Raw genomic sequence first — 144179 nt, 5'->3', positions numbered from 1 at the left:
TGCTTATTGAAATTGTTGGACTGACAGCCTAGTAGGATTACGGCCTCTGTTCATCCACAAAATTAGTACAGCACTACCAGTGAAGGTATATGAAACCAGTATATATCAGCTCTGAATTAGAGGAACCACCAGTAGGGATAATGACATTTCCACTCTTATTCAAGACCTGCTCTAAATCCTTGTGAAGTCAGTGGGAGTCTTGCTATTGACTTAAGAAGGCTTTAGATCAGGTCTTCAATCCTTGACCTCCCCATTAAGGCCTGGTCTAAACCTAAGTTTTATTGGTATGACTGTTTTGGTTAGGAGTATGATTTTTACTGACACAGTTATGCCATTAAAATCTGTGTCTACATTATGGACATAGCTAGTTAAGTGACAAAACTTTAAACTGTAGAGAAGGCCGAAGATTGCCAAAGGTCCTGATTAATACCAACTTTGGTGGAAAGTTAGATGGTACAGATAGCTGCTCACTAAAAATGGGGAGTGGGGAAACATTTTCAAAAGTACATAATTGACTTAGGATCTGAAGTCCCATTTTCAAAAGTAACTTTAGTGCTTAAGAGTTTAAGTCCAGTAGACATTCAATGAGATATAGGCTCTTAGGTGCATAAGTCACTTTAGAAAATGGGACTTAGGCACTTTTGAAACTTTTCTCCTAGGCTTATTATTTATTAATTATTAATTATTATTGTTGTTGTTATTAATTTGTATTGTGGTGACACCTAGGAGTCTCAGTCATGGACCAGGATCCCATTGTACTTGGCCCTGTTCAAACATGGAACAAAAGGGCAACCCTGACCAATAATTCATTTTCCAAATGCTCTCAACAGCTACAAAATGGAAGAGCATGCACTATTACCTCTAGTAATTAATCCCTCAATCAATCAAAACAATTCTTCTCTTTCTTTTAATTTTTAATGCCAATTTCATTTAAGTTCATTCTGTTTTTTCTCTACTCTTAAGCAAAATAGCCACACAGACCAATTCAGGAGACGTATTAGTACATATCTTTTATCCATCATTGAGATTAATAAAATTTTTAAGGAACAAACTTCTTTCTAGTAAAAATGCTACTAAAATAAAAATATAAACAATTATTGGAAATATATGGTCATAGGAAACATTAAATTTGTTCCTTAAACAGGTTTATTGCTTTAAGGTACACTTGGATGAAGATTTGTCTTCTATAGCTTTGACATAAGATCAGATTTATTTAGTTTATAAAAACAATTATTTTTCACTGTCAGCTATGCAGAATTGTATTTGTTTAGCAGGTGTACTTTATCAAACATTATTCTGACAAAAATAATTTGTTTAAGTTTAGATCTCCTACTAAATATATACACTTCACTATTAATTATGATTTAATTCTTAAAGGCTTCTAATTTATCAAGCTACTGTATTGTACATAAGTGGACCCGTGTGCAAAAGAGAAACCGCACATGCCGAATGCTGCTGCTACTTGTGTGTTATTTACAGAAAATTGGTATTCTTCAACATTTTGGCATGATTGCTATCTTCAGTGCAGTGAAATACATAAGTAACATCAGGCATGTAAGGGTGTGGCAGTGACTGCATATGCTAGAATCTTTCAGAATGAAAGAAACTTTTCAAGTGTGGCCAATATAAATAGGAGGAAGGATAGTTCCATACAGGGCCGGATCCGGGCACCAGCTTTCCAAGCAGGTGCTTGGGGCGGCATTTAGAATGGGGTGGCAGTCCGTGTCCTGTGGTGGCAATTCGGCAGCAGCTCCGCTGCTCTTCCCACCACGGGGGCTTTTGGGTGGCAGCTCTGCCACTCTTCCGGGCACGGCGGCAATTCGGCGGCGACTGCTTGGGGCGGCAAAACTGGTAGAGCCGCCTCTGGTTCCATATCCTGAGATCTGCCCTAATGTCTCTGATACACCCCTGCATCTTAATTTCTGCAACCAAAACTTTGCCATTTTGTTTATAAGGTTTCTGTGTGGCAGGTAATGCCCATTAAGTTCCAGCACCCTTGAAACATGCACAGTTCACAAATGTGTGGTCATCATCATGTCTACTACAGTCATAACCATTCAAAATCATATAGCCCAGGGGCTACAACTGTTTGTGAGTGAATCACATGAATGCCAAAACCCGTACATTTCTAATACCTAGCATGCGCAACATAAGGTACTCTTAATGGTGCCCTATTCCACCACCACTGTAGCTGTCCCTGGAAAGAAGGCTTGCACAGTTGTTGCATTAGTGTATCTAAGGCTATGTCTACGCTGGCAACTGAACAACAAAACTTTTGTCTTTCAGAGGTGTTAAAAAAACACACACACACACACACACACACCCCGAAAGACAAAAGTTTTGCCAACGACAAGCGCTGGTGTGAACAACTCTTTGTCGGCACGAGCGCTCTCCTGCCGACAGCACGAATGCCGCTTGTTGGGGATGGAAGTTTTTTGTTGGCAGGAGAGCCGACAAACAGTGGCTACACTGCGTGCCTTTTAGTGACACGGCTTTAGCGATACAGCCCTGTCTCTAAAAACTGCATAGTGTAGACATAGCCTAAGAGAGTTAAGTAGTCGTCAAAGGGCCTTTAAAAATCAATGGGAAACTTTCCATTGACTTCAGTAGGCTTTGGATCAGTGTCTCTCTGAAAACTCTTTTCACTTGCATGTGTGGTGGCAGAGACAGCAATGTGACTTTTTAATCTCTCTTAGTAGCTAAGTCATTTTCAAAATTCCAATGCTGAAATGGCAGAATGAAGCCAAAGAGTTACCACAGTCACCAGCAAATCCAGCAGTGTCAGCCTTAGCTTCACATTTTTCAGTCTCAGTTATCCAGAGTTCAACTGATGTCAGAGTTCTTGGGTTAAGTAGCTGCTACACATGAGTAGGTCCCTTATCTACCATTGCTGGGATAGCTCGAGGGAGGGAAAGATGCCTCTTTGGCAGCTGCTTCATTTTCTCTGCCAACATAAGTACCAAATGTTTAGCAGCATACCACAGAATAGAAAGTGGGGCCACATCAATGATGCAATAGCTACATAATCCAAAATTAGTGGGAAATGTTACTTGTTTTATGTTCTTCTTTTATCAATCTTTATACCCCATACATTTATTCAACTTCTAAGTTATAGGGAATCCCATTCCCTGTGGTAGCAGCTGACTTTTGGCCTCTTCTCTCTCCTCCTTCCCACACCCAGTTTGTCTCTCAATAAATCCAGTCACTTCCTCGTCCTTAATATCACCAAATTCACCCTTTCATAACTGTCCCGGGTCCTAAAACCCTTGTTTGTGTATTGGTCATCTCTCATATTGATTACTGTAAACATCTCCTTCTGCTTCTCTCTTTTTCTCTCTACTGTGCTGCTAAAGTCATTTATCTCTCCTGTTGTTAACCCCATATCATTCAAAATCCTGTTCCTGAAGTAATCTTGCCCTCTTCTCCATTTCTGCTAATGTTTCCTCCTCTCATAATCTATACTCTTTCCAGGCTTTCTGCCATATTCTAACTTGTTTCTTCCCAATTTCAGGTTCATACTTTCTAGCATGCTGCCTCTCTACCTGTTCTGTCTAATTATTTAGACTAGTATCTGGTCAGATATGGTCACCTGGCAACCAAAATTCTAAATCCCTCTTTGAAATCCCCTTCTTTCAGAAATCCTTTATATGGGGCAATTGCAATTGATATCAAATGTCATTTTCTGTGGATTCTTGGCCTACACACATATCTTGGACTATATCATGAGCTAGTACCAGTGCTGCAGTTTTATGGTAATAGCAGGTCCACAAATACTATGAATTGGGTACAACAGTGTTCCCCTTTCATATATTTTTATGAAGAACAGGAACAAAAGAGCCTAAGTATTATAGAAGCCTTCTTGGGAAGAAAATCAATTTTGTAGTGGAAAGCTTGTAAAGCGCACAAATAGCTATAAATAATATTCTCTACACAGCAAACTAAAAAAATTGTGCCAGATATTTTAAGACATCTAGGTCCTGATCCTGCATCTTTAAAATCAATGAGAGCTTTGCCACAGACTTCAGTGAGCATTGGACAAAGCCCCAGAAGTTAATTCTGAGTGTTTTAAATTAGTGTTACAAAGTCCCCAGTTTAGGAAACAATCTTTATTCAGGACAGCACTTGAGCACATGAAAGATGCTTAAGCATAGGCCTATGAGTAGTCCTGAATCAGGCCCTAGTGCTCACAATATATACTAAAAGTATGTTTAGTCACTAATCTGGTGTCACATTATATAGTGTAGACCTCCTGACATTCAACGAAGGTATCTTCTTTTTGTATTCTCTTCTAAGTAATTGGTAAAATGTCGGTATATATGTCTCTACACATCCGTTTCCTAGTTTCTTACTAAATCTCTTATAATGAGAGTGGATTAGTACAGTAAACAATATTTAAACCTTTTCTCAGTGTGCTGTCTTATGTTTCCCCCCTTCTGCTCTTCTATTTAACATAAGCCATACTAGCACACTGGTATGACTAAGACTAATCAGCTTTTAATTCTCATTCACAAAATGAGGCAAATATGTTATCATTTCTTACAATGCTGACAAAATAAAAAAAGAAATTATTACTTTGCGTTTTGGAAGGTGGCTTATGTTATACATGAACAATTTAAAAATGTTCTCTACTTAAACATGTGTACTGCTGTGCATAAATAATAAATCCAGTAAAAAAAAAAGACATGTATCATGTTCATTTGGGCTCTGTTTTACCATACGGCTTTCCTTTGAAACTTGATGCCCATGCAGCAATACAGTTATTACTGCACGATACACTGTGGCATAGTAAGAGCTAATTTTTATTAAATGGAATTCCAAGCAAGTGGTCAGAAGGCAATTTTGACTTATGTCTGAATAGGTAATGTGTGGATTGCTTAAGGTTGTCATTATTTTAATTAGCATAAATATATATAACTCCACCTGGTTTTAGCTTGTGTGTGCACTAAAGACACACACACAGAGAAATACAAATACAAAAGAAGAGAGTTTTCATGAAAATCTTAAGGGAAAAAATGTGGAATTTATTTATACTGGATTTCACAGTTTGTCTAAATTCATCTGAAAGTTATCATATATCACTGATTTTATAAAATTGGGACAAATGTATCTTGCTGGAGAATAATAGGGTAACTGTTTCATATGCCAATTGCACTTCTAAATATGCATTTGGTTTCAATGTCCCTGCACTGAAACTGCATCCTGTACCAGAGATGTGATAAATCCCTGATTCTTAACTGATTTGTGTTACACAAATCTGGCAATTTTGCCCAATCCATTTTAGTACAAATCTGCTTATGAAATGTAAACCTAATCTGGAAACTTAAAATGGCTGCCACCCTATGACACATCATGTAACCATCTACAGTATGCCTGAAGGTTCCCTCTTGAAGCCTCTGGGTACTGTCACATCCTTTCCAACATATTGCAGCTCCTATCCCCACTACAATCCCTGAACCCTGAGAGCACTTCCTTCCCAAGGTCACTGATGGGAAGCCCCAAGGAGTTGTAGGAGGCAAAGGAAGATAATGAGGAGAAAAGCTGCGGTAAATGAGAAAGTGAGAAGGGTTTTGGATGGCAGCAGGATGCTGCATTCTATAGAAGGTTGTTGTCATATGGTAGCAACCATTTTAAGTATCCAGATCAGGTTGTTTCTTAAAACTCTCCTCGTCTGTGAGTCCTACAAAAAATTGGCAATGTTTAAGCCATTGCCTATCCTAGTGACTGAGATGGAGTGGACTAGGTCTGGAGGCCCCCTGCCGGAGGCCTCATGGCCCTGCTTAACCCCGCCCCAGAAAAGAGCAGGGGAGAAGCCCACCAGGTTCTCTAGAGTGGCTGCAGAGGAACTGGAATGACCAATCAGGGATCAGAAGGCTTTATAAAAGGAAGCAGCAGAGGCAGAGTATTTAGTTGCTTCCTGGAGCTTAAAGAGGGAGGACCAGCTGCCTGGAAGAGCAGCAGGACTGAGCCCAGGGAAGGCTGCTGAAGACCTGGTGCCTGGCTGGCTGGAAGAGCAGCAGGACCATAGACAGGTCAGTGCAGGCAGGCTAAACCCAGTGGACTGAGCCCAGAGCCTACCCAGACCAGGAGAGGGTACCGTGGTGGGCCCTGCTGATCTGGTTGAAGACTAAGCCCAGGGAGGGCTGCCTAAAGAACACCAACTTAGGGTACCAAGATGGGCCCCTGTTGGGCTGTTAAAGAAGGCAGTGTCTCCAGGAAGGAACCATTGGTGCTATGGCCCCATAGCAGGGCCGGGAGAAAGAACTAGAGACTGTATACTCCAGAAAGTGGGACCGTGTGTGTAACTCGGCTGGAGGACTGATTTCAGAATAACAGCCGTGTTAGTCTGTATTCGCAAAAAGAAAAGGAGTACTTGTGGCACCTTAGAGACTAACCAATTTATTTGAGCATAAGCTTTCGTGAGCTACAGCTCACTTCATCGGATGCATACTGTGGAAAGTGTAGAAGATCTTTTTATATACACACAAAGTATGAAAAAATACCTCCTCCCACCCCACTTTCCTGCTGGTAATAGCTTATCTAAAATGATCACTCTCCTTACAATGTGTATGATAATCAAGTTGGGCCATTTCCAGCACAAATCCAGGTTTTCTCAACCCCCCCCCCCCCCAAACCCACTCTCCTGCTGGTAATAGCTTATCTAAAGTGACCACTCTCCTTACAATGTGTATGATAATCAAGGTGGGCCATTTCCAGCACAAATCCAGGGTTTAACAAGAACGTCTGGGGGGGGGGGGGGGGGCGGTAGGAAAAAACAAGGGGAAATAGGTTACCTTGCATAATGACTTAGCCACTCCCAGTCTCTATTCAAGCCTAAGTTAATTGTATCCAATTTGCAAATGAATTCCAATTCAACAGTTTCTCACTGGAGTCTGGATTTGAAGTTTTTTTGTTGTAATATAGCAACTTCCATGTCTGTAATCGCGTGACCAGAGAGATTGAAGTGTTCTCCGACTGGTTTATGAATGTTATAATTCTTGACATCTGATTTGTGTCCATTTATTCTTTTACGTAGAGACTGTCCAGTTTGCCCAATGTACATGGCAGAGGGGCATTGCTGGCACATGATTGCATATATCACATTGGTGGATGTGCAGGTGAACGAGCCTCTGATAGTGTGGCTGATGTTATTAGGCCCTGTGATGGTGTCCCCTGAATAGATATGTGGGCACAGTTGGCAACGGGCTTTGTTGCAAGGATAGGTTCCTGGGTTAGTGGTTCTGTTGTGTGGTATCACAACTCCCTTTCCCATTGTAAGAACTGAAAGAAAAGCAGGCTCACACTCAACCAGAAAGGGGATGCGCACAGAAGATGTGCGATGCCCTGTTCAAAGCTGAAGGATTGCAGGCACATATTGGCCAGAGAAGGGGCGCTCATGAGAGACAGATGGCAACCCCATTAAACTGACCAATATTGTGTTATTATTTCCATGCCCTCCCCTGACTGTCTTTATCCATCTGTTGTCTCTTGTCTCATACATAGATTGTCTCTTGGGACAGGGATCATCTTTTTGTTCAGTGCCTAGCACAATGGGACCACAATCCATGACTAGAGCTCCTAGGTGCAACAATTATACAAATAATAAAAATAATCAGATTTAATGTGGTAAAAGTGCTGTGAAAAAGTTGGGGTCAGCGAAAAGAGAGAAGATGCCTGTACATAAAGATGACAGTCTCATTTACTACATAAGGACTACTGATATTAATCAGTCACACAGAAGTTTTGTCTCTTCCCTAACCTCATCCGATACCATGGTGGTGGGCACAATATAAGAACCTGAATAAACTAGAATCACTGCCACCCATTGTGGTGCCCTTTCTAACCTGCTTTCCCTCCCTAGGCAAATAGCACCAAGGTAGCACTTGTTACACTCAGTTTGTGGGTAAGAATAGCTGGGAGGGAGGAAGTTGATTCTGGGTCTGTATTTGGTATGCAGTGTATATACACAAAGGATGTCCAGGAACCAACCAAGCCCTCAAAAGTGAATTCATTACATCCCTGTTCTTGACCCCAAAATCAACATTTTTATGATTCTGGATCTGTCAATTTTCTTTCATTTTCATTCCTTTCTCAGTCATAAGATACATAGAAAGATTCTAAGAAATAATTATGCAGGTAGTTTGGTAATCAGGAATTACTCCTAGCAAAAGTTAGTATGTATGTAGTTAATACGTAACATTCTAGTTTTGTGAGAAGGTAAAATTCCTGCCTACATTTAAAAAAAGAGAAACTTTAAAAAAAAATCTAGCTTGAAAGGATTGCCAGTCAGCTGTCATATTCAGATATTTGAAGATTCTAGATAAATAAAACCCCTGTTAATAACTGAGTAAACCAGCAGAAGCTATCACTGAATTCTTCTAGGTGGTTATTTCTAGGAGAGTATTACTGAAAGGATAAACAAGGGCCAAATCTTGCTCTCTATATTTTCCCAAATGAGAATACAAACTCTCAAAACAATGCATGGAAAATAACTGTAGTGGGGACATATGAAAAAATGGCTTTGGCAAAACAAAACAACCCGTCCCCCTTCCTCCACCATAACACACACAAACCACTGAACTGTGAAATACCATAAAATGTCACTGTACAAATATCTTGTCAAAAATCAACAGCTTGACCCAACTATGTCACAGAATTTTTAAAGTTCAAGATGGACAGGGGGAGACCTAGTAGATCATCCAAATCTTATCTCTCATTTCACTTAGAAAATTTATAATTCCTTTTTGCTACAATAATTTGTTCGATTCTTTGCAGACCAGTGTACCCCAAACTGACTCTCTCAAATATCTAAATTTTGGAGGCAACATGATCTAGTGGCTAGGCGACCAGACCACAACTTAAGAGACCTGGATTGTGGTTCTGCTACTGATGTGCTGTGTGACCTGGGACAAGTTGTTTCCCCTTGTACTCTTTCTCTTTCTTGTCTATTTAGACTGTAAACTCTTCAGAATAGAGAGTATCTTTTACTGTGTCTTTGGATGGTGCTCGGCACAATGGGGCCCAGACTTGATTAGGGCCTCTAGATACTACTGCAATGGTGTTGCTGTTGGTCCTGCTTTGAGCAAGGGATTTGACTAGATGACCTCCTGAGGTCTCTTCCAACCCTAAATATTCTATGATTCTATGAATACAAACATTAATATTTCAAACAAATTTATTCTATTGGATTAGCACTTAGATAACACTTGAAGTGAAAATTCTGTTTCAAAGCATTTTATAATATTATCACTTCTGTCCTAGAGAACAATGTTTCTGTTAGCAATTACAACATACTATTTTTATTGCTAATAGTATCTGATACTGTAGCACTCTTACTATTAATATTTTTTCACTCTTTTCTTTACACCCATATCCACAATTCTGTTCTACCACACTTTTGTTTCAAAAAAGAGACACCCTTCCAAACAAAGGAAGAGAAATTACATTACCTTAAGCACTGAATTATCTGTTATTTATATGTTTTCACTATTACTTCAGATGGTATTTTGAATCATTAATCATCATGGCATTATTCTATCTCATTTGAAGGTATTATGGTGGTCTGTGTTCAAAGGACTAAACTGATGTCAGGATTATCTGTGGAACTCCAGCCTTCTCCTGTGATGTCCGGCCCATCTTTCCATTACATTCTGAAATGTTCCCTAGAGATGTGTGTTAGGTTTTCTTTTGTTTTTAGTTTCCTTGTACATGTTGTCCTCAGCCACGTTAATACTAGTTTTAAGATTTCCATACTATCCCTCTGCACAGAACATGCATACTATGTTAGTAATTGACTTTCTATTTCTAATCCCTGCTTCCTAGGATATTTCATGTATAACTATTGGATATTTCATGCATAAGTATTGGATGGTTGATCATTCCTTCTGTCTTTGCACTGTGAAAATATACCGATTAATGTCTTTGACTCCCCCTCATCCCACGGAACCACCTGCCAATGAAGACATTCTACTGCTTGAATAATTAATGCCATGATCTTAATTCCTAGTCTGCTACCAAGAAGCACAGCCTTTTCACAGATTCCATTCTGTTTGTCAGTGGGAACATCCATCATGAAATGCTATATTAAGGGAACATTAAGGTTCCAAATTTAAACACAGAAAAGTAAGGAAATGAAAAAGTTACAGTTCTCAGGGCAACATTAGTGTATCAGCATTGCGTATATCTACTATTTCTGGTAGCTAGTTAGATTATGAAAGGTGCAACTATAAATACATTACTACCATGCTAAGGATCATCTGTGACTTGCCCACTGGGGCTGGGAGATGCACTGGGAAAGAGTGCTTCTGATCTCTCTTCTAAGGAGCAGGTCTACCAGGCCTCAGGATCAGGAAAAAGTGTTAGATCACTTCCCACCCCAAGGCAGTATAAGTAGATAAGAGCAGAGTTCCATGGCCTAGTGGACTGACTGGGAGCAGGAGATGCTACTTGTGCAAGCTGCATTAACTCTGATCAAACTTTCACACTGCTAGGTTGCTGTATAAGGACATAGCAGGTCTTGAACCTACCCTGATTTTGGGTGGGCTCCAGTTTCTATGCAAACTTTCACACAACCCTCACTGACAGCCACATTAGTGAAGTCATGGTGCTGTTATGGCACAGTGCTGTGATGATTATGCCAAACTTGTTTAGGTCAGAGTCGCTCTGTCACATTCCGGGGTGCTATCCAGACCTGTAAGAGGTTGTGTCGCCACCTGCACTGCAACTTTGGGTGTCTCACAATGCTTTGCTGTTGTAGCTCCCAACCTGGGCCACTCAGAAACAGCCAAACAGCATGCAGGTCACACCCTGAGTGTCAATTACAGCAGTCCTGGTCGAGCACCTCTGAGTCCAGCAGCCTCACAACAACACAGCAGCCACACTCCAGCTTCCAGCAGTCTGGGTTACTACCTGCAGGGTGACCCCAACGTACTCCCAGTCCCAAATTTTTCCCCAAACGTGTGTTCTGCACTGGGCAGTTCAGATATTAGAAGTCTGCTGCCAATGTAAGGGTTCAATATCCAGCAGCCTGCTATTTTAACTGGAGTTACCCACACCATTCAGTTTAAACACAACATAAGAATGGCCATACTGGGTCAGACCAAAGATCCATCCAGACCAGTATCTTGTCTACCGACAGTGACCAATGCCAGGTACCCCAGAGGGAGTGAACCTAACAGGTAATGATCAAGTGATGTCTTGCCTGCCATTCATCTCCACCATCTGACAAACAGAGGCTAGGGACACCATTCCTTACCCATCCTGGCTAATAGCCATTAATGGACTTAACCTCCATGAATTTATCCAGTTCTCTTTTAAACCCTGTTATAGTCCTAGCTTTCACAACCTTCTCAGACAAGGAGTTCTACAGGTTGACTGTGCGCTGTATGAAGAAGAACTTCCTTTTATTTGTTTTAAACTTGCTGCCCATTAATTTCATTTGGTGGCCCCTAGTTCTTATATGATGGGAACAAGTAAATAACTTTTCCTTATTCACTTTCTCCACACCACTCATGATTTTATATACCTCTATCATATCTCCCTTTAGTCTCCTCTTTTCCAAGCTGAACAGTCCTAGCCCCTTTACTCTCTCCTCATATGGGACCCGTTCCAAACCCCTAATCATTTTAGTTGCCCTTTTCTGAACCTTCTCTAATGCCAGTATACCTTCTTGGAGATGAGGGGACCGCATCTGTACGCAGTATTCAAGACGTGGGCATACCATGGATTTATATAAGGGTAATAAGATACTCTCCATCTTATTCTCTATCCCTTTTTTAATGATTCCTAACATCCTGTTTGCTTTTTTGACTGCCACTGCACACTGCGTGGACGTCTTCAGAGAACTATCCACGATGATGCCAAGATCTTTCTCCTGATTAGTTGTAGCTAAATTAGCCCCCATCACATTGTATGTATAGTTGGAGTTATTTTTTCCAATGTGCATTACTTTACATTTATCCACACTAAATTTCATTTGCCATTTTGTTGTCCAATCACTTAGTTTTGTGAGATCTTTCAGAAGTTCTTCACAGTCTGCTTTGGTCTTAACTATCTTGAGCAGTTTAGTATCATCTGCAAACTTTGCCACCTCACTGTTTACCCCTTTCTCCAGATCATTTATGAATAAATTGAATAGGATTGGTCCTAGGACTGACCCTTGGGGAACACCACCAGTTACCCCTCTCCATTCTGAAAATTTACATTTATTCCTACCCTTTGTTCCCTGTCTTTTAACCAGTTCTCAATCCGTGAAAGGATCTTCCCTTTTATCCCATGACAACTTAATTTATGTAAGAGCCTTTGGTGAGGGACCTTGTCAAAGGCTTTCTGGAAATCTAAGTACACTATAAAAAGAAAAGTAGGACTTGTGTTACAATTCCCCTTGCCTACTGGGTTCTCTCTCTCCTCTAGGAACTATTATGTGAGAAGAAAATTTCTGAACACATTTAAAAAAGATATTTGGGTTTTTTTTAATTATTGTAAAGCATGTCAAGGCATTTCACAGGCATAGGGCAGCATAGAGGTTGAAGGTGTAAAGCCAAGAACACATGTTTCAGAGTAGCAGCGGTGTTAGTTTGTATCCGCAAAAAGAAAAGGAGGACTTGTGGCACCATAGAGACTAACAACTTTATTTGAGCATAAGCTTTCATGAGCTACAGCTCACTTCATCGGATGCATTCAGTGTCCATTGGATCCCTCTTGTCCACATGTTTGTTGACCCCTTCAAAGAATTCTAATAGATTAGTAAGACATGGTTTCCCTTTACAGAAACCACGTTGACTTTTGCCCAACAATTTATGTTCTTCTATGTGTCTGACAATTTTATTCTTTACTATTGTTTCAACTAATTTGCCCAGTACTGATGTTAGACTTACCAGTCTGTAATTGCCGGGATCACCTCTAGAGCCCTTTTTAAATATTGGCATTACATTAGCTATCTTCCAGTCATTGGGTACACAAGCTGATTTCATAGAATCATAGAATCATAGAATATCAGGGTTGGAAGGGACCCCAGAAGGTCATCTAGTCCAACCCCCTGCTCAAAGCAGGACCAAGTCCCAGTTAAATCATCCCAGCCAGGGCTTTGTCAAGCCTGACCTTAAAAACCTCTAAGGAAGGAGATTCTACCACCTCCCTAGGTAACGCATTCCAGTGTTTCACCACCCTCTTAGTGAAAAAGTTTTTCCTAATATCCAATCTAAACCTCCCCCATTGCAACTTGAGACCATTACTCCTCGTTCTGTCATCTGCTACCATTGAGAACGGTCTAGAGCCATCCTCTTTGGAACCCCCTTTCAGGTAGTTGAAAGCAGCTATCAAATCCCCCCTCATTCTTCTCTTCTGCAGACTAAACAATCCCAGCTCCCTCAGCCTCTCCTCATAAGTCATGTGCTCTAGACCCCTAATCATTTTTGTTGCCCTTCGCTGGACTCTTTCCAATTTATCCACATCCTTCTTGTAGTGTGGGGCCCAAAACTGGACACAGTACTCCAGATGAGGCCTCACCAGTGTCGAATAGAGGGGAACGATCACGTCCCTCGATCTGCTCGCTATGCCCCTACTTATACATCCCAAAATGCCATTGGCCTTCTTGGCAACAAGGGCACACTGCTGACTCATATCCAGCTTCTCGTCTACTGTCACCCCTAGGTCCTTTTCCGCAGAACTGCTGCCTAGCCATTCGGTCCCTAGTCTGTAGCGGTGCATTGGATTCTTCCATCCTAAGTGCAGGACCCTGCACTTATCCTTATTGAACCTCATCAGATTTCTTTTGGCCCAATCCTCCAATTTGTCTAGGTCCTTCTGTATCCTATCCCTCCCCTCCAGCGTATCTACCACTCCTCCCAGTTTAGTATCATCCGCAAATTTGCTGAGAGTGCAATCCACACCATCCTCCAGATCATTTATGAAGATATTGAACAAAACCGGCCCCAGGACCGACCCCTGGGGCACTCCACTTGACACCGGCTGCCAACTAGACATGGAGCCATTGATCACTACCCGTTGAGCCCGACAATCTAGCCAGCTTTCTACCCACCTTATAGTGCATTCATCCAGCCCATACTTCCTTAACTTGCTGACAAGAATGCTGTGGGAGACCATGTCAAAAGCTTTGCTAAAATCAAGAAACAATACATCCACTGCTTTCCCTTCATCCACAGAACCAGTAATCTCATCATAAAAGGCGATTAGATTAGTCAGGCATGACCTTCCCTTGGTGAATCCATGCTGACTGTTCCTGATCACTTTCCTCTCCTCTAAGTGCTTCAGGATTGATTCTTTGAGGACCTGCTCCATGATTTTTCCAGGGACTGAGGTGAGGCTGACTGGCCTGTAGTTCCCAGGATCCTCCTTCTTCCCTTTTTTAAAGATGGGCACTACATTAGCCTTTTTCCAGTCATCCGGGACTTCCCCCGTTCGCCACGAGTTTTCAAAGATAATGGCCAAGGGCTCTGCAATCACAGCCGCCAATTCCTTCAGCACTCTCGGATGCAATTCGTCCGGCCCCATGGACTTGTGCACGTCCAGCTTTTCTAAATAGTCCCTAACCACCTCTATCTCTACAGAGGGCTGGCCATCTCTTCCCCATTTTGTGATGCCCAGCACAGCAGTCTGGGAGATGACCTTGTTAGTGAAAACAGAGGCAAAAAAAGCATTGAGTACATTAGCTTTTTCCACATCCTCTGTCACTAGGTTGCCTCCCTCATTCAGTAAGGGGCCCACACTTTCCTTGGCTTTCTTCTTGTTGCCAACATACCTGAAGAAACCCTTCTTGTTACTCTTGACATCTCTTGCTAGCTGCAGCTCCAGGTGCGATTTGGCCCTCCTGATATCTTTCCTACATGCCCGAGCAATATTTTTATACTCTTCCCTGGTCATATGTCCAACCTTCCACTTCTTGTAAGCTTCTTTTTTATGTTTAAGATCCGCTAGGATTTCACCATTAAGCCATGATTTAAAGGACAGGTTACAAACCATAGTTAATAGTTCCACAATTTCACATTTGAGTTCTTTCAGAACTCTTGGATGAATGCCATCTGGTCCTGGTCACTTGTTACTGTTCAGTTTCTCAATTAATTCCAAAACCTCCTCTAGTGACACTTCAATCTGTGACAATTCCTAAGATTTGTCACCTACAAAAGATGGCTCACGTTTGGGAATCTCCCTAACATCCTCAGCCATGAAGACTGAAGCAAAGAATCCATTTAGTTTCTCTACAATGACTTTATCATCTTTAAGTGCTCCTTTACACTGGATTAGTTTTGATTACAAAATAAAACAAGGGTTTTTTTTTACTACAAAGAGGTACGTTTTAAGTGAGTACACATAGGAGGTGTTAAAGTCAAAAATGGTTACAAGAGAAATCAAGATAAAACCTTTCTAGTGGCTAAAACGTAACAAACTAGACTTGGTTCCAGGTAAAATCCTTACCCCATGTTCCCAGCAACATTGCTAACCAAATTTTCATGTCAGGATCCCTCCCAAACTCAGAAGGATGGTTCCTTTGTCTTCTTAGTTGACAGAGAGAGAGATAGGGAAGGAAGATCACCTGGGATGTTTTTGACCCTCACTTTTATAGTTCTGTGATCCTTTGAAATGCATTATCCTGAGAGTTACCACTAGATAAAGTTCCTTCCTGGTGTGAGTACAGAGACATGGAATCTTGTAGTGAAAGAGGTTGCTTGCTAAAATGCAAATTGATCTCTTCCTGCTCCCCTTCATTGCTAAAGAATGGCCATTTGACCGGTGATTGCCATCTGGAGAAGCTATCAAACTGGCAGATTTTGCAGAAGGAATAGTGCCCTGGGAATGTGAAAAATGATCATGCAAGGTAAGATTTTCCTGTCTGAAACACATTGATCTCCACCCATGTGCTAATCTCTCAGTGATGGATGTGCACAGGTGAGAGCCCTTAATGATTTCCCAAGGTCTTAATTTGCCACAGGGGATAAACCTCAGGGTATAAGTCAATCACTAAACTGTTGGGAGCTAGGCAGAAACTCTCTCTCTCATCAGTGGGTTATGCCATAATTGTCCAATATAGGGTTTCTTGCATCTTCTTCTGAAGCATCTGGTGCAGACAGGTTCCTGGACTAGATGGACCATTTTCCTGATCTGGTATGCTGGTACTTCCTATGAGATGAGTACACATATAAAAATATGAAACAACTGAAAATTATGAGCCTCCCTCCCAACCTCCTTCCCCCACCCCCAGCAATGATCGTTTTATCAGTTGATCCTGTTACCAATTCATTGGCACATTACACTTTTGGCTAATTTATAGGTATTTCTTTAGAAAATCTAATATACTTTCTGGTGTATGCTGGTGCAGACAGTGTTGGATGCAACAGTAATAGTGGCCAGATTTTGCAGAGCTTTTGTGTGGAATACAAAAGAAAAAGAAAGCACATGATATTTATTTAAACCACTATGGATAGAACTTGCTCTAGGTATGAAGCTGTCCTTTTAATCAAGAACCTGATCCAAAACCGATTGAAATCGTTGGAAGACTTTCTATTGACTTCAAAGAGCATTGGATTGGGAGCCAGTAGTTTTTTTTTTCTCTCAGTTTATACGGGGTTTGTTGGGGTTCTTCCAAAAGAGTACTCGTTGTCATTCCAACATGTGGGAAAGCTTTTGGTTAACTCACATTATGTGTGCAGAACTGAAAATGCTTATCAGAAAACTCCTGATGTACATGGGCTGCTATGCCCTGTTGATCAGCTGATGAATACAGTGCATAAAGATTCGTACAAGTTATATACAACGGCTCCTCAAATGTTGCTGATGTTTATACCTTGACCTCTGTTGCTGATGGCTTTGTGCATGTTAGCCTCTCCAGCGCCTCCCATGCTAATAAGACATAGCTCAAATTTTAGTTCACGAGAGATGAAAGTTGAAACTGCTGATGTAAAATGGCACTGGCACAGAGCTGTTCTAAGGCACTGGAGCCTTCAAAGGAGACAATGACACAGTAATGAAATATATGTTGCACTCCATCAATGCCCTGGAGTATATAGTGCAGATGGAACAGGCAGAAACTGAAACTGAAGAATGTTGTTTTCTTAAAGGTACACAACAAAAAAGTCCGCCTGAGGAGTGGAAGGGTAAACCAGCTTTCCCTCATATGCAAGGAATGCATGTTTGAACTTAAGCATGCAAAAAGACCAGAGACTGGCTGTGTGATTGTGATGGAGAAAACAACATGTGTGGCATATCTGTCATTCATTTCTGGAGCTGAGCTATGGAGTTACAAAGACTGTATCAGAGCAATCCCTCATAACAGCCTCCTTATGCATCTCTTCTCTGCACAAACAGGCTACGCTGGGTAACAGTGACCCTTCTTCATGCTATACGAGGCTGTACAGGGCCTGCTGACCTCTAAAGGCAGTATGTTGAAGGTGGATTATGGGTGTGACAAATACCAAGGCCACTTACTTTGCTAGTTGGTCATGTTAGACAAAGCCTTCTAACCCCTTTATTACTTGTTCTAGGTCTGAAGCCAGGGAGTGGTATAAAAACACTGCATGCCAAGAGGGATGCACATCTTTTACTACCTGGGAACTATTCCATACCTCTCCTTGACCTTTCTCTCAGATCCAGGGTGAAATTCTGCCACTGGCTTCAATAGGGCCAAAGATCCCATTGATGTCAATGGAATCAGCATTTCACCCATGAAATCTATTATGGGGAGGTAGGTCAAGGCTTTGTTATCATGCCTAGGGTTTTCTTTGTGTATGTTTGTAAGCCTCAATATTTTCACACAGTGAAGAGTTGTACCCTAAATATTTACTGAATATGTTTAAATCCCAGGGATTGGTCTAACTTTCAACGGGTTGATCAGAAAGATTGTTTCCTTCCTTTCTATAAGTGCTTTTGTAACCCACACACCTTCTGGGTGTGGTGTTCTGTCCCATCTAGTGGCATCGAGACCACTTAGGGAGAGAGATTAATGAGTCTGGTCTACTGACTTAGCTAACAGCCACAGGGCTTTTAGCTCATGCAGTAGAGGCTCATGCATTTAGCTCTAGAGGTCCCAGATTCGATCCCGCCCGCCGATGACCGGGGTCTGTTGGCATTACACTTTAGTCAGACTTTTTCCTAGGATAATATTCCCACTTCACCTTGTCTGTACAACCCCCTGACAATGCAGTAGAAAAGTCTCCTCTAATGTGTCAAATAACTGAGCTTTATAAATAACAGTTTGTATTAGTTACGAAGAAGTGCTCTGAGGGTTGTTGTTTTTTTCAATACATATCATAAAGCAGGCATAACCAGCTCATGGTGAGGACTCTTACATTTCATGGTGAGGACATTTAGATTTTTTTGCATGATGAACAGGAAACATACACATTGTGGCAGCTCTGCTTTTGGGAAACACCTCACCAAGACAAAAAAGGAGAAAAATAAAATCAAAGTAAAATCAGTTTCCTTTCATTTGCCCTTCACAGCTGTTGATTTGACAGAGAATAGCTCTTCCAGATGAAGGATATGTGCAGATCACCTTGAAGAGTTTTTCTCAAAATAAATAAATAGTCATTCTCTGGTATTCTGTGGTGCTCACTGGTCACTTAGTGGTAGATCCTTTACCTTTACAGCTGATCTGAGCCAGGAGACCTGCTTCAGCTTTAAAGAAGAAGGCACAAACCTAGCAGAAGCCCTGGTCTGCTGCTGCTTCCTCCAAAAGAGAAGGAAAGAGAAAAGCCTGAAGGAAAAGAGACACTAGTGCAAAAAGATATAGGAGCTACTCAAAGTTGCCAACACAGATGGAACCAGGAGCAGTCTCATCTAGGAACTTCAGGGGCAGAGCCCTGCACAGATTTACAGAAATGCTTTTGCCCTTTCTTCTGGCACCACTGTCACCCCCTCTGTCAAATAGTAGCAAATGTCTAGAGTCTTGCAAGTTGGTTTCCCCTGTGGAGGAGAGATCCGTGACGTGGAGTTTGGGTATATTCTAAGTGCAACTGGCTTTATTTGCACACATTCACCAATCTGACATGAGCTGGTCAAACAGCATGCGGGGAAGTCTTTTCTTCCAGAAATCTCAGCTCAGCGCCAATGCCCAGTTTCCAGAGAGAAACTCTGCCTTAAGAATTACTCTAAATCAGAGCCCAAGGTAGGAAACAAATTTCCCTGCTGTGTGTACAGCTCTTACTCTCACAAATCTGAATCTATACAAAAACACTGCACAACCCAAAACTAAAAACAACAGAGTATATCTTCTGAAGAGTCAAAACTTGCTCACATGCTAAGAAAAAGAACCTGGTAGGCTATGTCTAATGATGCCAGTAGATAACACCTGCCATAACAGTACTATAATTGCTATAGAGATGGTGTATGATTGCATGGAAGGTCTGGACCTCATAATCTTTCTCTTTTCTCTTCCACACTACAAAACAGTCTGAAAGCCATTGATGTAGACTGTATCGCCTATATTTTCACTTTCCACTACAGGCCCACAAAGCAGGAGCGAGTCATAAGTGAGCAGCATGACAACAAGGAGAACTGGAGCAATTTCAAATGTGCTTCTCAATGAGCATAGGGCAATTCAGGTTACAGAGATCCAGCCCATCTGCATTTCTAAGCTAGAACTGCCACTGTGTACATACAAATATTATTCCTCACCATGCAGACAACATAGGCGGATTAAATGTTTTTACTGCCTCCATATTTTAAGAGATTGTAAATGGAAAAAAATACATTTGAACTTACATCAACAAGAAGAAGAAATTTAAGAGATTTGTGCAATAAAAAATAAACTATTTTCCATGGTTCAGGCAAAATGTTCCTCCAGTCCTGATTCCACATGCAGACAGGGCCAGAGGAGCAGAAACTAGCCCTGAAGAAGAAATGCAGAATTCCTCCATGTGCTCTTCTCTCTATACAGAACTCCCATCTGCATGGAAGACTGGAGCAAACCTGAGATCCCAGCTATATGAGGGCAAGATGCCTACCCACATGTGTCAATGGGAGGAAGACTTCAGGAAGTGCCAAATCTCCAGGGGCATTAGTGGTTCAGCTGCCAATCAATCATTGTATGATAGTTTGGCATCGCCATGAGAAAGGAATTATTGAATGTGGATTAGTATTGGATTCATTGATTACAAGGCCAGAAGGGATCACTGTGATCTTCTAGTCCAGGGATCACTAATCTTTGGCATGCGGTCCATCAGGGAAATCTGCTGCGGACCGGGACAGTTTATTTACCTGCAGCGTCCACAGGTTTGGTCGATCACAGCTCCCACTGGCCATGGTTCACCCTTCCAGGCCAATGAGGGCTGCGGGAAGCTGCGGCCAGCACATCCCTTGGTCTGCGCTGCTTCCCACAGCCCCCATTGTCCTGGAACAGCAAACTGCGGCCAGTGGGAGCTGCGATCGGCTGAACCTGTGGACGCTGCAGATAAACAAACCATCCTGACCCACCAGTGGATTTCTCTGACAGGCCATGTGCCAAAGGTTGCCGATCCCTGTTCTAGTCTAATCTCTTGTGTAACACAGGCCATAAAACTTCTCCCAAAATAATTCCTGAGGATATCTCTTAGAAAAACATCCAATCTTTTTTTTTCATTTGTCAGTAATGGAGAATGTACCACAACTCTTGGTAAATTGTTCCAATGGATAATTACCCTCACTGTTCAAAAATGTACACCTCATCTCCAGTCTGAATTTGTTGAGCTTCCATTTATAGACACTGGAGTGTATTACACCTTTCTCTGTTAGACTGAAAAGTACATTATTAAATATTTGTTCCCCACATAGATACTTACAGACTATAATCAAGTTATCTCTTAACCTTCTTTTTGTTAAGCTAAATAGACTGAGCTCCTTGAGTCTGTCACTATAAGGCAGGTTTTCCAACCTTTTAAACATTCTCATGGCTGTTCTCTGAACCCTCTCAAATTTTTCAACATCCTTCTTGAATTATGGATACCAGAACTGGATACAATATTCCAGCAGCAGTCACACGTTGTGGCAAATAAAGGTAAAATAACCTCTCTACTCCAACTAGAGATTCCCCCGTTTATACATGCAAAATACCACTGATCTTACCACTGGGAGCTCACCTTCAGCTGATTATCTGCCATAACCCCCAAATGTTTTTCAACATCACTGCTTCCCAGGATAGAGTCCCCCATTGTGTAAGTATGGCCAACATTCTTTGTTCCTAGATGTACATATTTACATTTAGCCATATTAAAACACATCTTGTTTGCTTGCACACAGTTTACCAAGTGAACCAATTTGCTCTGTATTAGTGACGTGTCCTTTTCATTATGTACCACACCCCCATTTTCTGTGTCATCTGCAAATTTTATCAGTGATATTTTTATATCATGCATAAAAATGTTAAATAGCATAGGGCCAAGAACAGATCCCTGCATGATTCGACTAAAAACACATCCACTTGATGATAATTCCCTTGTTACAACTGCATTTCAAGACCTACCACTTGGCCAGCTGTTATTCATGTGATGTGTGCATGTTGATTTTATATCATTCTCGTTTTTTAATCAAAATGTCATGTAGTACCAAGTCAAATACCTATCATATGTGTATTACATCAAAACTATTGCCTTTTTCAACCAAACTTGTAAGTTCATAAAAAAATCAAGTTAGACAGGATCTATTTTCCATAGACCCACATTGATTGTCACTAATTACATGATTATCCTTTATTTATTAATGTAGTCCTCTATCAGCCAATCCATTATCTTACTCAGGATCAATTTCAGACTGACAGTCCTACAATTATCCAGGTCATCCTTACTTACTGTTTTTTTAAATATTGGCACAACATTCGCTTTTTTTCCAGCCTTCAGGAACTTCCCTGATGTTCCAAGACTTATTGAAAAATCAACATTAATGGTCCAGCTCTTTTAAAACTCTTGGATGCAAGTTATCTGTACCTGCTGATTTTAAAATGTCTATCTTAAGTAGCTAATGTTTAGTGAGATAGTAGTGGAATGGAAAGTGTTATCATATAATAAGATTACATCATATTTTCTCCCCAAATACAGAACAGAAATATTTATTGAACACTTTTGCCTTTTCTGCATTATTTTTGAGAATTCTACCATTTTCAACTAGTAGTTGAAATAGCATGGCAGAATACTTTTTGTTCCTAATATACTTTAAAAACTCCTTCTTATTGTCCTTAACTCTGCTGGCCATAGAGTTCTTCTTGTGTTCCTTTGCTGCCCTTATCAATTTTCTACAATTCCTAGCATCTGATTTATATTCGTTATTATCAGCTTCCCCTTTCTTCCATTTGTTATATATACATATATATATTTTTATAGCTGCCTTCACTCCTTCTCTAAACCAAGTCTTTTTTTAAACAATATGGGCTTTTGTCTTGATTGTGTGATTGTGGCTTCGGGGGCACCTAGTAACGTGTTCTTAAATAATTCCCAATTATCATTACAGCTGATTTGGCTCATAATTATTTTTAGCTCAAATTTATTTCTGAAATTTGGCCCTTTTAAAGCATCCAGTATATTTATTACTGGTCAGGACTTTATTCTGCTTGCACGTTATAAATGTGATCAAGTCATGATCACTTGTACCTAAGCTACCATTGCTTTTTAGTTCTGTGGTGATCAGGGGTGATTAGGTGAGCACTAAGGTAAAAGGTAGATGTGGGGTGGGGACTGTGCTGGCATTAACAATGCTGAGAAGCCTAGAGGAGTTGGACCAAGATTAGTTGATAATGGTGGCAGGTTGGAGTAGAAGGTGCCACATCTTGAAGTGAGTATCAGGCAAACTTGCAGTGGACAGTTGGTTATCACAGCTCAGGGAGATCTAACAGGAGGCATGATGGGTGGAAGGAGGAGCACTGGGAAGGATTTAGGGTGGGAGGGTGTTCAGGCTGACTGAGATTGTGGGATTCTTGACCTGCAGGAGAGTAGCTGATGCAAACAAGGAAATACATTACACAACTCCTTTCTGCCAGACAAGATCTGCAGCTGCAGCCCAGCAGCATATGGATAACATTCCTAATGTCCCCTTACCACCTAGCCCTGCCACCTGCCTGCACCTACTAACATGGAATGGAAGTCTTTATGCCACAGCAGGAGTCCCATATCTCTGGATTAAAGGAGACATGTGGAGCTCTCTCATTCTCATTTTCTGTGCCTTGCTATCTTTCAGCTCCATGAAGGGTGGTCGCCGTATTGTGGTTATAGACTGGAGGGAAATGCCAGACCCTCAGCTGCATCAATCAGCTTTTGAGCTAGTTCTTTAGACACTACAGAACAGCGAACTAGTAATGCAAACCAAACACAGTTCAGATGGTCTTTAACCTACCTCGGTATCACTGCACCTTAAACATCAACACAATACTCAATTGTAAAGATTCCTGTAGTTTTGCTATCTCCTTTTACAAACATTTTATTTACTGCAAAACTACCTTACTAATTAAGTGTCTGATAGAGGAACTGTGCAATTTTAAAAAAAAGCTGTGGGCAACATGCTGAAATACATTAGCATGGCCCCAGCTAAATTAGGTGGCCAACAAATAAATCAACATGGCACCAATATGATATATGATAAAATATTTTAAGGAATACAGGGCAAAGTAATAAAGTTATTAAAAATAAATGTACTTTACTACAATGGTACATGCAAGGGGTCTCAACTGTATTAAAGCATATAAAAATAATGGAGAACAAAATTGAGTTTTGAGTACTGAGATTTTCTACGTTTTCTTATTTTTAATGTTGAATTCTGTGAGGAATCTAAGGCAATATACTATGGTTTTATGTATAAATGAAGTAGGAGGTTACAGTTACTTTAAATTCAACTAGATTGAAATTAAAGATTAGCTCCAAATAATTGAGTTGTGAAACATTCCTCTCAAAAATGGATAGAAATCTAAATTTGAAATTATTGTTGGCAAAAGAAACAGTACTCTTCTGATTGAAGCATGTGATCTGAAGCCTAGCCATTAAAAGCCCATGAGTCAACACTTTAAAGAGAGATAACTGCTCAGTGTAAGTCATCATTTTACGTTGTTAATTTGTAGTAATATTTATTTGATTTTTAGTTTTATATGTGGAATCCTTTAAAAGAAGTCACAATACAATTAGTGATCAGACTTGTATATTAATGTCTCTGATAAGGAAGACCAACATAAATGAAATATTTCTTTATCAACTAGAAAAGGTTTTATGAAAAGACTGAGTTTCACTAAGATAGCATTCACCACATATTTTGGCTATTGTATTAACATATACATCAAGAAGAAATGCTAAAAATCAGAAGTGACATTATTTTCCAGGATGCATCGCTAATGAAGTAACACAGATTTCCATCCTGTATGAAACAGCTGGACCATGACGAGATCACATTAACACTAATTAAAAAGATATTTTTTGTGCAGTTTTTGTTAATCCAGCTTCATTGGACTCAAAAGGATTTTTGAAATCTGTAATAAAAGCTATTATGTAATCTTATCCCGATTCTCTTGCATCAGGTTAGTGTGAAATTTCCCTATAACTAAACCATATTTTCTTAAAACACTCACTCAGTGAAACTGATATTAAGTTTTTACTATTATAGCTCTTTTTTCAATATATGATCTTCATTTAATTAAAAAAAATTAAAGCTTTAATTTATTTTTGTGTGATGAACAAGAAAAATATAATATTAAAGGCAACATTTTGCAATGTTTCTCTTTCTCCCTTACTTTACTGGGTCCCTGTTGTTCCCAGTGTATAATTTGCAAAACATATTGCTTCAATACTTACAATGAGAGAGGCGGCCCAGCTGTGGGAGGGAAAGGACAGCAGTCTCCAATATTACCATAATAATCTGCCTAAGGTCCCATGAGCCCTCTGGAGTATACAATTCTCTATACTGCAGGCCCCAGCTGGAGAATGTTCTCTTGACATGTATGCCAACCTTTGCCTGCAGGCAAAATAAAAAAAAAGACAGAAGTAATCATGAAAATAAAAAATCTTGTCAACTGTGGTAGGATGCAGTTTCCATGTTTTTTTGCTCACGGAGGCAGGCATTGTGCTAACAAAACGATAGGAGACTTAAAAAGACTGCAGCTGGTATGTGTTTAGCTGGGGAGGAAAAACCCAACCATCATGTGCCATGTTAATTCTGCAATTCTAACACTGAGGAAAAAATGAGCAGTGATATTATATTACTGTCAATATGCATGACAGCTTTATTTACTTCCTCTTCCAAAGGCTGCTCATTACAAGATTTAAGCTGGAAGATGAAACCTTTACAGTGTTGTGGCTAATTGCAAAGGGCCCAATTGTAAAGCATTTACTCGCAGTGTTGAGCAGTTACTCCCACAAGTAATGTTATTGAGTTCAATGGAACTAATGGGGGAAGTATCTGCACACCATTGTGAGGAGCATGCAATCGTGCCCAAATATTTAAACAAAACAATGTAGCTCCAAGGAGAGCATAAACAGAAAAAACAGACACATCTAAAAAAAAATAATCACATGTCCAAATACTATTTGCTCATCAGTTTCAAACTCAATTCCTGTCAGAAGTCATGGGCCTTAGTCTGACTACATATAAGCAGATATAAACCAGGCCTTTGCACCAGTATAAAGGAGATTGGACTCTAGTCCAATGTGTTCATATGTATAGAAAGAATGAAGGTGATATTTTTTGCGGCGGAGGGGGAGGGAAAAAGGTTTAAGTAGTGGGTGTGGGGAGGAGTGCTGTATCTTTAAAAGCTGACTTGCCATTTTTGTTTTTATTATTATTTATGATTATTATTATTTATTTGTCATTTTAAACCCATTTAATAGCCAAACAAGGTTTGAAATCTCTCTCTATATATAAATATGTATATAAAATCCCGATGTACATTGTGTTACCCCTACTCACAATAAGTACTGTTTTGCTCCACAAGTAACCCTGTGGATTTCAATGGGGCTGTTCATTGTGGAAGGTGGTGTTCAAGGTAAGAGGATCATAATCTGGCCCATAATAATTAGTCATTTGTTTTTAAAGATACCAAGTATTCTCTTTTTCCCAAAACAATGACAAATCTTTTCTCAAAACAAAAAAATCTGATATGAATTAGTTCAGGATATATTATCCACCAAAGAGACCCTGATATCATTTCATCCAAACAAGTTAACTTTCTCCTAGACTCTGAGGACCTCATTCTCCATTGCCTCGCCCCTTGTGTAGTCATTAACACCTGTGTAAATTGAAAGCAGATCAGAGAGGAGGCATTTACACTTACTTTGCAATGGTGTGAATGAGGCACACAGGCTGGGACAGCTCCTGCTGAAGTCAATGGAAATTTTTCCATTGGTTTCAATCTGACCCACTCTCCTGAGTTTCTGAGAAAAGTAATTCTTTAGGCAAATTAAAACACCTTGACTTCAAATCTGCTTTTCATCTGTGGGAAAACACTTTTTTTAAAAAAATTCTTCCTCATTATCATATTTGCCTTTTTCTTTGCCACCCTTCTTCAGCAAAGGAGCAACAACATATTTAGCTGGATAATTGCTTGTGAAGGATATGTATAGTAGCAAGTTAAACAGTGTGATTTGTTGTTTAAAAGTAGAGTAATTACTTAAGATGCATGAACTTGGGAGAGACCCTGTTTGGCAGACAAACAAGCTCATTTTTTATGTCTTCAAGGCTCATGGGCCAAGTGGAGCTTAATTGAAGACACTAGAGGAGCGGTTCTCAAACTGTGGGTCAGGACCCCAAAGTGAGTAGCGACCCTGTTCTAATTCTCTAGGCCTGGCTTTAGACTTGCTAGGGCCTGGGGGTGAAGCCAATGGCCAAGCCCCACAGCCTGGGGCTGAAGCTGAAGCCCAAGGGCTTCAGCCCTGCGTGGTGGGGCTCAGGTTACAGGCCCCCTGAGGTCCTACTGTAATTATGCAAAGTGTGGGCCATTAATGGTGGTTTGGAATCTTGATGGCTCCCATCAACCATGACAATTGACTGTGGATGGCTCTGTTTGCTTGCAGGCCTTCCTGTGAGTCAGGCTGGAAGGAATGAGGCTTGAAGTCTTACAGTGCCATGTGATCATGTCACCTGAACTGGAATCCATCTTTAACCTGGTGCTTTTCCATTTAGAAGGAGGGGTGGGAGCCCAGAGAGGGACAAAGGATTTCCCCTTTATGCTAAAGATATATAAGGAGGTGGAACAGAACAAAGGGGGCTGCAGTCATGAGAAATCCTCTAGCTACCACCTGAGCTGGAACAAGGGCTGTACCAGGGGAAAGAATTGTGCCCAGATTAGGAAGGAAACCAGTCTGTGATAGAAGCTTATTGAAACATCTCTGAGGGTGAGATTTTATCTGTATTCTGTTTTCTTACTGTATTAGGCATAGACTTGTGTGTTTTGTTTTATTTTGCTTGGTAATTCACTTTGTACTGTCTGTTATTACTTAGAACCACTTAAATCCTACTTTTTGTATTTAATAACATTACGTTTTACTTATTAATTAACCCAGAGTATGTATTAATACCTGGGGGTGGGGGAAAAAGATCTGCGCATACCTCTCTATCAGTGTTATAGAGGACGAACAATTTATGAGTTTATCCTGTATAAGCTTTGTATGGGGTAAAATGGATTTATTTGGGGTTTGGACCCCATTGGGAACTGGGCATCTGAGTGTTGGAGACAGGAACACTTCTTAAGCTGTTTTCAGTTAAGCTTGCAACTTTTGTGGGACATTGTTCAGACCTGGGTCTGGGTTTGTAACAGGCGAGCATGTCTGGCTCAGACCAGGCAGGGTTCTGGAGTCCCAAGCTGGCAGGGAAAACGGGTTAGAAGTAGTCTCAGCACATCAGTTGGCAGTTCCCAAGGATTTTCTGTGATCCAAACCATCACACACACACTTTCCGACACTGAATATTTACAAACTATTAGGCCATGTTCCGTGCCATTTTCAGCAGGTGCTCTTTCTCGGGGGCTGCAAAAATTGTCTGAGAAAGAAGGATACTGAAACAATCGCATTCCTGAAATGCCGAAAAGTATCTATATTGGAGCCTTCAGCATCAAAGTTGTGTTATGAGGGGCATTTCTTACCTGCTTTGAAAGGAAAGAAAAAAAAATATAAACTGCTCTTGTGATTGACTTGGCAGGACCTTTGACTGAGGACGGTGAACCCATTCTAACTGGGAGCCAGGAGCAGCAGCCCAGGGAGAGTAGGGGCAGACAAAGAAGGACACTTGAGGACCTACTCATTGGCATCGGCAGAAAGAGCCAGGAGCAGTTTGACTTGGTGAGGAACAGGTGAGGAACAGGCTGTTGAACACAAGAACAGCCATACTAGGTCAGACCAAAGATCCATCTAGCCCCGTATACTCTTGGCCAACAGTGATCAATGCCAGGTGCTTCAGAGGGACTGAACTGAACAGGGCAATTATTGTGGGATCCATCCTCTGTCATCCAGCCCCAGCATTTGGCAGTCAGAGACTTAGGGACACCTAGAGCATGGAGTTGTGTCTCTGACCATCGTGGCTAATAGCCATTTATGGCTGTTGATTGGGAGGAATGTTTTTTCCAGAGGCAGGAGTCAGTATTGGTCTGGTTCCTGGGGCAGGATGCACAGTACAGGGAACAGGAACTTGCCCAAAGAGACCAGGAGCATGTCCTGTTGCAGTGCCTCATACAAGTGGTGGTGAAAGGGATTTGGGTCCTGCCTGCCGCAATAGCCACTGCCAGTGCCCGGGAACTAGCACCTCCTCCTCCTGCTAGTCCTCCTCCTGCACCTGCAGAGTGCTGCTGGGAGAGAGGCCAACCCTCTCCACACCTGCAACCCCCGTCATGGTAGGGAGGCTGCAGGACTCCAGGCACAACACCCTGCACTGGCACCTAAAACCTTGGCCAGGGGGAGCTCTGAGAATGCACAGGAGGGGAACGAGGAGCTTGAAACTGTGGGCATGGACCCATGTTTAGGGCACCAGTCTAGATGTAACCTTAGTTATTTAGGAGCAGTGATAATTGTTCTGTTATGTGTCTGTACAGCACACAAAATAGGGCCCTGATTCCTGACTGGAGCCTTTAGGCATTACTGCAATATCAATAAAATAAAATAGCAGTTAATAATAATTAATGTGTGTGTGACAGATGCACATACTCCATCCTGGAGATGAAGAGAAGGGGCTAAGGAGCAAAATGAGCTGCTCTGTCAGTTTAAGGTAGCGTCTCCCTTACGGTTGAACTCCACATGAGAGCTGAGCAATGGGAGAGGGGCTGATCTGAGTAGCAGGGAGCTGAGCATCTGTGAGGATTTGCATCTGTGTTAACAGTTTGCCAAGGAAAACTGGCTCCCCCTGCATCAATCTGCATTATTATAGTCAGTTTCCCTTTTGTAACCAGTGCACCGCGTCATAATCTCATTTTTGAACATGAGGAGGTGAGCTGAGCCCAGCGTGATGACAGAACCAGGGAGGCCAAGAGGAAGAGAAAATAAAATTGAGGGCTGTTAGGCAATTTGGAAAGAGAAAAGGCTCTCTGGCCTGGCATGACTTTCTTTTCGTGCTTTTTATTAATTGCACCTTCCTGTTTTTCTTAACATTCCTCATTCTCCTCTTCCTCCAGAAACAAATGTGTGTGTCTTCTGGGTTTTTTTATACTCTGCATTTTAACTGCCTTCCTTAGTAACGTGTGTTTATTATCCCATTTGTGAAATGGTTCTGTCTGATATCCCTACTTACCTCTAATTTCCTGACTTTTAAAAGTAATATCCCTAATTTTGAGCCCATTAACTCATTAATAAAAGACCTATCTTATTATTTATTGATCTTCATCATATTTTTTAAAAATTCTTTCTAATCTAATCTATCTGTAAGCATTTGCCACTGTGGTATTGTGAGTGGAATCACCCACTTCCAGATACATTGTTCTTACACAAATATAAATTCCTCTCTTAGGGCTTGATTCAAAGCTCATTAAAATCAGTGGGAGTTTTTCTATTGACTTCAATGGGCTTTGGATCAGGCCCTTAACCTTTCTTATAAATTAGATTATTTGGATTTATTTCCCCTTCCCCTCCCGCCCGTTAGTCTGCATCCTCTACAAGGGGACCAGCTGACCACTTCTGCACACCGCATTTCAGATGGGGCTTAACAAGCATATTATAGTAGCATATCATCTCTTTTTCACTGATATTCTCCCATTCTGACATCACAACATAGTATGCCTTTTTCACTGTTTGTTTCAATGATTCCACCATGGTATCCCTCAAACCTTTTCCTAATCATTGTGCTGGATGATGGTGCCATTCAGCACATATTCCATTGATTGGTTTCTTGCTCCCTGCATCTGGGATGAACATCAGAAGAGCGATTTACAGTGTTTTCAAAACCACCTAAGAGTTTGAGAGAAGGAAATATGGTGACAGTGTAGAAATTGAGGCCTAATCAGGTGCATTTGATTTTGTTATATTAAAGCTGCTAAAAAATGGAGGACTCTTTCCAGTCCAAATTTGCTTCCTAAACCCCCACACAGCCACAGAGGCTGCTACCTCTTTCAAGGGATTACTCTGCAGCTATTGAAGCTTGATCTCTTTCCAGGGGCAGATCTAAAGACTCCATCCATCTGGGATGTGGCAACTAGATTTGTTGGACTTCATTGGGGAGGGATAGCTCAGTGGTTTGAGCATTGGCCTGTTAAGTCCAGAGTTGTGAGTTCAATCCTTGGGCCATTCAGGGATCTGGGGCAAAAATTGGGGATTGGTCCTGCTTTGAGCAGGGGGGTTGGACTAGATGAGGTCCCTTCCAACCCTGATATTCTATGGTTCTATGGCTGACTTGCACTGGAGGAGCCCGCAGGGCAGCAGCTCCCCAAATCTTTTCCAGAGACTGGATGGGGGAGACATTCACTCCTCAGGTGGATACTTTTTTACTTTGTTTTATTTGGCCAGAAACATGGGTCTCTTTCTCTTCCTCAGGGGCAACACACAGAGGTTTCTTTAGCACCCCCGCTTTTGTAATTCCTGTGGCCTGCATGACCCCAGCAGATATCCGAGAGGTAGCTGCACAGCAATGACTTTCTTTATCCCACAGTTGCTGTGCAGCTCCTGTATGTTTGGGCTGATCCCTTCAGACTTCTCAGCCTATTTCAGCCGCTTCAGTGGCTGGGGCTTTTGGGATAAGTTGTCTGCTGCCAAGAGCCATGAGAGAATGCAGAGCTCAAAAACAACACTTCTTACTTTGCTGAAAACACAAAGGTGTTCGGAATTTCATAAAGATTTTGGGCCAGATTGTTACTGGGATTTAGGTTGTGAGGGGGCCCACTCACCCTTGCAGCGCCCCCTTGCATCCATGTGTAATGTCGTTGATATCCTCTGGCCAAGTCACGTAAGTTCAGACCCTTTCCGGGGTATCACAGACAAGTTCAGATGAAAGTCCAAGCAAAACTGAATAATTCTTCTGCCCTGTTGGGCTACTGAAATCTTCTGTTTCTGCTTGCAAACCTTACCTCAGGGCCCCCTCCCATGGGAGCCTCCTTTGGTCCCCATGGATTTCTCTCCATAGGAAAGTCCTGCCTCTCCTCTGTTGTCTCTCTCCCTGAATCTTGCTCCTATTCCAGGGCCCATCACAGGGATCAATTCTGTCCCTGCAGCCTTCCTCAGCCTGCCTACCCCAGGCACTTCCCACAGAGAGGGAACTCCCCGCAACTGAGCTCCCACAGCTCCTTATAAGTCCTAACTCCGCCTCCTTTGGCCAGAAGTCAATGAGTTAATTCCTCTCCCCACCCCCCCAGATGCAGAGAATGACTTTGGGATTCTTTCCCTTTCCTTTGATGTGATGGGGATGAAGCCCCATCACAAGGTTCCTATTGATGGAGGTAGATGACTAGTGGGATTTTCAAAAGCACCTTTATTTCAATGGGAGTTAGGCACCTAGGCATGTTTGAAAATCCCACTGCGTACCTATCTGCATCTTTAGGCACCTAAATACCTCTGAAAATCTATCCCATTACAACTCTACCACATGGAGTCCCATAGAACCATCTAACTTTCAAGAAAATAGGCTCCAAAGGGAAAAAAATTACCTTTGCTCCTATAACCAAAAAAAAATCATGATATTGTATGGTTAGGAGACCATGAGAGCTCAGGGAGGAATGTTTTATTCAATTCCTGATAAACATTATTTAATTCCTTGTAGAATCTGGCCCTAACAAAAGGGAAATTTAGCCCCTTATCCTACAAACATTTACTACTATCCCTAGTGCTTATTTTCATGTGGAGGTGGATGGGACTACTTACAGTAGCAAGAACCATGCTTGGTAGTGTTTGCAGGATTGGATCATTAGTCGGTTTTGTCTTATATGAGGGATTTTTCACTGAGCTATAGTTGTTTCCTTAGCCTCAAAAGTTTCCAAGAAATTTTTCTCATATAAATCACATTATATTGGCTCAGAGCAATGAAGAAGCTATGGTACAGGGCTTGTGGCCCTGCTAGTAAGAAAAAGAGAAAAGAAGCAACCATTTCTCATTCACCTACATTTGACCATGTGGGAACCCAGAGGAATGCAGGTGCCTAAGCAATATACTGAACTCAGCCAAAAATGACAGCAACCTTGGCTACCTGGTTATCACACTGCAAGAGCTGTACTTTATCCCCTCCCTTTGGCAGGAATATCATGCTGTAAGTGGCCAAACACAGATGTGGTTTTCATGTTTTACCAGCTGTTAAAGATGGCTAGATAGATCCTGCCCGTGATTCCTTTCTCTGTCCACACTCCTATAGAGTGTCTCCTGAGCTGTTTAATCCAGACCTAGTACTTTTAATATATACTTGATTTTGTTTTCATTTTCTCATCATTTTAAATTCTCTAATGCAGGGGTTCTCAAACTTAATTGCTCTGCGATTAATTGTTCATATTTCTAGTTTCAGATACAAGAGTGATACATTTATACAAATAGGATGACCATACTCAGTGGATTATAAGCTTTGTAATGATACCTTACAAGAGACCTTTTGCATGAAGCATATTCCAGTTACCTTATATTCACACTCATTAGCATATTTTCATAAAATCATATAGAGTGCAACGTCACACCCTCCTCCTGAACTTACTGCCAGAGACTTGGGCACTGTCCATGGCAGAGGCAGTATATCTAAAATTCCTTTTTGGGCTCCCCTCTGGAGAAGACACTCATGTGTCCCCCAAAAGGGAAAGAGACCCTGATCCAGCTGTGGGCTCACAGCTACCAGCTGTGACAGACCCTTCAGTGGCCAGCAAAATCCCGCCACCCCTTTTACTCAGATTGGGCTTGCTTCCAGCTACAGAGTCCTTGAGGTCTGTTCCCACCGCAGCCGTCACCAGGACCCCAACTTCCAGCTGCAGGATACATGTCTCTGTGCACCTCTTCCACTCCGTTACAGCCAGTTCATGCTTCTGGGTCTCAATTTGCTTTGTCTTTTAAGTTCAGGGTTTGCTGGTGGGCAGGCTTTTCTTTTTCCAGAGCAGCCATTTCCTGAGCAAATTCCACATCAATTTCCATTTGTCTTCCCTTCTGCTTCCAGTCTGGCCAGCTCTAGTTTAGTAGCTGCCTCACTGGTAGTCATTTTCCTGCTTTCTTGTGCTGGCTCACACCCCTCTGCAGTTCACTGAAACTGGGATGCACTCAGCTCAGGGGCTTCTTAGTTAACAGAGACTTTCCCAGTGCCCAGTGTTCAGCCTTTCTGGGCAATCTGCAACTTGTGCAGTTCTAGATTCTTCTGATCTTCACTCTTACTTATTTTGCTTACTTTTCTGTCCCTATTTCTCTTACCCAAAATAAGCAAACAGAAAATAACAAACCACTAACCACTCTGTCTGTTCTCCAGCCACCACACCCAAAACTCACTTAAAATCACTACCAGTATCTCAAAGCAATTAGCTGTGCACAGACCCTACTCGACTACTCCACTGTGACGGCTTGGATCACAGAAAACCCCTTGGGAACTGCCAACTGTTGTACTGAGAAGACTTCTAACCCATTTTCCCTACAAGCTTGGGACTCCAGAACCCTGCCTGGTCTGAGCCAGGCACGCTTGCCTGTTACAAACCCAGACCCAGGTCTGAACAACGTCCCACAAAAGCTGCAGGCTTAACTGAAAACAGCTTAAGAAGTGTTCCTGTCTCCAACACCCAGTTCTCAATGGGGTCCAAACCCCAAATAAAGCCGTTTTACCCTGCATAAAGCTTATACAGGATAAACTCATAAATTGTTCGTCCTCTATAACACTGATAGAGAGATATGCACAGCTGTTTGCTCCCTCCCCCCCAGGTATTAATACATACTCTGGGTTAATTAATAAGTAAAACATGATGTTATTAAATACAAAAAGTAGGATTTAAGTGGTTCTAAGTAATAACAGACAGTACAAAGTGAATTACCAAGCAAAATAAAACAAAACACACAAGTCTATGCCTAATACAGTAAGAAAACTGAATACAGATAAAATCTCACCCTCAGAGATGTTTCAATAAGCTTCCATCACAGACTGGTTTCCTTCCTAATCTGGGCACAATTCTTTCCCCTGGTACGGCCCTTGTTCCAGCTCAGGTGGTAGCTAGAGGATTTCTCATGACTGCAGCCCCCTTTGTTCTGTTCCACCCCCGATATATATTTTGCATGAGATGGGAATCCTTTGTCCCTCTCTGGGTTCCCACCCCTCCTTCTAAATGGAAAAGCACCAGGTTAAAGATGGATTCCAGTTCAGGTGACATGATCACATGGCACTGTAAGACTTCAAGCCTCATTCCTTCCAGCCTGACTCACAGGAAGGCCTGCAAGCAAACAGAGACATCCACAGTCAATTGTCGTGGTTGATGGGAGCCATCAAGATTCCAAACCACCACTAATGGCCCACACTTTGCATAACTACAGTAGGACCTCAGGGTTATATTTCATATTTCTAGTTTCAGATACAAGAGTGATACATTTATACAAATAGGATGACCGTACTCAATGGATTATAAGCTTTGTAATGATACCTTACAAGAGACCTTTTGCATGAAGCACACTCCAGTTACATTATATTCACACTCGTTAGCATATTTTCATAAAATCATATAGAGTGCAACGTCACAATGTGACTGGGTTGGGGGGTGCATTTATTCCAGCGGCAATGTTAATGGTTCCCAGTGTCTTCTTTTAAGGCTGGCCATCAGCTGGAGAGCATGAATAGTTTTGAAAGTACCAGACTGGAAAAAGGGGGTGGCTTTCCAGTCCTGAGGTGGAGATCCATCCATCTATGTCAGAGAAATGTTTGTGCAACTTGTCACCCCTCTACATATCCCTGATGGATGGCTTTGGTGAGCTAGGAAGATAGACCAAGCACATTTGCTCTGCTGTTGAATCTTAAGAACTAGCTGGAGTTTCTGCTGTACCAGAAATGTGTGGACACATGCTTAGAAGACTGAGAAGCAATCCAAATGGAAACATACTATATTCTTAGCTAGCACATGGAGCCCTCATGGAGGGGGAGAAGCAAACTGCTGCAAATGTCCACCTTTCCCCAAGCCAGTCCCTGTGACATCAGGAAATCCAGTGAAGAGCAGAGAAAGGAAAAGGAAAAGAAAAAGTCACAACAATTTTCATGTTCCATGAACTTTCTGATCAAGACCACAAGTCACTTGCCTCCCCACTGCAAAGGGACACCATATGAGTTTGTATAACCACCAGAGCAGATCCCTCGCCCACACCCTTTTCTCCTGGACAGTGAAGCCTGGATCCAAGCAGGGAGCCCCTGACACCAGGCACCAAAATGCTTTACAATATTTCTACTGTGACAGGAGACTGCTGTCATATTCCTCAGAGAAGCACATGTTCCCTTTCCCATAGGTAACTGGCCCTAATACTAAACCAACCCCTTGCCCTCCACGTGGTTCCCATTTGTGAGGGGGGCAGGTTATTTTAGTGAAAATGTGATCCTGAAAGGAGATGAAAATAGCTGTAACTTTGAAGAACCATTAATTTTGTACAATTGTCCTGTCCCCAAATCAGACCTTTCCACCCACTCCCTTGCCATCAGCCTGAGGTCTCACAAACTCACACACCCAGGGACAATAAGATAGTTTACTGATAATCTGTTCTATAATTTCTGCCAAAAGCTTTATAGTGGTTTGTGGTAATTCAATAAATGTTAAATTTCAGCTATGTCTTCATTGGGGACTACTGTGGGGAGAGGCAGGAAGAGGGAAGAAGGGATTCCAGTCCTGCTTGCAGTCCTGGAATGTTGGCAGGCATGGGTGGGGGTTTAACTTACCAGGCTGAGATCCTGCTGAGACTCATCCTCCTTTGCTTTTTGAGAGGGGCTTGCTGAGCCACCTCCTCTGGGAAGAGGTGCAAGATAACTTGCTCCTCTTCCTCTGAATCTTCCAGACCTCCTCCTCCATGGTTCCCGCTGCCTCCTCACCCTGGCCCTCATTGGCATCCAGTTGGACGGTGAGGTCAGTGGCATTGAGAACGAGGATGTGAGTCACTTCAGGCTCGATATTGGGAGCCCTGTTTAACTCCTGGCCAGCTCCTTGAAGAAGAGGCATGTTGGAGGACCCATCCTGGAGTAACTGCTAGAGTCTTTTGCCCTCTGATACTGGAGCCTGAGGTGTTTGATCTGTTCCTGGCACTGGGCAAGAGTCTGGTGAATGCCCACCTGTGCCAGACTCTCCAAAACTTCCTGGTACAGATGGATGTTTCTGGTGCTGCGGGAGATGTCACAGAGGGTAGTGAATTCCGATGACACATTGATGAGAGCCCTGGGTGTGCTTAGCTGACCAAGTGGCTGCTCTTGAAGCATGTTCCATGCTCACATGATGACAACAGTCAGTGGAAAAAACTGTTCTGAATGGTCAGTGCAACTCACTATGGCTGGTGAGAAGCTGGAGACAGGGACCTTTATAGACCTGGATACGGGTCAGGCAGGAAAGGGGTTGATGCATTCTGGGGCTGGAAGACTACTGAACTTGGGACATGGTACACACACCTTATACCCATCCACACTGAAAACTGGCCTGGGTATGGGGCTCTGCCTCAGCCCAAAGCACATTCAGACCCACACTCCTCCGGAGAACTAGTGTTCTTGCCCCATACATGCCTTGAAACCTGTGTTTCTGGGGTTTACGTGTGGACAGTTGGGTTTTTTTTGGCACAAGCGAGTGGGGAATGTTCCCTCTTGTGTGTTTACAGTAGGTGCACAGGGTTTGGCTCTTTGTGTGGGACCAAGCAGAGATCACCCCCTGCCCACCTACTGTTCCAGGATGTAAGCACAAATTGCAGCCCAGATTTCCCTGGTCCACTGTGGGCTAGAACTGGTCTGAATGTTCACTGGATCAGGCTGTTTGTAAAGGCTTTGCAGGCCATTCTGTCCTGTGCCCACTCTGTCCTAAAGCACTCGCCTTTAGTTTCACAAGTGTTATGAAGGGCACAGAACACCACAACAATGTGGGCAGTGCTGACCACCCTGGCATCCAATCGAATGCGTAGGAATTGCCAACATGCCCTCAGCCATCCAAAGGCACTCTCCGCTACCATTCTGCAGCTGCTTAGTTGTAGCTGAACTCCCATTTTTTCCAGTCATTAATGTAGGAGTACAGTTTCATTAATCAGGGTAGAAACAGGTATGCAGGGTCCCCCAGAGTAACCATGGACTCAGAGACTCCATACAGAATCATGCTGTTTCTGGGTAATAGAGTCCCTTCCTCCCGCTCCAAGTACAATCCTAATCTCCTCAGTACCCTGAAGTCATAAACCTTTCCTATGTGTCTGACACTAGTGTTAATGAACCTGCCTTTGTTGTGCACTAAGCCTTGAAGAATGAGCGACTAATAACCTTTTTGATTGACATAAGCACTAGCTTCAGAAACCACATTCTCTGGAACCCAGCTCCAATTTCTGGAATTTTGGTGACGTCAACCACCTATGGGTAGATACATCAGAACATAGAACCGCCATACTGGGTCAGACCAAAGGTCCAACTAGACCAATATCCTGTCTTCCAACAGTGGCCAATGCCAGGTGCCCCAGATGGAATGAACAGGTAATCATCAAATGATCCATTCCCTGTTGCTCATTCCCAGCTTCATGGCAACATTCTCCATGCATTTATCTAGTTCTTTTTTGAACCCTGTTATAGTCTTGGCCTTCACAACATCCTCTGGAAAGAGTTCCACAGGTTGACTGTGCATTGTGGGGGAAAATACTTCCTTTTGTTTGTTTTAAACCTGTTGCCTATTCATTTCATTTGGTGCCCCCTAGTTCTTGTGTTATGAGAAGGAATAAATAACACTTCCTTATTCACTTTCTCCACACCAGTCATGATTTTATAGACCTCTATCATATCCCCCCTTAGTCGTCTCTTTTCCAAGCTGAAAAGTCCCAGTCTTATTAATCTCTCCTTATACGGAAGCCGTTCTATACCCCTAATAATTTTTGTTGCCCTTTTCTGAACCTTTTCCAATTCCAATATATCTTTTTTGAGATGGGGCAACCACATCGACACGCAGTATTCAAGATGTGGGTGTATGTGGATTTATATAGAGGCAATATGATATTTTCTGTCTTATTATCTATCCCTTTCTTAATGATGCCCAATATTCTGTTCACTTTTTTGACTGCTGCTGCATATTGAGTGGATGTTTTCAGAGAACTATCCACAGTGACTCCAAGATCTCTTTCTTGAGTGGTAACAGCTAATTTAGACCCCATCATTTTATACGTATGGTTGGGATTATGTTTTCCAATGTGCATTACTCAATGAATGTTGATAGCTTCACAAATCTGCACCACCACAACCCTCACAGTGGAATTCCCTACCACAAAGTGGTTTGCAGCTGACTAGTAAGTGTCTGACATTGCCAGCTTCCAGAGAGCAATAGCCACCGAGTTCTGCAGCAAGATGGGTCTCCAGAACAGACACCCAGTTCTGCACAAGGATGAGCTTTTAGAACCAAGTGCTCTGCCAGTGTAGAGTTGGAGCTAGATCCTTACAGAGCTCCATGAACATATGCTTCCTCATTCTGAGGTTCTCAGTCACTGGTCATCATTCCAGGTTTCCAAGACGATGTGGTCCCACCACACTGTGCTGGTTCTCCTTGTCCAGAAGTTCTGGTCCACTCACGGATATACAGTCACTACACCAGCAGTCTCCTGTGTCTCTGTGTCATGGGATGAGAGTAGATCAGTCACCATCCCGGTCTTATGAGAGAGGTCAGAGTCCATTCACCCAAGATTCTCACCAGACATGTACTGCAATCCAAACACATTTGTCCCACAAGAAGGAGCAGAAGCAGAAACACTTCTGTCGGTCACTTGCTCCAGGTCTTTCAACAAGTTGGGCAAGAGAGAGGGGGTGACCAGGAACCGTCAACAAATGCATGAAGGTGGTGAACAGTACCAACAACATGCTGCAAGGTGGTTCCCAAAGTGTCTCCTATGATGCACAGAACACTGGGATACTGCCCCTGAATGATAACGCCAAATGTGCATACCAAAAAGTGGCAGTGTGGACGTGGGTATACATGTGTAGACACATTGTGCCCATGCCCAGCATGGCATATTGGATGCTTGGCATGGATATGAGATACATGCACAAGCATATACATGGGTAAGTACCCATGTCCATTAGCTAGTGTAGCTGTAACCTTGCTGTGGAATCACAGGGGGGACAGGTGAGAAAGGGAGTATGTTAGTGATAGAAATTTTGTCCATTAGATGGCCAAAAATTAATAATTGTACTCAGAAATAAAAGCAAAGGTTTGTATCTCAAAATTCTGGGCAACTGTGCCTATATTCCCCCTCCATGGTCCAGCAAGGATACCTGCTCTAAACTCCCAGCCATCACCTCTCTTGGGTGGAGACACACATCTCACTCACTCCTAACCAAGGTTTTTCCAGGCTGCACAGGTCCCTCCCTATACTGTGAGTTTCCCAGCAAGTCAGACTGTCTAAGCAGGCCTGCTTTGCCTTCTCCTTAGAGATTATAAACAGAGTAATTGCCCACAGCTGTATGGTACCACACAGCTTTTCTAAGCAAGCACATTTATTCTTAAGGTAAAAGCATTAGAGAGAAAAGTTATTAAAAAACAATATAAAAAGTCCCACACACATGCTAATAAGCTTACCAGAACTCACTCCCAACTCCAACAAGGGCTCTGGAGTCCTTCAAACGCCACACTGGGATTTTTCTCTGGTTACAAGTTCATAAAGCCTTTTGCTCAGAACAAGAACCCTCATAAATTTGTAGGTTTCTCCTTTATGCCATTTGGTCCTTTAATCTGGGACCTTGGGTACAGGTAATCAACAGACAATGGGTTTCTCCTCAGGGTGTAGCTTGAAAAGGTTGGGTCTGGAAGTGAGAATTTGCATTCCCCTCCTCCCAAGTATTTCCTTGGAAATCCACTCAAATAAGTTTATCCCTTTTTGCACATTGTTTGAAGGTGTCCTTTGAAGCTCATAACACTTCCCAGGGTTAACACTGGACACGTCTCCCCACTAAAGATGTTACATACAAGCTGACAATAATAGATAAATATTTGTGTGTTTAATACAACAAACTCCTGAGATACTTACACTTTATTTAAAAAGGTTTTTCAAGGATATTGCAATCTGTCACACAGTGTATGCAAGAAACAAAAATACAGTTTAGATACAATGCAATTCAACTTCAGAAAGACTCATTTTTGCTACAAAAAATATCTGGGACAACCCCATCATCTTGTTGAACAGCCATAGCTGAAATCTGGGGTGTCCCTGGACAAGTCATCATGTTTTGTCATATTTTCCTAGTCCACAAAAGGCTGATCCACACACAGATTTGCACTAATATAACAAAAGGTGTGAATTAAAACAAGTATAGTTATTCTGGTGTACATCTGTGTGTGGACTAGGCAAAAGACCAATTAATCTCATTGAACAATTAACAGAGAACAGGAAGAAACTGGCTGCACTAGAGCGAATGTAGGCAAATATTATGAAACATTGGGATTTGGGTGCCTAATCTCCCTTTGAAGAGCCCAGCCTTAGGCTCGAAGGCTTCAATCCTGCAATGACTACACTGTGGCCAGGCAGAATCCATTAACTTCATTTTCTCCTCCCTGCCATACCTCTGTGACTTCAGGGGGAACTATGCAGGTGCAGGGCTCCAGTTCTATGGAGCAACTTGCAGGATCAGGGTATGCCAATGGAACGAATAGTGAGGCTGTTGTAATATTGCTGAAGAGGCACTGTTGCTGTTGTAAGACTATAAATATTTGTCTTTTGCCTCTGCAGCCAGAATTCACAGCATGAAAGTAGTCCTAGTGATTAGATTTCCATCACTAAGAGAACTGGCTCATAATGTTAAGAGTTACACCTCTGAAACATTAGGAAATAACAGCCAGTGCAGAATTCAGCAGCCCACTTATTAAGCAGTGTTTCATGCAGACAGCACATGACACTTGTGCTCTGTGATCTTCACTGCACTACACTGGTCACCAATTGATTTCCAGGTGAAATTTAAAATGTTAGTCTTGACCTCTACAATTTTAAATGGTCAGGGTCCTGGCTCTCTGACAGACTGCCTCTCACCCGGTGTCGCACAGTGACAGTGGTAATAATCTCAGACGCTCATGCTAACACTCTAGCCCCCTCCTTCCCACACTCCTGGCTAGACAGAAGGCTGCTTGGCCAGACGTTCTTAGTGAGGGGACCCAGGAACTTGATTCCTTCTTTGGTTCACCAGAGCCTGTTGAACTTCAAGCTGCCTACAGACCTCCAGGCCTTGCTGCAAGAGTCACCTACTCTCCCAGTTTTTTCCTGGGGAAGAGGGGTGGTAGTGGTGGTGGTGAGGAGGCTATGCTGGGTAGGAATTTATATTCTTTTATAGCTGGGAAAGTTTTTTGTGTGTTATTCTTGCCATGTTGTAGGTATGTTTGTATCCTGTAGTGAATAGCAGGAGTAGTGGAGTGGCTATTTTGTTTTAAGTCTGGGAAGTTACTTTGAGGGAGGTCCTTTTAACCATTTTTGTAATTTATTTTGGACTAATGCATGTGGTTTTGTAGCCCCCTGGAATTACTGATAGGTAACGTATCTCTAAATAGGTAAATACATGAACATGAGAAATTGCGTGGCTGTGAGACTGATGCCGGCAGCTGTGATACAAGGGTGGCTGCACTGCAGTGATCAGATCTTACCTCAGTTGTACAGTGTAAAGTAGTTTGAGATCCCAGGATAAAAAAAAATAGCATGATTGGATGATTTATTCAATGTAACATATACCACATGAGGCATAAGCATCTAAAGAATACCTTACACTGAAACACAGAGTCATATAGAGAAGAGCTGGAAAAAGATTTATTAGGTCAGCTACTCTATCTCCCTGCCAAATGGTATTGTTCTCTAGTGGCTATGGCTAGCAGTCAGGCTTTCACCCTTGAGAGACTACTCCACAGCCTAATAGATCTCCCATCTTTTCCTGGTGTTAATTCTGTATTTTTTATTCATTCCAGAAAATTAATCTTCACTCTCAGTTTTATTGTCTCATGTCACCCTAATTATTTCCCCTCCCTCCTTGGTTTTTACATCCTTCAAATATTTGTAGACTTATGTTCCTTCTTTTGCTTCTGTTTCATCAAGCTATAGATATTGGTCTCCTTTTACCTTCCTGCAATACAATAATTCCTCCACCCCACTACTTATTTTTTTACCAAATCATCAGGGAATAAAGAGGTGCAGGAAGGGAAAGGGAATAAGAAAGAAGGTGAGAGAGAAAGCAGGTAAGAAATAGAAGCTGTACTTAAGAAAGGAAGGAGAAAGTAAGGGAGGCAGAAGAAAGGGGTGGGTGGGTAAAGCTTATTTTTCCAGAGAATCCTAAGAACATTTATTTTTTGTTTGTAGGTTAAAAAAAGGTTAGTAATTTTCTCTGCTCCTTTCATGGCTTTTATTGCTAAAAGTATACCTAAAATACTACAATTATGGGCCTGATCCTAAAAACCCATAGCCATATGTTGTCAATGAGATTACTTGTGTGATTTAGGATTACATACAAGTAAGGTTGTACAGGTCAGCATCAAAAATGTCCATTATGAAATCCTACATGTTGAACCTTCTCCATCTTGGGACTTCAGTTTAGAACTTACACAGTTAATTGACTCAGGAACCAGGGTTCCATTGGTTTTGGTTTGAAATTACTTCTTGTTTTGAAATTTAGGTTAATTTCTTGTAAAAGAAAAGGGAGGAAAGGTCAAAATCAAAATGAAATATTTCAAAATGATTGAAACAAAACATTTCAATTGACTGAATTTGATTTTTTTTTTTTTTTTTTTTTTTTTGGTCAGCTTGTGAAAATCGAACCACTGAAGAAAGGTCTATTGACCATGCCCAACACTTTCAAAAGTGGTTGGTGATTTTGGATGCCTCCTTTTTTGGTTGCCTAATTTGAGACACCTAGGCCCTGTTTTGCAGAGATGCTGTACACTATGACTCCAGGTGAAGTTTAGATTTGAGGTGACAACAAATAAAAACCAAATTTGAAACATTAGTTCCATCTGTCTCTGAATATGGTCCTTTGGGTTGTTAGAACAACTAGGACAAGAGAAAGCAAGCTGCAGACTGTTGGTTGACCCTCTGTTCAATGTTTTCCTTTGAGATGAAGGGTCTTTTGTCCTCACAAATTTGGTAGTTTCTAGAGAGGGTTTTATTTAGGAAAAACATTGGAGAAAAAATTGTATAAATTACTGGAATTTCTATCAGAATGATGAAGTAAAATGCCTTGACAGTGGGAGATAACTACAAACTTGAGTTCTGAAGACAAGATTCTGTTTGGTCATTTATTTCCTATCCTGATACTAAGAGCTATTCCAGAGTGCCATTGAATTTAGGCTTGAAAGTGGCTGCCAACCAACTTCTTCATGGATGGAAAAGATCCTTTGTAAGTCATACAAAAAACTGTCAATCACTATTTCCATTTTACATATGGATCCTCAGCCAGGGTAAAATTAGATGCATTAACAGCATTGCAGTCTCTCTGTATTGATTCATACTGGACCATAACCAGAATTGTCTGCTGGGAGACCCTCAGTAAAAAGACCACTCTCTTTCAAACACGTTTCCTTTGGCATTGCTTATAATTGAAGCTGGATCTGTTAAAAAGCTTTGAAAGAGCCATTCACCATAATGTACTCAGCTGGGTATTTACACTCCTTTCCCCCAAAGCCAATACCCTTCTTTTGGGTATAAAAGAATAGGATTGATAAAAAATTGGAATCAGACTTTTTTTATTCTGTCATGATAAATAAAAAAGTTATGTCTATTCTGAGGGGTATCCAGTACATAAAATAGAAACTTGGGCCACTTCTTTTCATCTGCTATGATGCTACCTAAAGGGACATCTGGAGAAGGGCCCTAGAATCCTTTCACTGTGTACAACTCCTGCTGTGCTTATTCCGTGAGGTACTTTTATGTATGATTTTCTTATTGAACGTTATCCATGAGAAATTCTTGGGCTAGGTCCCAGCAAGAAATCTGTTTAAATTATTCCGGATACCTCTTTTCCTGGTCTTTAATAGGATACTGTATAATATGTCATACAGATATAATATGCCACATATGTGAAGGTGTTAAATGCTACTGCTATGTGATAAATGATTTCATTGTACCTTTAACTCTCTCGTGCCCAATCCACCTCCCACAGGATTTAATCAAACATTCCAAACTCCTGAGCAGCTTTAAGCAGCTGCTATTTATTTAAAATAAACTTGCCAGAAAAAGGTCTATTCTTTAGCCCCCAAATGTGGATTTTTTCCCCACATGATACCTGTCTAAGGCACAGCATGGGTAAAATTCTGCCTTGTACCAGTGACCGGTTTTCTGTGCATAAAATGTCAGGATTTTGAAGTCTGAAAGTCTTTTAGACATGTAAAGCTAAAACCAGAAGTTTTATACTATCAGAGATTCCCAACTTCCGAATGGAAAGCACAGTTCTTGCTTCTAAGCTCAGGAATGGCATGATACAACGGACTTTAGTATCAGGAAATTTTACACCTAGAAAAACAAATCTTATGTGACTTTACAGGTGCTGGAATTCTAAAAATACTGCAAATAATATTGTTTACAACTCTTAAAACATTTCTCAAATAGTTTCTCTGTGGCACATACAGAATACAAGATTGGCTTGTGTGGTACAAATGTTTTGTCAACACTTATTTGGGATGACCTTCATAGCTTGCTTGGGGCCTCATCACTCATTAGTAATGTGCCCACTCTAAATGCATGCTGACAAACCTCTTTACCACGTCATCACGTATTCTGTATACATCCAAGCTGTCAGCAGTTTGGGCAGACATAGCTATCAGCCTCAGCACCTGTGGCATGTTCCGTCACCATTAGCAATCTGACTTTTTGATGTTGTAACATTATATAGTTTCATGATTTTAATCAAAGAAAGCACCATGTTATCAAAGGGATGCTTTTATCTTAATTGTTGATCTCTTAGACATAAATATGCAAATGTTAAGGCTCCTAGTATTACAGCTTATGGTTTTTCAATGTATGGTAAAACCACAATGAAGCCATTGCAACAGACCTTAAACACTGTACAGCTGATAGGCAGGTTACATGAACATCACCAGAACATAGTATAGTTTCTGCTGGTTTAAATGCTGTGGAAGAGCTATACTGACATTGCGTGGACTGAATTCACTTTCCTTCTCGTGATGCTTTTCAACTAACTTTAACATTTCCATATTATCAAACACACCCTAGTGCAGGGATTGGCAACCTTTGGCATGCGGCTCATCAGGGAAATCCGCTGGCGGGCCGGGACAGTTTGTTTATCTGCAGCATCCACAGGTTCGGCCAATCGCAGCTCCCACTGGCCGTGGTTCACCGTTCCAGGCCAATGGGGGCTGTGGGAAGCAGCAGCCAGCACATCCCTCAGCCCACCATGCTTCCCGCAGCCCCCATTGGCTTGGAACGGTGAACCTTGGCCAGTGGGAGCTGTGATTGGCCAAACCTGCAGACACTGCAGGTAACAAACCAGCCCGGCCCGCCAGCAGATTTCCCTGACAGGCCATGTGCCAAAGGTTGCCGATCCCTGCTCTAGTGCAACATATAACTGCCTGTCAGGAAATCAGAGTGAAATCCAGATCCCATTGAAGTCAATGGCAAATCCATAGTTTCAAAGCTCAGTGGAAATCTTTATATTAAATTCAGTGGGTTTTGGATTAGTTCCCAAGGACCCATTGCAGGAAAACACTTGCTTTGCTGGATTAGTGTTTGCTGGCCAACGACAGCAGTGTGTAACACTAAAATTAATGTACTTTTTGTAATCACTTAATTAAAAACATGTTTTTGGACAGTTTCTTGGACATTCTCCAAACTGGACACTTCATCGCCCAATATAACCAACTAACAGAGAAAACGTGTATAATTTTTGTAAATTGCTACTGTGGTGATGAGGGCCATATTTTCATCTGGACAAACAGACAAATATGCTCTTTAAATCTATGAAATATATTGAAATAATATATGAATGGTTGTAAAACAATTTATGACATTTTGTGACCTCGGACGGAAAGGTCAAATGTTCAAATCTGAGATTTTTTTCTGTACTTACTAGCCCATACTTAATGAGTATATGAAAATGTCAAGATTTTACTCCTTGGAAACAAACTAATTCTAACTATTAGTCAGTGTGTCTATAGTAGATGTTACACACACACCAACCACACTTATTTAAAAAAAAAAAAAGAAAACTAGAGGAATTGTATAGTTTACAATATGTAGGTACTGTACATATGTTGGCATGTTTCAGAGTAACAGCCGTGTTAGTCTGTATTCGCAAGAAGAAAAGGAGTACTTGTGGCACCTTAGAGACTAACCAATTTATTTGAGCATAAGCTTTCGTGAGCTACAGCTCACTTCATCGGATGCATCGGATGTAGCTCACGAAAGCTTATGCTCAAATAAATTGGTTAGTCTCTAAGGTGCCACAAGTACTCCTTTTCTATATGTTGGCATGTTAGCAAAATACAGTATCCTTATCTATACTTATAAAGATAGATGTGGTCTCACAACCTACCTATTAACATATGGTATCCTTGGCAGCAGTAGTGGTCATTTAATGCAACCCTTTATCTTTGTAATTTCTGTTTTAATTTTTGTAAACAGTACCTAGTTGCTATGGCTGGAGACTCCATATATATCATTAAATCATTAAATATAAATCATTAAATAAATATATTCAACAATTTATATGAAGTCAAAAAGCAGGAAATCCCCATTTCCCTATTTAAATCCACTTGTGTGTACATCATTACCTTCCTTTATTAACTTGCCCATATAGGCACAGTATCTGCATACTCTACGAACGACCATTCCCCTCTTTTTAATCATATATCTATTTAAGTCTGTGCCAAAATTCAGACAAATAAACACAAATTGCAACATGATGGTATAGATCCTTTCTTTAAGTAACAGTCAAAAGAGGCCTGTGATTAAACTCACAAAATTATTATTTTTTCTTTATATTAGAGTGGTGGCTAAAGGACCCAGACAAATCATGGTCTCATTTTGCAAGTCTCTTTACTTACGCACTTCCTTAACACTGAGCTTGTGAGTAGTCCCATTGACCTTAATGGAATTACTCCTGTGCTTAAAGTGAAGCACGTGCATAAATCCTTGTAGAATTAGTAGCTAAAATAAAATAGCTATACTTTTATGGAATGTATAAACTGCAGAATGCATCACTTACAAAAAGTGTGTTTATATGCTGAACTTTATTCATCTAAGCACTACAGGGTCCTAATAAAAAGCAAACAGAATAATAGTAGAATATTATTCTTAACCCTTATTCTCAGTACCATCAGTCAATGAAAGGAAAAGGCTATAGCCTATCTATATTTAATTATAAGCAACGTTTCGCTGATTAATTAAATCATTAAATATGCAGATACATTTCATTGTTAAATATTAGTTACCTTCTAGTATACTAAGGAGTAAAATATAAAGTATGGATTAAATATCAAGAAACATTTTATTTCTTGCACTGTACACAACCACTCACTTGTTTCCCAGGAAACAAAAAAGATTTGCAGATGTTCAGCATAGATCAGTGCATAGTCTGCAGAACAACTTCCAAAATTTTAATCTATATTTAACTTATTTAGGGATTGACCCATTATACTGTTTATTCCTGAATTTATAAAGGAATACATCAGAAATCCCTGTGTTGAAAGATGGTGTTTCTATTAAAAGAAAACTCAATATTACTTTAGACAATGAGCCAAAAAAGGAAATTTTCACCAAAATAACTGCAAACTATTTTTATAATGGGAGAGTCAATTGATCACATTTTTTTTATGAAACTCCATCAGCTGAGAGGCGATGAACTGCACAAACAAATTGTGTGTCTATGTTCAAAATACAGTGCTCTTCTTACAGTGAATTTCTATACTGAGAACTTTATTAAGAGAGAAAAGAAGAGGAAAATGAAGTCAGATGTCACTCAAGGAAATTACAGTTCTATGGAGGATAATTTAGAGACGAGGCTTCGAGTTGCCATGCTGTGTTTTTCACAGCTGCCTACAGTTTTTGTCATTAATAATCAGTAAATAAGACCTGCAGGTGGGCATATAAGGCACCCTGAGCCAAGAAGCTGTAGCTAGGGCTTCTGTCTGTAAGATGGGTGGCCAGGCTAATTTGCAAAACGCTGCTTATGTTTCCATGCAAAAGTGCAACCGTGCTTAGCATAGCTTCAGGGAAGCTGCCACAACACAGAGAATGCTAATTACTGTAACCAACTGGCAATGATGCATCCAAAATTAAATGGTCTGTGACTGAGCAGATGAACAATTTTTATAGCCCTAAGTTCAGGGAACATGGATATTTTGTCAAATTAACAGACAGTCTAGTGGGTCTCAATAGGTGAGTTGAAGTATTTTAAAGGACATGCCGTTTGGTTATCAATGTAGGTACGGTTCCCCTGCAGTTTTATGAAGGGGTCAAGCTGCAAATTCAAAACTACAATGTTCATATTCAGTTATTATTAATTATTTTTATTTGAATCTGCAACCTTGTCTGCGCCCTATTCAACTGTCCATATTCAGACAAAATTCCCATTGAAAACCACAGAAGTTTGAGTATGGAGAGCTGAATAAGTCCCATGGGGACTGACTCTGCAACCTGCACCTCCTGTGAGGTGCTGAGCACTCTCAGTTCCAAGTGAAATTATTGGACTTCTCAGGAGAACCTGATAAGATAAAGGCTCTTGGTTAGCTGAGTACAGATAGGTTTTGACAAGCTAATGCACGCAGAAGCCAAACATAATTGACAGAAGCCCCCGCTCTTTGCTGATCTCTAAACTGATCACATTTATAAAGATGAATCATCCATGCATTTGAGCATAGAAGTCTCCCTTATTTCAGCTTCCTGACACCCAATCTCATAACAATATGCACACAGAACAGCTGCTATTATTCTCCCTTTGCCTGCCATAGACTCTTTTCTTTTCAAAAAGTTGCATGAGAAAAAAAAGGGGAGGAATCATGGAATACAAACCACAACACATTTGAATTTTTAAAAATATAGCCTTTGGAAAACATTTAGTGCCTTTACATAGAGGAAAAACTCCAAAAAGCTGTTTTACCATCTGATGTGTGTTTCTTTTAAAAAAATGCTATGTACTAGGTGATGCTAATGGGTGGGGTGGCAGAGCATCTTTTGCAGTGGGCCTCATTTCTGGATTTCAATCTCTGCAGAATTATAAATAAGCATGCACCTGGCCACTTTTAGAAAGGGTTGCAACATGCACATCTCTGTCCTTCTCTTCCCAACTGATCAATGGCCTCTTCCGAAGCCCATTGAAGTCCATGGAAAGACTCCCATTGACTACAATGGGCTTTAAATTAAATGCTACGTATATCATCGCAATCACTTGGTCTGGTGCAGTGTTAGGTTCCAATCCTGCAAAATGAACTAGGCAAAGGAGGAAGGAGGTCTAGTGGACAGGACACTAGACTTGGACTAAGAAGACCTGAGTCCAATTCCAGGGTCAGCCACACACTTTATACAATATTAGGCAAGTCATTTAATCTACCTACTTTCCACCTGTAAAGTGAGCTAATACTTCCATATATCAAGGGGGAGTTGTAAGAATAAAATCCATTAACGTGTGTGAGGCACTCAGATATTACGGGGTCAAGGACCATATAAGTACTTAGATAAAGAGACAGAAGCAGACCCTGTGTCTATATGGAGCCCTAAATTCAACCACAGTTGTCTTTGCAGGCCAGAGATTTAGTATATACAGTGATACAAGTCTTGCACATACCTTATAGCTACGTTCATCTGGATTTATAATGAGCTAGCCAGGCTTACAAAAGTGCTCAGCATCCAGCAGCTCCCACTGAGAACAATTTCAGACAGAAAGCAAGTGGACAGCGTCTCTACCCACGTAGGCTTTTTCTTTGATGAACATGAGTGAGTAATGCACTTTGAGTCTCTGACCTCCGGTCATCACACACAATGGCCATTTGCTTTGAAATTAGCACTTTTTCTGATCAAGTCCTCCATTAGCATTCCACAAGGCTTCTTTGATGGGTTAGTTGCAGGGGTATACACAATGTAAATGTTTGCTGCTGCATCATAACAGGATACAGATAAGAGAAAACAATGCAAGTAATGTCCCATTATGAAGTCTAAACACCAATACACTCTTCTACCTTCAACAGTCACTTTGATTTATACTAATACACAAACGAATTGGTCTGAATACACTCTGGCACAAACTGGTCTGCCAGCGTCACAACCTGTGTCTTGTTAACTTAGGGATGGGGAAGATCCCTCTACATTTAACCATTGTAAGGGGAAATGCATACACACACCTGAGGTTCCTTCCCTTTTATCATGCTTGTCTGTGCTCTGCTGACAGGACCGACTAGACTGCAGTGGAGTCTTGAAAGGTCCTGGCTCATGGAATAGCTTGACCCTCTCACACTTCTCTGCCTTCTTCCTCCTCCTCCTCCTCCCTGTTCATGGCAGAAATCTCTGTCTTGGGCTCCTCCAAGGTACCACGGTGGTCTGCAACATGCTGGTGGGGTTTCCGCCGAGCATGGCAAGCAGCTCATTGTAAAAGTGACAGGTCTGTCGTTCAGAACTCATTTGATTGTTGGCCTTATGGTATGCCTGATGCAGTTCCTTCACTTTCATCCAGTACTGTTGCTGATCCCTTTGTTCCCCTTTGCCTGCATCCCCCGTGCAATGTTTTCAGAGATGTTCACATTTCTACAGCTGGTCTGTAGCTGTGCTTGCGCTCTGCATTCTCTGTGTTGTTCTCCCCACAGGCCCAGGAGTTCCATCACCTCCAGTCTATTCCTGGCAGGCACCCCTCTAGTGGAGCTGGCATGGCTGCTTGGGGAGTGGCACACAGCAAGGGAGAGCCGCTAGGTGTGCTCACCAAGGTGAGCAATCAGGAAGAGGCATTTCAAAAATATGCAGGGTGTTTTAAGTAGGCTTTGGCTTCCAGTCTCCATGACCCCTGGGCAGTGGAGTTTACAACCATGACCAGAACAGTCACTGTTGCAGGGAATGGGGCATTGAGGGACAACCGCTGGAGGACTGGTAGGGTCAACATAGGTCACACAGCATCTACACTCGCACTGGGTCAACCTCCATGGGTCAATCATGGCTTAACGCAGTTTAGGGATGTGGTTTTACTGTGTAACCATAATGGGGCACTTATGTTGGCTGGAGACAAATTTTTGTGTATATACATGCACAAGGTTACTTATGTCAACCTAACTTTATAGCATAGACCAAGTCATAGTATCTTCTACACTTTTCATGCTGGACAGTCTCTCCCCTATGCTGACTGGCTCTTTTCGCCAGCCTCTTGTCCTTTGTTTTTCCATCAAGCTAGTCCCCTTTCAGCATAACCCCACTAGAAAGATGTAAACAACAACAACAAAAACATGGAACGAACATGATGTTTGCAAGCCACCGCTCTGTATGTTTCTTATGTCTTGTCTGTTCAGATCATAAGCTTTTGGGGACAGGGATTGTCTCTTATTCTATATTTGCAAAGCACCTAACACAATGGGGTCCTTATAATGATTAGCTCTTCGGTGCTACCATCATAAACATGATTTAAAAAATAGTCTGTAATGGATGTTTTCATTTCACATGTAGCACACCTCTTAAAGCCCACCTTCTTCAAATCTGTCATCACCATGACACAGGATACACAGCTAACTGGAACTGGAGAAATGAGAGAACTAGCTAGTACTAATGCACAATAAGCATTGAGTCTAACATTCCATATTAACTATTAAACTCCTTATAGGAGTGAGGGAAGGTTGTGTCTGTTTAATCCAGTATATTAACCATAGCAATTAAGAAGAAACATGACTGCAGTACACAATCCTGTGCTAAACAGTACCACACAGGAGGGTGAGGAGAGTCTGAAGCAGCAGAGCTCAGTGTTGCAACAGGCAGATGGGAACTGGAATTAATTTGGGTCCCTAGCTCCTTATATATCTTCAGGCCGAAGGCTTGGTTCTGCAACCCCAATGGTCACTGCTTACCAGAGGTTTCTGACTCTGAGCTGAGAGTGAGGATGTATTCGGACAAAAACCCTTTTACATTTTTATTATGAAATCAACTGTAAAACCCTTCAGAAAGCTGCAGAAATTGATATTAAATCAGGCCAATACAATCCATACGCAGGCATGGACACATTTGCTTCATGAATTACAAAAGTAGCAAATGAATACATTCTATGTAGTTAAAGGTTACTGCAGTAAAGTTTATAATATCGTATATAAAGTACAGTGAATTAAAATAAGTGTAACCCTTCAAATGTTTAATGTGTCATCATATAACCTAAACTAACAATTTAATATTCAACTAAAGGTTGACGTCTCAGAGCTGCAGAAGGTCATCGGTCAGCTTCCACAAATGGCTGAGTTATCGACACAATACTTCAGTGTGAAAACTCCAGCTGGGCTGTTTTGCAGGTGCCTGTAACAGAAAGCCCAGGAGAACTGGAGGCATCGTTTGAATAAGTCTCTCCATTGCTGCACAGCTTGCCTGCTTAGTCTTTTGTCTGCCAGAAAATACACATACACAGGCAAGGCTACTCATTTTAGAGCAAAAGTGAATATACCTCTGCTTTTTTTTTTAATTAACTCCTATCGAAACCCAGGATGGACAGACAGCTGGTTCACTTTTCTCAGTCAGGCGCAATGAACTCAATAAACATACCAGATGTCCTCAGTATTCTTCTTAGTTGGAGGGGATTTTTCTCACCCTCAGATTAGATGGAACCAAGGCACAGAATCCAATTCTAAGTCTGCCTGGTAGGAGGAGGGATGCTCTCCGTTGATCTCTGATGCTTCCCCACCCCCGCCTCCCACCCACACACACTCCCATATAGGCAATACTGATACTCTCTGAGTATACGGTCTCTGATGCTTCACACACTTTCTCTCACACACAGTGATACCCCTTGCACATACTGTCTCTAATATATCAGACCTAACCATTACAGGACTCCTTCCTTGAGACAGCACTGAGGGACTAGCACCGTTTGAGATTAAGCTGTACTCACGGTGGGTGTTTAGGAAAAAAACAAGTCTGAGCTCTACTGTAGCAGTGCTCTTCCACTTTCTGTTTTAAAATATCAGGATTGCAGTTATGCTGAGATGAGGAAGTTCCCTAGAGACATTTGGGTAAAATGCATGGTAAGTGAATCGGTTATATGGTTTGGGGATTAAGACTCTGAAAATTAATTTGGATCCAAGGACCTGGAACAGTATCTTTAAATCTTAGAAACACAAATATTAATCAGAAAATGATTCATTCTCTGTATTACACCCACCAGCCCCAGTGAAAGTATGAAATGCTCTTGTGGGTCTATATGACTCAACTTTACATTAAAGGTGTGAGGGGCTCAAGGACATATTGTTGCAGACAATTTGAAACTGTATCTTAGTTTTTCTGGACAGAGGTTTGTGTCAGAATAAATATGTCTTAATGTAAACAGGGGGTAACTAATCTTTATTTCAGGTAATGTAGGTAAGCCTAGGTATTTTTCAGAGATGCAGAAGATATAGTCACTGCACGCCCAAGCGTGAATTGACTGTTCAAGTCAGATTTCATAAAATCATGATTTGGCAGTATCACATGCTTTTAGATTCATATAGATTAATAGGAATGAAGGCCAGAAGGGACCACTGTGATGGCCTAGTCTGACCTTCTGTATAACACAGGCCATAGAACTTCCCTAAATTCCTAAAGCAGGTCTTTTAGAAAGATATCCAACTAGAGAGGAGGAGAGAGGAGCCAAACATACTGAATAAGGGATCTCACATCCTCCCCCCAATAGGTTTGGGGCTGGAACAGTAGCTGTATCCTCACCAGCCTGAAACAAAACGTGCTCTGCAACAGAAGGAACAGATAAGAGTCCAGGCTGATGAGTGTAAACCTCCGATCAGTTCCGTGCTATGTCCTTCAGCTGGTTTCCGTCCAATCTCTTTTAAGGTTTATTAAATTAAATGAAAACCAAAAAAGAGAAGAAAGGGTTAATCAACAATGTGTGAGCTGATTTAAATACAATTGCTTGTGCTGCACTATCACTAAGAACCAGCAGGATGTGCTATCAGCTGGCTGTTTCACACTTTATACTTCAATAAGGAGAAGAGATATTTTAGCATAATCAATGGATGAAGTAACAAAATAGCTCAACTACCAGCTGTGAATTTAGGGCCTGACTCCTTACTTACATGAGTATTCCTTACACATGCAAATATTGCATATGCAAGCGGTGGGATTATTCACATGACTCAGGGTGGCAGGCTCGGACTCTAAAGGTGTTCTCTGATAACTTCTTTCACCTGAGAATTGTGATGAGGGCGGCCTGCATTTCCCATGAAACAGGATCAGCCAGGTTATAGGCTTCGATTTCTGAACCCGATCAATCGGAGTGGTGGGCAAGCACCTCTCAGGATTGGGCAATAAATCTGCCAAAAGGTGGCACAGGGCAGTATGCCTGCATCCCTGGCTAGCTACTCAAATTAATTTTAATAGAACTTTTAAAAATAATTTCAGCATAAACCACAATGTATGTGAGTGAGTGTAAATTAATAGAAAACTCTCTTTCAGGAATGAAAAATAAATGTAATCTGAGATCAATATTTATGAAGCTGTGATTAACTGACTGATGACCAAATGATTACAAACCTCTGTCTGAGACATCTACTCAAATGTATTAGCTTTGATGAAAAAAATAGAAAAAATACAAACTGGGTCAATGAAAGAGTGCATTCCTAATCAATTTTTAATAGCACTTAAGATTTTATGATTTTTTAAAAATTTTCTTTTAATAATTAATCCAAAAAATGAATCTAATTTAAACAAGGTGGTAGAAGGTGTTCTGTATCTGTTTGATGGTGTCCTTAATGAAGAAATTCAATTAGGGTTGGCTTTTTATTATAAATCGGTTTGGTTAGATGGAGCATTCTGATTGGCTGATAGACATTTGAGACCTGCCGAATAAGTGAGGTGAACCACACAACGCGGTGCAACTGTCTCGTTAAGATTCTGTGCTGCTAACTTCACCTTTCTGTAGCTCAGAAAAATGCACATGTTCTTCCTAACTTTTGCAGAAGTTTTTTTGAGTGTCATGGTGCTTTGTATGGTGCTCAGTAAATCCCAAGGGGCAGACCTTCAGCTGCTGAAAATTGTCAAAGCTTTATTGACTTCAGTGGGGCTCTGACACTTTACACCAATTAAGGATCTGTCCCTAAGAGCATGATTATTTCATGATAACCCTACATTCTCTGGGCTGGATTCTGATGCTCCTACAGTGAACAGCACCTTACTCCACCAATAGTCCAGTAATGGCATTACTTGCAGAGTAAGGCCCCAAACCTGCAATACATAAGCATGTGAGTAGTTTACTGAAGTGAAGTTAGTCTTTGTAGGATCAAGGCCTAAAGCATTCTTCTGCATGAATAATGGTATCAGAAACTGGCCTTCTTCTGTGTTGTATTGCCTATTACACCAAGAAAAACTATAAGCAAGATGAATGAGGAGTACTTGTGGCACCTTAGAGACTAACAAATTCATTTGGGCATAAGCTTTCGTGGGCCAAAACCCACTTCATCAGATGAAAGCAGTGGAAAATACAGTAGGAAGATAGATAGATATATATACACACAGAGAACATGAAAAAATGGGTTTTGCCATACCAACTCTAATGAGACTAATCAATTAAGGTGGACTATTATCAGCAGGAGAAAAAAAACATTTGTAGTGATCATCAGGATGGCCCATTTCAAACAGCTGACAAGAAGGCGTGAGTAACAGTAGGGGGAAAAATTAGCATGGGGAAATAGTTTTCAGTTTGTGTAATGACCCATCCACTCCCAGTCTTTATTCAAGCCTAATTTAATGGTGTCCAGTTTTCAAATTAATTCCAGTTCTACAGTTTCTCGTTGGAGTCTGTTTTTGAAGTTTTGTTTTGTTTTTTGAAGAATTGCGACTTTTAGGTCTGTAATCGAGTGACCAAAGAGATTGAAGTGTTCTCCGACTGGTTTTTGAATGTTATAGTTCTTGACGTCTGATTTGTGTCCATTTATTCATGTTCTCTGTATAGATCTATATCTATATCTATATATATCTTCCTACTGTATTTTCCACTGCATGCATCTGATGAATTGGGTTTTAGCCCACGAAAGCTTATGCCCAAATAAATTTGTTAGTCTCTAAGGTGCCACAAGGACTCCTCAGTCTTTTTGCTGATACAGACTAACACGGCTACCACTCTGAAACCTATAAGTACCCTACCTGAAAAAGAAGAAAATAGGGGCAGATTTTGCCACCCTGACTCACACTGAGTATTACCTTATTCCAGGATAGGGTGACCAGATAGCAAGGGTCAAAAATCAGGATGGGAGGGGAGGGTAAGAGTCCTATAGAAGACAAAGCCCCTAATATCAGGACAGTCCTGATAAAATCGGAATGTCTGGTCACCCTATTCCATGAGTAGATCTATTTTCTTCAGTGGAACTATTTGTCTGTGAAATAATGGCAGAATTTTCCCCATCGCTTGTAATTATTTCTGGAATTTCCTTTCCCCCAAATAAATAAGGATCTTACATCCACTCCTTCTTTTAATGTAACATCTACTTCTAGGGCAGGCTTTGACACATGCACAAAACCAGGTATGAATAAAGGGAACCAACTCCTTGCCCCTCCACTTGTAGGGCTAGATTGAGCTCTCACACCCACACATAGTCCCACTGATTTCACTCATAATCCTGTACTTTTTATTACTTTTAAGATTAAAATCTTATTTATAGCAAGAAAAATGAAAATACATCACAAGGATAGAATCAAAATATCTAAAGAAGGTCATAAAATGTAAGCCAATTTGCATTTGTTTCCCTACTTTTTTTTTCTTGCAGCACCGGGTGAAACACACCAATACTTACACCGTGTTGCCAACCCCAGGCATAATAAACTCATGAGTTAGGCCCCTCAAAATCATGACATGTTCTTATTGTGGTCAGATGTTTGCTGCGTATGTTCTTTCTGCATGCTGTATTGACTCTGGCCAGATAGCTTGTACAGTAGTCTGCGATCGAACTGCCCAATAACCACAGACTCGGTTCGTAGCAAAAGACCTTAGTCAGGTTTATTGTCGACAAAGCATGGCATTGGTGCCTTATACTTGCTACAGGTACACTCAATGCATGTATGCCTGTGACAATGGACACAGCTCAGTTAGTGGCAGGACTTTCCACTATCCCCTCAGGTGGCCAAAGACACACCTCTTTATATACTGATACAAACAAGTAACATATTGCCCCTCTGACGTATCTAGGTGCCACCCATTGCCTTGTGCCTGTTGGTTTAATCAAAACATCTCTATCCATCATGCTGTCATCCTGACCTTATCTTTAAGATGGGTCAGCATGTTCCTGATATCTTTGGGGAAATGTGCTAGTAACGAGGTGTTCTGGTACCACCTTTTTGGAATGTGTTTGCATATATATTCTTGTACCTCGCACTATTTAGGAATATGTGTTTCTGCAATATCAGCTCTGTTCTTTCCAGATTCTGTGAACAGGGCCTGCCTCTTGCTCACAACTTAACTTTGCTTTATAGCAGAAAAGCTTTGGCCCTTAATTTAGCCCAGGCCTCAGGCCTCATACCAGACCTTTGATACAAGGCCTTATGTCTCAGGCCCTCTTTCTACTATATTTATAAGATTTAAAATGTAATGCACTCATGGGTCTTTTTATTTGCCTGTTGGTAATCCAACATTTAGAGTTCATATTTTCAAGCTTTTTTCCATAGCCATAAAGGCTAGAAATGTACTTTTGTTTTTAAAAGGAAGCTGATACTTACAGGTAATAATTTGATCACAGGAGCTAGGCCTCTAAGAAAAACAGCAAAGAGTGTGAAACCAATGACCAAATCACAAGAGTTGGCAACACTAGATGACATGTTTATGAAGACAAAGATAAATTCTGAAATCCTGACTTTGGGCTTTCTGCTCACCTGTGTACCTGTGTTCATGGAAGAGGAAGTTCCGCCTTCACAGACATGGAAAAGGAGGGGACAGGAGGAATTGGGGCTGGGGAGACAGCTGGACTCCTCCCAGTTCCCCCTGCCAAAAAATTACCTGTGAAAGAGACTATCACAAATTACTAAAGCGGATACATGCATTTCTGCAATGCAATGCAAATTCTGTCTATAGCCCCAGGCTTTATCCGTCTGTGCTACTTCCCCCATCTAGGGTGACCAGACAGCAAGTGTGAAAAATTGGGACGGGGTGAGGGTAATAGGCACCTATATTAGACAAAGCCCCAAATATCGGGGCTGTCCCTAGAAAATCGGGACACCTGGTCACCCTACCCCCATTGCTCTGCAGATCCCCCATTCATAGGCAGCTAGGAGGCTAACACAGCTGAGCAGATGCAAAAGCATTGCACAAGTTCCCCTTATCTCTTATCAGAGGGGTAGCCATGTTAGTCTGTATCCACAAGAACAATGAGGAGTCCAGTGGCACCTTAAAGACAAACAGATTTATTTGGGCTTAAGCTTTCATGGGTAAATAACCCACTTCTTCAGATGCTTGGAGTGAAAATTACAGATACAGGCATAAATATATATTGGCACATGAAGAGAAGGGAGTTATCTTACAAGAGGAGAACCAATGTTGAGAAGGCCAATTCAGTCAGGGTGGATGTGATCCACTCCCAATAATTGATGAGGAGGTGTCAATACCAAGACAGGGAAAATTGCTTTTGTAGTGAGCCAGCCAGTTCCTATTCAAGCCCAAATTGATGGTGTTAAGTTTGCAAATGAATTCTAGCTCTGCAGCTTCTCTTTGAAGTCTGTTTTTGAAGTTTTTTTTGTTGAAGAGTGGCTACTTTTAAATCTGTTCTTGAGAGTCCAGGGAGATTGAAATGTTCTCCTACTGCCTTTTGTATGTTACCACAGCACACCTGGTGGCTGAGCTTTGTGACTTTGTCCTCACCCACAACCATTTCAGATTTGGGGACAACCTTCAAGTCAGTACCACTGCTATGGGTACCCGCATGGCCCCAAGGCATACCAACATTTTTATGGTTGACTTAGAACAACGCTTCCTCAGCTCTCATCCCCTAGCACCCCCCACACACACACTTACGCTACACTGATGACATCTTCATCATATGGACCCACAGGAAGGAGGCCCTTGAAGAATTCCACCTGGATTTCAACAATTTCCACCCCACCATCAACCTCAGCCTGGAGCAGTCCACACAAGAGATCCACTTCCTGGACACTACGGTGCAAATAGGTGATGATCACATAAACGCCACCCTATACCGGAAACCTACTGACTGCTATACTTACCTACATGCCTCCAGCTTCCATCCAGGACACATCACACGATCCATTGTCTACAGCCAAGCCCTAAGATACAACGGCATTTGCTCCAACCCCTCAGACAGAGACCAACACCTACAAGATCTCTATCAAGCATTCTTAAAACTATAATACCCACCTGGGAAAGTGAGGAAACAGATTGACAGAGAGAGACGGGTACCCAGAAGTCACCTACTACAGGAGAGGCCCAACGAGGAAAATAACAGAACACCACTGGCCATCACGTACAGCCCCCAGCTAAAACCTCTCCAGTGCATTATCAACAATCTACAATCTATCCTGGAAAACGATCCCCCACTCACACAGGCCTTGGGAGGCAGGCCAATCTTCGCTTACAGACAGTCCCACAACCTGAAGCAAATAGTCACCAGCAACTATACACCACACCACAGAAACACTAACCCAGGAACCAATCCCTGGAACAAATCCCGTTGCCTTCTCTGTCCCCATATCTACTCTAGCGACACCATCATAGGACCCAACCACACCATCTGAGGCTCATTCACCTGCACATCTACTAATGTGATATATTCCATCATGTGCCAGCAATGCCCCTCTGTCATGTACATTGGCCAAACCAGACAGTCTCTTTGTAAAAGGATAAATGGACACAAATCAGACATCAGGAGTGGTAACATACAAAAGGCAGTAGGAACACACTTTAATCTCCCTGGACACTAAATAACAGATTTAAAAGTAGCCATTCTTCAACCAAAAAACTTCAAAAACAGACTTCAAAGAGAAGCTGCAGAGCTAGAGTTCATTTGCAAACTTAACACCATCAATTTGGGCTTGAATAGGGACTGGCTGGCTTACTACAAAAGCAATTTTCCCTGTCTTGGTATTGACACCTCCTCATCAATTATTGGGAGTGGATCACATCCACCCTGACTGAATTGGCCTTCAACATTGGTTCTCCACTTGTAAGGTAACTCCCTTCTCTTCATGTGCCAATATATATTTATGCCTGTACCTGTAATTTTCACTCCAAGCATCTGAAGAAGTGGGTTTTTTACCCACAAAAACGTATGCCCTTATCGCTTATGAATCCACTTGAGATCTGCAGAGATCTCAGGGGATTTTTAGATTAACTGGGTGGAATTTCCTACTTCTTCTGTGGGGAATAGGGTGGAGAACACGGGCGCTCCCAATACCACCACCCATGGAACAATTCCTGTGACTCCTCTGCACAAGAACAAAGAGAATGGGACCCTACTTAATCAAGTTAAATTCCATCTGAGGGCAACATTTGTTTGGTTTTAGTGAAGAGTAAAAATGGAATATGATTTGCCCTATGGTTTCCTTGTAGTTCTCCCTCCCCTCCCCTAAATCTATGTTCCTATACCTCCTTCTGCATCTCAAACCACCCTAATCTCTGCTAAACATTAGCATGTTTGCATTATCACTTAGTATTAATGACTTGTAGTATGAATATTTATCATGATAATTATTCTTATGTTATATAGAAGCATGTCATTATTATTTCACTAATTTCTTATTGCATCTACCACAGTGGGTCAGGCACTTTCATTACAATAAATAAACAAAAATAAATTAAAACACAAACCAGGACCAAATAAAAACATTTAATCAAATCTAGCTGAAATAGAGATACCTGCCATCCTTCCCTGAAGAGACAATGTTATCAACTCACTTTTATGTGTTTAAAAGGTTGATTTTTATTGGAAAGGTATTTCCTAAGGGCAATGGAACACTGATAATTCTTAAATATCTAGTTTTGTGTAATGCAAAGCTTTTAAACAAAAATGTGGGACCAACTACTCAGAAGAAGCATGCATTAGTGGAAAGCACAGCAGTGTATGAGCCAGAAATTGCTGAGATCTAATCCTTGCCCTATCAGTGACTCACTCTGTCCTTGAGCAAGTCACAGTACCTCTGTGTGTCTCAATTTTCCCATCCGTAAAATGGGGTCAATAATCCCTCCCCACTTCACAGAGCTGTATTGAGGATAAATTATTTAATGATTCAGGTACTGACCAATGGTTACATTTTTAGTCAAGCTGGTTGAAACTTTATGCATGAAAAGTTTTTGGGGTCTAGGTGTGGAAAAAATGGACTTTTCTCAACATTTAAAGTTTTTGTGAAAAATTGCAGACTTTTGGAATGTTTTGATTTTTGCAAAGAGCTCAACAACATTTTTAATTGATGGTTTTATCAAAAATATTATCAAAATCATTTTGAAAAATTTCATTTGCCAAAAACCTGGCTTTCAGTTAAAAGACATTGAGAAGTCCTTGTGGCACCTTAGAGACTAACAAATTTATTTGGGCATAAGCTTTCGTGGATTTTCCACTCCATGCTTCTGATGAAGTGGGTTTTAGCCCATGAAAGCTTATGCCCAAATAAATTTGTTAGTCTCGAATGTGCCACAAGGACTCCTCATTGTTTTTTGCTGATACAGACTAACACGGCTACCACTCTGAAACCAGTTAAAAGACATGGTTTTTAGTAAATGAAAACTTTTGACAGAGATTATGATAACTTCGTTGAAAATTTCCATAACAATCTTAATAAAAGGTGTTTTGAAAAATCCACAAGAAACAAACAGATAATGGGTTCATTCTGAACCTGGTGAAATGGAAACAACTTCAAAAATTTACATTATTTCATGAAATCACTTTCCCACCTTTTGACCAGCTATACATTTTAGACTCTATCCTGCCTTATTTTTAGAATGTCCCCTGACAATGTTGAACAATACAGATGATGCTACAGAGGCTGTGTACAGCTCCTGTTGTCATTTTGTATCAACATATTTTTCCTTCTATTCTCACATAAAGGGTTCAATCCTACATACCTTGCATACTCAAAACTCCCATTGACTTCAGTGGGAGGTTTAGGTACACAAGCTAGGCAGGATCTGGCCCAAACTACCGTTGCTTTCTCTGATGTATTCTGCACTTAGATTGGTCCCCCACTCTACCCAGTTAAGGCATATAAATTTATCTGGGAGGCACTTGTTAGAAGCCTAGGACCCAATCTTGTTCCTATTAATGTTAATGGAAAAGCTCGCATTAACTATAGTGTTGCAGAACTCAATCTTATCTCTGAATACATTGGGCCTGATTCTTCACTCCCTGGCAGCGAATGTAGTCTCAGAGTGAAGCTGGATCACAAGCTAGCCTTCTAGGACGATCTGAAGAAGGTAGCTGCCAAGACAAAGACAAGGATCAAGCTGGTCCAGAAACCAGCAAGCACAAGCTGGGGAGCATCAGCATCAGTGTTATGGACATCAGCAATGGCCCTTATGTACTCCATAGCTGAGTACTGTGCACCGGTATGGACCAGAAGTTGTCATATGCGACTTGTTGATGTCCAACTGAACAGTGCGATTAAGTGCATCACTGGAACCCTCAAGTCAACCCAACACCTTGGCTTCTGGTGCTGTTGCACATCGCTTCCCCATCCATTTGCTGTGATGCTGCAACCCTTTGGGAATTTCAGAGGATTGTGGAAAACGAACATCTTCCCATCCACCAGGACCTTAACAATGTCCCTCACCACTGCTTGAAGTCGCATAAGCCCTTTTGGACCCACAGGTTTAACCTTCAACAATGCAACTTCAACCCTGATGAAAGCCAAATGGAGTTTACAAGAAGTTACAAATAAATATCTCGTAAAAGACCCGACACAGAGATCCCTGGCTTCAATCTCCCACGGAGCTCCTGGGCAACCCTAAACCACATCCGTACAAACCATGGCAGATGCGGATACTCGCTGCACAAATGGAAGATTAAAGACTCTCCAGTGTATGACTGTGGTCACCCAGAACAGATTATGGAACATATAACAACTCAATGCCTGATTCACAAATACAAAGAAGGCATCACAGCAATACACCCTGCTATTCCAGATGCAATTAAGTGGCTTAACCATCTGAATGTAAAACTATAGTTGTTGCTCTACATTTACATCAGCCATATGAAGAAGAGAATGTAGTCATTTCTACCCGTGCACCATAACAAATCAGCATCTTGCACCCACTTTGCACAGGTGGTGGGTAGCGGATAATCAGGCCCTCTGTGTCTGTAAGCAGGGTTTTCTCATTCCAGGAGCCCTATCTTTGGAATTCACTCCCTTTGGGGGTCCCTCAGATCATGACCCTAAAAAGCTCTTAGGGCACAAGACAAGGTACATCTGTTTTGCTTAGTATTTGAATAATTGCTTCTGTTTTGATCCTGTTTTAATTTTCTGAAATATAAGTGCCTGGCTGCTACAGCAAGAAGCAGTCCAGAAAGAAGCATTTTTAAAAAATCCTTGAAGAAAGGTGTGACTGTTTAAGAGCTACAAATTCTACCAACAGAACTCGTCTATATTCCTTGCCCTTCTCAATTACCTAAATGTGAAAAGATTTAGTTGTCTCCACCTGAATGACTGATCAGCACTTCTTGTGCTGGTTCTTCTTAGAGCTTTCAACAAAAAAACCTTGGAATCATGTCACAAATAATACTTTTGATATTTTTGGGGTAATGTGCCAAAAAGTCTTCAGGGACTCCAACTGCACTTAATAAACTAAGTGATAAAGTTAACAAGTAAGACCCCAGTCCTGCAAGTAAGACCCCAGTCCTTGCTTTTTTGATACCCCTCTTTCTCCATTTTCTAGCTGTGGGTATATTAATGCCACTCTCCAAATCAGATGAACTTTCACAGTTCACCACCTCGAGTTCTCATGCTGGAGTAGTTCAACAGCCATTCCAACCATGCCTAGAACTTTTCTTTTCTTTCCCACCAACCCTGTGCTCATTGACAAATCATTGACCCAACTCCCACTGACCCATGTGAACCAACTTTTCTGGGCCTGGACCCTTTAAATTCTTGTTACCTCCTGCAACATTTCTCATCTCCCCTTAGCACAAGCAGAGTGCTAACCCTCCAACTTCCTTCTTCTTTTCACTCTCTCACACTACAGAATTAAATATTTTCCATGCCCCAGAAGAGTTGGTAACATCATTCCATACATTTCAACTAAACCTCAGGTATTATTAGATCACAAATAATTTTTGAAGTATTTGTTCACTATCTAAGCTTCCAACTACAGCAGAAATCTGCTAACCAAATAAGTTTAACCTCTGCATAGAAAATGTATTCCTTTTAGCAGGTATTCAGAAAGAATAGCTTGCTTGTTTTAGGAGCTACTTTTGCTTTAAAGACACGATATTCATCTTCAAACTAATGTGTTCCTTTAACAGATCAGTTTCCTCTTACATATACTTCTTGAAAGTGGAGGAATTTTATTCCTTTGAAAGATTTACTGCATTATCAGGTATTTGTTTAAAAAGGTCTCACATGTCAGTTCTAAGACACAATTCTTTATATTTGATTTCACTTTCATGTGTTTTGGCCTTTTTGTTCTTTGTGTCATCTGTTAATGCTGTTTCAATAAAAAAACAATATAAAAATAAAAATAAGAAAGATAAATAAAAGGGTTTCTTTGCCAGTCTGTGATTTTGTTTGGTGCATGGTAAATTCAGTAATTTAACAGATCTCTTATTTCGGTTGTTATATTTAAAGCTGATTTAACTGTAATAATAATCTTTAGGTTTATATAGTCTGTGCTGTGATGATTATCAGAGTCTTTTCCTATTTTCTTCCAGGTCTTAGGTGTACAGGCCAGGGATAGCAGCAGTGTATTCTCCTAGAAGATGGCAACCTGCCTCTATTAGTTTTAGAGCCAGGCCTAGTCTAGAAAATCCCACTTCCCAAAATCCGGGGAAAGTTTACATCTAGATCTTGATTTTATGGCTTGGGCCTATCCCTCTAGTAATGGGCACAAACCAGAATCCAAATCCAAGCAACCCTACTTCTGGGGAAAGTTAAGATTTTGATCTGAGTGTTGTGATGTAGGCTGTTTTCTCTCTCTTTTGCAGAGTTGCTCCTACAGTTTTTTCTAGTAGGGAATCTGTATTTTGGAGATTGTCGGCTACATCCTTGAGTCTAGCTGTGCTGCACTTGGAGTAGAAACTGGTGGGGGAGGAACGTGGCTCTAAACCACCCTTCTCCTCCCCTGATCCAGAGGCTGGCTGGGGGATTATCTCATCTTAATTTAGAGCACCCTGAAGTATGCTGGCATTAACAGTCCCATACATACCTTCAGATGCCGTGGAGCACCAGAGCACAAGCCGCTCTAGCCGGATTGCCAGCCTCTCCTTAATGCACACCTCTTATATTAGAGCGGGGACCACAAACAGATAGTTTAGAACCACCTGTGTTGACTTTGTGACACCTGGGGATTCCCTTTGGCCAGGAAAATTCCCAGTTAAAAAAGGTTTCTAGGAGATTTACACTGAGCATTGCAAATGGGAGTAGCAGGGGGGTTAAGGATCTGGCCCTGTTCACTTCTCTTAGGTCTAATCCTGCAGACACTTACTATTAGGCATAACTGTTTATTATTCTAAAGTCTGCTCTACATGCAGTTTTTGTATAACTATTTGAATTAGGGGCAGGGGGTGATCTTTTTTTTTCAAAATAGCTATACGAGTACAAATTATAGTGTGGATGAAATTATAAAGGTGCCCTATTCCAGTAGAATTTATTCCCCTTTCCCATGTGGGAACAGCTATACCAATATAAAGCATCTTCACTTTAATAGCTATACCGGTGTAAAGCACCTGTATACTAACATAACTGTGTATACATTACGGGTATGTGGGAAGAGGAGCTGTACTGCTTTAACTAAACTAAACTTTTGTATGTACACAAGCCCTAAATTATCCCACTGATTATTCTTGGTGATGTTTGTCAGATCAGATCCTTAGACTGTAAACCCTTCAGGACAGGGATCATGTCTTCTTCTGAACCTTGTACAGAGCTGAGCACCCTCTGGGCAACTCATATTAATAACTAAAATAAAGAAAATAATAATAGTTGTTTATAATACTACTATATTAATAATAGTAATAACAATAATGCATTAAATAATTATAGAGTGAAACGGGTCCTACACTACATTGCTACACCATTTTAAACCCCATTAATTGACTATGATTTTCATTCTCCTTGATCTTAGTTGTTCCATCTTCTGAGAGTTATGGAAAGGTGGGGTAACTAACTTTTTCCAGAGGTTCCTTCTTCAACTCCCCTCGAAGAGCAGGTTAAAACCAGACATTTTAGAGAGAAATCCCCATACCACCACAGCAGAGTCCTGAGAGTTGGCCAGGAATGCGCTTTATACTTGGGAGGGTGGAAGCCTCTCCACCTTACTGCTGCCCTTCTGTGGGATTGGAAAGAGACTGCTGACTCGCTGAACAGGTCTAATGCTCTGGCTTTCTATATAAGCCTGGGCCGGGGGGGGCAAGATGCTGAGAGACCCCACAAGGAACAACAGAGGGAGGAGAAATGAATCCTTCCTAGGAGACAGGGAGAAGAGGCCACTGCTCAGTGAATGCTGGTACATTAACAGGAGGGGACAGCCTGCAGCTTCCTAGCCCAATAAACCAGCCCTTGTTTAAAGGTGGGCGGGGGGGGGCAGGTTAACCCTTGGGACAGCAGCACCATGCAGCTGTGAACGCGCTGCACTCAGAAGGCCCAAGCCCCCAGTTCCGCCTCCCTTCTCCTCCAGGGGAACGTTTCAAAAGCGCGATTTCGGTTTCCTGTATTGCGTTGCGGGTTGGACTCGCTGGCTTGCCGTACTCGGAGCTAGCGAGTGGGGGACTGCTTCTCTTGCTGCTGTTGCCGCCGCCGCCTGTGGAACTACCGCGCTCGCGGCATTCGAAACGCCACAATGGCTCAGAACGTTCAGAATGTGACATTGTCGCTGACGCTGCCCATCACCTGCCACATTTGCCTGGGAAAGGTAATGGAGCTGCCGCCGCTGGGCAAAGCGAGCGGGGGTAGGGGGAGCCGGCTTGCACCTCCTCCCCCAAATGTGCTCGGAGGCTGGGGTGGGGGACTGCTGCTCTAAGGAGCCTGGCAACAAGTGCAGCCGCGATCAGGCATAGGGCATCTGTCTGGATTTAGCGTTGTCCCTTTAAACAGGCTGCAGCTCCTGAAGTGGCGCCGGAGAGAGACCGAGGGAAAAAGTTGGGGATGGGTGGTCGTGCCAGGGCGGGGAGGGAGGACCCACGCGGGGTGGTGTATGCCGAGCCGGGATCGTGACTGGTGGCGTTTTACTCCTAGCAAGTTTTATTGCCACCTTTCGGATTATGGGAAACATGCGCTGCGCTCGTTAAAAGAAATAATTTCCAGCGCTGCGCGTTAACAGAGAGAGTGAAAGGGGAAATGGCCCTTCGGCTGAGTGGCTCCTAGCCACGGTTTATCCCTCCCCCTGAACGTGGATAAAAAAGCTTTGTCTTTCGTGTCTTTTGAGCTGTTAGGATGAGTGGTGAATAATGTGTTCTTTGAAGCAGGGAACTGCATGTTAAAGAGTGACTGGAACAAACATTTCAGGTGCTGGATGTGGAACAGAGTAGATCAAACAATGTGGAGCCAAATTCTACTCCATGCAACTGAAAATGTTCCATTTTCCTAATTGAAGTTCTCTTGGGCCAAAATCTCTTCCCTTGGCCCTCGAGATTGGGGAGGGCTACTACTGAAAGTTGATATAGTTCTTCAAGAACTCATTTTCATGACTGGTTGCTTTCCAAATTCACTTTCTTTTCTATTTCCTCTCCTCCACCCCAAAATAAATAAAAGACTTTGTGAAGAGAGACTACCACTAGGAAATAGTTTTTGTGCTCTGGACTTGTTGGTTAGTGGGGGGGGTCCCCTTTGCTAAGTGACAAAATGATTTTTTTTTGCAAGGTGTTAGGAGGGGGAGATGCCTGACACACAAAGTAGGTACAGCATAGGGCAGGTGTGGTCCTGAGCCGCATACAGCTCTTTGACAGTTAAAGTGTGGCTCATGGAGATCCCCACACACACCTCCCCATTCTATGCCTACCAGACTGGGGGGCGGGTGGGTGGGCGGGAGAGAGGGGAGCTTGGGACTTCTGCCCTGTGGCGAGATGGTGGGACTAGGTGTTTCTGTCCTGCAGGGAAGGGAGTCTAAAGAGCCTTAGCCCTGTGGGGGGGGGACACCTTGGGGCAGGTGCCCTGGCAGGCACCGCCCCGTGGGGCAGGTTGTGCGTGTCTTGTGGCTCTTGAACGTCTGAAGATTATTGTCTACAGCTTGGAGAGTCAGTAAGTTTGGACACTCCTGGCATAGCGGATGCCCATACTCCAACTGCTCGCACTTGTTAAGTGTCTCAATTCTGATCTGGAGGGAGAAGAGAGTAGTTCATTCAGTGTCCATGGCCTGGTCTACACTGGGGGTGGGGATCGATCTAAGATACGCAACTTCAGCTACGAGAATAGCGTAGTTGACGTCGACATATCTTAGATCGACTTAGAATCACTTACTTCGCGTCCTCGCAGCATGGGATCGACGGCCACTGCTCCCCCATCGACTCCGCTTCCGCCTCTTGCAGTGGTGGAGTTCCGGAGTCGACGGTAGAGCGATCGGGGATCGATTTATCGCGTCTACACTAGACGAGATAAATCGATCTCCAATAGATGGATCACTACCCGCCAATCCAGCGGGTAGTGTAGATGTGGCCCATGTTGACTGTTCATTTCTTGCCTTTTCTGCTGAGACTCAACAAGGTCTTGTTGGTCTTACGGTCTTGCTTCTGATTCTATGGATACCTGCTTACAACTAACTGAAGGAGACCATCAACAATTTTGAAGGCCATGGTACAGAATGGCTGTTCTCCAAAATCTGTGCTTTGTTCTTTAGAATTTGTTCTTCAAAATCTGTGCTTTGTTCTTAAAAATTGCTGAGGGTCTTGGTGGACCATTTAATGATATTTCCAAATGTTGTTTGTACCATTAGCTAACTATTGTAAAGCACTTTGGATAAGTGTTATATTAAAAAAAACCCTTAATTAATGTGTTTTTGTTCTACAAATAAAAGCACACAATTCATATTTTAATATCAGTAGTCTTACCTTTCAAATTCAATGGATGTGCTCTCTCTCCCCCGCCACAGCAGCCTCCAAGCTGGGGCTGGGAAGGAGGGGGGGGGTCTTTCCCTCTCTCCCCCTCCACGGCAGCCCCCGAGCTGGGGATGGGAAGGAGGGCTGTCTCTCCCCGGCAGCTGCGGCCCTGGAGCTGGGGAAAGTCGCCTCTTTCCCTGGCTGCCACAGCCCTGCACGTCCCAAATTCAGCCCCCCACACCCTCTTCTCACCCCACTGGTCCCTCCCACCAACCCTCTATTCCCCCCCAAGGCCACCACCTCACATGTGTGTCTTCTCCAGGGTCCAGGCATCTAATTATTGGAGCCCTTCATTCTCTTGTCTGTGGCCGCCCAGGTGCTCGCCTTAGAGGGAACTATTTGCAGACCACCTGAATGGAGCTCGCAGATCACTGGTGGTCCATGGACCACAGTTTGAGGACCTCTGCTTTTAGAAGGTTTCCACAATACTTTAAGTTCAGTACATATTACATCAAGATAAATGTGTTGACATTATAAATGGACCCGGTAGTAACTCTTGCGGTTGAGGATGTTCAGTTGTTTGTAACTTTACCAAACTTCAGCCATTCTCGGTGAAACTTTCCAACTAAGTGTTTGCTCTTAGCTGAAATTTTTTGGAAAACTTTTCAACAAAAACAGTTCAGAACCAAGAGCAGGATTAAGGCGGAAATATGTTCTCTTGCTAATGTAGTACAAATTCTTGTAGTACAGCTGTTTTTTGTTGAAAAGTTCTTGTGTCTGCATGCTTTTGAGCATGTGCTTGAAATTAGGCAGGGGAGTCACCCTGGAGTCAGAGAGGTGCCTTTTGCTGTCCCATGAAAATTGTGCAGGGTTTGGATGGTATGTGATAAATAAGACATGGAGCCACACATTCAGTGGTGAAGGTAAAAAGAAATATTGAATGAATAGCTACTCATTAACTGAAGGCCATCCATTCTGTGCACTGAGTGAGGTAGAAGTCCTGTGGTGAATAAATAGTGTGTGATCAAGTAATTAAAGATTGAATCATAATATATATGCACAGGGGGTGGGGTAGGAAATTGTGCAGGTGACTTTAATTCTGGAATTTCATAAGTTTTGAATACCTGACATTGCAACCTTAATATTGTTTTAACCTGAATTTTATAGTATATTTAAGTTTTATTTTAACTGTGAGCTCTGTGGGTCATGGGCTGTCTCTTTTTGTTCTGTGTTTGTACAGTGCCTAGCACAATGCGGTCTTCGGACTAGGGCTCTGAGGTGCAGCAGTTATACTGTATATTGATGGTTCTTGAATGTATTGCCAGCTGCACGACTTTAGCTCTTGAAGACTTTTTCTTGACCACCCTTCTTAAAGAATACCGAGCATCATTACTTGAGTTTTATGTGCAAGGCATCCAGAACATTGTTTCCATTTTTATTATCTGAAGGGTTGACAGCTTGCTCAATCCTGCACTCATTGAAGTCTATAATAAGTTTTCTATAGACTTCTGAAGATATGACCAATGGCCTCCGTACATTTGCTACTCAGCTAATTTTTTGTTAAAAAAAAATGTTCAAACACATTGTTGCTGTAAGAAAGCAGAGTGTTAAACAAACCTTAATTAAGCAACTGCTTAACTGATTACCCATACGTGTTTCTTAGGGTTCTTTTTAATTCTGATTCTTTAACTAAAGAAAAGAACTCAGGAGTTGCATTTAGCTTTGTAGAGTTTTGTTAAATATCCTTAACAGCAAGTAATAGTATAGGATATAAGAAAACAAAAAATTGTATTGGGCTGTGACTTAATCAACAAAAGCTAGAAAATTGGTGGATATAACCATTCACATTTTCAAGATCAACTCACAATAGAAAATAATACTTGTACTCAACCACTAGCTTGAGAAGATTACTTTGTTTAGATATTTGATTGTTTCTCAGATTGGAGCCTCACTTGTGCCAATTGGTTATCAACTCTGGTGTTGCTAACACAAGAGGGGAATGCTGGGGGGGACAATCCAAAGCTAAAGCAGAAGGCAGTTTGGTCAATCACTTTCATGCCATTTCACCAAGATCTCCTTCCTGATGGATCTATGGTGGTCAACCATTCATAGAATATCAGGGTTGGAAGGGACTTCAGGAGGTCATCTAGTCCAACCCCCTGCTCAAAGCAGGACCAGTTCCCAACTAAATCATCCCAGCCACGGCTTTGTCAAGCCTGACCTTAAAAATATCTAAGGAAGGGGATTCCACCACCTCCCTAGATAACGCATTCCAGTGTTTCACCACCCTCCTAGTGAAAAAGTTTTTCCTAATATCCAACCTAAACCTCCCCCACTGCAACTTGAGGCCGTTACTCCTTGTTCTGTCATCAGCTACCACAGAGACCAGTCTAGATCCATCCTCTTTGGAACCCCCTTTCAGGTAGTTGAAAACAGCTATCAGATCCCCCCTCATTCTTCTCTTCCGCAGACTAAACAATCCAAGTTCCTCAGCTTCTCCTCATAAGTCATGTGTTCCAGTCCCCTAATCATTTTTGTTGCCCTCCGCTGGACTCTTTCCAATTTTTCCACATCCTTCTTGTAGTGTGGGGCTCAAAACTGGACACAGTACTCCAGATGAGGCCTCACCAATGTAAAATAGAGGGGAACAATCATGTCCCTCGATCTGCTGGCAATGCCCCTACATATACATCCCAAAATGCCATTAGCCTTCTTGGCAACAAGGGCACACTGCTGACTCATATCCAGCTTCTCGTCCACTGTAACCCCTACGTCCTTTTCTGCAGAACTGCTGCCGAGCCATTCGGTCCCTAGTCTGTAGCGGTGCATGGGGTTCTTCCGTCCTAAGTGCAGGACTCTGCACTTGTCCTTGTTGAACCTCATCAGATTTCTTTTGGCCCAATCCTCTAATTTGTCTAGGGCCCTCTGTATCCTATCCCTACCCTCCAGCGTATCCACCTCTCCTCCCAGTTTAGTGTCATCTGCAAACTTGCTGAGCGTGCAATCCACACCATCCTTCAGATCATTTATGAAGATATTGAACAAAACCGGCCCGAGGACCGACCCTTGGGGCACTCCACTTGATACTGGCTGCCAACTAGACATGGAGCCATTGATCACTACCCGTTGAGCCCGACAATCTAGCCAACTTTCTACCCACCTTATAGTCCATTCATCCAGCCCATACTTCTTTAACTTGCTGGCAAGAATACTGTGGGAGACCGTGTCAAAAGCTTTGCTAAAGTCAAGGAATAACACGTCCACCGCTTTCCCCTCATCCACAGAGCCAGTTTTCTCATCATAGAAGGCAATTAGATTAGTCAGGCATGACTTGCCCTTGGTGAATCCATGCTGACTGTTCCTGATCACTTTCCTCTCCTCTAAGTGCTTCAGAATTGATTCCTTGAGGACCTGCTCCATGATTTTTCCAGGGACTGAGGTGAGGCTGACTGGCCTGTAGTTCCCAGGATCCTTTTTTTTCCCTTTTTTAAAGATGGGCACTACATTAGCCTTTTTCCAGTCATCCGCCAGTCATTCCCTGGATCGCCATGAGTTTTGAAAGATAAGGGCCAATGGCTCTGCAATCACATCCACCAACTCCTTTAGCACTCTCGGATGCAGCGCATCCGGCCCCATGGACTTGTGCTCGTCCAGCTTTTCTAAATAGTCCCGAACCATTTCTTTCTCCACAGAGGGCTGGTCACCTCCTCCCCAAGCTCTGCTGCCCAGTGCAGTAGTCTGGGAGCTGACCTTGTTCGTGAAGACAGAGGCAAAAAAAGCATTGAGTACATTAGCTTTTTCCACATCCTCTGTCACTAGGTTGCCTTCCTCATTCAGTAAGGGGCCCACACTTTCCTTGACTTTCTTCTTGTTGCTAACATACCTGAAGAAACCCTTCTTGTTACTCTTAACATCTCTTGCTAGCTGCAACTCCAAGTGTGATTTGGCCTTCCTGATTTCACTCCTGCATGCCCGAGCAATATTTTTATACTCCTCCCTGGTCATTTGTCCAATCTTCCTCTTCTTGTAAGCTTCTTGTAAGTGTTCAAGATCAGCAAGGATTTCACTGTTAAGCCAAGCTGGTCGCCTGCCATATTTACTATTCTTTCTACACATCAGGATGGTTTGTCCCTGTAACCTCAATAAAGATTCTTGAAAATAACGCCAGCTCTAATCTACTTTCCCACAAATTATATTAGCCCCAGAACCTGACTAATCTTCCTAACTGTCTAGCACACATTCTTACATTTATGACAGACTGTATAGACTGAGTGCAGTTCAAAAGGCTTGTACACTTGATCTGTATTCATGTTTGTATGAAACTGTTAACTAGGGTAGACACTTGTACTGGAGTGTTCTGCAATCTCAGTTAAAAAAGTTATTCGGTTTCAAAGCTACTCTTGGACAATCTTGATTGGAACCTTTTGCAAAACAAGGACACGAACCGTAACTCTGTGACAACCTTTAAAGTACATACACAACCATGCAAGTACACTTCCTACTAATTAGCTATCCAGTTTCAGGAAAGGGTCTATTGATTTGGGTGGTAATCCAAGGGAAAAATCTGTGGGCTGCTTATCACCAGATCTTTGCTCCAACATTAGCAGCTTTCAGCTCAGTTATTGTTCGCCGCGGAAGTTAACACTGCAAATGCAGATGAAGCAAAGGACAGACACAACTATAGTTTTTTCCCCGCCTAGTAGCGGGCAACCCAAACTTCCGGAAAATAGAAAGAGACAGTTAAAGATACCGATCCAACATAGTTACTTGATGTCACAAGAGGACTCCCAGGTGGCCAGCCCAGGATCTCAGTCGACTCCCTTCCAGGTGTCTTCAGCTTTCGGAAAGCAGCGTGTTGCAGGAGATGGCCATTTTCTCCCATTTCTACTGGGTGTTTCAGCTTGGTTCCTTTTCTTGGAGATGCTGGTGTAGACCAATCAGATGTTGATCCAGGCCTCTGGACATTTTGAACCTTCAGCAACCAAAATGAGAGGTATCCTCTCTCCCTGTATAGTCATCACCTTTAGAGTTCTTGCAGCTAGGACTGGAATTTTCCAGTCTCTCTGTGCAGCACATCTTCTCACACCAGCTTGTGTAAGACAAGTTAGGCCATAGCTGTTGCTACAACCATCTTGGGACATACTGTGAACACCAGCTAAATTGCTCCAGTCAGCAACTTACCTCAGCAAATCGCTTTCCATGGGTCCCTCTGCCTGCTGTGCATCCTTTGGCCACCTTTGCAGTTATGCTTGCTCAAGTTGCAGTTTCTACATCCGTGCTCTACTAGCTGCTAAAATATCCAGTTTAAAGTTCATATAGTTATACAAAGAGCCTCTATATTCTTTGATGCTCTTTTAATTTGTTTTAGCAGTCTATTGCGTAATGGGAAATCACTTCAAGAACTGTTGTTTTCCAGCAGGGCAGAACAGCTGTATAACTTTTCCATTTCTGTTCTTGTTTTAACAACAACGATGGGGCCACTTTTATATGAATGAGTTGATGCCATGCATTATTAACCGAACAGTTACATTTCTGATTATTCCATTCTGTGATCAAGTGTGCTTACAAACACAATTTTTGGTTTCAGTTCCTTTTATTTGCTCCCTCTTTCAGGACAGGTGTATTTCACTAACTTGATAGTTTAAGCATGCTTGAGTGCAGATATTAGCCCTACTTGTTCACTTTGTCACTAAGCTTAGGAATCAGTATGATTGCAACCCCTTTTTCTCCCTAATAGGATTGCTCATGAGATAAACCCTGTCATTAAAGATTACAATATTTTGCCCAAACCTGTATCGCTTATAGCCGACTTCCCTTTATGTGTATAACTTTTAATCAGAATATCAGAATCCATCAAGTTCCCTGTTTTTCAATACTGTATCTGGCAACATCATATATCTTAATGTTTTCTATTCATTTTTTGTTCATTCAAAGATGGGGAAACTCCTCTTCCCCCCCCCCCCCCCCCCCAGTTGCCTCAACAGTATGTTCTTGTGAAAAGCTGTAGCGACTCCAAGTTTCCTCAGGCTATCTGAAGAAATCATGCCTGTTAGACCTGGAGTTTTTTCTCTGATCCCTCTGTCCCTCTCCCCTCTTCTAAACAGCCTTGTTGCCTGGAAAATTCATAATAGTGACTCAGACTTTGGGGCCTTCATTGCTACACTGGTTTCAAAGTGACATGAATGTGCACAGGATTAGACCCTTCCAGTTAGCTGTGCAAAAAACCTGTCTAACAAGGTAATCAACAGACATTTTGCATGAAAGAATGGTAGGATCACCTATCTCTCTTAATCCTACCAAGATAGGTATATTAAAAAAAAATAATAATAATTGAACAGATTGAGGCACTGGACCTCTGCCCAACGAGGTTTAAGCTACAAGTTGTATTTGAATTATACATTTTACAATGCCAAATAGTGTTTTATACAAAAAATGTTTTTGGATAACAGATCTTGATACTGTAATAGAGCTTTTATTGTTGCGCATATCACTTCGTTTAGATACCAAAGTACTTCTTAAAAAACCTTGAAATGAAAGTAGTGTTAATCAGGAGCACGATACCCTAGATCAGTGTTTCCCAAACTTGGGACTCCGCTTTTTCAGGGAAAGCCCCTGGCGGGCCGGGCCGGTTTGTTTACCTGCCGTGTCCGCAGGTTCGGCCGATCGCGGCTCCCACTGGCCGCGGTTCGCCGCTCCAGGCCAATGGGGGCTGCGGGAAGCGGTGTGAGCCGAGGGACATACCGACCACCACTTCCCGCAGCCCCCATTGGCCTGGAGCGGCGAATTGAGGGGTGGGGGTGTGTGTGTGGGTGTGTATTGTGCTCTGTTGTTTTTAGTTTTCAGTCTTTGGTAGCTGTGCAACCATTCTGAAGCTGCTTCTGAGTGAGCAGGAATAGGGGTGTATTAACAGGAGTATTGTATCTAAGACACAGGAGGCTGTGGTGGATTAATGATTTTGCCGCCCCAGGCCCAGAAATAATTGCCGCCCCACTCCCCCCCGCCAAGCTCACCTCCGCTCCGACTCCGCCTCCTCCCCCCCGAGCACGCCGCCGGGTCCTGCTTCTCCGCACTCCCTGCCAGTGCTTCACAGCTTCACGAAGGAGGGGGGAATGGGGGGGGGTACGTGGCGCGCTCAGGAGAGGAGGCAGGACTGGGGCTGGGATTTGGGGAAGGGGACCAATGGGGCAGGGAATGGGGGCAGGGAAGGGGCGGGGCCGGGGGCGGAGGCCGCGAACCAGCACTGGGGGAAGCAGCCTCTGGCTGCTATTGTAAATTTGCCGCCCCTGCAAATTTGCCACCCTAAGCCTAGGCCTTGTTGGCCTAGGCGTTAATACGCTGCTGACAGGAGGTAATTGTCCCACTCTACTTGGCACTGGTGAGGCCTCAGCTGGAGTACTGCGTCCAGTTCTGGGCATCACACTTTAAGAGAGATGTGGATAAATTAAAAAGAGTCCAGAGGAGAGCAACAAAAAAAGGTTCAGATTAGAACATCTGACCTCTGAGGAAAGTTTTAAAAAAAAAAAAACCCAACTGGTCATATTTAGTCTGAGAAAAGAAGATTGAGGGGGGATCTTTTTAAATCTTCAAATATGTTAAGAGCTGTTATAAAGAAGACTGATCAATTGTTTTCCTTGACCACTGGAGATAGGACAAGAAGTAATGGGCTTAATATGCAGGAAAGAAAATTTTAGGTTAGATATTAGGAAAAACTTTCTAACTGTAAGGGTAGTTAAGATCTGGAATAGGCTTCCAGGTTGTGGAATCCCCATTATAGGAGGTGTTTAAGAACAGGTTGGACAAACACCTGTCAGGGTTCGTCTAGGCTTCTTTGGTCCTGCCTCAGTGCAGGGCGCTGGAGATGATGTCCTCTCGCAGTCCTTGCCAGTCCTATGAAAGCAAAAAAAAAAGCTACTCTTCTGGCTGATGTGTGGGAAAATAAGGCAAGACTGTTTGTAAAGAGATGTACTAAGCAAGCAGAGTACTTTAAGATTAAGATTCATGATTTTAGAACTTCTGTTGTAACCAGGGAGTCATAGGGCTGGTTTAAATACAATCTGGAACCAAAATAACTAAATTAGTTTGAAGACACAAGGTTGGTTAGGCAATATATTTTATTGGACCAACTTCTTTTGGTGAAACAGGCAGGCTCTCAAGCTACACAGAGCTCTTCTTCAGGCCTGGGCTAATAAATTGGTCCAATGAAAAATATTACCTCACCCATCTTGTCTTGCTAATATCCTGGGACCAACAACACTGCAAACAATGGAATAAATCGGTGTAACACTTCTTTGGTGCAAGTTTGTGTATGGACACTTCAATCAAATAATACAATTTGAAATAATTGAATAATGAGAATAAATTAGGTTAAATGGCAAAAGACCCTCTTAATCTGAAATCCGTGTCTACATTTTAAAGATGTGAATTAAAATAATTTGATTATTTGGATTCCACTTTGTTCATAGACAGGTCATTAGGTTTTCAGGAGTGTCACTTCGGAAATTCTTAAAACAATATTAAACCTGTAATACAATAGGGACATGAGAGGTGAATTGGTGGATGGACTGACAGTAGTGGGGGCTTGATTCTATTCCATCTGTGTCCATTGTTTTCAATTTGTGTAGGATTGAGTTTATAGATATGATTACTACAAAACACATCCAGTCTGGCTTTCAAATAAATTACTGGCTATCCTCTTTCTTTTCTTTTCTTTTTCATTCCCCTCTCTCTCCCATTTCCATCTGTGTTATGACTTCCTTCTTAATGCAGCAAAGGAAAAATCTTGAAAATGAACAGTTTTATTTAAAAAGGTACCATGTTTCTTAAGTTCTTGTTTTGTTTGAACTTTGGTTTTAATTATTTCCTGCCTGAGGCATTTTAGTACCTAAAGTTATATCTAGTGTTATTTGTCTATTTCCAAAGTAGATATTTTGGATGGAGATGGAGGGTGGTTTTGTTTTGTTGCGTTTCTACTGTTACATGTGTTGAAAGTCTTCTTAGAAGCGTAGGAATCAGAGCTGCTGTTTAAGAGATTTGAGAGCATGAATTAATTTTCTGAAATATAACCCTACTTTCTGTAACAGATAAATATCGTAGTGAAGTGCAGAATCTTCCTTGCATAGTTGGTTTTGAGTCCTGATGCCTGTTTGTTTCCAAACAGAATTTAAAATTAGTCAGAGAGAGAGTGAGAGAGTGAAATGTTTTTAGTAATATTCTAAACACTTATTTCTGTAAACCTGGTACTTTGTTGCTTTGGAAGGGAAAACATAAACGTCTTGTTGAACTCAATGCATTTGTGATCCAAGAATTTAAGTGAAAGTTTTTACATAAATGTTGCATAAGCTTTCAGTAGCCACCCTGTGCTATTTTGCAGTGTATTGCACACCGGTATCACACCTTTAGAAAGAGAAATGGGTTAGTGATTCATGGACTCACTAGTTGAAATCCCAGCTGGGTAGATTTAGATCCCCATCCTTCCAAAGTCTATTTCCAGGCAGTGCAGGTCAGACCTTAATCCTAGATACTCCAGTGGCAGTTCTTGCAAGAACATGTTTTTGACTTGTGCCAAAACCCTTTCCTATTCCCTCCGTGTGTGAATCAGTTATTACCTGTCTCTAGGTGATCCTTGACCTAGACGTGGCCGCATTTCAGCGGGGCTATCTGTTTGTTAGTTTATGAAGTTCTTTGGGATCCATCCAAAATATCTCCTGAATGACGGTAGTTATATATAATAGACTAAAACCAAATAAACTTAAAATAGCTTTAAAATATTTTACAATCTCTTTTTTGAAAAAGGTCCGCCATCCGGTCATCTGTGTCAACAACCATGTATTCTGCTCCATTTGTATCGATATGTGGCTGAAGAACAATAGTCAGTGTCCAGCTTGCAGGATCCCTATCACCCCAGACAATCCCTGCAAGGAGATTATAGGTAAGGGCCTGTTAGCCACTGAAATAATTTTCCAATATTTGCTCATAGATGAGACTCTTCCTTGGTGAAAACATGCCCTAATGTTTTCCATACTGTTTCTTAGGCACGTTTGGAATAATTATTTATAGATATGGGGCAACACGTTTTAAAACACAGTGGCTAAACAGGTGGTCTGACTTTTCAATGAGCTTCAGTGGGCTTCAATAACTGTCTTTGAAAGTCTTGGCAAGAGAGCATAATTGTTGGAAATAGGCAGGATGTACAATGGTTCTGTCCATGTATTGCGACCCCCTAACCCAAGGAGAGAACACCTAGCAGGAATGCCAACTAGTTCCATACAGAGGCTGACTAGACACTATTTTTCTGGAAAACTCTCCTGAAGTTGAATCTGAGTTGAAAAATTTGAATGAGGGACCCGCACCTCCCAGAATTTAACATTCTCATCTGGGTTTTTTGTTGAGACTCATCTCTACATGTTTCAATATTTAACAAGCGTACTTAATAAATAAAGTAGGCTTGATTACTAATCCTCTCGCAAAATAAGTCATCTTTCTAGGTAATTGTAGGTTTGATTTCCCCATCCCCAGTGGATTCTAGTGGTACAGTTTTCTTTAAAACAAAAATAGGAATCTAAAGTCACATGGAGAAAAATGATGTATTTTATTGACTTTGGATTTGGACTGAAAAACAAACCCAGTAATAACGCTGTTTATCTTGCATTGCTGTAGGAGGAACAAGTGAAAGTGAGCCCATATTTAATCCTACAGTCAGAAAACATCTTCGTAAAACCAGACTTGAACTGCTCCACAAAGAATATGAGGTAACAGCAAAGATGAACAGCTTGTTATGTACAACTCTTCTCTTTAATTTCTACACTTTCTTTTTAAGAAAAGTTTCATTTTGAATACGCACTAAAACTTGAATTTATCTCTTAATATTTTTTTGAGTTTCAGTGTGGATTTAAAATTAGGACATAATTTGAATTTCAGTGTGGATTCATTTCCTAATCTAGATTTCAAGGTGGGAGTTCAGAAGAACTTGGCATGGAGGCTTACCCTGCTCCCACTGAAGTCAATAGGAGTTTTATTAATAACTTCAGTGAGAGCAGGATTTAGGCCAAGCACTTAAAAAATCCTGCCCATAGACTTTAGTCCCTTCTCCGCACGCACGCACCTTCATGTGACTTGCAGTATTTTTAATGCATTATTCTTAACTTGTCTTTTCCTGCTGCTGCACCCAAACAAGCGTGTCTGTGCCTCGAGGCGCAAGAAAGTGGGCTTCTTCTAAAGAAATCCCTCTTGGCTATGAAAGAAAAACATTTCTTGGAGAAACACTGTCAACTTGCATTTTTGACATGGACTAATTTTTTTGAAAAAATGTACAGAGTTCTTCTAAAATGACAAAACGTTCAGCAGATCTCTCTGCTCCCCTGCTGCGTGAAAGACCTCCTGTGAATAGGGGAGAGTTGGCAGGTCTGAGAGCAACACCAGGTATGGCTGGGCCCACGCTTTCTCTGCCCACCTCTGTTCACATGGTTGCCTACTGCCTCCTCTTCAGATTTTGTGAACCTGGTAGGAGGGGTGCAGAGATAAATGCTCCAAGTTCTAAACTCTTCCCTGAGACCTGTGGTTTTGTCCTCATGAGGGAATAAGAGGAGGCAGAAACAGGTGTGCTTCATCAGCTCCCAAGGTCTTTGGAAGAGCCCTGCTCCCAGTGGAGCCCTGCAACTTGTTGGCACTCGACCTACAAGCATTGGGTCCGTGTCAGGTGGGAAATCAGCTGGACCTTTTTGGGTCAGGTCAGCTCTCCTTTTCCTGCCCCTGGGGTCAGCGCAGGGGTTGCTGCATGCTGAGGAGCCTCTCACTCTGCAGCCCACACAGCACAGCAGGGGCTGGCAGCCAGCAGGAGCAGGGTATGGAGCTGTTCCTGCGCTGACCCCAGGTAGGAAGCAGTGGCAGTTACTCAGGTTTGGGGGGGAAGGGTCGAAGGCAAGTTTGGTCAGCAGATGACGTAACCTTCTCGGGTCAGGTGGGCTTGGGCCTGGATCAGGCCTGAAAGTTAGGTCCAAGCAGACCTCTAGCCAGGAGATCCCTAATATGCCTGTCGGATCACCCCCAAATGTCATTACACTTGAGAACTGAAGGGAATAAATCTCCAAAACTCAGTGAATAGTTTATCTGTCTAAAACGCGGAGGATTCAGTGCAGAAGATCAAGTTACATTTTTTTTTTCATTTATGAATCCCTGCAAGACCTAGATTTTTATAAGTGTGTATCCTCCTGTAGCCTTACTTTCCACAGCAGTTAGGCCATGCAAGCATGTGTGTGGTCAGCAGTATAGAGAGCACATGAACAGTTATTGCCAAGGTATCAGGCAGAAATAGGCTTTCCCATAACCCTCTTCCTTCCCCCACCCCTCCAAGTGTTTGTTTTTGGCAGCTTATGGAAGTTGAGATTTCCCCCACACACACACACACACATTCTTGTCTCCAAACATGCAGCTCAAGACCTTTTTCTACACCTTGCTCTCTCATAAGATCACTTCCACATTTCTCATTCTTTAACAACAGCAAATGAGGCAGCAACAGTCCATGTGAGCGCACTGTGTAGAGGCCGGGCCTCCCAAAATGTGCACTACAATAACGCTTTGCTGAGTAAAGTGTCCAGTTCACATATAGTCTTATGCGCTTGCTATATATAGTCAGAGGGAATTCCTCTGCCCATAGCTGAAATCCAAAGCTACACTCCAGAATGCAGCCTTCCAAAACGTGCCCGGGCGTCAATCCATCGGTGCACTTTGAAAAGTTCTGTAATGAATTCCTTGCAGGCAGGGCACCCATGCTGGTGTCCAGAGGATCTGTATACATAAAGCACTTAGAGAATTAAGTCCCGAGGTAATAGCAGTTAATTTTTTATCTTTTTCTGGTTTGTTGCATTCTTGTGCTTCCTGGGTTTGTAACATTTTCAGGATGAAATAGAATCCTTGCAGAAAGAAGTGGAAGAGCTAAGAGGTAAAAACCTTGGCTTGGAAGCGCAGCTGAAAACGGTTCTGGATCCTGGGGCCTTGGGTCTGTGTAACACAGATGAAGAAAGTCATCAGCCTACAGATGAGGCGAGCCGAGCTGGCCCAGAAACTGTAGAAGAATGGACCAAGAAACTTAAAGCTGCTAATGATCTATATGAGAAAGTGAAAGATGATGTGGAAAAGTTAAAGGAGGTACCAAATGTCTGCTTCTCTACTCACATAGCTGTGTAATTGTTTCATGTTATTCAAATAGGGGCCTGGGGCAGTCTGACCTTTTGAGTACTTCATAGCTCCAAAAGGAAGAGAGAGAAAAGTTGAATTCTTGTGACTATTGGCGTATCGTAGTATTTCTGCATAGCAAGTGCCTGATGCTTTTGCTTGTTGTAGTCCATCTCACATGTGACTTTTTCAATTTGTCTGTCATCCCGTGGCTCAGTAATTGGATTATACTAGCACTTGTTTTCAGTATTGAGGACCAGAGTCTTCTGGCTTGTAACAATTTATAGAATATATCTATTTTGCCAAAAACAGCCCAGTTGCCTTAAACCGATTTTGCACTGTTGCCCTCCTTGCTAGCTCATGTTTTCGATGCAGTTTGCTGAGACAGAGTAACTTGACCCTTTGATATAAAGACCTGAAGAAGAGCTCTCTGTAGTTCAAATGCTCGTCTCATTCACCGACAGAAGTTGGTCCAGTAAAAGATATGACTTCACCCACATTGGCCCTTGGAGCTAAAATAGACCAGCCTTAGCATGTTCAGGACCAAAAGATCCTGTACTGGAAACTTTTTTAAACTTACTGCAGGGAGTGCAGAGTATTTGGGACTTATTTTGTTGATGCTTTTTAGGTTTCTTGACTACAGCGTAAAACAGAACTTGTGATTTGGAGGGGAAGAGAGACTAAAAATCAGGTGAAAACAAACTTAAATATTGAAATCTTCTAAAACACACTCTCAAGGGCAAGGAAATTTGCCTAAAGCAGTTTGAATAAGAATGAAATTTCAAAGTTAACTTGAAGGACAAATTGAGGAAACTTAACTTGCATTTATTAAAGATGCTACCTTTAATTTCTTCTGTTTTTAATCTTGCATTGCCTTCTGGAAATTGAAGCTTTAGCATATTTAGGACATATTATCATTTTTTATGGTATTAATACGAAGGATTTATACCTTCTAAATGCTACAAAGATTCCCAGGGCCAAATTCTGCTGTTATACCAGTTTAAATCCAGGACAGTTCCATCGCCGTTGATGGAGTTGTTCTGGATTTGCATCAGTGTAATCGAAAGCATATTTTATCAGAGCCAAATTCTGCTTTCAGTTCCGCTGATGCAAATCCAGAACAACTCCATTAATGGCAATGGAACTGCCTTAGAGTCAAACTGGTGTAACAGCAGAATTTGGCGTTTGGAGTCTTTGCAGTATTTAGAAAGCATCAATGCTTAGTACTAATATTGAAAGAAAACAAACAAAAAAGTAGCAGATTGTTCAGAGTCTGGTGCATAACACAAGGAACGGAGGAAGAAGGGCTTTGATCACAAGCTTTATTTATTTCAGTCACAATTTTAGCATTATTTAAACTGTGTAAATACCTCCATTTAAGGCAAAGGTTCGCGGCTTGTTCAGGGTAAGCCCTGGTGGGCCACGAGACATTTTGTTTACCTGAGCGTCCGCAGGTACGGCCACTCACAGCTCCCAGTGGCTGGGGTCTGCGAACTGTGGCCACTGGGAGCTGCGAGCAGCTGTACCTGCGGACGCTCAGGTAAACAAAGCTTCTTGTGGGCCGCCAGGGGCTTACCCTGAAGAAGCTGCGAACCAAGTTTGGGAACCCTTGATTTAAGGTTGTGAATCATAAGTCTGCTGGGTTCTCAGCGTTCTTTCCAATTTATCAAGATTGAGCAGTTTTCAAAATGCAAGGAGTTTCTTCTCCCTGTTTTTAGGCCTTAGCCTAAGTTTGGAGACTTGGGGGGTGGGAGGGGGAATGTAGTTGATCTAAAAACATTGCAGCAGGAAAACTTCTCTTGACATGAAGTATCTTGTTAACAAGACTGTCCACTGAACTGAGAAGAAGACATTGACCTCAATTCAAAGAGTGAGCGAGGCAATAAATCAAGAGTCTTAAACTTAACATCATGGCAGCTATGCAGAAGGAAGATGGCAAGTAGTTTGTCATAAAGGATTTACATCCATAGGATAACTAAGCTTTTTTTTTTTTTTAGAATCAGAGCAATCTTACTCTAGTTTGGAGGGGAGAAAAGCTGTTCGGCATTAGTTTTGCTGATACCTGCACATTGTAATGTTAATGTACTTAAAGTATTTAGTCATGTGAAAAAAAAACATGGAATTGCCATTAGTACATCCGCTTAATGACTCTCTCTACTAACGAACATAGCTCTGTTTATTTCCCTAGATAGGAGCCTTGCAGTGTATTTTGGGGATATAAATAAAAAATGTCTGTTCTCTATTCAGTTTTGTGAACCATTTCCCCGGGTAATTTTTAAGTGGTGTCCCTGTCTGAAGGCTATTTCCTAGCTGCAGTTTTCTAATGCTGTCTCTTTAAAAAGCGCAAACAGCTTGTCATATAAATATTATAAGCCAGTTCTTTTTTACTCTATACTTAATTATTTTTTACCATTTTTTTTTTTTTTTTTTTTTTTTTTAAGGCAAATAAGAAACTGAGTCTGGAAAATGGTGGCCTTGTGAGAGAGAATTTGCGACTGAAGGCTGAAGTTGATAGTAGGTCGCCTCAAAAGTATGTAAACGTTTTAAAAGCTACAATATTTTATTCATAGACCATCTTTAACTGTTTTACAGCCTTAGCTTAAAATTAAAGTAATGTATTTAGTGTTGTGTATATGGCTTGAATATGAATTTGGAGTTTCCCTGTCCACAGACCGGGGTGTCCACTTCAATCTTAGCAAATACATGTAATGTACAATCTCTGTAGTATCACCATTGTGTTACCTGGGCGGTACTGTAGGACTCAATGTCAGCTTTCCTTTTCAAGAAATTTCACTTCTCTTTCAAGCTGGCATCAGACTCTTTCGCAGAGGGGGTGGGATTATTACCAAGTGCCCTGCAGCACCAGGAAGTTTCTCTTGGTTTCTACAGTGTGTGCCTGAGTTTTTTGTTCAGTCAAAACTCTGCAAGTCAATGAAAGTTTTCCACGTGAGTAAACTGCGCAGGATTAGGCCTCTTAAGTAGCAACTTGTCACTGACTTCCACTGTAAATTTACCATTTTAAACCATTAAAAGTTTGAGGACAATGACATCAAAAGGCAGAGATTGTCAGGCAGACTGCGCTTCTCTGCTGAGGTGTCTATCCCATGCTCATCACGGAGGCACTACAGGAAGCGTTTCTTCCGGTTCTGATTTCTTTGATTCTTTAAGTCCGATTCTGACAAGTATGACACCAGTGTAACTCCATTGACCACAGTGAAGCTATTCTTGATTTCATGTTCAGGGTAACTAAGACTCAGGCCAAAGACACTTTTTCAGTACTATGTTTTGTTTTGTTGTTCTTTCCCTTTCCTGGCTTTGTGGTGGTACAGGATAGGTGAGTGAGCTGGTTTCCATTGTGGCTCACACATCAACTAAATTATTCACCAGGATGAAATCCTCCTCTAGGTGGAGAGCCTGCACAAAGCCTATCTGTCACTAAAGCCTGAGGTGGACTTCTACATGCACAAAGGTGAATTTTGGCCAAAAGTCTGATAATGTGTGGGACACAGAACACAGTTCGTGAGATGGGTTTTTATTTTTAGGGAGGGGGTCCCTCTTTCTGCCACTCCTCTCCCTATCCCCGAAGGTCTCAAGATGAGTTTGCAGGGCTGGTAGTTAGCTGCAACTAAAAATATGGTTTTCTGAGCAAATCCTGGAGAAATAATTGAGATTCGAAACACTGGACCCCACAGTGCCACTTTAGGGGTTCTTTTCTTTGTTTTTGTATCCAGTACAGTGATTTATCTGAGCAATTACTTTCAGTGTGTACATAGATTTTTTTTTTCTTTTTTTCTTTTTTTTTTTTTTGTATGCTGAATCCTCAGAAAACAGTAAGAAATGTGGGAAGCCAGCTATTGTTGCCTGTAATGGTGTCTCATTCCAATCTAAACTAAATATCTGCTTGAATCTGTTCCTTATCTTGCAGTATTACTGTTGTTTCTCCTTTTAAATCACACTGACGGAAGCAGAGCATGGAATGTAAATGATTAGTTTATGCAGTTAGTACCTTTTATAGTTTAATTTGCCCACAAAAAGATTTGCATTATCCCAAAGAGGGGGTCACCTTGTGAAACTCTGACTAGTGACAGGTTTCAGAGTAGCAGCCGTGTTAGTCTGTATTCGCAAAAAGAAAAGGAGTACTTGTGGCACCTTAGACTAACAAATTTATTTGAGCATAAGCTTTCGTGAGCTACAGCTTACTTCATCGGATATGAAGTGAGCTGTAGCTCACGAAAGCTTATGCTCAAATAAATTTGTTAGTCTCTAAGGTGCCACAAGTACTCCTTTTCTTCTCACTAGTGAGTGTTTTATCTAAATATTGCACCCCAAGTCATCTCAACGTGCTTAAGTTTTCAGCAAAGGAACCATTGATGGCAGCTGCATTGGAGATCTTTTTTTGGACAGATCCATTTGCAATATTGACTTTGTGCCTGTAACTTTATGGGAAAACACAACCTGCCTCTTTGTTGGTTAATATAAAGCATTTCTTGTAGTGATGATATTAACGTCCTTTTTTGCAACTCACAAGTCCTGCTGAGGAATCTTACTAATGGCCTTAAAAAGAGTAAACTGGTAGCTCCACTGGCTAAGCTTCAAGGATCTAAAAGTAGTCTTGGAAGAAATTCATCTTGACCGTATTTACTTTCCACCCAAAGCGAGAGACGGAGCTGGCTATCCAGAGTATTCTGTATTTTATGATTAGTTAGATTCAAATTTGTTTTGACCGGCTCTATATCAGCTTATTAGGTATCCTAGGTACTGAATATTTAATTCCTTCTCCTGCCAGTTAAAATTCCAGTCTGAGAAGCTTTCGGTAGCATCCAGAAGATAGTGGCATTAACACTGATTTCCCGCCCTCCTCCCCCACCCCCCCCAGGCCATTTTTATCTTGTGGTTAATCTTGCCATTTATTTTTAAAATTTGGACATTGTAACCTCTGAACTTTGGGTAAAAAATATTATTTTGTTTTAACTCTAAAACAAATTTTTTCACTGTTTTCTTCCTATCTATCTATAACAAAACTTGGAAATATTTTAATTATTATAAACAAAACCAAAACTGCTTTGGGTCTTTCTAAGGTCAGTTGGATTGGTTTCCCACAGAGCAATCATGAAATTACATCTGTAATGTGTCAGGAAGAGTCTTGATCTGTCCTGTAGAAAAATCAGAATTGTTCATTGTTGTTTGAAGTAGCATTCCAACTTCTCGAAACAAATTTCACTGAGAACTTCAAAATGATCTTTGCTTTGGCTAACTTGATTAAAGATAGAAACTCATGTTAGCAGTGGACTTTTTTTTTTTTTTTTTTTTTTCAAAATTGGTAGGAATTTGTCTTCAAATACGGCAAGATTGTCCCTTATTCCTATAGATTCTCTACCCCTGCAGCATCCTCTTCCCCCTCCCTGCCCCCAAAGAAGTTGGAAAAGGAAATACTGTTTTCCTAGTTCAGTTGCTGGAGAACCAAGTGGCCTTGTGAATGAATGGAAGACCCCTAGTAAAAAGAAGTATGACAGGTTGCAGTATGCACAGTATACAGTGGAGAATACATGTCCTTTCTATAGTTTCAAAACTGGACTCCCATCTCTCAGACTTTTACAGCAAGAGTGTTCTTGGAAGAGTGCTCCGAGACCAACTGCTGTCTGCTTCCAGGAAAGACACCCTTCTTCAACAGCCCTGAGACCAGAGGTCTCCAGTATAATTATCTCCTGAGCTTCTGTGTGGTGGGACAAAGTTCTGAGAAAAATGTCAGTGCTCTAGGTGCAAAGGTTTTAATCTCCAGCAGCTGAGTCAGGACTTGCAAACCTTATGGTCAGTTTTATGGGATGCCTCAGAAGACCTCATTCTTCTTGCCTTGTGATACTCTCCACCCTTGGATGCAAACTGACTTTGTCACTTAATTTTTTGGAGAGGCTTTGCACACACAGTTGTTTTGGCCTCTCCAACCCTCTTACGCCGAAAAGGAGGGTTCTTTTCAGATGACGTCCAGGTGGTTCTTGGAATCTAGCTAGCAGTCTTTTTTGCTTCTTTCTGGATTCTGTTCAAATCCTACTTCTACAGCTCAGAGATAAACAACTCCACTTCGTGCAACAAATAAGGCTCAGCCATCCTTCGTGGCCTAAGGGAGACCAACACTCCTCTTGATCGTGTGGGGAAGAGGTGTGTGTATGTTATGTGGTTGACTGCAATAGATGAAAGGGGCTACTTTCCAATATTGTAGCAATATATTGATTTTTGCACAAGTTCAGTGTGTAAAATCTATAAGCATGTATTTCTCTTCCAGGTTAGATGGACTAGAGGTTGAACACTGCTCTTCCAGACTTTCTGCGGTGAACCGTCAGTGTCTGTTAATGGAAAGCAATGAATGATAGGCTCTACCCCAAATGTTCCTCACTGGGGCAAGGTTTCAACATCTGTGCAACTACTCTTGCTTCAGATTTCATAAAGCCACATGCTTGAGGGCTATTGTTTCTTGGCCTGTCCTTGATCCTAGTGGTCTTCTCCAGGCTGAGCAACCCATAGGAGGAGGGGATCCACTTGGGAATCACTTCCTGCATGAGCTCATCAGGGCTCTGTCCTTCCAGGAGACTGTCTGGGGAAACTTGCAGGATGTTGCTGATGTTTCAGCATCACAGTTGCTTGTTGAAGCTGGACAAAATTTCACTGGTTCGCACACTATAGTTGCCTCACTTCAGGGCTGTTTTCCTAATCCACCAGCCTAGACATACTGGAGGAGAGGTACCATGTTTAATTTCCCGTGTTTAATCTCCAGACCAACAGTTTCCATCTCTCAATTCTTCAGATTATTCAGGCACAGTTATTGGGTTTACCTAAACTCCAGTCCTCTGGAGAACTGCTCCTCCATGTTTGAGAACCCTTAAGAAGAGTCCAGGTACCTGCTCACCCGCTCTTCTGGCAGCTTCATCCATTCCTTGTCGTGGTGGTTGTTGGAAATATAATCTCCTAGATCAGGGGTCGGCAACCTATGGCACGTGTGCCAAAGACGGCACGCGAGCCGATTTTTTTGGCATGCTGCTGCCTGCCGGGTCCCAGCCACCGGCCCTGCTCAGCCTGTTGCCGAACCCAGGCCGGGATCCCGGCAGGCAGCAACGTGCCATTAAAAATCCTGCCTGCCCCGGCCCACTCTTCTCCGCCCCCCGTGGGGGCAGGATGAAGAAGCTTGGTCCTGCTAGCTGCTGCTGCAGGGCAGGCAAGCTCCCCCCTCCCCCACCTCTTTCCCCCAGCGCGCTGGGTTCCTGCTCCGCCGCCTCCTCTCCCTCCCTGCTGCAGATCAGCTGATGGCCCTTGCGAGGGAGGGGGAGAAGCAGAGCCGCAGCACACTCACTGCTCCGGGGAGGAGGCGGAGAAGAGGTGGGGATGGGATCATGGGGAAGGGGGGTGGAATCAGGGCTGTGAGCCGCTCTGGGCAGGGGGCTAGGAGCACCCCCAGGACCCTAGCCCACACTCCTAGCCCTCTTCCCTGACCCCTATACCTCCCCACACACACACCCCAGCCTCCTGCCCTGACTCCAGCCCCCCCACACCCCATGCCCTGACTCTTGCACCCCCCACATTCCCACCCCCACCCTGAGCACCAAATGGGAGCTCCTGCACCCCCCCCCCCATTCACATTTGCACCCCTCGCACCAAATGGGAGCTGCCCTTGTAAGCACTTCACACCCAAACCTCCTGCCCCAACCTTGAGTCCCCTCCCTCATTCTAGCTCCTGGCCAGACCCTACGCCCCAACCCCAAGCCTGCTCCTTCACCCCCAGCCCTATGCTCAGTGCACTCCCACCCTCAGCTTAGTGCAGAGAGAAAGAAAGAGAATGGGCTAGAACCAGGGAGAGGGTAGGTATCCACTCTGTGTGGGCAGGGCTGGGATCCCAGACCAGCAGCGGGCTGAGCAGGGCCAGCAGCCAGGACCCTGGCTGGCAGGAGCCAGTGGACGGAACCCCAGACCGACAGCGGGCTGAGTGGCAGCGGGCTGAGCCGCTCAGCCCACTGCCAGTCTGGGGTCCCGGCCATTGGCCCCGCTCAGCCCACTGCCGGTCTGGGGTTCTGGCTGTCTGCCCCTTGCCAGCCAGGGTCCCGGCCGCAGGCCCCACTCAGCCGGCTGCCGGCCTAGGTGAAGGTGAACGGAACCCCAGGCCGTCAGCGGGCTGAGCGGGCCGGCGGCATAAGATCAGCATTTTAATTTAATTTTAAATGAAGCTTCCTAAACATTTTGAAAACCTTGTTTACTTTACATACGACAATAGTTATATAATATGTAGACTTATAGAGAGAGACCTTCTAAAAAACGTTAAAATGTATAACTGGCATGCGAAACCTTAAATTAAAGTGAATAAATGAAGACTCAGCACACCACGTCTGAAAGGTTGCCGACCCCTGGCCTAGATGGTGAAATTCCTTTTCGGAACCCCCTGTGATGAGGGTAGCAAAAGTATAAATTCCTTACACTTTTACTATGTTTCCTTCTCGTCAGTCAGTCATTCATATCCAAGCTACATATGTCACTTTTAAAACCTTTCCTTGTAAATCAGTTCCTCTAGCCTCCAGTATTTTGTTATAGCTCTTACCAGAGCTCCCTCCAATTTCTCAACATCTTGCTGTGTTCCAAAAACGGTTGTATCTATGTCCTGTAGAGACCGTTAACTCCCTAACGATGTGGCCTACACGTGTATGCAGCCCAGCCTACCAATGGATGCATTGGCTTTTTTTTGTTTTTGTTTCCTCATTGCACTGCATACATTTCTTATTTACTGTGCACTATTATTAAAAAGCCAGTGCAAGTGTTATTTGGTGTCATTGCTTTCCAGGTACCTCCTGTCCACTGAATATCTTTGTTCTATGTGCATGGGTTTTTTCCCCAGACCAAAAAAAAAAAAAAATTCAAAGATAATCCTGTTTTCTGCATGTTTTAACATGAGTCCTTTAGTATTTCTCTTACAGCTGGTGTTGTGTTGCTACGTAGAACATGATACCTGCTGGAACATTCGTACCTACATACAGGGTCAGAATGGCAATCTCAGAAGTTGTAATAAATTTCTCCTGGACATCATAGGGATCGCTTTATAATATCTATATCAACACAGTGGGCAGAGAGATACTCCCAAGTATGGTCCTTGCTTCAGCCATTCACAATGTGGATGGATTGCTGCTTTTGGTCACTGGGACCGATACGCTGCGGTTGCTTATTATCTTATCTTTCCCGAGTTCTAATTTTTTCTCCTTCTTGCTTGCAGATTCCCAGTAGTCATCCACAGTGATGGAATATCAGTGCATGAAAATGAGACTTCTCCCTTTCTTATCTGCCAACTCTCATTTTGCTAATACACTTCTAATATGCTCAACCCCCACACTGAAGATCCTCCCTAAAAAGTGAACATTCTTGTTTTATTGTTCAGCTTCAAACCTTGGATCCTCCTCTGGGAAAGGGAAATTCCTCTGTTCCCGTTCCCCAGTCCTCTTATAGTAAAGCGTTCCAGTGCCCAAAAGCATTCAGCCAGAGCTGGTGTAGCTTAATCATATAAGGACGAAACTCGCCCTGTAACAATCGAGTGGTTTCAGGAGTTAGTAATTAAACTAATTTACCTTTTGAAGAAGAACGTTTGGCCCATTTTTCACATTTATGTGTTAAAATGTCAATACCCAGCTATTAAGAACTGGTCAGTGCAGAGCACTAACCTTGCTTTCACTAGCCTCCATGCCACTTGGTCCTGTGATGCTCTAAGGAGTCTTATTCTTTCAAACGTAGCATCCCCTTTCCTCTCATTCTGTATCTTTCATGTTCATCCCACTTTCCATTGCCTGCCCCCCTCGCTCGCTTCTGGTTACACCCCGTCTTCTGTTGGTCTTGTGGTGTTTAGTCCCTTCTGTCACCCATATTCTATTTTTTTCCCCCTGCATTCCAGTGTCTCCCTGCTTACTTCCCTCTCCATTTCCTTCTCTTCCTCTCTGCCAGGGACAGAAGAGGAGCTGCTGCTGTCTAGAGCTGTGGCAATGTAGCCTTCCATCTTTGGGGAGGAGGTGCTGCTGCTGAGATGAGGGGGATAGTGTTACATCTCTTTGTGCTCTGCTCCCCCACCCCCCCATGCCTGCTTCCTGCCACAGAGCAGCTCTTCTCCTCTCTCCTGCCTCTCACCCTCTGTGACTAGAGGACAGTTGAGCAGAGGAGCTGTCTCACCTGCCTTCAGAGAGTTCACAGCAGCCCAATTAAGCCTCTTCTCCTCTCATCCCCCCATGAATCAGTCCATGGATCCCCTCAAAATCTAGGAGCCCACGTGCTTCAGAGGCCCTGATAGCTAGCCCCTGAACAGCTGCTATGATATTAATAATTGCAGTGTGGTCTAAGTCTATTGTCATGGCTTTGCAGGGTTTTGTAGCATATGCACCGCATTCCCTCCCTCACTCCACACCCTGTGAGAGATCCCTGTGTTTCATGGGTGTATATACTAGAGGGCTGTGGGACTAGTTGCTATTTTGATCTTGAATTCCTGGCTTGTCACCTCGAAATCAAAACCTCCATGTTATTTTAGGTTTCAGAATAGCAGCCGTGTTAGTCTGTATTCGCAAAAAGAAAAGGAGTACTTGTGGCACCTTAGAGACTAACCAATTTATTTGAGCATAAGCTTTTGTGAGCTACAGCTCACTTCATCGGATGCATCCGATGAAGTGAGCTGTAGCTCACAAAAGCTTATGCTCAAATAAATTGGTTAGTCTCTAAGGTGCCACAAGTACTCCATGTTATTTTAGTGCTTTGTATATGGTTAAAATACAAAGGGCTTGTTTGCTTTAGTAGTTTATTATACTTACTCTGTACAAGTTTAAACTATGCATGTACAGAGCTACGGGCATAATTTAGTTTGCAGAACAATTATTACTGAGGTGATTTGGGAAGGAAAGAATCTAAGATGAGTTTGCTGGACTGGTAGTTAGAAAAGAATAAATTTTATTGACTTGAAACGAAACAGACTTGATCTGGAGTTAGTGATAGACAGTAAACGTGCGTTCGAATTGCCTTTACTTTTAATTGTCACTTTTCGGAGTGAGAACACATGTTTGAATCTCACTTTGATTTAAGTATGACAGGGCTACTGAAGTATAAGTTGCAGTAATATCTGCAAAGGAATGTCAGTGCTTGTTACTCAACAGAAATACTTACAGCTGGTAGCTTTTTGCAGAGGTAGATGAGGAACTGGCTGTTTAACTTCTCATTGCCAACTTTGACTTGAAATATTTTTTGAGGATAAAACTTGACTGAAGAGAGAACTTGAGAGAGGGAGTGACTTTCTATATTTCTGTTGTGTGGGACCATGTGCATGGACCTCATTAGGCTGTCAGCCTTCTACGCCTGCGGGGGGTCAAAGGATGAATTTGAGACATAGGAATAGTGTAGATACGGGATTCCTTTATATATTACTGTTGGGTTTTTTAACATTGAAAATATTGGAGACAGAGTCTCTCAACAAGCATTATTAAGTACTTGCCCCCAAAACATTCACATTGCATATCTGCAGTTCTGTTGATGAGTTTCTCATGATATCCACAAGCTGGAAGGTGATTCTCCTGAAAGCGTTCAAACCTATCTATATACTTGGCACACTGCCTTAGAGCTCGGATGTCAGACTTGATTGTTTTTTTTTTTTTAATCTTCAGATCACAACTTTTTTATTAAGACTGTCCAATGTGTGAACCAATGTGTAGAACCATGTAGAACTTTTCCTGGCCATGGAGTAATTTACTTAAATATTTGAACTAATATGGCTGGCTGGGGGAGGAAAAAATAGTATGGAGCCTCGAAAATTTGGATTTTAAATGCACACCAGTCTCAAAGTAGAGATGGAAAGTTGCTCTATTACTTTGATGTTTCATTGCAGATGTCACTATTTGTAGGTGGTCTGTATGATGCTCCTTTTTCTAAAAAAAAAAAAAAATTCCCAGTCACATCTCCCTACAACAATTAACATATTAGCAATGCTGCTTGCTTTTGAGTGACAAACTTCATTTTTTTCCTGAGGACACGTGTTTTAAAACTTGCACTTGAGAATACAGTGCTTTCTCTTCGTAAGCAAATCTGAGGTTGTCGCTAATGCCATTTGCATTAAATAAACATATTACACTGTTCTGCCATTAAAAAAATTGCCAGGTATGCATATAAATGTAAAACATGTTTAATTTCTATGTTAAAGTGTCTGTTGCAACAATCTCTGGAAAATTTTGCTTACTCTGCATAAGCAATTTTTATTTCTCTCTGGTGATTACACTTACCTTTTAAGCTAATCATGACTTTAGCGTGTGTGTGTGTGTGTGTGTTGCCATATCAGATGAGACACTGCATCTACTGTGCTACCTTGTACAGTGGCCTCTACCAAAGTCTTCAGAGGAAGTAAAAATGGCCTGGGAAGTGCCCTGGGAAGCGGGGAAAAATCTTTCATGATCCTTGCAGTGCTCCGATAACTCACTATGGCATATCTGATTATCTCTATTTGAGTTTTGAAATTAAGGGATAAAACAAGCCAAGATATGTTGACATATTGTATTTAATGGAACATAGTGAACTTGAAATCTAGTCTGTTCAAAAAACAATGAGTGAAAAGTGGCACTGGGTATTCCACATATCTGCGTCACCTGCCAACATATGTGGATTTACAATCTGTGTTAATATTTCTTTTTTAAAACATTTTTTCCCTCCCATGCTACTACATATGAAAGACCCACACCATGGGGAGAAACTGACTAACTATACCGGGAAAATGGTAAAACTGACTATACGCAAAGTAAACAAAATTCAGATAGTGTTATTCTAGGTTGACTGTCTCCCTTTAAACACATGTAATAGCGAAGTTATTCCTTATTTACAAAGCAATGCATGGCTAAATATGGAAAGCTTGTCTTGTACTGGTTTGCAACTTTGACCTGAAAATGAGATTTGTAGCCAATTCCGTAGGTGGGTGTAAACCACTGTTTCCTCCCTCTCGTAGCACCAATGTAGTAGTTGCTGTATCCAACTTCTTCAGGGGTTCTGAGCACCCTAGGCTTCCATAGGCTTTGGTTGTAATTGTTAGCATACGCCACCTCTGGAAAAACAGTCAGCTGGTGTTCAGGGATCAGAATTCAAGAATCAAAATCTGACTCAGTCCTTTGTTGGCAACACACATGTTGCTCTGTAGCAATGCCTCTGGCTGTTTCAGAGATGATATTCGCAGGCTGGGGATGCACCTGCATTCAGACCTCAATGGCCTGAGGGTTGTGATATGTAGGGCTAGGAAACAAAAGTTCGGGGATGGGAAAGAGGTTTCTTGTGGTGCCAAAGAGGCCTTATATGCACAGTCTCTGTGCCTGGTAATAGTCTGCTGTAAGAGTGAATGTAAATCAGTGCTTGTGCATAGGGGGGAAAGTAAGTATCCCAGTATAAATAGATGTGGTTTTAAAGTGGCTGCAGGTTTTTCCCTCCTCATAATATCCAAACTTAATTTGTTTTCTTTCTGTAAATTGAAAGTCTGAGATGGAGCAGGAGATTCCCTCATGCCTACCTGTCAGAAGTAGGTTAGAATTGGGTAGGGTATATAGATGACCTTTCCCAGAGGGCAGGTGAAGCTTTCAAGTGTGGGTGGGTGGGAAGATGGGTATCTACACTTTCTTCTGTAACTTTGCAAATGAAAATATGCTCTAGCTAGAAATTGTGTGAACACATTATATGCAACTCTTGCAATCACAAATGCCAATTGTATATATTGGAATCCAGGAAGTGTAATTAGGTTGACGTTACAATAGTAAAACCTATAAAACCAGGTAGCACTGAACTAAGTTAAAGTACATGTGAAGCCCAAGGAGAGGCTAAGATGAATGTAATTCAAATGGTCCAAATAAGTATTTAAAACCACCTCTAAGGATTGTTGCAATTTCTGAATTTCATATGGGCATTTTATATTTGACAAGGTGACATTGTGTAAGAAATGTATTGTAAAACTCTGCTGTACTGTAGGAAAATGATTGAATGTAAATATTTCAAGATGTGGACCACTGTTCAAATGTTCCCATAAATCTTTGCCATTGTTTTAGGGGATAATTCTTCATGCATATTTGAGTTGAATTGATAGATCCAGCCCCTGGAAGGGTAATCTTCTGCTTGTTATTGCTTCACTATAACTTTGAGTGGTAGATGTGTTTCATGTATTCACCTCCACCTATACAATATGATTTTTTTTCTTTACTAGCCAGTAACTACAATCCTGAATGGGACTGTATTTTTACTTTCAAATTAACATGGTGTGTGTTGACAGTACTGTGTCTTCTTGAAACTAGATTAGGAAATTTATTTGTCAAGATTTGAAAAAACATAGCACATCAATTCTTTCAACATAATATTTTCTCTCTCCACATTTCTTGCAGGTTTGGTAGGTTTACGGCAGCTGCGCTGCAGTCCAAAGTAGAGCAGTGTGAACGTGAAACGAACCGTCTGAAAAAAGCACTAGAAAGAAGTGACAAGTACATAGAAGAACTGGAGGGTCAGCTTACACAGCTGAAAGGATCAAGTGGAGAAACCCAAAATGTGAGTACTGTTAGTGAGAGAGCACTTTTCACAGATAATAAAGGAAATGAAAGCAGTGAAGAAGACATTGCATCATTGAAAAGCCAAGTAGAAAGACTAGAGAAAAAGACTTTAACTACCAGCCAAAGTCCTGACCATCTTGAGCAATTGACAGGTAATGGACTCTTGGATAGCGATGGCGCTTGCTCAAACTCTGCTAGTCAAGACAGTTCAAATGGGCCAGACACACACAGTCGTCCAACAAACAAAGAACTATTTTCAGGGTGTCAGGAAGTTCTCCTGGATATAGCTGCTACAAGTATGGATGCTTGCTTAGAACGACAGTGGGATAAAGGTGAGGATTGTGCACCATATAAAGATGAAGAACTTTATGAGCTTCCAGCACCATGTACACCTTCTTTGTCTCTCAGTTGTCTCCAGTTGAACACCCCTGATATCAAAGAGAGTCCTGTAGTAAAACAAGAGAGTACAGGGAAGCCATCTGCCTTCCTAAGGAAACTGGAGTTTGATGATTTTTGTGACACTTCAGATGATTGCAACAAAGGTTCTCCAGAATATAGTGCAAGCCCCTGCAACAGCCAGAAGAAGGTGACTTCTTGTTTTACTTCAGCAAAGCCAGTGTTTTGGAATAGCTGCTCAACAAACTATGCTGAGAACTTAGATTTTGAAGGTTCAGAGCAAAACGCAATCACTAGTCATTCGGGAGAGCCATCAGCAAAGTCCAGCGATAAGCAGGAACTTCTTTTATCTAAAAGATTACATACTATCCGCTCTTCAGAAATGAACCGCACAAGAACGTCCAGTGAAGCATCCATGGATGCTGCTTACCTTGATAAAATTTCTGAGCTGGACTCTATGATGTCCGAATCTGACAATAGTAAGAGTCCCTACTACAACTTTAAGTCCTCTGAGCTTGAGAATCCTTCAAAGTCAACACAGTGTTCTGAACTCCTGAATGAATCAGATAAGAAGCTGGAAGAAAGAAACAAACAAAACAGTGTAAAATGCCCTGAGTCAAGTGACCAATTGGTAGACTGGAAACCTGCTACGTTTTCAATCCTCTCTCCAGCTGGACTAGATATGAGTGAACACTTCCCATTGTTTTCAGGCCGAAATTCGGAAACTAGGGAAAGCAAACCTCAGAACTGTTTATTTCAAAGAGAGTTTTCCCAAAGTTTTCTTTTCAGTAACTCGCAAAGGCTATTTGAAGAACAAAAGTTTGGTTCCTCTATTTTTAAGATGTCATCTGAGATTCATAATCTTCACAACCAACTTCAGTCTCCTTGGGCTTCTTCCTTTATTCCTGAAAAGAAACCTAAGAGTGTCAATCAGTCAACCAAAAGAAAAATTCAAAGCAGCCTTTCTAGTGCTAGTCCCTCAAAAACTACTAAAAACTAACTCTCTTGTTAAATTGAAGTTAGTAGTCTTAGTGCCAACATGAGAACATTTAAAAATGCCCAAGTGAACTTGATTTCTGGTGAGTTCCATGTGACCTGATTCTGTCCCTTTTGACCAAGTGAAAGCTGAATGTTCTCTCAGCACCCCAAATTGTTTCACTTAAAGAACCATTCAGAGCTTTCTTCTTTGATAGAAGATTTTGTTGTGTAAATCCTTACCTTTTTTTTTTTAATGGTCAGGTTATGTGAAGTTCTCTTTGAGCAGCAGTTATGTCCTCCTTGAATATGACCAATTTTAAATGTTCTTGTTTAAACCAATCCTTTATGTGGGAAAGAACTTGCTTTTAAAAGTTTAATTTCCTATGCTACATGGTAATGGTAATTCTTGTAATGCTGCTACTGGTATTAATTGTTCACTTGCCATAAAACACTGTAAAATCTTGTTGTAAAACTTTGCTTCCAGAGGAAACTGCTACTGCTGCTTAGACCTATTTGCATGGCACTGTTCTATACTGAAACTGTAGTTAAAGTGTGCATATAATGCAGCAGCCTCTCTCATTTCAGTGTTTCAGCATTTCAGTTAGAAAACCTCTCTTCCTTAAGACTGAAAACAAGGCGCTTTTTTTTTTTTTGACGTTAAGCACAATTTTTAATTTAGTTTCCACAAAGCATTGTTATTCAGAACATGTTCAGTACGCCTGTGTAGACCATAAAAATGGGTTTGTATGCTAATGACTTGTTTACCTAATGTGCACTGAACATTTTACATTAATACTGTACTGTTTTACATTAATACTGCATGCTTTTCTATGTGAATTGAATAAAAGATGTCATAAGCACCATAATCTTTGATGTTGCCTCAGATATTGGACTAGCACAGGAAGAATTGGGAAAGTTTTCCTTTTTTTTTGTAATTTTGAAAACTGTGTAAAACTTTTATAAGACTTAGGTTACAATTTTTGAATAAATTCACATTATCTTCCCCCTCCCTGTTGGATGCATTGCCATTCTGGTGTCAGCGTCAATGCAGTTGATGGAAATGGGTTTCAGCCTTTCTGGAGGTGACTTTTCCACTAAGTACTGAATAGGTCAACATAATCTGATGATCTGTTACAGACAGGAGACCCAATTAAGCAGCAAAGCAAGATTGGTCTCTGTGCATTACAATGTACTTTATTGTGTTTAAAATTAAATATGCTTTTTATCTTAGACATGGAATTGTCATTCTAAACGGACCCCATGATGGCATTTCTTACAAATGGGCAGATCATGTCTATCGATGGATCAAGGACAAGAAATCCATAAACTGTCTTTAGCCCACCTGATTAGAGGGATATGCAGCTGGAAACTCTTTGGACTAACACTTTAATAAAAAGATTGTGGTTCTGTCAACAATTGGACCTAGAATATATTTTGCATTTTCTGTGTACATGTTCAGCAACAAGTGTGGCTTTACTTTTGTACAAATATCTGTTCCAAAATGTTCACCAATGCCACAAACACAGTATCCCAGTCGCAGCTACAAGCCCCAGTGCTAGACACCAACCTATTCCGTAGCACCTCTTACTGTAGCTAATGCTGGGTCAATCCCCCAAGAAAAGGTATGTTTGTCAATGTACAATTTTAATTTATACTGTTCAAAAATTAAGGGGCCATCCTGTTCTGGACACTAATTCTGAGTGTCCCTAGTTAATTATGTAAATCAGAGGATTACTTTGTGTTAGCACTTTTTCAGAGACCATATTTACCTTCTGTTTAAAATACCATTGCACTGATAGTAAATCGTGCAAGCACACATGCAGTTGCCAAATGCTGGGGTTAATTTTTATTTTGATTCTTTGTAGTTGTATGGCCAAGCTCTTGGGCCTTTGAAATGTAAATTGTGCATGTTTTATACTTCATAATCATTCAGTTTGTTTTACACCATGTCATTTTAACTTTCGTTGATAGGGTTAAGTAACACCACGAATCGCTGCTGGTGTCTTATCTAAAATCAAGTCAGAATATATGAAAATATGTATTGTGTAGGTAATCCTGGTGATTTTATCTTTAAGCAGCATTTTTGATAGACATTGTTTAATTTTAGTCATGCAAATGGAAAAAACATTAAGAATTAAAAAGAAGTGGTAAATGGGCAAAGGTTTAAACTTGTATCCCTATCTGTCTCATCCACCTCAGCCCCTTATACTCTGCAAACTGAAGTACATGCTTAACTTTTATGCACTTAATAGTCATAGGGTATGGCTGCACTGCAATTAAACTCCTGCTGCTGGCCCCTGTTTAACTGTGATGTAGACATTTGGGCTCAGGCTGGAGCCTGGATGCAGCTTGTCTCTCTCACCAACAGAGGTTGGTCCAACAAAAGATATTACTTCACCCACCTTGTCTCTATAAAACACCTAACACACTTAAGGGTACTATATCAATAAATAGTAATGTGTAAGGTTTCAGAGTAGTAGCAGTGTTAGTCTGTATCCACAAAACGAACAGGAGTACTTGTGGCACCTTAGAGACTAACAAATTTAGAGACTACAGCCCACTTCATCGGATGCTCCAGCAACCACACAACAAAAACACTAACCCAGGAACCTACCCTTGCAACAAAGCGTGATGCCAACTCTGTCCACATATTTATTCAAGTGACACCATCATAGGACCTAATCACATTAGCCACGCCATCAGGGGCTCGTTCACCTGCATATCTACCAATATAATATATGCCATCATGTGTCAGCAATGCCCCTCTGCCATGTACATTGACCAAACAGGACAGTCTCTACACAAAAGAATAAATGGACACAAATCGGACATCAGGAATCATAACATTCAACAACTGGTAGGAGAACACTTCAACCTGTTGGCCACTCAGTAAAACATTTAAGGGTGGCAATTTTGCAACAGAAAAGTTTCAAAAACAGACTCCAAGGAGAAACTGCTGAGCTTGAATTAATATGCAAACTAGATCCCATTAACTTGGGTTTGAATAGAGACTGGGAGTGGCTGGGTCGTTACACGTACTGAATCTCTTTCCTTAAGTATCCTCACACCTTCTTGTCAACTGTCTAAACGGGCCATCTTGATTATCACTACAAAAGTTTTTTTTCTCCTGCTGTTAATAGTTCATCTTAACTAATTAGCCTCTCATGGTTTGTATGGTAACTTCCAATTTATCTCTGTGTGTGTGTGTGTGTGTGTGTGTATATATTATAATTATATATATATAATTATCTTCTTACTATATGTTCTATTCCATGCATCCCATGAAGTGGGCTGTAGCCCATGAAAGCTTATGCTCCAATAAATTTGTTAGTCTCTAAGGTGCCACAAGTACTCCTGTTCTTTTTGAGTAATATGTAAGCCACTCCTTTTGATTTAAAGTTTACAGAAAGGATTGGTGAAATGTACTGCCTATACAGTGAATCAACTTTTCCAATAGTAAAAAAACCCATAAAATGTGTTTATAGGTTTTGTATTCTTCAGGCTTTTTATTGGTGCTCTCATCTAATCTTTGGCTGTATTTAATGTTTCACAAATAAATGTATTTAAATACAAGTTAATCTTTGTTAAACTATTCTTACATATAGTTATGTAGAACATGTAGGCTCTATCTCTTTCACAAGATATAATACAAATTAAACTGTTGCAGGCTTTGATCTAATAACAAGAAAATAGGCAGCCTGAAGCTTACTAGGAAAATACTGTCTTTCTCAAGTTCTACAAAGTTTTTTCCAGTCAGGCTAGGTCCTGCTGAAACAAGCTCCATTAAAATCTTTAATTCTACTGTGTATAATAGCAGTCAGTAAATAGTAAATTTACTTGTAACTGCCTATGTGGTTTGGCTTATTGCACAAGACATGTAACTTTCAAATTTTCAATGGCAGTGATGGAGATATCCCTGTTCCCTTTTCCTCTTCTGGTGTATAGACCATACATGGCAATATGGTCTTCAGAGAAGAGGAGGCCAGAGAGCATCATTAGCACCAATCCTTTCCCTAGTCAATATAAGAAGAAACCTATTTACTCCCTCTTCTTTTCAAAAGTGAATGTCCCCTGTACCTAAGGGAACCTGCTTTTACTGCTACTTATCACTAAATCAAAGCTGCACATTGACTCCTGTAATTAACTGCTTACACTATGTCCTGCTACTGGGGGAAGCGCTCTCCAAGGTTTTTTTTAAATTTTTTTTGTTTTGTTTAATTTTGCAAGTGTTTTGCTTATAAAATAAGATTCTTTAAAATAATTTGTACCAGTCAGAGTAGTAGATTAAAAGATGGTGTGGGCTGGGGATGAGAGTTGCCAAACCAGCTTCTTAACATTAGGGTCAAAAGTGCAGCCTTCAAATATCTGGAGCACTTTAGAACACCTGCACAGATAATCTTAGTGAAGGGCAGGGTGTGTTAGAAACTTGGTGACCTAAACTCCTCATGTAGGGCTGTGACTTCAGTGTAAAAAAAACCAAAACCAAAGAACTTCACGGGCAAGGTCCCAACTGTTCTCTTGGCCTACATACTGTTATAGGCCTGCGCAAAAGAGTGAGTACACTAATATACAGTACAAGTGATGTAATTCAAACAGTTTAATAAATTTTAGTTTTCCCTCTGCTGTTGTGGTGGTTGTATCAAGCCCTTCACTTGAATACATTTTTACAGACAGCTCTTCAGATAAAGAGTTTTAGTGATGGAAGGGAGGGGAGAAAGATAGCTGGGAAAGGCCTGTGTGTGAGATAGGGTTGGGTATGGTGGAAAAGGGAGTGGGGTGGAGAGAGAGGTGCTGGGAGAGAGCAACCCCAGAGAAGCAAATGAAGTTTATTAGAATTATTTTCAGGATTCTGGTACCTCCTACTTTAGCAGGTTGCTTTCACGTGGCTGTGTGCCTGCTGCCTCGCAAATACCAGAAAGCTTAGGGAGAGCAGCAAATTATAGGACAATCAAATGTCAATTGTAATAACTTCCTATTAGCTTAAACTGAGGGCAGTGTTTCCCTTTTTTTTTTTTTTTTTTTTTTTTTGCATAACACCTGGGCTAGAATGAAGAGAGAGGAGTAAGGTTCACTTTTATTTCTAGTCAATTTTATTTTTACACACATCTTAGTGCCTTAATCTGGGTTACAGCCCCTCAAGAAATTTGTTGGGGTATTTTAATTCCCTTAGAACTGCAAGGCCAAAAGCTTTGGTAATATTTTCCAATGAGCTTAAATTGTGTAAAAACACAATTTTAAATAAGCCCTTTTAAATGTGCCCCCCAAAATTATAGGGGTGTTTCTTTTGAAAGAACTAACAGAGTTCAAGGGTGAGTGGCGGTAGGGCCATAGCTCTCTGTCTTTTAAATATAATTTCCCCTTTCCTTGAGTACTGTTCCTGGTATTTAGTTTCCCCCTTCAAAACAGGACATCAAAGCTGGTCTAGCTGTAGCCTTGGACTAGTCTGGAGTAGATTCTTTCATCAGCACTCAGGCAAATAGGAAGGAGTTCCTTTATTCTCCATCCCCATCCCCAAATCAACAATGTCACTAAAGCCAGCCCAGCTGTCTACACCTTATAGTCCCGCCATGTCTAGGTTTGGGCTGAAAGTTACACTGTTCACCCCTTGTATTTGCAGTAAACTTCCCTCTGTAGGATGCTTTCACTGACTCAATGAGACCTCAGTTCTTTCGCCTCTGGTCCCCATCCCTCCCCAGCCTCATGAGCAGCACAGAAACCGGTTTTTTTTTTTTTTTAACTGCTAACAAAACCTGGTGATTAAGACACGAAACTAACAAAGAGTTTTTCTTCCACCTTAACCTTGCACACAAACCTTTAACAAATTAATTAATCCTAATGAATTAACACTTCATTTATTTAAACGCGCTCCAGTTCATGAATTAAATTTTCATGCAGTGATTAAAGGCTGTTAAAATATGCATGATTTCGTTAAAATTTTATAATAAATCAGGGCAATGTGTTACATGACAAGGCAACTATTTCCCAGCCCCTCGGAACGTGCTTTGATTTGTGCAGAGACTGGGAGGCGAGCGCATCGCTCTGTATTTTGGCAATTGAACAGATCTCAGAGCGCCTTTAGATTTAACTTCCGATCGACCTTCTCCCCCGCTACAAGCCCCTCTCTGGGCCGTTTCTTATGTAAGGGTAGCTAGGGACAGACACAGTAGGTATGCTGTCAGGAAGCTCAATCAAAGGGGGATGGAGCAGACAGTGTTCCATTGTCTGTCTGTGTTATATATGTGTATGTAATATATATGTTAAAAAATTAGCAATACATTTACCGATGGTGCTTAAATGATGCTGAGGTGTAATGTGATCTGGAGACTTTTATGCTGCAGGCCCTTCCCGGTGTGCTTTTGAATTAGCGTATATCACTTAAAAATAGGAACCAGAAACTTTACCAGAGTCAGCTAGAACTGCAGGATTTGCTACTGGACCCCGAGCTAGCTCCTCCAGCCCCGTTGTTCTCCCGAAAGGGGACGTTCGGAATTACCTTGGGACCTAACTCACAATCAAGAGTTTCCATTTTTAATATGACAACATTCTACACTTTGGCTGCAAAAGCAATTATGGCAGCTTGTACCTCAGTAATTAGCAAGTCTTTGCTGATGTAAGGAAAATCCTCATTAGGACATGGAAATACTTTTTGTGCATTCACCCACAGGGCTTTTTTTTAAAAGAAAGGTAGGTTAGTTTAATCGTCTAAAGGGAGAATAGCTTTTCTACTAAATGGGATATTGACTTTCAGTAAACTTTACCAAATAACAGTACCCTGGGCTTTCTTTTAGTGCTACCACCAACACCCAGGGAAATTTTAGGGCGGAGCAAATAAAAAGTCAGTCTAATTCTTGAAGTAAAACTACACCAGGGATTAATACAGGCTGCTCTATAAACCCCTAAATGACTTTTTTAAAAAGTCAGAATATACAGCAAAGTATGATGCGACGTTAGAGTTTAATATCCCAAGCTTTAGTATATTCATCTTTTGGGAATCCTAAAAAGGGAAATCAAATACAATGGGTTACAGTAATTAATTTATAAATCGTTTTACTGTGGGAATAAGGGGTTTACTTTATTAGCTCTCGGGATAGGCAGTGCAGTCAATTAAGGAAATCTGCCTATTTCTTACATTTGAAACAGGAGAAAACTACCGGAGACAAGTAAATGCATTCTATAGCTATAGATAGATATATGTGCGTCCCTTTAGCGAGTATGTTTGTCCATAAAAGTGGAGCTGCAGCATGGTCATATCGCCAGTGAACTCATGCTCGGAGCTTGCAAGTTTATTACCATCAGTATTCATGAGACTGGAAGTACCCACTAGGAATAGGAATAACAGCGAATATTACAATAAAATAAAATATATTGCCAGGCCCCGGAGATGTCCATACCTCTGCGATCCGAGAGAGACTGACTGACTGACTTTGTGTGTGGTTAGGTATGTGTCTTTGCAGGTGTAGCCTGGGGCTGTATTGGTGACTGTCAGAGAAACTGGAAAACGAAGAAGAGAAAGAGGTGCACTGAGGACTGAACAACAACTCAGCCTCGACGTATTTGCTCACAAAGCCAGCAGAGAGAGGAGTGAAATCTGAAGTGCAAAACACCACAATCGGCTGGATCCTGCGCCCATTGAAAAAAATGGCAGTTTTGCCATTTATCTCAGTGGAAGCAGGATCGGGCTCATTATAGGCTTTCTCTTTTAAAAAGTATCTGAGGGACCGAAAGAGGATTGTGCTTTAAAACCATCCCTTTGAAACGTTCTCTCTTCCTCCCAGCCCTCCACTCCCGCCCCACTCTTCACAAACGTGTCCAAAGTACTGCGAACGAGGTTTGGTTTATCTTTTGAGTCAGCCATTTGTTTTTTGATTATACCCGAGGAGCCACGGAGACTCAAATAATTGCTGAGACTAAAACAAGTGTGAAAGTCCTCGCCTCTCTCTACCTTCCACTCCCGCTCTTGGCCTCTGTTAGAGACAGATCAGAGAAGAAAGAGTTGATTGAGTCTTAAACTTTGAAACTATGTTCAATGCCTGAAGACTCCAACAGAATAAAAAGAAGGGCAGGACAAAAAACTGGCCACAGAACTTTATCCAAACCCGAGTTACCGAATGTACATTAGCAGGCAGGGCCGGGGTGTCAGCCCTAAATTCAATTGTCTTTTACAGATTCTGGAACCGACAAACTTGAGTGAATGGGGCATGAGGCAGCATGGGGCCCCGTATCAATGGGGAACTGTCCAGCACAAAAAAGCTCCTGAAAAACATGATGTCGAGTACCTGCGAGATATTTGCTCATAACACACTTCCCACCTACTGCATGGGATTTTTGCACAATAAATATGCCCAAGACTATTTGTAACAAAAGAGTGCACTATAACTAGCCTGCAGTGCATGTGGATACATCTACAGCCAGGTAGAAGTTGTACTTCCATTGGTGTTTGCCAATCTGAGTAAACCAACAGGCGTTATATTGACATACTGCCCAGACATACTGTCCATTTCCCCTGCTCCTGCGCTAGGTTGTTACCGCTCCAGGAAGACCTGTTACAGGGAGGACACAAACCATTGGCTTCGAACAGATGTTACAGGTGGCGATAGCAGTGGTGGGGGAGGGATAGCTCAGTGGTTTGAGCATTGGCCTGCTAAACCCACGGTTGTGAGTTCAATCTTTGAGGGGGCCATTTAGGGATCTGGGGCAAAAATTGGGGATTGGCCCTGCTTTGAGCAGGGTATTGGACTAGATGACCTCCTGAGGTCCCTTCCAACACTGATATTCTATGAGTCTATGAAAACCAGTCCTAACATTAAAACCCTTAATAATATTCCTCTGGGGCTAAAAAGAGTGAGATGGTGAAGTTGCAGGAATACAAAGTCAAGGCTGAGCTTTCCGAAGTAAAGGGAAATAAATGGACCAAAAGGAACTTGAATTGCTGGTCTACCCAGTAAACTTTAAAGCAAAAGCTGCCCCAAATCAATGTCTTCTATATACTTTTTCACCCAGGGCAGATATACCCAAGGCTACATTCTCTACTTATAACTGTGAATAAACGTATTGGTTTGTGGCAACCCAGGTTGGCCTGCTACAATGCAAGCGCCATCTAGAAGTGGTGCAATCGCTACCACGTGTCAGTCTTTCCCAACCAGCTAAAACCGAAGGGTGATATTATTGACACTACGGGCCTTCTGACTAATGGTCGAAAGCTCACGGAAGGCTGCTGTAGAGGTAAGAAGTTAAGGGTTTACAACCAGGAGCCCGGAATCCACGTGTGATGAGCAGCCTCAGAATTTGTAGCCGGAGAGAGAAGAGTCCGTGGCTCTGGCTCATGTGCAGATTTCATCATTTCTAGTGGACTCTCGCCTAGTGTGCCAGTTCCTAACCGCCACCACCACCTTCCTCTAGGCACAGGTTCTCTCCTTTCTCCCGCACGCCCTTAAAAAAAGCCACTGTAACTGATGAGTATAAGAAATAGAACCACTAAACATGTATGGGCCAAGCATATCTACCTGTTTGTCACTATATCCATTTGTGTATGCGGTTGGATCTGGAGAACATACTACATGATATCTTGGCTTGCGAGAAGGGGAAAAAGTAAGCCCATGGAATAAACCACAGACAAAACATGCCATTTTCTCCTTCTTTTATCATCACTTGAACAATCTTCATTAACACTGAGCGTTCCCTCTACCGATGTACACTGGTGAGTTTACTTGGCCAGCGTTCTGGCTAACCAGATACATTTGTCCAGCTCTGAGTGTCTCCATCTTCAGCGTCAGGTCAGAAGCCCATTGTCTTTCTATGGCTGATTGGTTTACCGTTATATCTATTCTATTGGCAAAGGAATGTGGGTTGTTTTGCATCAGGCTCCAGCGCGCATTTTCACCTCAAAACAATGTATCAAATGCACCATTTCCCCGTGTGCTGATCCTCAATTTATAAAACATGGCAGCTCAAAAAGCTACGGTAATTAATGAATCGTTAATAAAAGCATGTTAGTTATCATTTTGTTCCTCTTAAACAATTATTTCGATACAGGCTTCCCCCCTTAAAACCAGAATGTGTCAGTTTCTAGTTCATCCCCCTCCTAGATAAAGTTGCATTCAGCAATCCCTGGGGAGACAATAATGGATGGAGACCGGCTCCCTCTCGCATCCTTTTCTTTCTTTCTTTCTTTCTTTCTTTCTTTCTTTCTTTCTTTCTTTCCTTCCTTCCTTCCTTCCTTCCTTCCTTCCTTCCTTCCTTTCTGGCTGGATGAGAAACTGGAGAAAGCCATATGATGACAAATGTGGACTTTACTTGGGATTTTAATATGTACTTTGTATGTGTGTGTGTTTGAGGGGGGTATATGTGTATATGCATAATATACGAATATGTATATATGTACATAGACGAATCTCAATGCATGAGAGATACAGCTATTCCGACACTCTTTAAGGGTGGCACATGGCAGATCGGTTATCAGATCACTGCCTCAAACAAACACCCGGCTGCTTTTTCCTGGTGCCTGTCTTTAGCACTCCTGGAGCAGACGTGATAACATCTGGGCTATCACCCAGGGTTATCATTAGAGTGCCCCAGTGGACTGGCTTCACCTGTGTTGTTCCCTTCGGATTCAAATTAATCCCAGTTGTTGATCATAAACGTGAGAGACACATTTACAGGTTGATTAATTAAAGGGTTTGGCTGCCACCGGTTTTAACTACATACAGTTAATTTGAGAATTCCACTCTAAAAAAGATCGGGCCATAACCCAAAATATTAGTCATCAATATATTTGTGAATCTTTACTCTATTTTTTCTTCCTAACCGTTTCATCTAAATGCAACACTAAAACTGGGAAGAAACACAGACAAAAAATAATTGCAACAATGTTATTTTCCAGCCTCTTCCTCCTTTTCCTTTCTGCAGTAATGTCTATAAAGGCGATTCAGACTAGCTTCCCTGTGTTCTCTCTTCATAAAAGAAACCAAACTACCCGTAGTTTTAAAAATAAAAAGGCTTTGTGATTATTTTATGCTTCAAGTCATGCCGGAGTGAGACGTGGGTTTTCACACGATTAAAGAAGAGAGATTTTACAGGCTGCAAAAAAGGAAACGCACAATTTCATTTCAACAGTGTTTCCCATGTAGAAAGCACATGCTCCTTGTGGGCTAAGTGGCTGTCACTAGAGGTGCCTGACACAATAATATTTGCAACAAAACTAGATGGGGAGGGGGGAATGAAATTATAGGGAAATCAATAGACCCTGACTGCTTCAAACCAATGTCTGTCACAATGATTATTCTCAAGGAGCCTATTTAGAATTCTTAAAAGTAACAGGCTTACGCTGGAAAACTGTCACTTTCTGTGTTGAGAGTCCTCAGCACAGGGACATACACGTCTCTCTGAAGGACTCCACAGGAGCACAGGAAATTAACACCTCTTTCGCTACAATCCAGTTATTATTTTAAATAATGATAACTATATGTAATTAGACACCATGTATAAGCCAAGTAGGAAATCAGATATGGACCTTACAAGTACCAGCACCTAAGCATGCACAAACTCAGAGAGAGCTATATAGTCATGCTCACTGCATTGTATTGCATGTGAGATCTGGGCATGTATACATGTACGGATATTAGACGCAGATGCACGTGCAGGCACAGAGTACAGAGATGCGCTCGTTGGCGTCTCTGTGTCCGATTAGAAAGGCGAGCAATGCGCATGTGTTGCAGCCACAGGTGTAGCACCTGCACTGTCCTTCCATCCTGGTGGTCATTATAAGAGCAGCTCTCAAACTCCGGCACCGCCTAGCCGTGCAAACGCGCAAGGAGATGCAACAAGGCGCAGGGAGGGAGAGAGCGGGAGGGCGGGAGGAGGAGGCAGGGGGAGACAGCTGATGTCTATCAAAGCCGGAGCGCCCAGCTCTCGCGAGAGGGTCCGTAGCCACGAGATGTGGGGCTCAGGTGTAAGCGGAGCGCATCTCAGCCCAGCGCTAGGATAGAGCAGACAGATAAGTGAGACCGAGAGGGCTGGAGGGAGTCTCACTGTGCGGTCCTAGGGAGCTCCAAGAAACAGCGGCACCAGCAGTGGGATCTGCCGCTGCACCCTCATCCCCGGCAGGAGGAGAGCGCCCGGAGAGCACTTTTCCCCTTACTTCAGGAGTGTTTGTGGATTTACATGCCAAGCCTTCAAGATGATGTCCATGAACAGCAAACAACCGCATTTTGCCATGCATCCCACCCTCCCTGAACACAAGTACCCCTCGCTGCACTCCAGCTCGGAAGCAATAAGAAGAGCCTGTCTACCAACTCCGCCGGTAAGGGCAAGCCGCTGCATCTCTCTCTCTCTGTCTGTCTCTTTCTCTCTCTCTCCCCCTGTATACTGCATGTATGTGCACTAATAAAAAAACCGCTGCGAGGCACATTTTGACAAGCGGCGCTTAATGTTTTTTTCATGTCCTCCTCTGCAATCATCTGAGCGCCTGTGATCTTTTTTGAAAGCGGTGTTCACACGAGTCTCCGACTTCCTCCACTTTCGGTATTAATTTTTATGACTCGGCCTCTGAAAGGAATGTTCTGTATGCGCGCTGGTGTTTGACACAATTCCCCAGCTGAGAGTTACATATCCATTTCTTCTTCTCCCTTCTTTTCTTTTTCTTTGCCCCCTCCCCCCGCTTTCTGGTTCCCTCCTCTCTCTGCTCCCTTCTTTGCTGCTCTCCTCCACTCCTTGCCCGGCTTCCTCCTCTCTTTTTTCCCACCTTCCTCCTCTCTTTATTTTTTCTTTTACTCCCACTCCCGGGTCTCACCCTTTTATTCGCCCCTCTCTCGGCTCCCCCATTTCCTCACTCCCCCTCCCCTTGGGCTCCCCTGTGGGCTCCCCTCTCTTCTCCCTCCCTCCCCGGCTTGCTCCCCCCTTTCCGTTCCCTCCTGCCCTGTCTCCCCCACTATATCCCCCCATCTGCCCCTGCTTTCCCCACCCTCCACTTTCCTCTCTTCTCTCTGCCCCACTTCGCCTCCCCTCTCTCCTCGGCGTTTACCCCCTCCCGCGTCTCTCTCCCATCCCACTCCCCTCCTCTCTGCCCCCCTTTCTGCCCCCCTATGCTCCCCCCTTTTGTGTCGATTGCAGTTGCAGAGCAATATCTTCGCCAGCCTGGATGAGACCCTGCTGGCCCGGGCCGAGGCTCTGGCGGCCGTCGACATCGCCGTGTCCCAGGGCAAGAGCCACCCCTTCAAGCCGGACGCCACCTACCACACCATGAACAGCGTGCCGTGCACTTCCACCTCCACCGTGCCGCTGGCGCACCACCACCACCACCACCACCATCACCACCAGGCGCTGGAGCCCGGGGACCTGCTGGACCACATCACCTCCCCGTCGCTGGCGCTCATGGCCGGCGGCGGGGGGCACGAAGGGGCCGGCGGGGGCGGCGGCGGTGGCGGCGGCGGAGGAGGTGGAGGGGGAGGAGGCGGCGGCGGCGGGGGGGGTTTGATCTCCACCTCGGCCCACCCCCACTCGCACATGCACGGCCTGGGCCACCTGTCGCACCCGGCCGCCATGAACATGCCCTCGGGCCTGCCCCACCCGGGGCTGGTGGCCGCTCACCACGGCGCGGCGGGGCAGGTGGCCTCGGCGGTGGTGGGGGCGGCCGGCCTGGCCTCCATCTGCGACTCGGACACGGACCCCCGCGAGCTGGAGGCCTTCGCCGAGCGCTTCAAGCAGCGGCGGATCAAGCTGGGCGTGACCCAGGCCGACGTGGGCTCGGCCCTGGCCAACCTGAAGATCCCCGGCGTGGGCTCGCTGAGCCAGAGCACCATCTGCCGCTTCGAGTCGCTCACCCTGTCCCACAACAACATGATCGCGCTCAAGCCCATCCTGCAGGCCTGGCTGGAGGAGGCCGAGGGCGCCCAGCGCGAGAAAATGAACAAGCCCGAGCTCTTCAACGGGGGCGAGAAGAAGCGCAAGCGGACTTCCATCGCCGCCCCGGAGAAGCGCTCCCTGGAGGCGTACTTCGCCGTGCAGCCCCGGCCCTCCTCCGAGAAGATCGCCGCCATCGCCGAGAAATTGGACCTGAAAAAGAACGTGGTGCGGGTTTGGTTTTGCAACCAGAGACAGAAGCAAAAAAGGATGAAATTTTCCGCCACCTACTAAGCAAACCAACAAAACCAACGCGCCAAGTTTCCATCCCCTGGAGTGTGGGCCAAGGGAGGGGACCGAGGGGGGGACTGTTGGGGGGTTGGGAGTGAAGGGAGGGAGATTGCGGGGTGGGGGGTGCGAGTGGGAGGGGAGATTGTGGAAAGGAGGAGCGGGCTGGAGGAACCAGTGGACTTCTTGTTTGACCAGAGACACTCTCAAAATCTCCTGGGGACCAAGGAACAATGTAGGGGAGAGAAAACAACAACAACAAAAACAACAAACTTCTAAAGGAAAAGAAACGAGAACAACAAGAAGAAGAGCAAAAGTAAATGCTCTAGAAATCCATGGGGGGCACTTCTGCAGGCTGATCGCCCCCTTTACAGGAAGAGAGCGCGAGAACAACCCAAGCGTAAACACACAGAGACACACACAAAACTTACAAATAAATACATTTAAAAAAAAAAACCCTAAGTCACCAATTTTAAAAGGAAAAAAAACAAACCACAACCCAGAAGGTGAAACTATTGGTGATGATGCTCATTGTTTTTGTTTGAGTCTCTTTTTGTTCTTTTGTTTTTAACTATGTTTTTTATGAGGCTTCGTGATGGTTCTTCTCTGTGTGACTCCGGGTTTGGAAAGGGGTGTTTTTGCAGTTCCCAAGTCGGTTCGGTGCCTGGGGGGATGTGGTAGGGGGAAAGAGAAAGAGATTCTGGCCCTTGTTTCACAAACACTAGCTAGCTAAGAGTGAATGCTCAATCACTGGCTTTATACTCCGGGAAATTTCCCCCTTCTTCTGCCCTCACTCTGCTAGGGAAGCCAACCATTTTTATAACGAGCTATATAAAAAGTTACTTGCCCCTTTGTTCCTTTTCCTCCCTGTGCGTGCTTTGTGTTTGTATCTAGAGAGAGATCCATATCTCTATAGAGATACATCTAGCTAGAGATACAATGCATACGTTAGCTGTTATACTGCACTGGCTGCCCTGTTAACGTTAGAAGAAAACATGCGCTGAGTCATTAAGTCTCGGGGTTAAATGTGTCCTTCCCCTCTGGCATCTCTTCCAAATCTGTTGGAGAGGTTTAGCGGATTGCGGTGGTAGAAGGTTTCCTGTTAGTAACAGGGTTTATTTTACTAAGTAGGTAAGCGAAATCACCAATATAAAGAGGCAGGATTTGAAACGACATTTACTTCTGCGGGGTCTGCATGTTGAGGGGGAAAACATTTGGGTTTAAAAATCGTTTATTGTAAATAATAAACGTTAGGTAGAGGAATTGTTTTGTATGGTTACATTTGCACTATTCACGGCCTCCCAAATTGGAAAGCAAAACGATTATTCCGTATTATTAAAGATAAAGGTGCATTATATCTCGGAGATTGGGGGGCGAGGGGGGAAAGAGAAATGCCCAGAGCTCGTTGGATAAAATACCAGCTGTGTGCAAAAGACATTCACTGGGTCTGGTGTTATTGGAAAGGCTTTAAAAACAAGGCATTTCTGAAAAGAAAACACCCTGCTGTTTAAAACAAACAAACAAAGACTGAAACCATGCATGACCTAAAAAAGGCACAGAAAGATCCCTGATAAGGTCTCGGTATTATTTATTTATTTATTTATTTGATTATTTAATTATTTTGTGTGTCATTGTTTGCAGCGCAAACATTCTATGCATTTTGAAACTGAGCACTAAAAATAGAGTAGCTTCTGGTAGAACCTTTTGTGGATGGTGTAATTTCACAGTTTACTGCCTGTTTTCACCGAAAACACAAACATTCTTGTCACGTTCTTGTATTTAGATTTTTTTTAAAAGGAAGAAGATTGTAAATATTTTCGTTAATGCAACACACACATACACAAAAAATGGTTACAAACTGCAACCACGTGTGGATCCTGAAATGTCTCACTGAATTATCTACCTGTCCATGTATGTTTGCTGAGCTTTCTCCTTGGTTGTGTCTTTACTATATTACTTTTATTTCTTTCAGAAATATTTCTGTAACACAAAATACAACAGGGAGATAAGTCCCAGCACACTTACAAATAAAACAAACATGAAAACAGAATAGTTTATTATTCGGTGCATCTTTTTATGTTTATTTCTGAGTCACGGCTGATAAATTCAAGGGATAGCCGTTAGACAAATACTAATTCTACCAAAAAATAAAAATAGTGAGAGATGTATTTTTCTGCTAAATTCAGAAATCATTACTTTGAGATAGCTCTTATGTGAAAATCGGTGCTCTGAATAAAATTAACTATATATTAGCTGCGTGTGTTTCTTGAAGTTTATTCTATAACTGCAGAAAATATAAATCAAAGTAAAATTAAAAAGGACTTCTGAAGTATTTCTTTTCAGTTTGCTGGAAAGGATTATGCACCTACAAAATATGTGTAAAGAAAAAAAAAGCTTGGTGCTTTCAGGTTTATATGTTGTTCTGACTGGCCTAATTGCACTTAATTATGTAACAAAATATTTTATTTTTATTTTGTGTTAATAAATATGAAAATCATAAACTGATCTCTCCTGACGTTGTAAATGCAATTGTTCATTAGGAACGTATAGGATGCCACCTACTGCTTCAAGTGATCAAAGAACCTCTTTCTTTTCTGATGACCTGTGTGACTAGATCAGATGCCAAATGTAAAAAGTTACTTAATAGCTGGGATTATTTCTTCTGTAGATTTATTTTAGCCAAATCTTTTTAATTTTGCCGGTAAATCTGTGAATCAAGACACTTAACGTGATGTTCAGAAAAGAATAAAACGTTCAAAAAGCTGTGATTTTAAGCAACTGTTGATGTTAAAAACAAAAGCACTAAAGGTATTTTTTAAAAAAATAGAGCTCGTCCACCGGAAATTGACTTGTTTCTGTTGTTATGAACTTGAAATGTCATCAGAATTTTTAATAAATGCATTTGTAAAAAATATTATTTTATAGAAAAGTATTACCGGATATCATTTTTGGAGAGTCAGGAATGAACAAATAAAATAAATTACAAACTTTTTTTTAATCTTCCCCCAAACTGAAATGTTAGAGGACAACACGTTTGTATTATACAACCATGACAATGTATGTATTGAAAAGTAAAGAAGTTTGTTTTGTATTAAGTACAATCCTTATCGAGTACAAAGAAAATACTATGTTAATAAAACAGATAATGAAAAAAAAAATAACAGCTTTGCAGAGTTTCCTATTTTTTTATGGTAGGAAACTGTGCAAAACCAGAATGCTCTGCTTTCTGTTGAATAGATCTGAAAACTTCACGACAGAATCCCAAGAACCGATAAGGCCTTTTTAACCAACTCACTGAAAATAGCTCGGGGGGTGGGAGGAAAGTGTGCAAGGACAGGTCACAAGGACTGGTTAAACTTTTGCTTCTTAAAAAGGCTGAAGGGGGAGAAAATCCATCCCAATCTAGTGTCAAGAAATATGTAATCGGCTGAGCGGGGAATTCAAGCTGGTTGCTAAAAAGTTAGAATTATTCTCCATGCTGGAAAATGTTGCGGATCTATTCTAGAATATACAACCTAATATCTTCGGAACTTCTATCCAGTTCAGAACCTGTGACCCCTGCCGTGGAAGGGTGAGGAAACGTTGGTACCGTAGTCTCTTTCGTTTCATATTTTTCACATTTGCTATATCTTGTCGATTTCCTGGTCTGATTTCCCAGCCAACTCCTTAAGACCTAGACTGACTTCTGGAATTTCTGTTTAACACTTGTTCTCCAATTGCTTTCAACTTAGATGAGACCATCATAAATGAATAATAGACATACACTGCCATGGTAGTATTGATTTTTACTCTCCTGTGATATTAAGACTAATTCGGTCCTGGTTCAACAAGTAACAGGCTCCCCAGAAGGAGCATGAAGTGTCCTACAGCACAGTTTTTATGGTCAATATCCCCACCGACCCCCACCCATTCCCTCTTCCCTCCAAACAGAGACAGATTTGTCAAAAGATAATTATTTTAACTCTGACTGACTTTTGATCGCATAAAGCGGATACTGCTGCGTCTGCCCTCTCTGTTATTCCGGCTTTTCCCAAACGATTTAAAATCCCTCCAGTTATTTAGGTCTTGCTTTGCAGCCGATGTCTTTTTTAAGCTTTTATTATATTTACCTGCTGATTCAAAAAGAGGAGAAAAGCTTATTTGACTTTAAACTATCAGCAGCAGAATTCCAAATCGCATGGGAACCTATTTCCACCTGCGAGACAAGCATATTATTATCAGTAATTATGTTATTTAATAGTTGATAAAATATTAGAGCTCACTGCTGCCTAGGCCCCTTCTCGGTATAAATGGGCCCTATGCCAGAAGAGCGATGGGTCTGCAGAGCAGCTTTCGATCACGTGCACTACAAAAGGATAGCTGCAAATACAATTACAGAGCCGCCTTTAATAATTCATGTACTGAGAGTTAGAAAATTAATAAAATGAATTATAACAAGAGGCTAATTAAAAACTTTAGTAATTGTTGTCAAGACAGCTTGATGGGAGGCGTGCTGCACAAACCCCCCCTGCTTTTGGAAAACATTTTTTCTTTGAAAACCTAGAATGTGAAACACACTTGGTTCGTACTGAGAGCCGTTTTGATTTTTTTTATATATATATGGTTGTAGGTCATTTCTACTGGAATCTGATTGGAGTGAAAAATAGCAATCAGGTATCTGTAACATGGCAAATCAAAAAGTTCCATGGGGTAAAGTTGACCTAAAAGAGGAGCTCACGGATTAATATTTGATTGAGCAAACAGACAACAACAACACAACGCAAGTGTTTCTACTAGAGAACTGTTGGCTTTGCACCATTCGGATAAAGAACGGATTTTGACACAAGGGCTGGAACTTTCAGTCCCTAACCAGACAAGCTCCTGTCAGTTACCGTCTGTAATATGCCTGGTCTGAGAGTTTTAAGAGTGCATCTTGTACACATCCATTCCATCCCGCCAGACTTTGGTCTGAGTAAGGGCTGCAGGATAAACCGGGCGTAGTGTGAAGCATTTGATTTATACACCTCCAAAGTCAGTGAAAGTCAGTGTTAAGATTCCACCTCAACCTTAACTTGCCCTTTGTGATTAGGCACTGCAGGGGATCTAATGTTTCTCCACTGCTAACAATACCGAGGCAAACGGGGCCAGCTTTGATCTTGGTGTAATTCAGACGAATGCGATGGAATTACACCAGGAATTCATTTGGCCCAAGCAGACCACTAATGCTGTATACCTGTCTTTAACTGACATCACTTTGCTTTTGCTAGTTTAAACAGAACTTTAACCTTGGTTTAACACGGACCTGAGTTTTAATTTCCTTTGTTTTTGTTTACTGGTGGGAAGAAACTATAGAAGAAGCAGCTTACTTGAAGCGTACAAGAGGCACTCTTAAAGCTCTCAGATCATTGACACCGGAGTAACGGATCTGAAAGAGCCCTTTCCAGTCTATTGAGGCAACGCAGACTTTTGGAGAATCTTAATCCAGGGATTACTGGCATGATGGACCTGAATGTTTCCTTGCAGTCTATTGTGTCATTGCGAATTTATTGACATTTAAACTGCAGCTCCCCGTCTGATAGTTTAATGACTGAGCACGTGAACAAGAAATTTGCATATGCAAAAATACGCTGTACAAATTATGCACTGTATCTCCTGTCCAAAATCCTTATGGTAAATAGTTGCTGAGCATACTAGTCCCTCTTGCAACATTATGATGAGTCTTTAAACTTTCTTTATCTAAATACCCAAAGGCATCACTGATTATGGATAAAGGGAATTTCTTTTAAAATAAACGTGGTCTTTTTGTTTGTTTTGTACAAAATTCCTAAAATATCAATAAAAAAACTCGATGCCACAAAATGTCTATCGTTTACTATTTTTATAAATTCAAATAGCCAAAGGGATTTAAACCGAATCTGAGAAATAAAAAGAAACACTATATTGACACGTTGCAGGTAGACCGTAGCTCAGAGCTGATTTTTTGCAATCAGGTAATAAAACTCTCAAAATAGCTTCTTACAGTGGAAATGCTGACGACCCCCTGACTACAAAGGCTCTGGCATAGAGCAGTTTCCGGTGCTGGATACTAAGCTAGAGTTATAAACCTCCTGAAAATAAGGCTTAATAATGGAAATGCTGACAAGCACTAAACTATAGATATGAGACATACTGCTGTAAATATCTACATATATAGATGAAGAGTGGGGTAGATGTATACCCAGGTACCTACCCTGGATGAAAGCAAGCAAGCTAAAAGGTGTAAACTAAAGCTAAAATGTGCTAGATACGTTCTTTTTCATTTTTAAAAAGATGTTTCCCAAGGAAAGGATAGCATGTCAACATGAATACAGTTTTATGCAAGGCTGCTTAAAGAAGACAAGACACCTAGATGCATAACTTAGGCCTTGATTATGGTCATTATGGAAATGGAATTACTAACAAAAGTTTGTTTGGTAACTAATTATCCCACAATCTCTGCCTCTCTTCACTTCAGCATAATGTATACAAACTTTTGTACACATGGATCAGAATAAAACAAGGTGTTGACAGCATCCAGCAGTGGAAATTCACTTACACAAGACTTTTTCTCACTGAAGTGTTGACAATAAACATTTAATGAAGGCAGAGACTTGGATGTCTCCAGACAGTGTCAGAATACTTTAAACAGACCATTAGCATGGCTTCTTCTACTTCAAACAGAGCACACTATACCATAACATTATAAAAATACAAAGTATGAAACAAATAATCTGTTTATACAGATATTTTAAGCTGTTTTCACCAGTTCTGACATCCCCTGTATTTAGTAACAGAAACTTACTCAATTCAGATTACTCGCGCTTAAAAAATGTTAAATACAGTTAATGCAATATTAATCGCCCTTTGGTGATATAAAATGCAATATTTTCAGGCAGCTATCGAGCTTTTCTAGAGGAAGAGCTGATGAAAACAGTCACAGCTGAATAGTGGAGAGAAAAAAGCTCTGTATTTATTGCTTTTGTTTGGCTTTTGGCTACAGAGACAGGAACATTCTAATGGGGTAAGGACATTTATTTTATCTGCAATCTATTGCTGCTCGAGCAGGAGTGGCAGATGGGGTTTGGTGTTATATTCACAGAGTAATTTAGAGCAAATCCTAATAACTAATAATGATTTATGTTAATTTCAATCACTTATGTGACTTTATTAAAGCCGTGCTGTAAAAGAAAAGGGAAAGCTGGAGAGGCAATCTGTATCTAACTGAAACCGAACCGCGTGCTTTAAGAAAGAATTAGGTTGCTTTAATGGGTTACACTGAAAATTGTGACATGGTGAAGGCAGTGTCTATGACTATTATTCAGATACAGTACAGGGCATTCTTCTGAGATTGTGCACCTTCAGATCTAATTTCCTAAACAAAGTGCCCCATGTAGAAAGCCCAGCTACCTAAGAGAATAAAACATTCTCGTATTTATGATGCAAAATGTATTGATTGTGTTAAAGGAATCTGTTATTTTAATGTGGTGGGTTGCTATGCCGTCCATCTAAGGGTTTACCAAGCATAAATCCTGGCGGAATTAATGGTAACATCCCCAAAGTACTGGATGCAAAACTTGTATTACGGGCTACATAAATGTAGGGAGATCTCCGATTCTTTACCTACATCCTTAAAGCCTAACCCCGGATTTATTCCTCACTGGAAATCTCCAGTTAGTTAGGATTTTGTATGCTCATAAATAAATGGCTGTTTCCAAGAATCATTTGCATTTTCCCCTACTATCTTCAGTCCAATTACAAACTGGTCATATTGGCACATACACACCTAGCATTAAGTGTATTGAAGTGAGCGATGTTTTCCAGGAGAAGGAACCGACTAGTGCTTTTCTGCATAGGAACAGTTTGATGAACTGTACAGGAGAATGCATCCGATGAAGTGAGCTGTAGTTGTAGCTCACGAAAGCTTATGCTCAGATAAATTTGTTAGTCTCTAAGGTGCCACAAATCCTCCTTTTCTTTTTGCGGATACAGACTAACACGGCTGCTACTCTGAAACCTGTACAGGAGAGGAGTACTTACAATATTTTGAAAGGGAGGGTGTTCTTAGCTCCTGGCAATTTACTTTCTCAGCTACCTTTCTGCGTTTTTCCGCCTTGAGGCATACAGTCTGAAAGTAAAACAACATCAAAGCTCCTGATTAACACCATTTTCATGCAATCAGAAGACGAAGCTAGCTGGAACGTCTAATCTGGTGTTAGCGTTTATTTTCGAACAAAGTTCAAAAAGAGACAGGGCAGTTATCTACGGGGGACTAAGGGAAAAGGGAAAGTGCAAGGCGTGATTTATGTTTCTGTCAAAACGCTGAAATGGATCAAATAAACCTTCTGTTTGCTACATTCTCTGCTGCTGTAGTGTGGATTGTAATTTCCGTCTCCAAACAACGGTTTGGGAATATGCAGCAATTAGCTCCTCTCACACCCCATTGCAAAGTATTCGGTTTTAAGAGAGTTTCCCCAACTTTTAGGTTCTTTGCAGGAGCCTGGGGTTTTTTTTTTGTCTCCGAGCTGCTACTGCATTTTAAATGTGACCCTGTTCCATAAAAAGTCGTTTCTGTGTTGTCTGTAGTATCGGTTTTATTTATAGCAACGACTGTTTTTCCTGGTAAAAAAAATCCATATTTTAAGGGGTGGAACTGATTTTGATGTCTCTCAGAATGTCCCCACTTGAAAGAAGTACAGCTATCTCAGTTAATACTGCTTGTATGAAAGGGCTGCAAACTCATGTATGTATCTGCTTTTTGAACTATGGGACAGTACACATGAACTAGATACTGGCAGTATTCAAGTGTGAGTGTGTACATAAGTGTGTAAATATCTATCTAAACACACACAGAGATAATGTATATAGCTTTAAATGTATCTATGTATGTAACAACACACACACACACACGAATTTAACACGGCGGATTTCAGATAAGGAACGTGGTGGATCTTTGTTGCTAAAGTTCATTAGTGTTCTGCCCTAGTGCTTCAGCACCAGGAACAGCTCCCTTAAAATTGCAGAGTGATGCATTATTGAAAGACTGTATCAAACAGCTCTGGGGTGCAGCCTTTCTGTGCTGGGCTCTAGATGAAGTCTGACTGTCTGACTGCACAGAAGCCTCTAATATGTTAATGGCCGTAGGGGATGCCTAAGGTACCATCTCAAGCTGCTTCGCACACCATATGTCAGGCCGTTAGCCACATGGATCTATTAATCAAAGGGAGAGCAAGAGCGAGCTTTTAATACTGCACCCTATTTTACTATATTCTTCCTCCTTTAATTTTCTCCAATATAAAGCATAAAACTACCTAGAAGAGAAAGATGGAATTTTCTTTTGATCCAACCTTTATAGACCCATTTATAGTTAGCGTTAAGGAGAGTAGGGTACCTTCACCCTGGCAAGGTTTAGCTTAAAACTCCTGCTCAACTTCTTCGATAAAGAAGATCTACATCCACCCACACAACAGAAACGTCATATCCTAGAGAAGCCGCCTCTGAAGGAAAGTATTTTAATAGCAACCTCGCTATGACCTCCTATTTCAAAATAAACGGGCAGCTACAAATCTGAGCGGCCTTCCGCACTGTCCCTCAAACACCAAATATTCCATTGTAAAGCGTTATTTCTTTAGTTTGAGTCAGCTCTACGGTGAATACAATGGTTGAGCCCTAAGTGCTGTGTCCTCATGGGAAAAAGGGTGTCAGTCTTCCCAGTTCAGTAAGTAGCGTGGTCCATAGGAGGAGAAAAACAGCACCCTATACTTTTCAATATTGAAAATACTTTTAATATTGAAAACAACTTTCAAAATGTAGAGGAGAGAATTTCTGGTACATGTTGCTGCTTAATGTTACAAAACAGCGCTCCCCTAAGCACGTCCCTTATTCAGGGAGGGGAAGATAGCTGTATATCCACGCCTGTAGCCTGAATGATTTGTACACGAGGGTATAGAGGAGCTCCTTTTCTCAGGAAAAGTAAGGCTCTTGCTCTGAACATCTGGTTTTAGAAAACGTTTGCATGAGCGTGTATCCACACCCAAACTCGCACATGCTCCTCATAAATAATGTTACGCATATCGTAGACCTGACGTAGGTACACGGCACCAACAGTCATATAATAATTCCGCGACTCTTACACTTTTCCTTTTCTCTGATGATGAGTAAGAGGCCACATACCTTTTGCTCTTGCTTGTTCTAAATAAAGTGTTTTTTTTTTTAAATCCAGTTTAGTCAAAATATGTTGTTGGAGAACACTGGATCCCAGGGACAGCAAGTTATTATGTGCAGGAAACGACGAAATCTCCTCCACGTGCCATATAATGTAGTAGAATCGGAAAGGTTAGGTTTCCTCTTTAGGAATGTGTGTGCACAGACAACATATACAAAACATGCACGTTGGGTATGTTCTAAAATACCCAGAGAGAAGTCGAGTGTATTTACCGATTAAGACACACGTGGGAATAGGGAAAACATCTAGAAACTACATTTATAATACGATTGTACAAAAACACACCATAATATATCTCATTAAAATACTATATATTAGTATCATATACTAGGGAGAGACAGCTTTGCGTGGGGAAGCATTTGGGACAATATCTGATGTATAAGCATAGTGCAGAGAGCATATTGAGTATAGGGCACAGTATGCTGAATAGATTATGTTGAAATCAAGCGTAAGAGACAAAACTAACTTCTGACATTTCTCCTCTTTGGTCTGAAAAATGGTTAGTGCATCTTGTGCTTAGACATAAAGCTACTGAGGTGACCGTCTTTAAGAACATGTTTCCTTTAATAAGATTTGATTTAACCTGTAATAGCCTGCAAAAATGTTAAAGCATTGCCAAGCAATATATTATATCAAGATGGAGATAAATAGATGGGTTGAGCTTCAATGATTCTGCCTTTCAAACTACCTTGCTATGGAAAGGCGCTTATTACCTTAAAAATTTGGTGCACACACCAACCATCATTTCCTTCCCCGAGAAGGTAACCCATATATCTACCGCTTTAGGTTTCCAGCACCTCGTAACTTAATTCCTTCAGGCTATTCATCAGCACAGTAATTAAACTAGCAAATGGATGTAAATAAAGTGAAATTGGTTTCATGACAGATGAGCCGAAGAGGCCTCTGACATGAAACAAGCCAGGACAATAATTATTTCTGCACCGGCTCTATGAAGAACTCCATCTGGATTTATTAGGTGCTTCAAGTTATTTGCTGGGAGCAGGCAAGACAGGAGGATTCACGTTAATTTGACAGGATTTTTTGCATCCTAAATAGGTTACAGAAACATTAATCTACAATTAACTTTATCGAAACTATAAGTAGGCCTAACTCTGTATCCAGAATAAAAACACCCTTCAATCAAAATAATTTATTAACCAGAAAGGGGCTAATTAAACCGTTTATTTTCCCAGTGCTCACTGAGTGTCTACGTTGTAATTCAGGTCTCCACAGATTCCAGACCAAAATAATAATCCAGATTGTTTTGGTGGCCAATATATGTTACACTTTTTGGAAAGAGTCTTACCTTTTAAAAACCAACACAGCAGCAGCAATAGAGTGAAAGCAGAGTTATGTGAGTTTTTAAGAGCTCCTCTTCCCAAAAGTCATCGGCAATTACAGGCTCAGCCAAACCAAATCTGGTAGGAATCTGCTCCCACCTTTCTATGAAGGCAAAGTTTATACCCACAGAAAATAGGGACGCACAAGGATTCCAGGAAATGGGGGTGTTTGGACTCAACAAAGCTCAAGTGTAATTGGAGCCATCAGGTCCAGCCTGGAGTGGAAGTAATATACAGAATAAATAAAAAAGGGCTCTCACAGCAGGTGGAGATTAGTTCCTTTTCCCCTGAAAAGATTAGAAACTGACTGCTTTACGCTTAAATGTACTCTCAATTATTTAAGCCCCCCTTCGTGATTAGCAAGTAAAAGTAATGCTCCAAAGCGCTGAAGAAATGAAGCAAGGATAACAGTGCTTTCCCACCGCTCACGTAGGCTTTCCAGCACCGTGGCTAGCTCCCTGCCGGCTAACAAACACTCGAACACGGGAACCCTCTCCGATACATACACCTGGAGGGGGTAAGGGGTGGGGAGGCGAATAAGGAGGGAGGCAATTTGAGCGTGAAAAAAGTCCGCTCTCCCCCAGCCTGGGAGAACATCATTCTTGCAGAGGCGATTTGGACTTGTGAAAAGGATTCCCCTGTATGCTGAACCCTCAAATCCACCCCCCTGACAAAAGCTTTAACATGTTCTCAAAGGATGGGGGAGGGGGAGAGAAGGGGTGTGTGTCAAGATTCTGTGTCACCCCACAGCAGTTGATTAGAGCTCAGATCTTTTGCAATGTTGTCCTAATAAAGCAACGCGCATTGTACATCCCCACTGTAAGGCGAGTGGGTAATTTTAAAGCCAGAGAGGGATTCTAAAGGAATTTATTTCCCTTTCTCTCTGAATATCTCCCTTTTAACCAGCACAGGAGGCTAATTATTTAAAAGTTCATGTAAAATTATAAGACAGAGCCCAGTCCTTTAATTAGAATACAGTATGAATAGGGGTAGCATATGGAGGAGAATGTCAAGAAGAGGGTGCCAGGGGCAGATCCTAGGAAATCTGTATTCATTTCTGCCTCCTATTTGTTCAGTAATCTCTGCCATCATAACTAAATCTTGGAGCACTGATGTAGTTCGAGTTGTTGTTGACACAACGTCAAAATTCAATCACTGGGGGTTTTGCATCAGCCGGGCTACTTATTTGTCTAATAAATCCGTCATTTTGTAAGAAAAATATTTGAGCAGCCGTACTTGACCTCTTGGTATCCACAAGTCACATTTATTTCTACCAGTTTACAAATGCAAAATGGAGATGATCATCTAATGCCTCCAGGTACTGTGTTGATATCTGATTGGATTTTAGATGGAAATGTCTATTTTAAATACCCTGTGATTAAATTGTACATTTAATAGAATTCATGCCTTTCAAACGGAATCCTGATTTGCAACTTAAAATCCTGGGGGTTTAAAACATTATAGTTAACCATGAGTTTTTGTGCATGATTGATTATTTGTTAAACTCAAATGATTTTTAAGGGTTTTATTAAAGCTGGATCTTTTTCACTGGAAAACTTATTCTGACCCTGGAATATTTCTGACTGAAGGGTGTCAGACCACACATCTGTATGAGATACCTGACTATTATGTGATAGCCTATATTGCGGGGTTACTGCGTTGATTTCAATGGGCAGTTATTAAAAAGGGGGCTATCCTGCCAAAGTTTGTTTAGAGTGTAAGGAAATAACTGTTACCATGGTACTTTCACTCATAGCCAAAACCAAGATCACACTGTCCTAAAAGGGTGAGTCTCTTATCTGTGCCGGTGAATGAATGATTTCACCTTATAGGGCCAAATCCTGACGCCTACACTCCGATTCAGTGCTGATGACTTCGCAGGAACTCATCATATACAGCGCTCACTGTCCCATTTGGAGTTGGTTTCTCGAGGGCATAGTTTTTTTAAAATGATAACGTGTTCATTTACCCCGTTAGGGTTAATGCAAGTGATGATCAAGCACAAAAAAGGCCGCGAACCCACTGGCCCGTTAACAGACACTTTCATAATTAACCTTGATCCCGAAACGTCGCCCTCCGCTCTAAAGTTGGGTATCCCGTTCGTGACCAACTGCTGGGGCCTCAGTCCAACTGGCCTCCCTCAAAGCACCAATCCGAAATGAGAAGCGAGACAGAAGCCGGACTCCCAGGTGGTTTACATGGACTGAGCTCTGCAGAGGGGGGATACCCGAGCCCTGTCCAACGTGCCGGCTGGCTCAAACTCCAGCCTGGGGTGAGAGGTTTCCGCCTAGTGCTCAGGGTTGGTTTCATAGACTATCAGAGACTATCAGGGTTGGAAGGGACCTCAGGAGGTCATCTAGGCCAAGCCCCCGCTCAAAGCCCCTTGAGAAGATCGCCCTGAGAACCAGGCTGACAAGCTGCTTTAAAGTTGGCCCGTTGTCTTCTTTTTTACTACTCAAGGCAACCAATCTCTCCCTTGTCTGAGCTGAAAAGGGGCCGCACGGGTTTGGCGTAAGCCCCGCGGGCAAAGACAAAGCCTTGTCCAAGAAGAATAGGAAAGATCCCCCAACGTTAGGTTTCTGAGTCTTCCCCGTTGCAGTCTGCTCCTGGAGCACTGATTGCCCCAACCCAGGGTTGCCAGGGGAGGAACCTCACGGATCGGACAGGGCTGAAAAGCCAGCTGACTAGCCGCCTGTCCCCCGGGTTCTGCGGGACCGTTAGGTGTTTTCAGAGACCGGGTCCAAGGCTTTCCCTCCCACCCCTCACCCAGGGGCAGTTGAGTGTCCCACCGACCCCAGTGGCTCAGTTTACTCCGTTAGTGCAAACTGGGGGGGATGGGAGAGCGCAATGCCTTGGTAAGACTTTCCGAGCGCACGACCCCTGCTGCGTCCCGCCCTTTGGCGGGCTAGAGACGGCCACAGCCCAGAAACTCCTTCGCGGTGCACGGCGCGGCTCGTCGGGGATGCCGGCGAGAGCGTGCCTCGCGCAGCGCCTCCTGGCCCGGGCCGGGCTGTCTGGCGCCCGCCCCGTCGGCGCGGTGCGTAGGCCGAGGAGAGGTCTGGAAAACTAACGCTCCCTTAATGCCGCCCGAAACGTTCGTCCCTCCGCCCCCTTGCCGCGCTCCTCAGGGGGAGCCAGGGAGCTGCCACCGCGGCCGATCTCGGCGGGCAGGGCCTGGCCGAAAGGGGCTGCCCGAGCAGGCAGGCGTTCCCCGGGAAAGTCTACGACCGAGCGGCTCTCCCGGCAGGGGCAGGCCCTCGCTGCAGGTTGCAATAGGCAACGACCCCCCCCCCCCCCCCCACGCCGGTGCGGGAGAGCCAGCCGGCTCCAAGGGCGAGCAAACTGGGAAGGATTGAAAACCTGCTTGTGAGTCTCAGCCCCGCTTTGCAAATCCCGGGAACCAAGGCGCTGCTGCTTCGCGCCACGCCACTGCACCACAACCCAGTCCTCCGCTGCTTGTGTTGCAACCCCGTGGCCTCGAGCCTGTGCTACTCTTACTCGCACACGGCTCGCCCTACCTCACCAGACTAGACCCACTGAAGGCAGCCGCATGGAGGGGTAAGGATTTTGGTCAGGTGTTTCTGCAGAAACTTATCTATGCCCCACTGCGAGATCGGGGATGGGGGCGGGGGAGTAATAACCTACCAATACAAGGAAGTTCTTAGCAAGTGCGGTCCTATCTTTGTCCTGCACTGGCATAGTATTGAACTGTACGCTCTTGAGGTGTATGTACGAAAACCTAGCCCACTTGCTGGGAGCTGGAGCGCTCCTCAGGTACGAGGGATTGCCTTTACATTCGGGTCTATTAGCTCACTCCAGTTTTAAAATCGTTTTAGTCTTCCACTTGGAACTAATATTCGAAATCCGGAAGTAGCCAGGAATCCAGAGCCACTCGCCCAGAGGTGGCATGCTGGCCCCCTCGCAGATAGGTTTATCAAGTCAGGTAGTGGTAGTCAGGTAGTGATAACTCTAACTGAGAAGATGGAAAGTGAAGTAAACATATCATTCATTCCATTTAGCACCACTGACGGCAAAGTGTCTGAACAATTGTCCCATCTTCTTTAAAGGGGGGAAACTCAAAACTTGCATAGGCAGCCTCAGAATACAGGTTTTTGCTTTTTTTTATAATAGCTTCATATTGCCAACAAGCCATTCATTCCCAGTTGCTTTTCTTTTTAGAGTCTTTTTTGTGACTTTTTCCTGCGTTCTCCTCTTCAGCAACTTGTGAATGATCTGGAGGGTCTATTGTTCCTAGGATAAATACAGACACAGTCTAACTTGTTTTCAGTAAAAGAGCAGAAAGTATGTTAATATTAAAACAAGTAATTGATTATCACCATGTCACTGAAGAGAGTCAGTAACATGTTACCTGATGCCTTGTATCAATATAACAGCTAGAGTAGAAACCATATTCTAGCTCAATCTGAATTTGGCATTCAGTTTCAAATGGCATGTATCAGTTCTGAACTCTTCAGCCAGACCCCCAATACAATGAAGAGGGGAAAGATGAAATATTTCAGCATATTGAAAATATTGATGTTGGCCCATAGAAATGAATGTACTAAGCTGTAGTTATTAACAATGTATAGAGGCTTAAATCAATATAAATTAATTTAATTATGATTTCTAATTGCATATGCATGATCAATTTGACACACTACATTAAAGATAATTAGAGAAGGACGCTAGTCACTAATCACTCCCCTAATAGCTTAATGAAAAGGAATGTCATATATTACCTGTGAGATAAATCTGTAAAAGAATATAAATGCTTATTTTTCAATAGAAAGTGTGGGGAAATAATTGTACCTTTTATTAGACATTTTAACAACTGTATTGTTAATGTATAATGGATTTCTATTTTTATTTTACATGGTCTTGGTTAAGTATTTATTAGTGTTGATTAAAGTGCTGGGGTGTTGTTATAGGACCATATATTGGGGACTTGAATGAAGCCTAACTTTTATGTAAAAATATCATGCTGTCCTCAGAAGCTTGTGCCAAGAGGTCAGAGTAGATGGAGGTCCTAACTTAGCATAATGGCTTTAACATTTCCATGACATCATCAGGGAATCTGAAAAGGAGTCTAAGGATAATCAGAGTGGTCATTCAGAAGACCAGTAAATATTTTATGAGGATATATAGAAGACAGGAAAGAAGGTGGTCAGAAAGGTGAATCTGTACTGCTTAGAAGAAGGTTTTTCACTTGCTACCAATTTTGATTGAAACTCTGCACACGGTTAATAAAAGAGACTGAGCCTGACCCTTGGAAAGCCAAACTCCAATTTGCTTTTAGTTGAGATCTAAATATATTTGTATTCATTGTAGCCTTTAGAGTGTAGTGATGATCTGTCTCCAAGCATTTATCTTACTTTTTAGCTTCACCTGTGCATGTACATGAGTCTACGTTCACACTTCTGGTTGTGCTCAGTTACTCAGTGCTTTCCCATACTGGGCATAAAAGATGATTTACTGTTAAACTGACAGCAACACAAATAAATGGATATATTTTTAGAATGGTAACAGGATTATGCCAGTGGAGTAATTGAATATGCTCCTGCATTTGATTCCTTTTATTTCCACACCTTTGACAAATAATGGAAGCATTTCTTGCATCATACAGCATTTAACATCAAATCTTATCAAAACCAAGTTTAAGAATGTTCTTTCTTTTAGGTCCCAATCAATGCCCACAAAGTGGTGAGCACCCTCAGCACTCCGATTACCTCCAGTGGCACTGATGCATGTATAAGAAGTATGTAGAAAGTGCTGGACTGTGCCTTACAATTGTTATGTATTGGCAAAGAAGTGTAACTTTTTCTAATGTAATGTTACCAGGAAAATTGTAATCATGGTTTTGAAATGCAAATACAGGAAGGCTGAGGCAGTGAATGATTGCAGAGATATTGACTCTGGGGGATTTGTAACTTTTCTACTGTTAATAAACTCCCAGTAAAAAGTACACAACAGAACAGTTGTTCTTCAGATTCCATAGAGAGAAAGTATAAATAGAAATGGGCTCATGTTACAGCTCACTTCATAATCATTCCTAAATATTCCAAATGCAAGTAGGACAAATTGCAGCATCAGCTTGGTCAGAGTTAAGTTATTCACAGCTTTAGATGATGTGCCATAATTTCATACCCACAGCCCAAATTCAGGTTTCAGATCTGAAATCCATTTATGATCATATAAAAAGTGATAGGGCCTGAACCTACAGTCCTTGTTCAGCCCAAACTCCCATTAGGTTTAGTTCTGTACTCCTGAAAAGCTAGCGTAATCTGGATTTGCACAGGGAATGTCTTTTGGGTTTGGTAGTAATGCAGTTGTCTCCAGTCACCCAAACCAGGCTTAGGACACCAATGCAGTTTAGATACCAAGGTGACAGGCACCTTAAAATACCTGAGGCAGATAGATGGTAATGGCTACTATAGCACATAGTCAGTAGTATCAGCCACAGCTGCCATGACTCTCCTACATGTCCATGAATCTGGCTAGTGGGTTCACTGCCATGCGCCCTCCTCTGCCCTAACCTAAACCACATCTACTGGAGCAAATATCCATGTGCCATTGCTCCACAGCATGTGGGGAGTGTGGAGATTTCCTGCATGGCTTTTCCATGGCCAAAGAACCCACAAAGGAGGGACATAGTCTCTTGAATTTACTTGATTTGCCTGAATAAGGGCAGGAGCACTGTATATAGACACATTTGCATATGGTTAATTTTATTTGTGGAAGGTGAATATAAGTGTCTGGCTGTTTTAGGACCTGGGTCTGCACTGAAGTTAATGGGAGTTTTGCCTGAGAAATGAGTGCATGCTTAATGTGCATTGCGGGTGAAATTCACCCCTGCACAGAAGGCACTTAAGCACCACCCAAACCTCATGTAAGTCCTATTTTGAGTGGCTAATGTGGGACTAAAGTGGTGTTCTGCATGTTGGCTCTCTGCACAAGGTTGAATTTCATTCTGGGCTCAACTCTTAAACAAAGGCCAACATTTTCAAAAATATTAGCTTTAGTTAAAATCTAATCCCATTTCAATCTTCAACCGGAACTATTGAGCACTCAGCACTTTTGAAAATTTGGCGATCTATTTAGGAGCCTAAATATGGATTCAGGAGTTTGACTTTAAGAACGCATTTGAAAATCTGGCCCGAGTGCTTTTTATGCCCAGCATAAAGTCACTTTTGTTTCTAATAAGTAAACAAACAAACAAATAAATAACTACAGCTTCTTGAAAGAGTTTATTTTCCAAAATTTTTGTACTGTATTAGCTGCCTATCAAATTATGGCTCCCCCTTTCTTGTTTTATATTTGCACAGTTACTGAATATTGCCAGGTAATTATTTTTGGCTAGTGTGTTAGCAGAAACTTTAATAAAGTCTTTGTTTTTTAAAACATCAACATTAAAGTGGCAGTTTTGCTCCACAGTAGTAGGGCTAAGTACATTCTGATCGGTGGTACATTTTAGAAGTACTCAAAGAGGATAATTGTGTCTGACCGTCTTGTCATACCAATCCTGGCGGTGAACTGCAGTGCTCTGTGTGTGAATATATTTGATTGCAACTCAACAATTTTTGAAAATTAAAACTATGCACAGACTGTACTGCATTATCAACTAATTGGACATCATGTCTCATGATTTAATATAAATGTACAGCACTGTGTTAGAGAAATTTTTAAATAATATGAAGCGGTAAGAGTGAAGACCCTCTTTTTTCTGAGAAGGTCTCTTACGCAGCCAGGGGAGACTAAAGAAGATGACAATTTTAGCATCTAAATAAATATTAATATTGGGGAGGGGTTGTGCTTATTTTTATTCTTTAAAACATTGTTAATAGGTCTCAGTTTGGCATTGAAAATATTCGGCACATTGCCCTGGTCTCACCTATTTAACCCTGATTGCAATGTTTAAATAAATACTTCTTTTGTATTAGGGATTTGAGACAAAAAGTATCTATATGAAGGAGATCTAGGGTGTATGTAGTGAACTTAACCTGGTTCAAATCCACTACACTGAAATCCAGGTACAGAAATTGTAGCAACCAAATATTTGGTCTAATTGAACCCCTGAATTTGTCTGTTTTTGAACCGAGTATGATGCAGGACGCCAAACAAAGAAAGGGCAAGAACGCAGAGCTTATACATATCTACATGAAAATGTAGAAACATTAAAAAATAAATTGGATTAGGAAATAGATGAATATAATGACCTTCCTTACTCTCAATCATATGCTGCCAGCTAAGTGTTTGAGTCTGAAAAATTGCACTAATGAAGCTATTTGAAGGCTTTTGTGGACAACTGCTTCCTCTTTGAAGATTAAATGAATGATGTTGATGTGATTAATCTTAGTACAGGGAGTGATGCAGCAGCCAGAAAATACCTTGGTGATTTTCATAATTAAACTGAATCAACATTTCAAAGAAATGCCAGTGTTATCACTTGTATATTAGAATTACATTCATTAGACAGAAGAAACAAATAATTTGAGCAAACAAGATTTTCCTTTTGGTGTACTGAGACTTCTGTCATGTCTCAGAGTCTCTTACTATAAATCATCATTACTGTTTAATTTTAGCCTTGCTTTTCAGTTACTTGTTTTCTATTTATTTTTTCCTTAACAGTCCTAATGATTCATAGTTACTTGCTTCCTGCTTAGTTATTTTCAGTACCAAATAGCTTCTCTCAGTCTTCAGCTTAAAGTTGGCTGTATGGTTACTTTAGCATCATGTTTCAGTCACTGTCCTTTAAAAATGATGTAAATACTCACTGGTTTATATTGCTAATGGAATGAGCCATTCCAGCAAGAGCTCTGGTTTGATAAGGGTTCATCTATAAAGAATGGAACAAGCCCCATAATGTACAAGAAACAGACGTGACAACAGGCTTCACGCAAGACTGAAAACACAAACAATATATCACCGCAATCCATGGAGATAACACTGTGAGCCAGATTCTGCTACCCTTACTCATGCTGAGATACTTCAAGAACAGTCCCACTGATTTAATGCACCTGCTTGGGGGGAAAGGTACTATTCAGTGTAAATAAGAGAAGCAGAACCTGACCCTTTATGATTAATTTAAATGTTTTATCAATAACATTTCATGGTCTTTTATTATATAAAGTTAAAAGATTGCAAGAACATAACAATTTTTAGAGTATTTGGCAATGTAAGAAACATAAAGTATAAAACATCCTTCCCAACACATACACACACATGCACGCACACGCGCACACACACACACACACTTTGCAAAGCTGTCAGATTGTTTTGGTAGGACAAAAACAAAAATACAGCCTCCCTTTCTTAATACAAGTGAAAGTGAAGGTCTGGGGTTAATGATTGCTGCATCAATACAAATTCAGTGTATTACTCCTTCTATCACCACTTTAAATTATTTTAAAGGTTTCTCTGTGACTTTTGGTAACCCTGATATTTACAGTGTACTTCTAGTCATTGCACAATCTTTCCCTTCACAGTTGTTTAATAGAAAAAAAGAAATGACTTCTTTAGCTTAGTGGATAAAGAACTAGCCTTTCACCTTCCGGACCCCAATTTTAGTCCACCCTGCAATCTTAAGTGAAATGAGTTTGGTGGTCTCCACACAATCTGTAGTGCACAATAATCATCAACGCAGAACTATAGTTTTACCCTGAATTTAGTTTAAAAGCAGCTCAGACCTGACAAGGCATGTAATGGCTAGATACACCCAAAGTTTTTCTGTGACAGGGTCTAAATGTGTTATAGAGAACCATTCTTCTCACCTGCTCTGTCCACCACCCCTTCACCTTCCCTTGTCTTTCTAATTATCTTATCCCTGCCTAACTCAACCTACACCCCCACCCCCAACTGCAAAACTAATATGGTGTTTGTTGTCATCATGTTGATTGCTCTGCTTGTGCGTTATAGCGCTTTCACCCTATCCTATGTCTGTTGGGGGCATGTCTATGCTGCAGCTGGGAGTGTGCTTCCCAGTGCAGGTAGATAGACGTGTTAGGTCTGCTCAGGCTACTGTGCTAAAAATAAAGGTGTGGCTAACAGCCACAGGTGGTGGCTCAGGCTAGCCACCTAAGTACATACCCAGTGGCTTGGACAGGTTTATATTTGGGTGACTAGCCCAAGCTACCACCTGCGCTGCCATGGCCACGCTGCTATTTTTAGCATCTGAGCTCAAGCAGAGCTAGCGTGCACCTGTCTACTGTGCTGGGAAACACACTCCCAGCTGCAGAGTAGACAGACCCTTTGATCATAAATTCTTTGAGTCAAGGACTCTACTACCTGGTGTTTGTACAGTGCCTAGCACAATGGGGCCCTGGTCTCAATTACTCCCTAGGCACTTGATGATTACCTGTTCTGTTCATTCCCTCTGAAGCACCTGGTATTGGCTGCTGTCAGAAGACAGGATATTGGGCTGGATGGACCTTTGGTCTGAACCAGTATGTCCATTCTTATAGTAGTAAGAACATAATAAACATGATTAATAATAATAAGACATCTGTATGGTTACTGCTCCAAGTATGTGCTGCAATGTAATGTCCAAACTGAAATCTGATGGAATTCTTGAGGCAACTGACTTCATATTCATATCTATTATGCCAGCATGTTGGGAGCCCAGAGGGGCATGGTGGCAGTAGTAAGTGCCGTGCAATCCTGTACATAGCCTTTGCCTGTGAAATTATGATGATAAGAATGAGCAATAAGGCCTGAAGTGGGTGGTTCCCATGTTCAGGATAGTGGATTGCCCACTTGAAAAAAGCCTTATATTAAAATGAACCAACTGTTCTGAACCAACTGAACCTCCATTTTGTGTGTGCGCATCAGTTACAAGTGTATTTAATAATTATAATTTGCAATTGTAATTTAATACAATTACAAATTATTTGGGAAGACCTGACATGCATTTAGTTGTCTCTCAACCCTCATCGGTTATGACAGTGGAACTACAGTAGAGGGAAGAAGGATGGTTATCTGTAACGGTAAAGCAGCAGGGAGGGAAATAGTTTATTGGCTGTTAATAGAAGAAGTGGCATTTTTGATGTAAATATAGGCACAAATAAAACACTGGGTCTCAACCCCCCACACTTTTGAAATGGGGAGAGTTTAAGATCAAAACATGGATCCAAATCAAGTTGGTATCTCTACAATGGACTAAACCAACCTCCTGAATCTGACCAGCCCATAACTGTGGGAAATCCTGATTCAGATCCACATTTTGATATTCCGACCCATCTCTGGCTTTGAGCTATGTTTTGAAAAGAGCGTGGGAATCATTGAGGCAGAGGAATGGAAGGCACTCTTCAACACACAGATGGTGCAAAAAAAGCAGCAGTGGATGGATTTTGAGTTGGAGGACTTGTATGCACTAGAAAGCTGTACTGTTTTAACTACCAGTATAGTTAACTCCACTAGTGTGGATGCAGTTATACTGATATAAAGGTGCTTTATACCAGTATAGCTGTTGCTGTAGAGGAAGGGGAATAAGCTATACTGATATAAGGCACTTTTATACTGGTATATCTGCATCTACATGAGGGCTTTTATTGCTATAACTATATCACATCCCTAACCAAAATAGTTATACTGGTAAAAATTTCAAGTGTATTCCTGGCAAGAGACTGGGTAAATGATCCATCTTGTAAAGCATTAATTAAGTCCTGAGCATAGTAAGACGTGAAAGAATGAAAGGATAGTGCAGAAGGTGACACCTCTAAGTGAGGCTGGACAGGAAATTCACAGCATTGTGCTGAACATGCTGGGACTGCAAGGAACATGTCTAATAGTAGTGATCTACAGGTTATATGAAAAAGTTGTACAGTATTTTTAGGTGATTTTGTTTATCTTGTTCTATAGAGCAGTGGGTAGAACAGGCTAAACAAATACAAATGATCTGCTTAAAAATGTCAGTGTTATTTCCTCCCCTTCCTTCATTTAACCTAATACTGCAGCCAATTGTTCTCTTTGGGTCAGATTTCCTTAAGTGACCTGGTGGTCTACCACAGAGTCCTTGTGTCAAATTCCACCTTTACTTGCCCTTGTGGAACCCCACTGACTTCACTGTAACCCACCTCCCACCCTAAAAACAGACAGAGAACTTAGAAGAGGGGCTTGAGCAGACAGCTTCCAGGTTTAACTGAGAAGGTCTATATCCAGGGAATTTTCAGTGAAGAGTCTTTGAACTTGAAATCTGTTTCTCCCATTGGTCCAACACAGCTAAGTCTATGGACCTTCTGGGCAACTTCAAGGTCTATTTGTTTCTCCAGGCTTTTGAGAAATTGAGGGGATAGGAAAGATAAGAACATAAGAATGGCTGTGCTGGGTCAGACCAATGGTCCGTCTGACCCAGTATATGGTCTTTTGTAACAGTGGCTTGTGCCTGATACTTCAGAGGGAATGAACAGAACAGGGCAATTATTGAGTGATCCATCCCCATTGTCCCATCTCATCTTCTGGCAGTCAGACGCTTAGGGACACCCTGAGAATGGGGTTGTGTCCCTGACCATCTTGGCTAATAGCCATTGATGGACCTATCCTCCATGAGCTTATCTCATTCTTTCTTAAACCCTATTATACTTTTGGCCTTCAAAAGGTCCCCTGGAAACAAATTCCACAGGTTGACTGTGCATTGTGTGAAGACATACTTCCTTAGGTTTGCTTAAAATCTACTACTAATTTCATTGGGACAGCTGATACTTATATACTATTCCAAATATACTCTTGAGGTGAAGTCAAATCACAGTCTGTTATTGGTTCAATTATAAGATTTGTTATAAACTTTAATGTATGTGTACTGGACTGCATTTTTAAAAATCCAAATTTAACAACTACAATGATTATAATTAATGATAATAATTCCAAAACCAAAAACTCTTTAAAAAACCAGTTAAGGTTGCTGAGTAAGAAAACACAGACTTCTAACACATGAGCTAAGGGAAGATTTCTGTTGGCTGTTATCTTTAGAAACACTTTTATGTTATTTTTGAATTGCAACTAATCACAAGAGCTTAGTGATCTTAGAAACATATCTAGGGCCTGATCCAAAGCCTACTGAAGTCAAACAAGGGACTTAGAATGAAACACTCGGGCAACATTAACTATAGCTCCTTAGAGACTAACCCAAGTACTCCTTTTCTTTTTGCGAATACCGACTAACACGGCTGTTACTCTGAAACCTGTCATTAACTATAGCTGTTGCTGGTGTGTGTTTTCCCCATTTCAGAGAGGCAGCATGATTGACTCGGGGATAGAAACATTCTGGAGTTCTCCCTTCGGTCTTATTCACATCTCGGCTGCTAACACTGACCTTCCACAGCTCTGGCCTAGCTGCAGCTTTCAGCATTGATACAACACTGAGAAAAACAGTATAGCAGAAGCTTAGTAATTCCTAATTTAGTTATCTTTAAAAAAGAAAGGGAGAAATGAGAAATCAGCAAGCAAGCCAGGTCACAGGAGTAGGTTGGAAGTGCTGGAGAGTACAGGAGCAGTGTATCTCTGAAGACTCTATTGGCATTTTTTCTTTAGTGTTTCAGCCTTGCCATGACATCTCAGATTTATTTTTAATTACCCCTCTCCCCTACAAACTGGGAGATGTGCAATGTTTCTGATATGTAGCTTTTAATTAAAAGTGAAACTAGGGTACTGTCCAGTCTGCAAAGACCAGCTCTGAAACTCAGAGATGAGTGGCAGAGAGCAAAAAAGCGAGGGAATTTATATGGGGATGATGTTAACTAGGAACCTGAGTGGCTGAGAAGGGTGTAATAGACTGAAAAAGGAGGACACTACCCCACATCCTGAGGCTAGAGTGCAAAAGCAGCCACAGTCCCTCTGCACCACTCTCAGGTGGTAGGATCATTGGATGATGATGATTATTCCAGTGTTCAAAGACATAACATGCAATGGAGAGTTTCTAATTCAATTTTAGACAAGGTGAATCAATTGAGTGTAACAACTGGGAGCAGGCAATGAGGGAAGGTGGCCAGGGGTAACATACTAAACTCCCATGGTAGGCTTGTGAAATGCAGAACTTGATGGTTCCATTATGTTTAAATTATTTTTTCCCACCTACTGTGATTTTTAAAAAAATTATGTGGAATCCCTTCATGTAGCCCATCCTTGGCTCGCTGCCATCTTCTGTATTGGTCTATGTGGGGTCAATGTGAACATCCCCTGGATAGCATATAGGGATGGCAGAGGCCATCTTGTGCTGTGACTCCACCTTCAACTCCACCCGCACAGTGTCACTCCAGCACTCATGTGGTGCAAAGGGCTTTGAACAGCCCCCTCCTAGCACCTGGAGAATTTTACTCATGAAGAGGAGAGTGAAAAGAGAATAGAACCATATTTTTAAAGAGAGTCTTCTGCATTCCTGGTCAAGCTTTGATGGTCTTCCATTTTTCTTCAGCCAACCCTTGAGGTCCTATGTTGCATCCACTAGAAAGGACTGAATGGGACTCCCTTTTGGACCCATTCTTTAGTATGCTTCTTGTGTTGCTCTTTAATCATCTGGCAGGGTTGTTTTTGTAAGGGACTTCCTCCTTTGCCTGAGTCTGAACAGGCTGCCTTCACAGCACTTTCAGGCCAGAGAAGATCATGGATCCTATAATGAACCACTGAAGTCAATGGGAGTTTTATTATTATTTATTACCTGTATGATGGTAGCATTTAGGAGATTCAGTCTTAGATCAGGGCCCTAATGCACTATCAAAGAGACAATTCCTGATCCAAAGAGCTTATAATAAAAGTTTCACCACTGACTGCAGTGGAAGCTGGACTGGTCCCCAAATCAAGAAATCAAAGCCAGGCTTCCTATATGGCAGTGTAAAGCCCTACCACTAAGTCACCAGCCCAACAATGTATTTTCTGTTCATTTTTAAATTAGTATATAATAATTTAAAACATATAAATATATCAGAACACACATGACCAAAACCCTGAAGCCCTTACTCCACTTCAAATCAGTCCTTGCAAAGAAACATGTCCCCTTGATTTCAGTGAGAGCTTTGCCTAAGTAAGGACAAAAAGATGTCATTCAAAAAATGGAAACCAGCCCACTTGATGACAAAATAAATAAATAAAAGGTATGGCAGGTAAGCTGTAAGGTGGAATTTAGGAGGGCTAAGATGGACTTTGAAAAACAATACCGAAAGACATCAAAAAGAAGTAAGATCTAACTGTAAGTATATCAGAAGTAGAAAGTCTACCAGTGTCGGTGGATTCACAGGACTATTAGCAAGTAAAGTGAGCAATCAAGCCAGGGGAGGATGTTGCAGAGTCACTAAACAACTTCTTTGCAACAATCTTCTCCCCAGAGAATGATGGAGAGATTCGTATACCTGAGATACTCTTTGTAGGTATTAAAGATGAGGCACCATCAGAGACTGGAGTGTCAAAAGACTCCCATTGACTTTAGTGGGCTTTGCATCAGGCACCGGACTCAGATGTTATTCATCAAAATGTCTGAGAAGGTTAAGAATTAGGTGGCTGATTTTCTAAAGCACATATGTACTCTGACATTAAAATCTGTTATTATTTTATAGGACTGGAATGTAGCCAATGTTGTACCTAGCTTTTAAAATTGCAGACCAGTGAACTTTATTTCTCTATGCAGTGACAGATGAGCCACTGGGCCCATGGGGCCCAGGCCCAGGGGCTCCAGCCAACTGGGGGCCCCCTGGCTTCCACCGCCCATAGTTTGGGGAGGGGAAAGCCCCCATATCCCCCAACTCTGTCCCCAGCAGAAGCTGTGGGATGGGGGAAGCCCCCCCTGGCAGCATCCCCCTGACCCCATCCCTGGCAGAAGCCACGGGATGGGGCAGCTGTGGGACAGGGGTAGCCCCTCGCAGTGCTCCCCCCCAGTCCCCCACCTGGCAGAAGCCACGGGATGGGGAATCCCCTCACCCAGCGGCCCCCAACCCTGGCAGAAGTCGCAGGATGGGGGAAGCCCCCCAATAACCCTCTGTGGAAGTATAACATTGTATAAGTATAATGTTGTATAAAGGGACATGCTGGATACATTGTATATGAGAGGGCATGCCAAAACATGTTACAAAGTATCTGAGGGAGCACACGTAGGGACAGTTAGCTTTTGAATGGAGAAGCAATTAAGATAGAGCCAGCACGTCTAAGAAGCAGGCATCAGAATGGAAGGTGTGAAGGGTAATTAGTTAAGTTAACTGGAAGCTGTTAAAGGAGATTGTTAAGGGTGGCAGGTAATTGAAGATATGTGACTGGTCTCAGGGATCTCGAAGGGTGGTGACTAAAATCTTTTTCTTCTTTTGTCTGTAACTTCTCTGTAACTTGTTCTCCAAAAAACTGTATAAATTAAGAGACACAAGCCCCACTCGGGGGGCTCACTTCTAAATGTATTAGCAGAGCAGCTTTGCTAATAAAACAGAGTGGTCTGATAAATTGTGAGTCTGAGTCAAACTTTGACACCTCCAACCACCTTCCTGGTAGAAGCTCCTGGGTGTGGGAAACTCCCCAGTGGCCCCTGACCCTGCTCTCCAGAAGAAGTGCCAGGTGGGGCGGGAGAAGCCCCAGAGGCCTGACCCTGGTACCCTGCAGAAGTGCCTGTGGCCCTGGAACTGGAGGAGCTCTCACTTCCCGCTATGGCCCCGGGGCCATGGTGCAGGGACAGAGCTTCACCAGTCTTGGGGCTGCAGTGGGGGCAGGGCGGGGGGAGAGAAAGGAGCAAACAGGTTGTGGGGTGGGAGGAATGGGGGGAGGGCCTTGGGTGGAACAGGAGCGGTGTCCCAGGGAAGGGGCAGAAAGGGGTGGGGCTGTGGGCAGGGCTGCAGGCGAAGGGGTGGAACAGGGGTGGGACTGCAGGTAGAAGGGTGGGGCGGCCCCCCTCCACTTGCTCTGACCCAGGGCCCCAGGAAAGCTTAATCCACCACTGTGTCTATGAGAAAAATTGGCTGAAACTATAATTAAAACCAGTATTATAAAACACCTATGAGTCTGCTAAGAAATTTCTGTGTGGCTTCCCTGAAAGAATATAATCTATCTCTAGTCTATGAGATGTCTTTGAGTGAGTTTACAAAATAGGGAACAAAGAAGCAGTAATAGACAAAGGACCTGATTCTCATTACATTTACGTCCATTTTAAAGCTCCCTTTCATTGCTAGAGTGGCTTTAAGTGGCCTTAAAACAAACAACTCATGACAGATGTGTAGTCACATTGCTTAATGCACTGCTGGAAGGCGTTCAGATACTATGATGATGGTGAATACTGTGTAAGAATGTATATAGATTAGAATAAAATATTGTAAATGATCCATATTTTATTTGAAATTAAAAAAAACCCCTAATTGTTCATAGGTTAGAGGCAAAATTCTCTTATGGATTGGAAAATGGTTAAGAGGTAGAAAACACAAAGAAGGATCAATGGAAGATGGTTAGTAGGGGGAGAGTTAAGGCTCTGTCCTAGGACCAGCCTTGTTTAATATATTTATAAACAAATCAAAACAAAGGCTGAACAAGGAGATGGCAAAATTTGCAGATGACACAAGGTTATTTTAAGTTAGTTTAAACTGAGAAGATTATGAAGGCCTTCAAAAAAAGCCTAGCAAAGCTAGGCAACTGGGCAGCTGAATGACAGATAAAATTCAGTGTGGCAAAGTCTTGATTATAGTCTTACACAAATTTTATATTAGTATAACTCCAGAGACGTCAATGAACTCACTTTTGATTTACTCTGATAATAATTAGAGCATGATTAGGCAAATATAGGTTGATTCTCCTTTCATTTACACTGGCATAAATCAGGAACATCCACTGAAGTCCATGGGCTACACTAACCTCAAAGTGGTGTAGCTGAGAGGAGAATCAGGTCCATATGGTTTATTTGGTATGTGATACTTGATTTTCTTCTTGTTTATTTTGTCTGAAATACAACTGTAGCCCACAGAGCTCACTTAGCCTTTTATTTTACTTCGCAGTAAACACAAGGAACCTTGCTTTGAAATTATCAGGTGGCTAATTTTGAGTTGCTAGTTCTTGCAGTTTTATCATGAGGTTTGCAGTGGAGGTATTCTTTCAGACTGCTTGTAGTTATGTGAGCAACTGCTGACCACTTACAAAGTTTAGGTTGATCTGATCTTTTCCTGCTGCTCGTCATGAAAGGCTCCTGATATGTTTGCCAGTCGAGAGGTACTGCTGTGGTGTCCTTTGAATTTCCTTCAATCCCTGCTTTGTGTTTCTGCAGGGCAGAAAGCAGTCTACCATAGACAGAGAAAGCAATTGAGAAGCAGCTGATTGGTACCAGTGGACTCCCACCAGTATAAATTCCACCCTCCATTTAATGCTGCATTAAAAGAAAAAAATGTGGGATGGGGGACACTTTCCCCTAATAGTTCAGTCATCAGAAGACAATAATAAAATGCAATTCATCTTTTTTTTTTCCTGAGCTTCCCCCCTCCCCCCCCCTTTTTTGACTACCACAACACTTTTGAATTCTTAGGCTTGGCAGCACTGGAAGATTAAACTGCAAAACTGACTGAATTCAAGATTCCTATAGCAAGGAGTCTCATTAACCCATCTGTGTGGGGCATTAGGTGTGAGACTTTTGATGCCTCTGATGTCACAGATTGATGGTGATGAGTGTTGTGTAGATAAATTAGATGAGTTTAGATTAGACAAATAGAAGTATGCCTTCTGTGGCATCTTTAGTGAACTAGGAAGAGCCAAAGAATTAATAAAGAGGGGGGCATATATTTCCTTACAGTTGGTCAAAACTTATTTCTGTATTGTTGAATGTCTCAAACAAGCTGGTTAGTGGGACTAAGCCATATAGTAGAAATATGGAATTAACTCCTTTTTTATTTTAGTTTTGCTATTCATCTTTAAAGCCTTTGGCATTTTTTACCATGGTGTTTAGCGGCTATTTAAAATCCAGCTGCTCTGATTTTGCTGGCAAACTAGTTGAAATGGATGTGGTCTAGGGAGAAGTTGGACTTTACAAAAAATGCTGTCATCAAAAACAGCTGTAGCTATGCCAGATTGTTTTTTCTAGTGAGAGCACAAATATGCAGGGATGAGTGCCAGGTCATACAATAGTTGGAGTCTTAGTAAGAACCTGCAGGGTCCTAAGTCCAGTAGGGTTGATGGAAAGCAGCAACTGTGAAAGAGTGGTCAGCAATACTTCTCAACAGTTCAGGTCAGCACATGAAGTATCCAATCGAAAATACAGGAGACTTTTCGGTACAGAGGATGTAACTAATCAAGTTGGAATTTGGCCTATGCCGTTTGAAAAAATATAGACATTGAATATTTTTTCTGTGTATATTAGATATTTAGAAGGTGACTGTACCACTGTCTAATCACCTTTTAAGTAAGTAAAAATAATATAACCCAATTGCTGCTGTAACAAGACAATAGTAGGGCTTAAGAAGTGTTTTCTTTCTGGGCTGTCTGAAATCTCTATTTCCTCACTACAATGTTCAATATCAGTTTTAGGGTGGTGGCATCAGCATCCATAGCAAAATGAAAAGTCCTGATATTTTGGAGGCAGTCCTCAGAGACTGCGAAACCCCCGAAGTCTGAGTCTCAGGCTAAAGCAGTTAGGCAGATATCGCTAGGGCAAGAGGTGCTGATATCTCTACTCTCAA

The 144179-nt window shown here is 41.9% G+C and overlaps 2 protein-coding genes across 5 annotated transcripts; both read left to right on the top strand.

Moving 5' to 3' along the window:
- The first annotated feature begins 67191 nt into the window (after positions 1-67191).
- OBI1 (ORC ubiquitin ligase 1) lies at positions 67192-100831 on the top strand. Of its 4 annotated transcripts, none has more exons than XM_043534393.1 (6): positions 67192-67329; positions 79583-79718; positions 80447-80538; positions 82685-82933; positions 85402-85490; positions 97354-99815. In XM_043534393.1, the coding sequence occupies exons 2-6, from the start codon at positions 79640-79642 to the stop codon at positions 98909-98911; spliced, it is 2067 nt and encodes a 688-aa protein (XP_043390328.1). In that variant the 5' UTR covers positions 67192-67329; positions 79583-79639; the 3' UTR covers positions 98912-99815. The 4 variants fall into 4 exon arrangements, with proteins under 4 accessions (XP_043390328.1, XP_043390324.1, XP_007058231.2 ...); XM_043534389.1 differs by having other exon boundaries at positions 67210-67266; XM_007058169.4 differs by having other exon boundaries at positions 67300-67671; positions 97354-100831.
- A 9925-nt stretch (positions 100832-110756) lies between these two features.
- POU4F1 (POU class 4 homeobox 1) lies at positions 110757-113073 on the top strand. Its single transcript, XM_037889686.2, has 2 exons — positions 110757-111187; positions 111997-113073. The coding sequence occupies exons 1-2, from the start codon at positions 111065-111067 to the stop codon at positions 113017-113019; spliced, it is 1146 nt and encodes a 381-aa protein (XP_037745614.1). The 5' UTR covers positions 110757-111064; the 3' UTR covers positions 113020-113073.
- The last annotated feature ends 31106 nt before the right edge of the window (positions 113074-144179 follow it).

This window comes from Chelonia mydas, chromosome 1 (genome assembly GCF_015237465.2).
Source record: "Chelonia mydas isolate rCheMyd1 chromosome 1, rCheMyd1.pri.v2, whole genome shotgun sequence".
Taxonomy (NCBI): domain Eukaryota; kingdom Metazoa; phylum Chordata; order Testudines; family Cheloniidae; genus Chelonia; species Chelonia mydas.
Note: the sequence above shows the minus strand (reverse complement) of the source record. Positions and strands in the feature narration are given on the sequence as shown.

Coding starts and splice junctions, on each gene's coding strand:
- OBI1 (XM_007058169.4), top strand. CDS start 67,600: ATGGCTCAGAACGTTCAGAATGTGACATTGTCGCTGACGCTGCCCATC. Junction 67,672..79,582: donor GCCACATTTGCCTGGGAAAG/GTAATGGAGCTG, acceptor TTTTTGAAAAAG/GTCCGCCATCCGGTCATCTG. Junction 85,491..97,353: donor GATAGTAGGTCGCCTCAAAA/GTATGTAAACGT, acceptor CATTTCTTGCAG/GTTTGGTAGGTTTACGGCAG.
- POU4F1 (XM_037889686.2), top strand. CDS start 111,065: ATGATGTCCATGAACAGCAAACAACCGCATTTTGCCATGCATCCCACC. Junction 111,188..111,996: donor CCTGTCTACCAACTCCGCCG/GTAAGGGCAAGC, acceptor TGTCGATTGCAG/TTGCAGAGCAATATCTTCGC.